At 50.7% G+C, this 114,950-nt stretch overlaps 2 protein-coding genes across 5 annotated transcripts; one reads left to right on the top strand and one right to left on the bottom strand.

Moving 5' to 3' along the window:
* Window positions 1-441: 441 nt before the first annotated feature.
* On the top strand, window positions 442-7,191 carry LOC122364577 (putative defense protein 3). Of its 2 annotated transcripts, none has more exons than XM_043335214.1 (4): window positions 442-919; window positions 3,430-3,646; window positions 6,326-6,518; window positions 6,905-7,191. In XM_043335214.1, the coding sequence occupies exons 1-3, from the start codon at window positions 709-711 to the stop codon at window positions 6,516-6,518; spliced, it is 621 nt and encodes a 206-aa protein (XP_043191149.1). In that variant the 5' UTR covers window positions 442-708; the 3' UTR covers window positions 6,905-7,191. The 2 variants fall into 2 exon arrangements, with proteins under 2 accessions (XP_043191149.1, XP_043191077.1); XM_043335142.1 differs by having other exon boundaries at window positions 499-919; window positions 6,908-7,191.
* A 3,562-nt stretch (window positions 7,192-10,753) lies between these two features.
* On the bottom strand, window positions 10,754-82,446 carry LOC122364434 (poly(rC)-binding protein 3-like). Of its 3 annotated transcripts, none has more exons than XM_043334921.1 (11): window positions 82,331-82,446; window positions 78,179-78,285; window positions 54,121-54,177; window positions 37,533-37,649; window positions 25,938-26,090; window positions 24,245-24,352; window positions 22,842-23,153; window positions 21,470-21,548; window positions 17,395-17,542; window positions 15,953-16,087; window positions 10,754-13,262 (listed from the first exon to the last, which is right to left on the bottom strand). In XM_043334921.1, the coding sequence occupies exons 2-11, from the start codon at window positions 78,263-78,265 to the stop codon at window positions 13,172-13,174; spliced, it is 1,287 nt and encodes a 428-aa protein (XP_043190856.1). In that variant the 5' UTR covers window positions 78,266-78,285; window positions 82,331-82,446; the 3' UTR covers window positions 10,754-13,171. The 3 variants fall into 3 exon arrangements, with proteins under 3 accessions (XP_043190856.1, XP_043190769.1, XP_043190939.1); XM_043334834.1 differs by lacking the exon at window positions 15,953-16,087 and adding an exon at window positions 15,746-15,880; XM_043335004.1 differs by lacking the exon at window positions 15,953-16,087 and adding an exon at window positions 15,746-15,880 and having other exon boundaries at window positions 23,013-23,153.
* Between the last annotated feature and the right edge of the window lie 32,504 nt (window positions 82,447-114,950).

Genomic DNA, 114,950 nt, shown 5'->3' with positions numbered 1-114,950 from the left:
TGATTGCAGGATAACAACTTTAAATCGTAGCATTAGTACCATGAAGATTGCAACTTCTCCCGTTTTATCAAAGCACTCTCTACAATAGATGTAAATCTAAGAGAAATGCCTGAGCGGATGATCGCTTACTGAATGACAGAGCCAAAGGGCTTGTCTTAAAATTACAGTGTCTTAATCCCCGGCAGCCATCCTCCAACACTGTATGATAAAAATGTAACTGTAATATAAATGTAACTTTACATTCTTGAAACTATTTCTAAAGATAACACAATTATGTCATCTTTATTGAAAGTTGTGTAACCATGGCCTAGTATATAATACTGACCCAGCTATGACAGACAGCAAGGTCACGTCAGATATAGTTTACCGTTATGGGTCCCGCACCGTATGTCATCACCACGATCACAGTCGGCCACCTCACGTCCATCGCCTTTGGCCACCAGTGACCGGCCACGCCTGCCGTCGATAACCTTCTGCGGCGGGGCCGCACCTCGGCCGGCGGTGGGGACAGACCCCACTCACGCCCGTCGGGCGGGCGTGACCGCTGCACGACGCGGAGGGGAGCCGGGTCATGGCACGCCGGCCTCCGCGGGTAACCTTCACGGGCCGCTCCACGAGCCCCGCCCAGCCGCAGGAGAGCGGCGGCGGCCAGCGGCCGGCCGCTGAGCGGCACTTCAGTTCGGTTTCACCCGCCGCTCCGTCGCCACCATGACTGCTGCGCTCCGTCCTCTGGGCCCTCTGCGGCCGCTGCTGCTGGCGGCTGTGCTCTGTGCCGTGCCCCTGGCCGCCTTCCCCAATGGCGCCCCCACGGAGGCCTGTCTGCGGGGTATGGTTCCGAATCACCGCGGCGCCAGGAGCGGCAACATCGCCTCGATGCCGTTCCGCGTCACCAGACAGACGACTGGCAGCGGAGTCAGAGGTGAGCTACGTACTGTGCGCGTGAGGACCAATATGCTTATTCATATTTAGTGAGGCATGAGGATCGGCTGTTACCTCCTATTTCTGGAACGTTTTTACTGGTGTGCTTACAAACATCTCGTTTCGCCTATTTAGTAGGCTGCGAGGCTTTACATGGCCTATTTTTCACTCGGCACATGGAGGCTGGACCACCTAGGGAAAAACCATAAATGGCGCTCGATAGATCGTTAAAGTCCTTGGCAACGCCATTGAACACCACATTCTGGATGTCTTAATCCCCAAAATCATCATGTATTTCGCAAAGTATGACCATTTCTGTTTCATCATGGTTTCATCATAAAGTTTAGGTCATTAAAAATTGCCGCAGGCTGTTTTTTTTTTTTTTACAATTTATCAAAACAAAGGAACAAATATCAAACAGTAACGCACAACTACATTCAATGCGATGTTTATTATTTCTATCGGTTTCCTAATTTTGGTTGAACAATAACTGTTAATAAAGATGACATTGATATTTGATGCCGCCATTGCCTTGTTTCTGTAAAAGAAACGCGCTAAACGAACTTCATGTTAACTCTAATAGGCAAACATAAATAGTTGACTTCAGGTCAAGATTACGACCCGACCTTCTGCCGCATTGCATGCATATGCTAATCGGCAACATTAACATATTTCCTTGCAGGGTGCTTCGTTGCTCTAGAATGCCTTTTCAACAGTATTAACCGAAAAGCTTCTGAGGGCGTTTTTACGCTCTCATGTGACCTCAAAGATTAAACGCTGGGTTACGGGTACACTGTCCAATTCACCTCCTTGCCCGGCCAAACTAGATCTCACCAGACCCATGGGCTTTTACCCTCGCCCGTATAGGGGGGTCGAACGGACCCCCCCATGGTTTTTCGCGAATAACTCGCGTAAAAAGCGGCCGATCGCGACGACACTTTCAGTACCCTCGCGTTCATCAATTTCACACCTACCCTGAAAATTTCATGGCCCTGACCCAAATGACCTTTGACCTGTGACCTACTTTTCAAGACCATGTTTGGCTGGAATCGCGATTCGGCGTATGTCGGCTCGCATTAGCCGCGCGTTTGCAGTCTTTTCGTGGTTTCAAGCGTTCAAACATGTGATATGATGTTGCCCCCATGCATTAGGGTGGGTGTCAAAGTCACCTGAAGGTCAGGTCAGGTCATTGACCTTTGATGACCTCGGTTCACTTTTTCGAGTTTTACATGTTTCTAGGCCAGTTTTTGGAGTTGAATTCGAATTTAGCAACCATATGAACATTTACGAAGTAGTTTTGGTGCCTTCGTAACATGTTACGAAGCTGTCAGAGGCGATTGCCACCTACTAGGAATACCCTTACTGGTTGACCTGACCTGACCTGACCCGACCTGGCCTAAATACATGAAGACATCATCTGTGATCAAAACTAACATGATATTCGTGATCAGCACCCCGAAAAACCCCATAGCAGCCACACTTTACGACGTTCTAACAGGTCCCGATTTTCCCGCCTTTGGGGTCATTGACCTGACCTGCAAGGTCAACCAATGACCTAGGACCTTAAAATTGGGTATCATCGGCTTCCTCTCGTCACGGGCAACACGCTCGTTTTTTTCCGCGAAGCTCTAGCTCGATCAGGGGCGAAACGGCAAGGGGGGGGGGGTCCAACGGACCCCCCCCCTTATACGTTCGCGGCTGGAAAAACACCAATACGGGCGAGGGTTTAAATACATTGTTTCATGTTCAATGTTACGAGGCGCAGATACAAGCCTGTTCAAATTTGTTCCACCTCAGGTCACTCGGTGCCCTCTAATGTTAAGTCAATCGATCAAATGTCGAAATCCGATTATCATTATCTTTTTTTTTGGCAGACAATATCTAAAAGATGTAGAGCGACCACTTTGGCACCGTCGTGTTTCATGTGGCCATATGCGTCCAATGATGTACTTTTTGTATGGGTAAGATTGCCTCGGGTACATCATACTCAGATCAGAATCAGCCCGACACCGACAACATGTTTCAAAGCTGGTCGAGGAGGACATGTCTGAGTGGCTTAAGGACGTCGCTCAGTCACGTGACCTGTCTAGCTTCAGCTGAACTTCATTTGAAAGTTACATGATAGATACTTCTTGAATGTCTTATACCTTCCTGTGAGAGATATCCCAATACTGACAGCATTGCTAACCTTGTGACACATTTGACTCTTCAGAAGTTTCCTATGACGCCATAGGTCAGTGACCTGAACTGACTATGTTCCTCACTACTCGGTGACCGAATGGAATATTCATGATAACGTGATATGTCACTGTAAAATATATCCCTTCGACTGTCCATGATAATACACCGAAATAATTTCTACATGACATTTCACATACCTACCCAGTCAACAACTTCCGTCCTAGGCTATTTAACTTTATGCATATCCTGCTCTTCATGCCGAAAAGCCGATCAAGCATTGCTAAGCCGATTCATGCCGACCAGCCCTAACGTCTGCGCTGTTTCTTTCAGTGACCATCGAGCCGCTCCAGGCCAACACCTACTTCCGCGGGTTCATGGTGATGGCTCGCGAGCCGCGCGGCCGCTCGTGGGCCAAGGACAAGGGCGCCTGGCAGCCGGTGTCCAACGTCAACCTGCTGAACGAGTGCTCGTCTATCACGCACGCCGACCGCAGCGAGAAGGCGCGCGTCTCCGTCACCTGGAAGGGAGACCCCAACGTCGACCTCTAGTAAGTACAGGTGCAGTGTAGACTGTTTGGAGATGACCACGGACCACGTCCGCACCATCTGCTCTCGATGTGTGGAAATGAATTTACTAGCGCTTGGTCCTGCACCGCGTCTGCTCTTGATGTGTGGACAGAAATTCTCTATGCGTTTGTTCCGCTTGGTCTAAACTATTCTTTATGTTAATTGTGAGATAAAGGTTACTTTACAAATTTAAAGTATTAACCAAGAAAATGGGTAATATTATTTTAGACTAAAAAGACAACAAACAGCTTAGTTGGCCCCATCAGATTCTATTTTGAAATATGTAGTGTGTTGCTAGCGAAAACGGTGGCATAACTATCAGCAAAGATTGCCGATCAATAACCCTTTCACTGCCGGCAATCGCGTGGCCAGCAGACCGCTTGTGCGCATGCTTGAATCCTCCTGCCTGGTAAAAGGGGTGCCGCCTGTCCTGGTAGACTGACCCGCAGCGCCAGGCTGTGCGGCGGGACAGCAGCCGCCAGACGACAAACGGTTTAGTTGCCTGTGGTTCTGAGCGATCAAGGTCACAGAAGGATTTTTTCACGAACGCCAACTGTGTGCCAGATGCATTAGAACGTCTTAACCCGCGCCCTGGTGGGGTCTGTTTATAGCGTGACCTGGTGGGGGGGGGGGCTATTTTTGCCCCCCCCCCCTCGTATCTCCGAAACTACTGGACGGATCCGCAAAACTCAAACGGTGTTCGAAAGGCCTGTCAAATTTGTCTAGAGAAACCAAATTTCATTGACCTCGGGGTCACCGATGACATCACAGGTCAGGTCAAAGATGAAATGTTTCACCGTTTACGGGTATTCTAGGGAATGCGCTATAACACCAAGGAAAACGCATTTTGTCGAGAATCAGCGATAGGGCGTCAGTTGCCTAGTAGATATGTTGCTATTAGAGGTCACTGACAATACCAGGTCAGGTCACAGGTCAGGTCACCAAGGGTCACAGGTCAGGTCACATGAACCCAACTTTACTAAGTTTGTGTGATGCATGTTTTATGGCCAATTTTTCATTTCCAACTCAATGGTGTTGGTTATAAGACTATCAGGTACGGCTTAGGTCACTTTCTGGTGAAGGTGAGGTCAAGGTCAGGTCATGAAGGTCAGGCCAAAAAGGTCAAATTTTAAAAGTTGATAGTTTTGCATAAAATGGGTATTGATTCGATGCAGCTCGTCACGGGGAGTGTAATGGTGGTCTTTGTTTTGCGCTACGGGGTCTAGAATTGCTAAAAATTGAGTTTGAAAATTTGACGTCATCAATTTTTAACAGTTTTTTTCGCTATAACTTCGCCAAAAAAGAGGTATCAATCTCAAATTTGGTATGTGGATGGAAGGCGGTAAGGACTATCACATATATTCCGGTTTTTGCGAAATTCAAAAAAACTTTTTAGATTTTTCGACTATTATATCCAAAAAATCTATTTTCTGATTTTTGGGGATCAAAATCCAAAAATTTTCAAAATCCGAGATAGCAGTTTTGTAGCCCTGTCAATTTTACAGCTTTTATGTCTGGATCATTTTTCTGTATTTGCAAAACTATAGGCCTGACAGCTCTTCCCGCGAAACCCTTTTTTGGGTCGAAAACGGCAGAACATGACGTCACTCTGACGTCATTTCCGGCCAACCTTTCATAGCCTTTGGAAAAAAATTTTTTGGTCACAATGTGTAAAATTGATGTTGGGGAGGGTACTGAAAGTTTGGTGACGATCGGCGCAGCGGTTCTGGAGATATATCGAGGGGGGGGGGGCAAAAATAGCCCCCCCCCCCACCAGGTCGCGGGTTAACATTATTGTAACACGATACGATCGCTAAGCTATTGCCAATAGCTTGTCTGCAACAAGTAGTCCAAATTTGATTGATTGATAGTGTAACAGTGCGCACTTAAATCACGTAGCTGTATGTGCATTTCAATGCATTATTATTGCGTCTGATTTTTTGAACAGTTAAAACGCTTATCTATCTCAAAACTCCGCTGCATTTGTCCGTTTTTTGACATCGGGCTGCCCCCGAGTCACAGTCGGTGACTTTGTTGGCGGCCTAAGGCGTCGATCAGCCGGCGCGCTGTGTCGCTATGTGAACCCCAGGTATAAACAGAATACCGGACGCAAGTATTGACCCGGTCCTGCCACCCCGGGCGGCCCCTCCCCATTCATACCCACGGATTAATTACAAGAACCCCGCCTGTTGCCATCACACAGTGGTTTACTAGGATTTTAGGAATACATAAAGGCATGTTTACACAACGGTCGGTCTCTATAAAAGCGTGGGAGAAAATTTACCGATGGGCTATGCGGTATGTCAAATGAGATTGAGCGAATGTCGAAACAAAAAGCTAAACATGCGATTGATACTCTCTCTCTCTCTCTCTCTCTCTCTCTCTCTCTCTCTCTCTCTCTCTCTCTCTCTCTCTCTCTCTCTCTCTCTCTCTCTCTCTCTCTCTCTCTCTCTCTCTCTCTCTCTCTCTCTCTCTCTCTCTCTCCCTCTCTCTCTTACTCCGTCCTTTCATTGGCCCTTCATTTGCCTCTCTTTCTCATATTCTTTTTCTCTCTTTCTTGCATACAATATTCCCCTTATGACGCAAGTTTCTTCATATGGCATCCTTTCCCTTATGACATCATGCTGCCCTTAATGACGTCACGATGATCTCTCCCACAGCGCCACGGTTGTGCAGAGCTACGATACATTCTGGGCCGAGATTCCAGTGGAGGAGGCGGCCCCTAACCAGCGGGTCGATTCGTCGGCCCCCCAGCGCGCGGTGGTCACCAACCGACCCTTCGAGCGACCAGAGTTTGCGCCCATCGTCGACCAGAGTCGCTTCAACGTCCAGGAGTTCTTCAGACAGCAATAGGTGAGGTGGTAGAGGTGATAGTGTAGTGGCTACTGAATTACTCGAGTGATTTTACTGATTTTAAAAGTCTACACATGGCTTTAGCGACGATTCGTTCAACGAGGTGTTGCTAAAAATGAAAGTGAGAGAGGTGGTTTTATGCGTTTTTATGATCTACTCCTTGTAAATAAATTTTGTAAATTATGTCATTGAAAAAAATGCATGTATCAAAACTTTAAAACATAACTTGACGTTGACAAGTTATGTGTTTTTTAGTACATCGGTGTCTAAATACAGACGAGTATATTTGCCCAACTATAAAAAGTATGGTGTTTGCTAGCGATGATTGGATATGTCCTGAGAGCGCTTTTACTGATGCATGAAATGAAAAAATGCCTTTGTTTCAGAAGCTTGAAGGAACGCCTCGACTGAAGAGGTGTAAGAGTGAAGACAAAAATATATCCAGCACAATAATTGCCTAATGGGTGTAGCTGTGCACTGTGTAGCGCAGTTAATTGTGGTGACCTTCTACTGTCCGACGAATGTTCTTAGAACATTGACACTAGCGTGGTCACCGGGTTATGAGAATCCAGTGTTGTGGCGAAATCGGGTATCGGGTACAGGGAGTGTATTGGAATGTAATGCTAAAATATGCCAAAGGTGAATAAAGTGTAAATACATAATGACGACACAATGAATGTCTATAGGAAAATCACGATCATGAAGAAACATAAGTTGACCTATCAAATAAACACGTTTAAGATTGACAACTCGCTACCGGGCCCAGCAATGTAAACTTCGATTCGTGACTGTGCTACGTTTTTTTTCTTCAAAACACTGTTGTCGGGTCTAATGCTGGTATGCATATCAGCAATCCACTCCATGGGTGATACTTTTCTCCTTGAAAATATCATGGCCCGCTTCTTACAGTCTATCGTGAAGCTGAGCTTTGTTTGCAGAGACTTTACATTGCGAGCAAAAACCTTCATCATGACATAGAGTTTCATTCAGCTCAAAGTAGGTAAGAGTAAATGAGAGTTACTATGCTTTCCTTTGAACTTTACTAGAATTAGCAACATGTGCTGCAGCTAAATCCAATAACCAGCTGGCTGTTGGACTTTCCGCTCGGCCTACGGAGAAAAACAGAAACACCCAGGCCAGCTCTTTACGATGCGTATATTTACCACCAGATCTGTTATGCTTGCATCTGATACAAAATGCACTTATTGCCTCAATGAATATGACAACAATATTTATTCACGGGGTAATAGAGTTCTAAACAATAGCTCCAATAACAAATAAGAGTATTGGATTTGTGTTGGGAGAGGTTTTCGTGGTTGCACGGCTTGCTCGTGATGTTGTGACCCGAAATGGCCAGATGGCACTCAAAGAGCAAACAACATTCAACTAGTGTAACAAAACAATAATTTCGCGCCATGCAAGACACGCTCGTCCGCTGAAGACAAAACAATTCCCAACACAGTATGCAATATGCATATCGTAAAGATATATAACTACACAAATATCTCTATGTACAAATATAGTACGATGGAAAACTCCATAAAAACTACACGCTCACTCCGAATTTTGAATTTGTTCTCTTCTTGCGCCTCTTACCTTACATAGCTTTTACTAAACAAAGCACTGATGCACGCAGCATATCGAACAACGTTGGCACATACACCGAAGACAACAATAATGCTGACCGTTCCAGGTTCCTACCCCGCCGGAACCAGCCCGCCACCTGGCAGCCGGTCGGTAAACTACAGACTCCACCGCTGATCCAGGTGGCGCTGCGGTCGGATTAGCGGCGGCCTGACGGCGAGCGAATACCAAGCCTTTTGTACCATTGCCAACACGTGATATGAAAGTGGAGATATGTGAAAATCTTGAAAATCACTGTACAGGGTGTCCCATAAGTTCGTTCTCACATTATGTTTGCATGTGAAACAGAGTACATTGCGTTTTGGTATATTTATGACCCCTCAATGTGCTCCCCATTTAATAGGCAAACACATGAATACATGCTGCGGCATGCCAACCGGCATGTTTGGCTGCATAGCAGGCTTAAAGTTAACCCAGACTGACTTGACATGCGCCGTGAGCTCCTCGAGGCTGGAACAGCGCTACGCTTCAATGAGCCTCAACTTCAGCATAACCAACAAATTTTTTATGAAATTTTGATCCGATGAGGTGCCTGGCATGTGATCTTGCCACAAACACCTGTCACAGTCTCCTTGCACCGCTTTTAAGCTTTGCTTGACCTGTGCACTGATGCACTGTCTTGCCTGAAGATGGGCCTACGACCTCCCGGATGCCATTTTCTCCTCTATAAATGTGTTCATACTCGCGGTTCGAGTTCAGCTTGAGGGCTGAAATTCCTCCTAGATGTTCTTGGAAAAGCATTCTGCTTCCCAAAACTGTTTCCGGGTTGCCACTTGTAACTTGATCAACTCCAGAACGCCTATAACCCCACAACACAGTGACCCTGGCCTTTTGCATAGGAACATAACGGGACGAAATGAAGGCCTCCTCCTTCGCCCTTATGGGGTTGTTTTCGGGTTTGGACGGGTGTTTCATCTCGAACGTGGACTAGTTAGTCCAGATGACCTGGTTGATGTCATCAGCCCTCTAGTTTTGTTTAGCCTCAGGCATAACGAAACTCATGTTTGGCCATTTTAAGACGTTTTTGACTGTTTTGAGCCCTCCGGTAAGCAAAGCTTAAGTCACCTTGAGTTATGTACCCCGAAAGAACACTCTTAGACAGCTGGTAATCCATCCTGAAAAGTCTGTTTACCAACTTTCTAACCCTTTGACCTTTTTGATGGCCACTTTGGCGCCACACAGTTTTGGCCACTTGGCTCATTCCTGAGGGCTGGCTAGAAAGAGGATAAACTTGCAGTTATTGACTCCCAACAAATCATCGGCGTCACTTGCTGACTGTGCGTCCAGTTAGCGATGGATATTGGCTACCGACTGGTAGGCCTCAATCACCCTCAATCGTCGCGAATGGTCACGTGCTGACTAAATACTGAGACGTACCCGTATCGGAGACCTCTATGTTGCGGCGTTAGCCGTCTCTGTAGGAAGCGGGCTCTCTAGCAAAAACCATTTTGTCTACAGAAATTAGCTACTGTGGAGCATATTTCTACCAGCCATGGCAACCATGCAAGCTCAGTTACGAACCAATTTCAGCGTGCCTTTAACCCTATTCCTGGCGGGGGGGGGGGGCCTCAGGAGCCCCCCCCTGAGGTTTTTTGGTTATATCTCCCAAACGCGTTGAGCTAGGAAGCTCAAATTTTCTGACTTTTCCTAAAAGGCTTCTACGCAACATGTCTGAAAATTTTGAGTTGATCTGACCTCAGGTCAGGTCACCAGAGGCGGTTTGGTGACGCTACCTCAGAAAAGTTTGCAATCACGCCAGAGCTAGAGTTTTTGACCGATCAATTTCTTCTCTTCAGGGTTTAGTTAGGGTACCAGTATGTGCAATTTGTATATCTCGGAATTTTGATATCGGTGACCTAAGGTCAGGTCAATTTCGCGACCTCCCCATTATAAGTCAATGGGGGAAAAATCAACTCCCTGTTTTTACCACTAAAACGGGTCGGAATGGCCCCATATACTATACATGACTTCATATACGATCAACCTTCACTACCTTGAGGTCTGTTTTGCTGTTGGGCAGCTGTGAGGTCATGTGACGTCATCAAAGGTCACCAAAGGTTTTTGGCCAATAACTCCGTACAGGAACAAGATACAGACGCGTGGATGGTCTCATTGTGTTCAGCTCGTCAAGACGCATCGAATGATATACATGATGACCTCGAGGTCACGTGACCTGAGGTCAACCTTTGACCTTGACCTTTCGAGGTTAACATATATATCATTCGATGCGGATTGACGAGAGGATCACGATGATGCCCTTAGTTTGTTCCTATCTTGACTAATTCGAAAGTTATTCGAGAAAAACTCTCTCCATATCTAGTGCCGCCATTTTGACTTTTTCGACCCCTGTGACGTCATCTTTGACCTGACCTGAAAATGACCTCAGTAAAAATTGTAGATCTTGGCCGTGCGTATCCGATGCCGTTTACTGCTTGTCGCTATCTTGCTTCGTTCTCGAGATCTCAGGGGGGGGGCCGAATCGGCCCCCCCCCCCGCCAGTTTCTTGTCCCGGCGGAGCCCGCCAGGAATAGGGTTAAGCAAGAAAGCCTAAAAACGTAAAATTTAGGTGAGAACGAACTTATGGGACACCCTGTAAGCCAGATATGTTTCTTGATGTGATTGATTGCCGATGTAGAGCATTGATATATAACATGATATAAAGGGTATCCTGCTTCAGCAGCTCGCCCGTCCGCCAGTCCTAAAATCTCAGAGCACACTCGAACAGATTGCCTTTCAACAACAGCAAAACGGGGCCTTAATGCAGCCAATACTGGCAATAGCTATGTACATCCACACAGGCAGGCGCACACTCACGCGCTCTGGCACGCAGCCGGCACGGCCTCGCTCGGCGGCGAGGTTCGCGGTCTGTGGCGGCCCCGCGCCCCCTGTTCGCCCTCCCCTGCTCTGGTAGCATGGCCCTACGTCGGGTGGGGCGGGCCGGGTAAGCGGGGCGGGGAGGGAGCTCGCCGTGACGTGTCGGTTGGGAGCGGTGCAGGGCGGCAGAGGAGGGGGACAGACAGCCTCCGGCGCGCGGCGGTCCGTCGGACGCGCAGCGCACCGGTCGGCCGGCCCGCCGAGAGCTGATTGAGCGGCAGTCTGAGCACGAGCCATCTACGCCTAGCACTCGTCTATCTAGAAAGTGTATATTTAATTGATAAATACTGCTATTGCACAGAGATTGCACACAGCAAATACAACTACGAGTAGCCAGAACCGACCGAGCGCATGCGACATTTACACCGTCCACAGCCGCGCTCCGAGAGCCCGCCAGGCTGCGGGCATATTGCTGCGTTCCCGAAACGTTCCCGTCAATTTCGCACGCCCCTGCTGCCGTCCGGCCGGCCGGGCTGAGCGCTGGACTGGCGCGGCCGACGGCGGCGCTCCTGAGGCGCCGGCGCCGCCGTCCGAGGCCGAGTCCGAGGGCTGAGATCGCCCTCCACCTTCCGTCAAAGGCGAAGGGAGCCATTGAGCAGCAATCAGGAAGACAGAACCACCTTGTTTGTTCGAGAAAGACGAGGTGAAGCCAGGCGGTGAGGTGGAGTCGGCGTCGGCACGGGGCGGTGGATGTGACCTGACGGCAGGTCAGGTCACCAGGTCAGGTCGGTGACCTGACGGCAGGTCACCGGGGGTGACGGCGCGGCGTCGGAGATGGGCTGGGGCGACGACGGTGGAACTCGAACGGGGCAGGTGGGGCCCGAGGAGTGAGAGCTCGATCAGCGGACTCTGATCATCAGCGAATGATTACCAATCGCCAGCGGCGATTGGCAGACGCCGTGACTGGCGAACACACAGATTTGTCCGAAGTGAGGCTAGTATTCCCAGTCGGGCTGGTGCCGCCGAGTTATTCGATGGTTTCGGCAACTTGCCGTGCCACTCAACGTGCAGGGCAAAGCACGATCTGCAGCTGTCTGAATAACTTTCGAATGTTTTGGCCACAAAACAGTAGCTCTGTCTTGGAGAATCGTGGCGAAAATTTTAGCGCCACCTCCACCAGAAATCAGACAGTTTGGCAACCAATCATCCTGCATTCCGGCAGGTTAAAGTCTCGACCAGCCATGGAAATCGGTCAGATAAGGAAGGGTCTACTGGGCATCTGGCATCGAAACTTGAGCCCGGTTAGGCCATCCTTAGTCAAATATAAGTACTATTCTAGTCGGGGAAGGGATCTTCTCTCTAGGGACAGGGAAGAACAACAACTAACGCCACTACTGCGACCGCTACAGGTGGGCAGAGGTGGCGCGGCTCGGGAGAGGCAGCGGTGCGACGCAGGAGGGGCGGTGTGCAGGCAGGTAAGAGCGGGTCACACAGGGGGCACCGGCCCGGTGCGGGTACGCAGGGAAGAGCGAGAGATGTAGACAAAGATAAGGCCATCAAGTGGCGATGCTAGCAGAGCAGGAACATCAGCAGTGCTGCAGAGTTCTATAAAAGATATTCACAACTATCTGCTGAATGTGTACAACACCGCCCCGAATTACGTATGTACAGCATCGTTTGGCAAAGCGCGCAGCTTATTATGAGGAAACGGACGCAGCACGATAGCCAACACAAGACACCAAGCCTGATTACAAAAATATGACCCATTCTTACCGAGCCAAGCATGCGGCGGCAGGACGCGAGAGCAGACCTAACAGAGCCGCCCGGCGGTTCGGCGCGGCGGGCCGGCGGCCTCAGCGGACCCGTGACCCGTGCAGTGACCCTCCCCTCCTGCGGCCGGCCCTCTGCCTGCACCCCGGCCCACGGCACACGCCCCCCGCCCGCCACTGATACTGCCCACTGGCCGCTGCCGACAGCAGAAACCAAGCGGCGCGCCGTCCGGCCGTCAGCGAGCAGACGGTAGCGCGGCGCGGAGAGACGGCAGCCCAGGACCGGCCAGGGCGCGCTCCTCAGTCGACTCGGCGAGTGAGGCGTCTCGAAGCAGCGGCGAGTCAGAGACGGGCGCGAGCCGGGTCGGCCAGCCTCGCCGCTCAAAGAATAACTGCATAGTCGGGGCCGGGGGACGGTGCCATATATCAATGGATCGGCACTTTGATGATGTGGTTCGGGGAGATGTACTGAAATCCCATGCCGGCCACGCCCATGCTGGCCGTCTCCAGAGATATTCTGAAACAGAGACGAGGACGAGATGTTGGTTGATTGAAGCATTACAGAAATATAACCCGCGCCCGGCTGGGGGTCCTGGATTTCCACGCCCTGCTGGGGGGGGGGGGTGTTTGAACACCCCCCCTTGTAACTCGGCTCCTGGGCCACGTAGCGATACGCGGAAGGCGGCGTTCGAAAGAGCGTCAAAAATAATGACGAAATCACTTCGGTCAATTTTTTGGTCAGGTCAAAGGTCAGGTCACCAGAGGTCATTGAAGGCAACATTTCGCCGATTTCCAGGTCGAATGTCAAAAATTTCCAAGAAGCCAACGCATAACTCGAGAACCAATAGAGCTACAGCGCCGCGGAAAAGCGCATTCGATAGTCCTATTAACGCCCTTTCTGAGTAATTCTCTCAGATTTGACCTAACGTCAACGGTTTTGCCTGCAGGGGGCAAAAACTGCAAAAATAGCCGATTTTTTCGGAAACAGTTTTTCTGCAATAACTTTTGACCCAAGCCCTGTACGAGCTTACTTTTACCGGCATCGTGTTCCTCTCGTCAAGACGCATCGAATGAACTATAACTTGACCTTGAAAGGTCAACTTGAAAATTTGACCTCAGGTCAAGGTCATGACCTGACCGGAAAGGGTCATGTTGCATATCAGTCGATCCGTATCGTCGAGCTGAACACATCTAAGGCGTTTTCATCGCTCTAGCATGCCCCTATCAAAAGTTATTTGCGAAAAACTGTTAGATACCATTTGTGACCTAAGATGACCTCAGGGCATACACAAGGGTCACGGACACCATTTTCATGTTCAGTGTGTCTAATCCACTTGTAATTCGGTGTTTGGGAGTGTTTATAATGTCTTTCGTCCAAAAGAGGCGCATTTCAATTTTCTCCCATTGACTTATAAGGGGGAGGTCGCAAAATTGACCTGACCTTAGGTCATCGATATCAAAATTCTGAGATATACATTTTGTACATGCTATTGCTCTTAGCAATCGCTGAAAGTTTCAAAGCGATCGGTCATTCGGTGTAGCTATGACAGACATTGAAACTTTTTATGAGGTGAGGTCACTTCAAGTGACCTGGTGACCTGACCTTAGATGACCTTGGTCTGAAATTTTCACAACATGTGTAGAATTGATGTATGATAAGGTGTACAAAAAACGGCGGCGCTCCGCGCCGCCGTTTTTGAGATATTCGCAAAAAAACACAAGGGGGGGGGTGTTCAAACACCCCCCCCCAGCAGGGCGCGGGATAAGACACACACACATTTTAGCCTAGTTTATCTCAATATATGTGCAAAAGGCAAAATACGAGATAATAAACGAATGTCATCTCATGACCAGCAAAACTTGTTATCAAAAACAGCCATGTTTTCATACGTTACTGGGATGAAATCAACAAATCATTGACAAATGACAACACCTATGCTATAAGGCAACAATGGTTACAAACGTCCTTTACGACGTTCCGACGCTTCATACGTAGCCCCAGAACCGAGCGCCTGACATGATGCTGTGCCGCATGACAAGTAGAGTTATAGTTCATTCCATAGATGGCGCTAGTGACGAACGCCTGATATGATGCTGTGCCGCATGACAAGTTAAGTTTTTGTTCAATCCATAGATGGCACTAGTGACGAGCGCCTGATAAGATGCTGTGCCGCATGGCAAGTAGAGCTATCGTTCCATCCATAGATGGCGCCAGTGACGAGTGCCTGAAAGCTGCATGGCAAGTATAATTCTCGTTCCATCCATAGATGGCGCTAGTGACGAACGCCTATTACGATGCTGTGCCGCATGACAAATACAGTTCTCGTTCAGTCCATAGATGGCGCTAGTGACGAGCGCCTGAATTGATACTGTGCCGTAAAACAGGTACAGCTCTCTCGTTCAATCCATAGATGGCGCTAGTGACGAGCGCCTGAATTGATAGTTGATACTGACTACTGTGCCGTAAGACAGGTACAGTTCTCGTTCAATCCATAGATGGCGCTAGTGACCGGCGTCTGAATTGATGCCGTGCCGCATTGCAAGAGCAGTTCTCTTCAAAACATACAATGGCGCTAGTGACTGGGAGGCGGGAGCAGTGAGCACACGGGGGGGGGGGGGGGGAGTAGCATCACCTCACACAGCACTCATAAACACAAAATCCAAACTGAAACACTTGGAACCAGGTAAAAGTGAAAAGTCTGATGCAGCCATCGTTCGCGATTCGTCTGCCATTATGAGATTAGAACAAAAAGGGAGGCATTAATTGTAGATTTAAAAATATAAAAGCTTCTGTTTAGAAAACAAGTTATCTCAGCATATGTCGACAAGCCACACAGCACACGAAATCAGAAGTTTCACACGAAGGCAGGAGCATCAGCAGCAGGGGCATCAGCAGCAGGGGCAGCAGTAGCACACTCCTCGGGATGACGGCAGTGAGAAGCGAGTCAATCACACGCCTTGGTGACGGAAGCGGGGAGGCACACACAGCACCCTCCCAACCTCAGGTTGATGAGATACACGGCCAGCGACACATTGTCGGGGGCGCCTGTGATGCTGATGGTGCGGTCCGTGTTGCCGCACTCCCGGTCCTTCTCCTCACAGTTGCTGATGCGGATGGTAGCGCCACTGATCTGCCTGCGGACCAATTGAGAGGTAGAAGTTACGGGGACGGTCGAGAGGTGTCACTGTCGGCGGCGGCGGCCTCACCTGGTGTTGATGAGGTACTGCGCCAGCGCCACCTGGTCGCCCGTGCCCTTGATGGTGATGACGCGGTCCTGGTGGGTGGAGTCCTCAGTGGTGTCGTCGAACTTGGAGATGGTGATCATGGCGCCGGTTATTTGTCTGGGGATGGCAGTAGCAGGAGTCGAGACCGTTAGTAAAGCAGAAGCAGGGAAAGAAGGCCACCGGAGAGAGACCCCTGAGAAGCATGGCGCCATGTGCCACGAGTAATTAGCATGGCTAATTACCATCAGCTGGCTCACAACCCCTGATGCAGCCAAAGGCAGCATCAGGAGCCATCAGGGCCATCAAGTAGCAGCATTGTGTTAGTAAGCATGATAGCGAATAGCGATGTTATTAGCATCGGTTATTGTAAAAGCAGCGCACAGAAAACGGGAAAAGTTTCCTATAGTTACCAAAGCATGAAGACCGGTAAATAATGAGCACCCAAGCACCCAAACCCCAAATAAAGCAGGCTAGCACCACTAACAGAACAGCAGCACAGGAGCCGGAGTTTCAACCGAAAGAACACCCAGCATCATTTCCCCGGGGACCTCTAAAAAGCTCTCTACGTCATTTCGTTCGCTGACTCGGCTCTAAACGCCACTAAAAATCCCCGTTTACGCACCAGCGAGATCTAGCGAACTGTTCAGTATTCTTCGGCGGACTAATAAAGCGAGCTGGGCCAGCGGTCCATTGAGTTAGTGAGACCGCGGACGTCTGGGCTGGTCAGTGACTGGTGTTCCGCGCGGGTTGAACAGTGGCTGGAGTGCTACCGTGGGCTGGTCAGTGACTGATGTTACCCTGGGTGGAACAGTGGTTGAAGTGCTACCGTGGACTGGTCAGTGGCTAGTAGTGGTGCCAATTTCATGAAATTTCAATTCCAATTCCGATCCAATTCCAAGAAATTGCCAAGTAAATTTCCAATTTTGTCCAAAGCGGGGGCTATTCCAATTTTTAACGATTTTTGCATTTTTTGCGTAAATTTTAAAAGTGTTTAAAAGCGTTTTAAAGGCCTCCGTTTTAACATTTTAAATTTTAAAGGCCTTGTGTTCCGATTAATTTCCAAAAAAAATGTTAAGAATTCCGTCCAAATTCCAAATTGGAATTGGACAAAAATTGGAATTCCAAGAAAAGAAATTCCGATTGGCACCAATAGTGGCTAGTGTTTCCCCGGGTCGAACAGTGGCTGAAGTGCTACCGTGGACTTGTCAGTGGCTAGTGTTGTAACCCCGGGTCAGGAAGAAGCTTCCTGGATAGTTCAGTGACTGGTGTAACCATGGTACCATCTCATTCATGCACTGGGGTTGGTCTGTGGTCGGTGACTCGGTGTAAGCTGTATCCCTCTGTGTCAGAGAGTAGCCGTAAGCTCCCTGGGTCGGTAAGTGATGACAGTCGGCGGTCACAGCCGGGACCCTCTCCCATCTCACCTGATCTCGGCGATCTTGGTGCCGCCCTTGCCGATGATGCAGCCGATCAGCTCGTTGGGCACGGTGATCTCGTGCGACTGGGTGCAAGGGCCGGCGGTGGGCGGCGTCCTCAGCTGGGAGCCGGCCAGCGCTGCCAGAGCTGTCATCGCTGCATAGACACGGAGACACACGGTCAGTCGGGTCACAGGGGACGCCCGGAACGGAGCGGCAGCGGCACGGAACGAGCAGGGCAAGTCGTGGGCGCTAATGAAGCTCTCACACTTCCGCTGCACAAAGAACCATAATAGCTTAGATTAGATCTAACATTAATTTGTAGATTTAGTGCATCGATACGGTTTGTCAAACGTCAACATTTTTCTTCGGTCAAATGAGTCTCTCCGCTGGAGTGTGTTAGTAATTTGAGAGCGAGTAGTGGTAGGTATACTGGCTGTCTGCTGTCGGCGCCGGTGTCATAGGGGCCTGTCAGGTCACAGCAGCTGTCAGTGACCGCTGCTGTCGACGACAGTGGCTGACGGTGCGGCGGGAGACTGCCGCCCTGACGTCCCAGCTGCGTCGCGCTCCCCAGTGGCCGGCCCTCCCCACCCCAGCTCCTGATCAGCCATTCCGGGCACGACAGACGCTGCTAGGAGGGCCGCGGGCGCCACTGACCGCATCCCATCCGGCTACGACCGGCTACGGCCTGGCCCGGTCTGTGGTGCAGCCACTGCTTCACTCATAGCAACAGCCACTGCCCAGCCAAGACAACAGTCAACTGCCCAGCCAGGACATCAGTCACTGTCCCATGGCAACAGCCACTGTCCAGACAAGACAGCAGCCACTGCCCAGCCACGGCAACAGCCACTACCCAGCCATACGGCAAAAGTCCCCACCCGGCTTTAGCGGCTTAGAAGTTCGCCAGTCGTCTCCTAAGGCACGGCACTGGCGTCCACTGAGCTGTGGAACCACCCAGAAAAACAAACAGTCGGCTCGCTGACTCTCGCTCTTCAAAACGAGAAAATCGCTGGTATTTTTCGTTTGCGAAGTGGCTCTCTCTGCCGTGGCTGCGCTGTTGACTCGGGGCGGTCGGAGCGGGCTGGGCCGGACTGACCGTCTGAAGAGTGCCGCGCCGGGGTCAGCCGGCCCTGACCGCCGGCCGCGATCCGACTGTTTTATTCAGCGCCGTCTTTGTCGGTGGGAGGGCGTGACTGACGGCCCGGGAGGCGCGCCCTCCCTGATTGAGTTATCGTGGATTTACGCTCTGCCTCACCTGGCTGAGGTGCGGCCGGAGCGGCCGCCGGCTCTGAAATATTCAGACGCAACGCCGCGGCCGGCGGTCGGGAGAGGCCAAAAACACGCGGCCGAAGGAGACTTGTGCCACGACTGGTTTGGAGCGGGGATTTCTCCGCCTGGTACGGAGCTGGGGTGAGTCGTGCACGACAGGGGAACGGGCTGTCTTGGCGGTACCGCCAGCGATATACACACATGGAAAGGAAATAAAACAAACTTTTGAGGAGCACCTATACCCTCCCTCGGTTCCCTCTTATTCATATTTATCAGGCGTGGTAATTCTTTGGAGTTGAACAAAAAGTCAAAGAAAAGTGGTAAAATTTGTGCGGTAACCACGGTTAGCTTTCGTCAAACAGTTCCCTTCTTTAATATTCTTTTGCCCAACTTATCTTACGAAACAAAAACGCAGCCGCTCATCTGTTCATCAGTAATGAGATCGTGCCTTGTGTTGCTCATGTAGTCATGCCATCATTGGCATAAACGTCACTTTGATGTCCGGAAATCCACTGATCAAAAATTGCACGGCAAATCAGAACTCAACAACCTGCAGACATTGTTATCGATTCCAATTTAGCACGGCACAACCAGACTATCACGGCATTCCGAGATAGATTACAGCAGATAGGCAGAACATTCTTCAGACGAACATACGGGAAGTGTATAATGTATTCACATAGTGGATGCATTCGTGCAGCGCGACACTCTCACTGCCTCTCAGTGGTTATGGATCAGATCGACCCGTAATGGCATTCCACTCGTGATTTCTAATATAAGTGCGGAAATTGGTCTGCTCGTTTACTGAACCCACGTGCAGTAGCATTCCAACCTAGCCACTTCTGTTCATCTGACGGGCTGCTACGGCTTACCGCGATACCGCATTATTGGTTCAATCATCACAAAACCAATGCAAGTGGCATAATTGGGATACTTTGTCCGAGTGATCGTGCCAAGCACGTGTGTGCAGAGCACATGTGCTGGTGCCGCTTGGTACATCAATTCGTGGTAGTGTTGCCGAAGCCGCCGTTTTGAGGTACTAATAAAATTGCCATTTATTTTCAATGTCTTCTTTCTAAGTGAGCCCATGTTGATTTCTCTGAGACATATGCCCTATTCTAGCCATGATAGTTCAAGTAAATGAATGTTAAAAGGTGAAAAAGCACTACTTTTTGTTCACAATTCATTAACTAATCCAGACCATAAAACACGGACCATTAACTCGCCCGGCCAGAGACCAAATGATGCTCCGCAGAGAGATAACAGATCGTGCTGTCCCTGGGCGGGCACCGTTCTCGGCTGGACCGATCCTTTGTGCCTCCAGTGACGTCATAGGCCGGATTTCTGTGACGCGTGCCATTGTTCATAGCTCAGCGCTTCGCTTCCGACCGTGACAGAGACGGGGCAGCGCGCCAGCCCACCGCCCGGGCCCGCCCGCCAGCCAGAGGTAATATTAGAAGCATTCGCTCGGACAATCTGTACCGGGGAGTGGCCCTTTTTAACCGTCATGGATGCTGCTGTCCGCCACTAAAACCGGAATATCAGCCAACTTCAGCGCGGCTGTGTCACTTTGGGACGCAGATAGGCGCCGGTGTACACTTATGAGCGAGTTACTGAGGCAAGTCGCCGACCCGGCTCATCAGCAAATAGTACGCCAGTTTATGACACACAGTCAGCCTATATCAGAGCCGTGGCGGGCTTTCAGTCGCTGCAAATAAATTAATGAATGCAAATCTGTGCTGGCAGACGCCCAGTTAGCTGGAGGGCAGCGTTCTGCCAGCGCTCTGATAAGGAGCCGTCACAAGGTGCGGCCAGAAAACTCTACTCACGGCTCACGCACGTGGACCAACTTGGCAACAGAGCCCGATCTGAACAGGCTCCATTATATCCAATGTAGGTTGTCACCTTGCATTATCCAAGAAGTGACTATGATATAATTTACTTGATGTAATAGATGCTGAAGGGCATAGTATGCAAAATTAAATTGGCCGTAAAGTGATCTAAAATGGGCTGTTTTGCACACATTTGGAAGATTCACCACTTAAGGCAGCACTAGCGCTTATACAGGCGCTTTCCTCGTGTCTGCTTTAAACGCTATATACTCAGGTGCATAGCAAAAATTATATAACTTCATGGGCAAAAATGAATGAAAGGCGATGTCGCCGTAACTAATAGGGCATTCTATTGATTCGTAATCTAATTTAAAGCCTCCGGTCCTACATGCGATAACATCTGAGCATCGATAACATAGATCGTGCATCTGAATGAATAGTCGCAATGAAGCAAAAATACCCACCCAATTCCAGTCTACGGAGGAAAACCGCAATTACTGCACCTTTTCCAGCTTTCTCATCTCCAGCGATGCCTGATCAAACTGCTTAAAGTAATCGGTGAGCGAGAGGCGCGACCTTTTGGTCAAAGCGCTCAGCTAAATTGAAACAGATCCCACTCAAAGTGCGGCGATTGGCCTGCGGTGTGGACGGTCACGAGCGCGCGCTGTGCAGCCCGCAGGCGCTGATGTCTCAGGGCTCAGCGTCTGTCGATTCGCTTGCACTGATGTCTCACAGCCTCAGGACCTAAGGTCTGGTGGGCCACAGGCGCTGGTGCCTCCGGGCTCAGCGACTATTGACCGGCAGGCACTGATGTTTCAAGGTCCAAGGACTGCTTCCCGGCAAGTACTGGTGCCTCAGGGCTAACGGACTGCACTTTGCACTTGCTGGTGGTCCAGAGTCCAGGGACTGCTGACCCGCCAGTCCTGTTGGCCCGGGGGCCCGGGGGCCCGGGTTTCAAAGACTGCGCTGCGAGCGGCACCCACCTGATGTGTTGGTCTGGATGGCGTTGTGAGCTCCGCCCAGACCTCCGAGCAGACTGGCCAGCGGGTTCGACTTGCTCGGCTGAACAGCACAGGCACACAAATCGGATGGGTTATAGCACTCTATCTTGTGTGTAATACACATAGACAAACGGATGGCAGCAGCGCGTTACATAGCCAGCTTTTCAATAAGAGATTAATCAATAGACATTTGGTAAAAATCCGACGGCCCCACAAATCAAAACAGAGCATTTTTGTTAGAACTAGCTTTTTATTTGAGACGTAAACAATAAGAATTAACAATAATGCCATGAAATTATCTGTAAGTAGGTATAGATAACAGCTGATAATGACCGCATTACAAATGCGAGAAATAGCAACTCACATTTAACAATACATTTATTGCACGAACTATTCTGTATACGTTTATTTAATGACAGTCCGAGATTACCTTGAGAGAAGAAAATATCCAAAAACACGCCTACTTATGTTACACGCATGCTCACTCGCTGAAACCAATCCGCATGCTGAGCATGAATGATGGAAACCGGGAGAAAGACATGCTTGGGGGTTCGAGATGTAGCATGCCAAGTCTGAACATCTCGAATAAAAATATGAATTGCTCATATTTGTGCACTGCATTCGCCACACACCTTAGATGATTCTCAAAATGTCAAAGGTAGGTAGTGATTATATATTACAGTGCATGAAAATACACCAACCGGAACATTGCAAGTGAAATGCTCTCAGACGAACCAGGCTTATCAAGGCATTCAATAATATGCGCACTTAAATGTCGCACTAGGAAACTGACGTAATGTAGATTTTACTCCAATATCTGGAGCTGTGTTGAAAAAGATCCATGGTTCTGCGTCTGAGAGAGGTCTCTACCAATCGCTCCGCACACGCACTGCTGGCTGTGGTACTTCGGCGACAGACCGTCGTCAAAGACAGTCCTTCTAACAGACTGCAGTCTGGGCGGCCAGACCTGAATTCTGAGCCGACAGGCTTACATTCTGAGCCGCCAGAGCTTGAAGTCTGAGTAGTGAGACTTTGAGGGCAGGCGAGGTGGCAGGCAGTGAAGTGGGCATGAAAGCACCGTCGGCAAGCAAGGTTTGAGGTCAGCAGGCTGGGTACAACAGACAGGGTGACAGGCTAGACCGACAGTCCGATCTTTCGGTCCGACTGCAGGGAAGATGACATGCGTCTGCTATCTAAGCTCCGATAAGGATATCAGACAGGAGGCAAGCAAGACTCTAGTCCGTAGACCGGACGGGTCGCTCGTCCAGATCCGGTCCGCGGGCTGACCCTCTGACCGGTCAAGGGTCACCATGCAGGCGGTTCGAGCCGCGCCGGCGCACGCCGGGTCACTTACGTCTGGGAAGGCCGGCGGCAGGCTCGGTAACAGGATGTGTCCGGCCTTGGCGTCTAGGAAGTGAGGGGACATATGTGCTGCCAGAGGCGTGTGCGGAGCGATGACGGGCGGCGACGAGTGACCTCCGGCCGGTGGCGCTCCGGCCAGGAACGGGAGCTGACCCGTACTCACGTCGGCGGCGGCGCCGGCCGACGGCAGGCCGAAGCCGCCCGGCAGCGCGAAGTTCTGATTGCCCGCGAACAGCACGGGGCTGGCGGCGGTGCCCACCTGAGCCTTGGGCCGGTACGGGATGGTGGCGCCCTTGGGCGGAGACTGCGGCACATAAAAGGGGGAAGGCGGTCAGGGGGCGGTGAGCGAGCGTGAAGGGAAGAGGAGAGGTAATGATGGTGGTAGGAGATAAAGAGAGAGAGAAAGAGAGAGAGAGAGAAAGAGAGAGAGAGAGAGAGAGAGAGGTGGAGGGAGGGAGGGAGGGAGGGAGGAAGGGAGAAAAAGGGAAGGGCAGAACATAGTATAATGTACAGCATGCATATATTCGGTGTTCATCATCTTTTTTCCTCCATTTCTTCTATGTGTACGTTTGGTTTTCGTTGGATTGAAACCGCTAAGCGGTATAATTTAGAATCGAACATTTGACATCCATCTGAATAGCTGGGACATATTGGCGCGGCTACCTGAAAGGGTTCTCACAGGAGAGAGGAGAGAGTGGATAGAGAGAGGGGGAGAGGTGCGGAGCTGCGGGCCGGGGAGGGAGGAGTGACTGGTCGCCTGAGGCGGCTCGGAAGGCGTTCATAACGTCGCGAGGCGCCGCGGTGGACAGAGGACAGGCCCCATCGGCCAGCAGCCACCGGCACCAGACAATAACCGGTCGCCAGCAGCGGCAATTACGCCACAAAGACCGAGACGGCGACTCAAATGAGTTGGGCGCCGGCCGCTGCGGCTGGGGGCGGCACCTGCGCACTGTGCGCCGCCTTCGGTGGCTGTTTTGAGGGAAACTCTACAATAACAAGCTCGCTCAAGCAGATGATTTGATATGAAATAATAAATGACGTTGTTGAAAATTTAGTGAACTAGGACCACGTCAAGTTGTTACTCAAAAAATCATTTAAAAATAGCAATTGTAAGAATTATTTGCGATAAAACACTTCTTATACCGCCACAAATCGTAACATGTAAGGTGGAAGCAGTTCGTATGTTTTAAAAGTATGACACATTTCATTTCCTTTTACAAGAAGGCAAATCACATGTTTAGTGATGTTTATTGTTATGTGACAAAGCTGATAGGTATATCTGTTTAAATATTACCGAACAAATCGCACAAACGAACTTCAAAACAAACACTTTTCACTGAATGCTACAGTCAAACTAATAGGCGAATCTTTGTGGTTACTCGAACCCAATCTTACCTCAAGCATGACACAGCAGATGTGGTAGATGCACTGGGTGATGGCATCTGTGGTACCCGACACGGTCACCGCCCTCTCTGTAGAGTTGGGCAGCATCTCACTCGCCACCTGCGAACAGAGTCGTTTTAACGACGGGGATAGGACATACGTCCAAAATAGCTGCTTTGGTATAGGCATGCTCTAGAACCAGGGCATCTATCCAAACAAGGTTAGTGCATTTGTGGGGTGTGCCTAGCAGTGTATGTTATATAATTGATGTGTGGGCTGAAGTCTAAGCGTGTGAAGTGTCTCGGCTGAGCATTTCGTGCTAATTAATGCGCCGAGCTCTGCATATTTACTGGAGGCACGAAAACCAATAAGCTAGAGGGTGTACAGTGATAATAGAGGCTATACAAAATGATAAGATGGCATGCTATATGTACGTTTTCGAATGCATGCCGTCACAATATGCCAAGTCGATTGCAAATACCAGCCAGAAGGTCAACTATTTTAACCGAGCGATATTGCATCATGTTGAATCCTATTTAGCAAAGCAAGTGAGCTGCTATGCCTAGAATTGACTTCAAATAAAACCTAAACCAATTGAAGACAGTCTCATTTTCCCATCTCCATTGTTCACAATTGAATATTCCAGTCGGCGCTCCTGTCATGGCTACAGCTATGACCAATGCAGTGCCTTTATCGCCACTTCAGGTGGTCCCCTGCTCTCTAAGGTGCACAGGCTAGTTGACCTCTACATTAGCCACCCCTGACCTCTGCAGGATGACCTCGCTCCGGTCGGCAGCGCCCACTGATTACCCCTCGGTGGCTGATCAGGTCAGGTGAGGCCCGGCCCGGCCCATTATCTGGCCGTTATTTGCCAGCACGGCACGGTGTTCCGGGGTCATTTGCGCCGGTCGTTCGCACACCGCACCGGAGGGCAGTAAAGGCGCTGTGAGCCGCTGTGCCACTCTGTTCTGCTGGTTAACACACCTCCACGGCTCGTTATGGCTGACCGAGGCAGCCTGGGTCGCCACACCACCGTGGTCACACGTAAATTGGTTAAGTAATAGCCCGGTGCTCTTGAAGATTTTCATCTTGCAAGCGGTTACCGAGTAGGATAATTAAAGCAGATAACTCGCTGCGGGATTCGCTAATTCATACTTCCATTGCGGAACTTGCGGTTTGAGGAAACAATTGTTCAAGGTGTCAGGAGGGATGCTGTCATAAGAAGCTTTTTCTTGCAGCTATCCAGACGCGGACTTTTTCAGATAAGTCTGGAGAAACAACAATCTTGGACAAACTCTGAGAGAACTTGCGCCCTAACTTTACCCTAGCCTGTCACTGCCAGTGCTAGACCCAGACTGTCTCCCGGTCCAACTCTCCAATTTGAGTCGGCGTACATCATGTGCAGAGGCTGGTGGGTCGGTGGCCCATTTTGACAGGGTCAGACAAAACGTGGTTTTACACTCATCACCAACTTAGTGGGTCTCTGTGAACTACTGCGGACACTTGTGGACCAGTGTGGACTTTTCAAACCGTCGAGAGAACATAATAGGCAGATCGTTACCAGTCTGACTACTGACTAGTGACTTCATTTCGCGCTGCGAACAGCATATCACTGCATGTGCTCGTATTATTGCATGCCCACCCGTGCCAGTCACGTGTGCTAGTGTAACGGTCGCACCCAGCGGCCTGAGGTCGACCTTCTCACCTGAATGCTGGCTCCGGTGACCTCTCTGATCTCTTTGATCTTGGCGCCGGCCTTCCCGATCAGCGATCCACACTGGGAGGCCGGGACAATGAGACGCAGGGTGATGGGGGGACGGGGCGCACCGCCGCCGCCGCCGCTCTGGAGGCCAGCAGCCTGCAACACAGAGAAAACACAGTCATACACCGTCACATCGCCCTATAGTCATAGGTCAAAAGGTAGAGAAACGGATTTGCTCTGTGACAAAAGGAGTGGAATCATAAAACAAATCCATGTTAATACATTGGACGACTCAGAAGTCAGAGCAATGCGTAAATCTGAGATTCCGATTCCGCGACTTATCAGTATTTGCATTATTGCATTAAATTCTATTTATTGGTAGCCTCCATTGGCAATTTTCTTTTCAGAAGTTCTCAATAACAGGTTCTCTTTTAACATTTTGCCTCATTTACAATGCCGGCATTTTGCTGAAACTGGCGCAGATTGATATTTCTCACATAAATCTTTTCGGAAGGTAGTTTGAATCACAACATGCTGGAACGGTTAATGAAAAATACTCCTTTCACTGGCGCGTCTATTCCCAGTTGTTTCTATGTCAGCGCGATGGAGCTGCCGGCCGAAAGCCGTCGGATCCATCACCGCCGCTGTGGCGGTGAGGGTTCCTTTGGCCGCTGGGTCGGACGGTGCCAGGCGGTACCAGTCGCCCCTCGGCTCGGGCGGGACGGAGCGCCACTCACATCGACCGGCCTCTGGTGTGTGGGAGGGACACGGCTCTCCGCGGCACCCAGGTGTCAACGAGCAGCTCCCGGCGCTGCAGCGGCCTCCTCCGCACCTCACCATAAAACACAGAGCGTCTCCTGACACGGCAGTAATCTCCAACCCTCCTGATGTCATGCTAATAGCAATGGACAATGGAGCTGTCTATATTGATAGGTATACTACAAGGCCAACATGTTTCTGTAGCTCCTTTACTCCCAGATAGACAACAAAAATATTTGAAGCACCCACCATTTGCTACGGCTTGAATCATCCGCGATTAGGAGCTAAACGCTGAACCTACATTGACTGTTGGATGTCCTGGGACTGGGTATATCTTACCGTAATGCAGTATTATCACAGTATTGAACTGAATAGTGAATACAATCATATATAACGTTTCTGAACACGTTAACTCATCGCGTTTCTTTGCATTATCTAGTTTTCTGAAGCAGCTCTGGGTCTGAACCGAACACATCTTTCCTGTAGACTCGGTCGCACCGAAGTTGTCTCCATTGACCGGTAGTCTCGTGATCCCTTCCGGCCGGTGGCCATCCAATTCGCTGCGAGGTGCGGCGCTCTCTCGCCGAGTCCCGCGTCCGCCGGGGTGTCAGGAGACGAACCAATTCCAGGAAAACCAGACTGCACGTAATGCACGAGAATCGCGGACGTGAAATTGAACGCACGCAAGTTATGATGCAGTAAAACATGCACGGGTTCAGAGTGTATTTGAAGGCGTCCTGCCCACCGGCAATTGGCGCTCAATGCTCGCCAGGAGTTGTAATGTGAGACGATAGAAAGTTACGCCCTCGGCTGTGGCGTAGCTTCTCTCAGACAATATTGAACTTCATTTATTTTGCCGCCTGTCAGCCAGTTTGCCAGTTCTCGAGCTCCTGAGCAGATAGAGTAGAGTGAGGCTCTAAGAAACGGCAAAGCCCGCGTCATATAGTGGGTGATTATTTTGCAGCATAGAGTACCATATCTCGTTCCCTCAACCCCACCCCGCCTCGGCCGCCCCACCCTAACATTCCATCTCCCTCACTCCTTCCCCCACTTGTCTCCTCGCCTCCCTCACCCCTTCTCTCATTTGACATCCCTTATCCCATCACCTCTAACTCCTGTCCCCAATCGTCTCCCTCTCGTCTCCCCAATTGTCTCTCCTATTCGTCTCCCATCTCGCCTCCCCTACTAGTCTCCCCATCTCGTCTCCCCAATCGTCTCCTCTACTTGTCTACCCTCTCGTCTCCCCTTACACGTTTACCCAGTACCCACTCGTCGTCCCCTGCTCGTCTCCCGTCTCCCCGATCCCGTCCCCAGGCGGCGCCCGTCCGGGCTGCAGCGGCCGTCGACCGTCTGCGTCTCAGCAGTTAGCCGAGGTAATATCGCTTTATAGGTGCGGCCGCTACCCCGCCACTGGACACACGTTCGGCGGTAATGGGCGCCACCGGAGCACCGGCGTCGTAAACCACGCCTCAAGTTCGGCACCAAATCAAATATTCACCAGCGTCCCGCAGCAACACATTCGCCCACCGCGGCGTCCATATCGAATTCATAGGTTACGAGCTAGGCGGCCGGCAGGCTAGGCCGTCCACCGAGGCCGCTGCTGAATTAACCACGCCCCCAGTGCGCAGGGCTGAGTGACGACTGCCGCCGGCTGCATGACCGCTGGGTGACCGGGTTACAGAGACGAGACGCCGTGTGGTGACCTTAGCACGGGGAAGGGAGATGGCCGAGACGAGCAGGTCAGTCAGCCTCCCGGCTGCTCCACGAAGATGGCTGCGAGAGGGAGAAATATGTGGTTCACAGCTTCTCCGCTCTTTCTCCATCCTTCTCTATCTTGTCTTCTTTCGCCTGCTTCTGTCATTTTGACGGTCCCGAGAGTACATCCTCGTTGCCACTTCTTCGCCGCTCTTCTGCCTTCCACCTTCATCTGACATCCCATGCTCTGCCGTCCCTCCTCCCACGCCTCCGTCCTCTGCAGCTCACTCCGCTCGCTCTATTCCTCCCCGCTCTGCTCCGGCGGATCGGTCACCCCCGATTGATGACCACACGACTTCCTTTGGTCCAGGTAAGCCGAGCTGGTCGGCGCAATGCCGTTCGGGGGCCGGCAGATTGACACTAATCTGACATACCGGAGCGGCGGCCATCCGTTCGTGTCGCCGTAATTGCGCCTCGGTAAGAGACATACCTAACTCCTGGTAACCAGGCCGCAGCCAGCATACCATCGTACCAGCAATCACACGACCATCGCCCTCCATCGCCATCGCCACAGCGCGATCAACACTGCGACAACGCCACCGTAGCAGTGCCGGGCCTCCGTCAATAATGGGGGAAATTTTAACTTTGTCCGATCAATCAGCAGCCCTGTGACTTTCCAGATAAGTTATAATCTACTCGGCCGGCCGCGAGGGGCGGTGGATTAGGCCAATCGCCGTCGGCGGTCGCAGCAGACGGTGCAAGTCACAGTCAACCGGCGACGGAGACGGAGACGGAAGACGGAGACGGAGACGGGAGACGGAGACGGAGATAAAGACGGAGACGGAGACGGAGACGGAGACGGAGACGGAGACGGAGACAAAGACGGCAGAGAGACGGAGACGGAGACGAAGATGTTAGATGGTTGACGGAGCAAGAGACGGAGTCGGAGTCGGAGACGGAGATAGAGACGGAGAAGGAAAGGCTGAGACGGATGCAGTAGAGAAAAAGATGGAGACCGAGACAGAACAGAGACGATAGACGTTAGACGGTAGACGGTAGACGGTGGACGGTAGATGATAGACGGAGATAGATGATAGACGGATACAGGACGGGGACGGGACGGAGACAGAGACGGAGACGGGAGACGGGAGACAGGAGATGAAGACAGTGACAAAGACGGAGATAAAAGAGAGGGATATGGAAACGGATATGAATACAGAGACTAAGACGGAGGCGGAGAGGGCGAGGAAAAGAGAGTGGGAACGGAGTATGAAACAGATATGGGACGGAACCGGATATGATTATGTCAAATGAGCGATAGAATATCGGGCAAGAGGCGAGCAAGACAGAAGAGATATCCAAGATAATTAAAAAAGTAATACCTTCCGGAGAGAAGAAGACGGTAAAAGGAGTAATGAGGGAAAATACAGGGAAAAAGAAGGTAGGAATTCCATGAAACACAAAAAGAAAGAAAATGTAATACCGTAAAGTGGGGCTATTTGAGACAGTGGGGCTATTTGAGACAGTATTTAAAATCGCTATAAAATGAAGAGCGTTTGATTTTTATGTGATATTTTTGCTCAGGAAGGTGTGGAATCGAGCAGTAAATCGCCTGAGCAAAAATTAAGCATAAATTTCCAACGGTTTTTATTTTATAACAATTTTAAATACTGTCTCAAATAGCCCCACTGTCTCAAATAGCCCCACTGTCTCAAATAGCCCCACCTTACGGTACCCTAAAAAAAGAGACAGCATTAGGGAGACCGCTACAACGTAAACATGGATCCAAACGCATGAGAAGTCGGAAGTGTAGCCAGCGGTATTCAGGACGGCAGGAGTGGCGAGTGGAGGGAAGCCGATCTAGCCACACCGTCTGACTGCCTGACGCGAGCACCGCTATTGAACACGCGCGTCGACAGCAGAGTCGATGGATCAGCCGAGAACCATCCGACTGCACCGGCCCAACCAAACGAGCGCCCCCAGCGTCGCCCCGAGCGGCTGCTAGGCCGGCGCGCCCGACTCTGCGCACGTACAGAGTAATGGGCGACACCGATTGTCAACAGGGCGCGGGTGTCTGACGAGGGATGGTCGCAGCGGGCCGCGCCGCGGCGCCTCGAGCGAGGAGCGCGCGGTGCCTGACGACCCGGATATGAGGCGGCGAGATGTTTTTATCCGCGCGTAGCTCGCCTTCAGTTGAGGGCGACGCTGATGGCCGCTGCATTTCTGGTCGCTTTGTGTGCGGCTGTCGCGTCATCGACCGACGGCAGCGGCGGCCGGGGCGGGGGCGGGGGCGGGAGCGGCGCGAGGTGTCAGCCACCAGGGAGAGGGCCGCCCAGACGGCGTGGCGTCCAGTCGAGGGAAGCCGGAGCTGTGGGAAGGTTGCCGGCTCGGTGCAGTCTAGCCGGGTGGGCTGGGGTCTGTTAACGATGACTTCTGCCTAACGTCTTGACCTTAACCACAACCGACCATCCGCGGCAAAGTCAACAATGGCTAGTCAGTTTTTCCAAGTGCGCGAGCAAAAAGAGCTGCACACGGATATTGACGTTTATGATTTGTTTTCCTATGTTGCAAGGATAGATGAAACAGCACAAAAATATAAAAATAGGTGACCAGGATCAAAGTAGAGGCTTGCCTGCTTTAAATCGTGCGTGGAAAGTACGAGGACGCACCTCAGTGCCTCGTTAACACGCCGATCAAACTGTGCCAGACGTGACCGCAGATCGTGCCTCAAACGCCGGCCGGCGTGTGCAGTGAATATCCGCCGCGCTCCGGCGATCAAACAGTTCGTGGAACAGGCTGGATTACCACACCAGACGCCTTCGAGAGCGCCACTCCTCCCCCCGTGCTCCGACATGCGCGCTGTCACGGCAGCCGCACCCGGCTCAGAAGAACAATCACAAGTGCCTCAAGTTTTCATTCGAGACCTCGGTGTGTTGGAAAGAAGTTCAAAAGTGTCTAATTCATCACAGTTCAAACCAAACTCGTCCAACTCGAAGAGCCTTGCACCGAGAAAGAACGAAATGAGTGTTTTGGTTTCGGTCGTCGCTGTTGATGGAAGTTTTCGCAACCACTTAAACCTGCACGGTATGGTTGACAGCACTTCCAAGAGCCTACAAATAGGTTTCTTTTATCTGGTATGTCCTTGATGAAGAAGCCGGACATGGCAAGGAGTCGGGCACTGTACGGGTGCGTGTCTTGCTTTCGAGGGTACTTCACCTAAATACTAGCAACAGACTCTTCACTCAGACTCCATTTTCAAATGCTGTCTTCACAATGTGTAGACATAAGCGTTCGCCTAGCATACACCCTAAAAAAGCACCTACTCTATCCACAGCGGAAAAAGGCTGGGGAGCTATTCGGAGAAGAGCGTACCGTGACCATCCGTTACCTGGCAGGTAATGAACGCTCTAAGGACGCTCCATCTCTGCCAGGCGCGGCTGCCGGTCGGCGTCGGGTCCCGTGACGCAGCCCAGTCCGCCGACTGAGGTCCCGGGCCGGCCGGCGGTCCCTGAGGACGGCGGTCGGCGGCGCGGCCCAGACTGGACGGCCGGCGCGGCTGTGCCGTGAACGCTGGCTCTGCCAACAGCCGGCAGGTGATGGTGCGACACAGGTGCACCGTGGTGGTCGCTCGACACCCCGTCACCGCCGCGGCCGCCGCCGCCACCGCCCGGCGGTCATTGTCCGACACGAGACACGCCTATTAATCAGCACCCTAATGGCGCAGCCAGAATATAGCAGCCTGAGCTTGCAGCCAGCTGAGCCGACCGCGCCGACCGATGACGGAGAGGAGGCTGTGGTTCTCCGACACAAAGGGGCGACCAGCAGAGGGGCGCGGCGAGAGGAGATCCACCGGCGCGGCTGCTGATCGCTCGGACGACCAGCGGACGCGGTGGGCGGCGATGTTTTTCCGATGAGCGGTGATCACGCGGCCGGCCCAGCTGCGGCCGCCGCCGGCGCCCAGGCCGGCCGTGCTCCCCGTCGGACGGCTCGGCCATTAGGCTCTCTCCAGCGACACCTGGCGCTCGATCTATACGGGCCAACTTGCCGCGCGCCGGAGAAGCGTTACCGTGTCGTTCGTCCCACCGGGGCTTCTGACGGACACGGGAGAGTGCGCATACCGGCCGTCGTGGGCCGACCGGGGTCCCCGAGCTCTCCCGGTGCTCCGGTGGTCGGACAGTGCTCCGGTGTTCCACCGGTGCTCCACAGCCGTGACGCGGTGCTCGGTGTTATCTGTTTCACGCTCGGCGGAGCACCGTACAAAGAAGTGACGACTGCGATAGCGGACCCACCGACTCACGGCACTCGACGCGCTGCCGGCTCGCCTCCAGCGTCTCCCATCTATTATTTACGCCCGTACCAGCTCGCTGCGGCGCGCCGCTCCGCCGCCGGACGCCATCAGACCCGTCGGCGGCGTCGGCTGTCCCTCCGGCGAGGCGGGCGGTACCATCCCCCGACCGTCGCTCGCTCGTGATGAGCCGCCGCCGCCGACTGACGGGTCAGGCGAGCTGTTCCAACGACCGTGCCCAAGACGTGCACGGGACGTGCTGATGACGTGCCGAAGACGTTCCAGGGACGTGTGGGAGACGTGCCTGGAACGTGCTGGGACGTGATGAGCACGTGCCGACGATACGCCAGGTTGAGATGGGAAATGAAAGCTTTGCTGTCTTGGTCTGAGCTTTGGCTATATTGGGGTTGTGTTAAAACCGTGCCGATCTTATGTTTCAGGTGTAATGTTGCCTTGCCGACATCTTGACAAGGTACTGATAACGTGCTGCAGTGTCGCTGACGCTGCACTGATGCTGCGCTGGAAGGTGCTCTACTGATGCCTGCTAGCGTCGTACTGGTACCTTGCTGGTGCCATGCTGGTGCATGGCTTGTTCCTTACTGAGCGGCGGCAAGACGGCCCAGGCGGCGCGTCTGTCATGTCCGCCGCGCTCGCCACGGGCGCCAGGAGAGCGGCTGCCGATAATTTGCTGCCCGTTTACGGCTACCACCATCGACCGGCACGCTCTCGGTTGTCCGACCGAGAGCACCCCTCGGCCCCGGGAGAGAGAGAAAGAGAGAGAGAGAGAGAGAGAGAGAGAGAGAGAGAGAGAGAGAGAGAGAGAGAGAGAGAGAGAGAGAGAGAGAGAGAGAGAGAGAGAAAGAGAAAGAGAGAGATAGAGGGAGAGGGAGAAAGGGGGAGAGGAAGAGAGGGGGAGAGAGAGACAGGGAAGGAGAAAGAGAGGGAGAGAGAGAGAGTGGAGGAGGAAAGAGGGAAACAGATATAGAGAGGGAGAGACGGGAGAGAACACACAGAGAGAGAGAGGGGGAGAGAGAGAGAGAGAGGGGGAGAGAGAGAGAGAGAGAGAGAGAGAGAGAGAGAGAGAGAGAGAGAGAGAGAGAGAGAGAGAGAGAGAGAGAGAGAGAGAGAGAGAGAGAGAGAGAGAGAGAGAGAGAGAGAGAGAGAGAGAGAGAGAGAGAGACGTAACGACTCACGTCGGCCGTTGTGGTTGGTGGTGTGCCCCTAAAATGCGATCGTGTTGACAAGCGAGCCAGGTTCGTGCGCTGTAAGAGCGATGAAGTAATTTTACATAGGGGAAGGTGGGGTAAGACGGACCAGCTAAGGTTTGACGCCGCATATCTTGCTACACTGCTCTCGTAATTCATATTATTTATAGTCTTCGGAATGCTCAATCCTTCCTCTGTTGATATGTGTAAAGGCTAAATTTCAAATTAAAGACATCTAGGTGGTGGATGCTCTTAAAGAGGGACATGTCAAAAACTCAGACAAGAAAAAACGTGGGGTAAGACGGACCACCCAGCAGTGCCTGCTATCCGTTCATGTGTGTTACACTTCTGCTCTGTACTCTTGTAAGAAAAAGTAGCCAGAATGGTAAAATAACAAAATGAGCCATTATTCTGTACTCATGTGTGATGGAAGTGCAGCTAAAAGCTGGGAACATGTGTGTTGATTGTCGTTTGGCATGAATGCATGCTAACTGAGCACTTGCATGCATGGCTCACATGCAATAAAGACTCCTTCCTGAAAAATTAGCTTCCTTAAACTTGTGTCAATGTTTTGGAAAAGAACTTTACATATGCAGGGTACAATGGACCACCACAGGGTAAGATGGACCACAGTGGTCCGTCTTGCCCCAAATCTAAATTCTGTCATTATCATGACGTATATGTCAAATAGCCCAACATTGCAAAACCTTGCCTTTCCTAAGTGTGACTATAACTAAGTTTATAACTTTGTTCTTCACAGTTAAGTGCAAAATAGAAACTAATCATGCAAGAAAGGCGCTGTAATTGAATCACCCGTCGACCTCTTATATTAGATCGGTTTGACGAAAAACAACATTTTTCTCAATAACTCAAAAGCTATGCATCCTAGCAGCATGAGCTCAAGGTGGCCATTGTTACGAAGGAAAACAAACATAAGTGAGTGCATAAAGCAGTAGATACCAGCAGCGGTTCAGCCGGGAGGGCTGGTGGTCCGTCTTGCCCCGCTGGGCCGTCTTACCCCACCTTCCCCGCACATTCTGTTTTGGTTGTGTGTATGATGCAAAACTGGCGTTATTTGTTATCACTTACAGAGTAAGTCCTGGTTCAAAGTTTGCATGCTGTACGTCTAGGCCATCCCAGGTTCATTGCAGCTGTACTTTCCTATAGATCGAGGAGCTCAAAAGTCCAACAGCTCCTACGGGATTGGCCAACGCCGTATAGCGGAACATTTGAGTTCGGTAACTTTTTAACAACCTTGATAGCCTTGGTTTTAATTAATTTCGGCAAGGCACAATAATGGCCTGCCTAAAAATTAAGTTGGACCATCAATCAGCCTGCCCGATTAGTCGTTGTGTTCCTCGACACACTCAAGAAATTAATGACCACGGAAACTTAATAAGGTTATCTCAGGCGTGCCCTGGCACCATAAATAACGGAATTCTTCTCATTGGCCAATGTTCGAACACAGGACCATTTGAAAAGTAAGCGCCTGGGTGTGTATAGTCGTTAACTTTTGTCATGTCCGCACCTCTAATAAGACGGTCAGTCGCTGGCGACACTACTTTATTGAATCAGTCCGGTGAACATGGTGTACCTCACTTCACTATTCCAAGAGAAGCACACGACTCGCTTGGTTTTGAGGTTGCTGTCGTCATTTGGTGTGAAACGTGCCCGAAATTGGATTGCTTAGTGGCGATTACGGACAAAACGCCTGTATTTTAGGCTGTCACTGAGTATTTCCGATCAGTTTGCGACGCCGGAAAAAAGAAACTGTGACGTGTGGATGGGCTCTGTAGGCTGTGACCATGCGGTTAACCTAGCTCAGCCTTTACCAAAAGAACGCCCTGGATCAGCGACCAGCACACCAAGCATCTGATGAAACTTCATGTCTCCCGGAGCTCGTAGCTGTTTTGATCCCAGGCTGAAAATAGCCCAAACGGACTAGTCTACCAATCCTCCCCTACAAAATGGAAGGAAAGGAAACGAGGCAAGAACGAAGCTTAAACGATCTGGTTGAGCGCTGAACTTTACAGGTCAAAATCGGATAGGTAGTGATGTGGAAAAGTTAAAAATGAAAACTTCATTATCTATTGTATGATGTTGCGTAAAAACCGACTCTCAAAAGATCTCAGTGCAACGACTTGCGAAAGTCCGGCCCAAAATATATGATCCTGAGGTAGAGCTCCATGAATGGGACCCTGAAAGAAGGAATCGGCAGACGCAGACACCTGGGCGAGCGAGGAGGGGAAGTCGAGACCGTGTTTCCGCCAAAAGAGAAAACAACCAAGGTAGGTGGTAGGTAACTACACCTGCGCTATCTACATCAGCTGCCCCGCATGACACTAATGGGACCGTATTAGAGCCGGCGACAATCACGGAACATTAGTGTCGGGGCAGACTGCGGCGGGGCAGACTGCGGCGACCCCTAGGAAGAACAACTAGGGAGAACAACATTCGACAGATGGCAGCGCTAGACGAGATAATCAGGCAATACTTTAATATTAATGGGAAAGAAATCATGCCAATGTTTGCCCTCACCAAGCATGTTACCACGACAATGGAAGAATGTAGTGTAGTACCCCTCCCCGGGCCCGCCGCGGGCTGGTAGCGGCGGACGGAGCCGGTCCGACCTTTGGCCGGCCGGGTCAGGTAACCGGGACGGCCGCGCCGCGGCGCCGCGCCCGGGCCGGCCGGGAGACGGAGTCGGGTGCCCGCCGGCGAGCCGTCGGCAAGGGCGCGGGGCACATTAGTCGAGTTGAATGTTCACTGTTCAGTCTTGAGTGCGAGTGATGTGTGAATCGATATGTGAGCAGCAAAATCCAACAAGAAAACAAATCCGTGAAAGAAAGGCAACGCTGGCAAACATCACCACCATAGTCTTCCTACGCCGAACGAGTTCCACACCAACGTGCATCTGCGAGAGTAAAACTAGGATCCTAACAGACCCACCCACCGCCCCACCGTCACCCCGTTCCTTCCCAAGTCTCCTTCCCCTCCGCTCGGGGCGTCTTTCAGCTACGCAAGAAGGAATCGGCAGACGCAGACACCTGGGCGAGCGAGGAGGGGAAGTCGAGACCGTGTTTCCGCCAAAAGAGAAAACAACCAAGGTAGGTGGTAGGTAACTACACCTGCGCTATCTACATCAGCTGCCCCGCATGACACTAATTGTCTAAGCTTACAGATCGCCCTTAGCTCCAAGATTAGGTGGTTTTTTTTTTTGTTCGCCAGGACCAGCAACTGCCGCCTACAATGTTATTTTTTCTCGGTTGTTACCGATGAAACGGTACATAAACCCTGTACCACTATCAACAACACCAACATATCAAACCACCTGGCAGCACACTGTCTGCCCAAAGTCACGGACCATCAGCTCGACAGCCCCATAGACGTTGCCAGACTGCTGGGGGCGGCAGGCGAGGCCCGAACATCGAGCCCCGGCTCCGGCCGGCCGGCCGTCCCTCGCGCGAAGCTGGCCGTAATGAATTCCGCAATTAATTCAGCAAAGTGAACCGAATATCTCGGCAGATAGTTGGCCGGGTCGCGGCCGGCCGGCGGAGCGGCCGCGCGGAGGCACGACCCAGTGAGATTACCGTCCCCGACCCCACCCGCTCCCCTGCTAGCTACTAGCGACTACACGTGCGCGTATGGACTCACCTCCTCAAACTTCTGACAGACCAACGTGAACGCCTTGAAGATGGCGTCCGTGGCGCCGGTGACGGTGACAATTCGCTCCGGACAAGCCCCATCGGAGATGTTGATTTTGGCACCGCTCTGCAAACGGAGGGGCGTGGGTAAGCGTCGATCGTGAGGTGTTCGGTCGTGCCGTGGAAAGGCGGCATGACCCCGTGGACAGCGACCCGCGGTGATGGACCCGCTTGTCAGGCGCCCAACAAACACACAGTGCCGGGCTGAGCACGAACTGTACGCCCTCGATCACCTGCCAAGACCAGTACCACAGACCTCAGCACCAGCGGTCGGCCGTTCAGCGGAGACAGTGCTTACACGTCAGGGAAGTTTGTATACGGGCTGCTTAGACGGACGAACAGGCAGCAGCAGCCAACAAACAATGAGAACATAATAATGGCAATAATAGAAGGGAAATGTTTTGTTTGTGTGTTAATGAGCATCAATGCTGAAATCCAATAAGAATAAGCAAAAATAAGAGTGCTTCTTTTTCGCCGAGAGACACTAAAATGTTGACGGATAATCTGCTTCTTTCCCAGTTCTGTCAGACTTGCCTTGATGCCATTGCACGCTATACATAGTGCATCATTTTGCGCAGGAGTAAGTGAATTCTATGTAGGTCCTCTCACATGAAGCGCATGTTAAAGATGTATTGCATAATTTTACAGTGCAACACTGCAAACAGATGAAACAAGGACACCATATCCAAATGTTTGGAATGCCATGTCATCATCGAAGGCTAAATCGGCCTGTGTTCACCACGGCAAGTCAATCAAGCATGCATCAATCATTGACAGACACAAATGAGGTAAGCCGCCAGCTGGACTTTTCCGTCAGCTCAGCTGTCGACGCCTGACGTAGAACATGAGTCGATCACTCGTGACGTCGTCACTCAAACACGTCACTCAAATACACCGCGGTCTGCTTCAATGTCCGGAGACATAAGCGGTTTGCTGTGGTGTTTTGCTTTTACCTTGCATTTTCTATATTGCAGATAAAATAACGCACTTTTGAATTGATATTCCATGAGCACTTTACTGTTCATGAAAGGTTCTATCAAAAATCTACCACCCAAAAACAAAAACTATTATCTCCTAAGCATTCAACAACCAGCTCAACTACTGAGTACAACTGTGCTAACACAGTTTCGGTCACGTTTAGTAAGACAAATTCTGACAGGAAAAAAGTGCGCTGAACTCTGATATAGGTCAGGTGAGTTAGCTCAGACCAGGTCACGTTAGGCCAGTTCAGCTCAGGGCAGGTAAAGACTGATCAGCTCAGGTCAGGTCAGGTCAGGTCAGCTCAGGTCAGCTCAGTTCAGCTCAGGTCAGGTCAGCTCAGGTCAGGTCAGCTCAGGTCAGGTCAGCCTGCTCGGCAGGTCGGTTCTCGGACACGGCCGACCGCGCTGACGGTCGAACGCCGCCCGGGGTGGCGGGGCCGGCCCTCTATTTCTGTTGGCACCGGCGCCGCGCCGCCGCTGTGACCGAGCCACAATAAATCGGCGTGTCACCTGTCTGCAGGCGCGGCGACCACGCCGCATCGCGCCGCTTCCGCCGCGCGCCGCGCCGCGCCTGTCGCCGCCGCGCCATCCAGATACAATCGGGTTGGCTCACACCGCCGTCGTGGCCAGGCATCATTACGGAAAGATGGGGTGCGACCCAAACCCCCAGCCCACGCCCGCAGCAGCACAGGTATTGTGCAACTGTACTGGTACTGATTTGAAACTTTTCCTTGTGTTCAATGACAAGCTACTGAACGAAAATTAAATTACATTTCATTTATTGAATCATACTTATAGCTTAGTGAGTTACTAATCAAAACACTCAAAAAGTGCAATAGAAACTTCGCGTCATCATAGCTGAAGCTTTCGATAAGGCCGCAGCTTTTAAGCTGTTGCCGAGAAACTTGGGCAAAGACTGATTGCTTTCCTCTCTTCAGTGCTTAATATTTAAAAAAAAAACTGCAGCTGTACGTACGACGATATCTGTTAAAATGTGATGCGGCTCTTAAACGGTACTCTGACTCTGAAACATTCTCTTAGCACTCAACATCTCACTCTAACAAAGTCCACAACTACCGACGATCTCTGTTTCAAACTGGACATTGGAGCACAATGAGAATGGTGCTGTATCCCATCGCGGCTAATAGAGTATGCCGGGGTGAGTCGCACCGGGGCAGCCCAATCTCGTTCTTTACCGTATCAGCTGACATAGGTGTACGATGAACCACGTGACCCGACCAGCCCCGGAGCGTGTTTTACATCATTACCGCCAATCGTTTGGGGCAGGTGCTGACGTCATGGCCAAACATGACGTCATCACGTCTCATCGACGCCGGTAGACTTGATAAACAGGGCTCATTAGTCAAAAGAGCGATATGTTGCTATGCCTCTGTTGTCATGACAACATTTCACATTGGGCTTAGAATTGACTCACGTGCGAAATCGGTGACGCTGAAAGATAACTTTAAATCAGGATCGCAACTGACAGAATTGCAACAACAGGATTCAGGCACGTACCCAGGATTTCGCCCAGGAGGGGGCCACCTGCTTCCGAAGGGGCCCTTAGGTCACCCGGGGGCCCCAGGCCGCCCAGGTGACCAGGGGCCCCCTAGGCGACCAGGGGCCCAGGAAACCGGGGGCCCTCGGATGACTGCAGGGGCCCATCGGGTCATCAGGGGCCCCTCGGGTAACCAGGGGCACATAAATGAAACTTTGATATGATTATTTCTTCCTAGTAAAAGACGTTTTATCCAGTGTTTGAAAAAAATATACCGGGGTCTGAGGGGCCCCCTGAGCGCCTTCGGCGCTCAGGAGGGGGCCATGGCCCCCGTGGCCCCCCTTGGGTACGTCACTGACAGGATTGCAATACATCTGTTTTCGTGTCTGGCACACTGGCAATAGCTTTGAGTGTAGCATACCTTCCTGGTAATTGTTTTTGCTGCACTGAGCTCATATTACATCGGTGTGCGTTTGACACAAGAAAGGCATTTCAATTCCCTAGGTGAGTATCACTTCTTGTTTCTGCATAAATACCCCGCTACACATGCTTTGATTTGCAAAATTACATATTTTCCTTACTGAGTGAGCGTGTTGGTATGTAGAAAATTAAACATATTAGAAATGAACACAATAAATATAATTAGCTTTGACACTTACCGAATACCAAACTATGCAAATCATTGCACAGCTTCGTCTATTGCAATGTCGAGGCTTTCTATATGTCCTTACATCTATCCCAGTCTCATTGAACTGAAATGGCTCATTTATTTTCAACATAGAAACTACCTAGAGAATCCCAGACAACATTAGGGCGAGTGGAGGACACCGAACGCGGCCAAGATTGATGCGACTGTCTGCTCTGCGGGCGGAGCTGTATGTTGGGAGTGGGTGCCGGGTGCCGGCCCACGCGGACGGGTGGTCCGGCCCGCGGCCGGCTCTGGTCAGCCAGAAGGATGACCGCCGTCTGGACAGCCGGAGAAAAACCGATCTCAGATGGTAGACGGACGGATAGGCGGCGCCGCGGCGGAACAAAGCCCATGTCTGACGGCGCGATACCCATGTATAACAGGAGAAGCTCGTGTTGAAACTGGGTATAAAGCTTCGATTTCGCTAGCAGTCTCTTGTGGATGTAGACAGAACTTGAGAAACTTTGATCCTTAGTTATCCATGAGATTCGTTGCATTGAAAAATGACGATTTTATTTGGCATGGTACGTTTATAGCTTATAGAAACAACATATGACTCGTCATACGCATTCAAATAAACGATTATAAGTCTCACTTTGGAAAATCAATATAACTAGATTTTAGTGCGAGCGAAGCAGTGTCAATGCCAGCTCATTCTTCACTCCCAGTTAACCCTCGCCGGCCGAGGGGGGGGGGGGCGGGTGCCCCCCCCCCCAGGGGGTTTTTCGCGATAGCTCCGAACACGCTGGCGATAGAGAGCTGAAACTTGGCATACCTGACCTTTGATCCAAGCCGCATCTTTTGACACCAACCGCATTTTTGGGTCAGGTCAGGTCACTGACCTATGTCGTCATAAGTGAACCTCTGCACGGTCTTCAGATGTCGCAACTTCGCAACGCCCTCACTGCCAGAGGAGATGTCACAGGGAAATGAAACTTGCAGGATCTAGTATCCATTATGAGTCTCACAACTTGTATATCTCGGATTTTTCCTAAAGGTCATATGAGGTCAGGTCATTTTCGTGACCTCACCATTATAAGTCAATGGGGAAAAATGAAAACTGCTATTCTGGCGCCGGGAACGATCTCCAACTATCTCAAGCACACAGAATCGTGATTTGATGCACTCCTTGCAAGGTTAGATGCGTCATTTTTGCAATGTTGACCTTGCGTGACGTCATTTATGACGTCATCAAGGTCATATTAGTTTTTCGTCAATAACTCTTGATCAAATTGAGCTAGCGAGTCGAGAAAGCCACCAATGGACTCAGGAAGACCTGCCGAATCGAATGATATGCGACATGACCTCTTTCGACCAACTTCGTGACCTGGGGGTGCTGACCTGACCTTGACCTGAGGTCAACACCCCAAGTTGACCTGACCCGGACAAAAAGTATATCATTCGACGCGCCTGAGCGAGGCGAACACGATGCTGCCAAAATCGCGGCTCTGCGGCCGTTTTTTGCGAAGTTATTCACCAAAACTGAACCGTACCCTGGGGCACTTGACCTGACCTCAGGGGTCACCGGTTGACCTAGGACCTTAAAATCGGGTACCAATCTCTGCGTCTCGTAACGGCGCACACGCTCGTTTTTTTCCGCGACGCGCTAGCTCCACCAGGGGCGAAACGGCGAGGGGGGGGTCGTACCCGCCCCCCCCCCTCGGCCGGCGCGTATGTAGAAAACCAATAGGTCCGGCGAGGGTTAACCTCGCTAGGTTCTAGCGATAGCTCACAAAACGCCGGCTCTCAGCCCACGAGCTGTGCGGCGCAGTCTATCTCTTCAGGCACGCTCGGCGGGCTAGCCTACCTCTCCAGGCAGCGCCGGCGCTGGAGCCCAGCGCGGCGCGGCACGGCGTTGCCGGCCGCCCGCTGGCACCCGCTGTCCGTTGGTCTGTCGCGCCGTCGGCAGCAGCCGGCGCGGCGGGTGGTTGCGACTCTCGACCAACGTTCGATCTTCCCTCGAGCGGCATCTGCACCCGACACGAGCCCCGCTGACGCGCCAAATTCCGCCTGATGACAAAGCGCGCCGCGCCGCCCGGACCGGCAGCGAGAGAATGCCGCATGCTAAGCTAAGCCGATGCAGCGCGGCGGGCCGGGCCCTGAATGCAGTCGGGATCAACATCGCCGCTGCCCCGGCGCCCAAACGACCAACTAAAGATGCCCATTGAACCGTTGGAGCTGTGAGCGGGCTGTCGGGTCGATATCGGTCCCCGGTTGGTGGCTCGGCTCTGCAGTCCCCGGCCGGCACCCCGCACTCCCTCACTCCCTCTCTCCCTGGCTCCCTCCCTCTGCCGACTCTGCCTCACCTGACAACGACAATCAGCGCCAGCTCGCTCATTATCTGCCAGGCCAGTCCCTTCGAAATACAACGCGATCAATAGCAGCCGGCAGCGCAGAAGGCTAAAAAAGACTGAAATTCAACTTCGTCGGCTGATAGTTGGCTCAGGGCGACGAGCATCGCGCAGCCTCCGCTAAAGTCAAACTTTAAAAACTGATTTATCGCCGCGAGACGGCTAAGGCAAAGGGAAATGCGAAACTATTGCCTGAGATCGACTTGATACTATTCAAATAGAAATATGCCCATATAGGTTTCTGGATGTGACCGTTGAATATGGGAGCCTGGAGAGAAACTGATCCAGCGATAACCAGCACATCATCAGTGGCGGAAATGAGCCGGCATTGGAGGCCGTCGACCGCTGCCGGCCCGGCTGTGACAGAGTCGGGGACAGAGGGCGACCCTGCACTCTGACAGGAGCAGAGGGAGGAGAGCTGCACTCTGACAGGGAGAGAACAGAGAGTCACTCTGCACTCTGACAAGGACAGAGAACAGAGAGTTACTCTGCACTCTGACAGGGGTAGAGGGCGGATGTTGCACTCCTGAGAGAGAGAGAGAGAGAGAGAGAGAGAGAGAGAGAGAGAGAGAGAGAGAGAGAGAGAGAGAGAGAGAGAGAGAGAGAGAGAGAGAGAGAGAGAGGACGAGCGCCGCACTTTGACAGGGGAGAGGGGGCGAGCCCTGCACCCTGACAGGGGTAGAGGGCGGATGTTGCACCCCTGAGAGAGGGAGAGGACGAGCGCCGCACTTTGACAGGGGCAGAGGGAGCGAGCCCTGCACTCTGACATAGATATGGAGACGTCACAGACATGGTCTGCTTCATTCTGACACCGAGAGAGAGAGAGAAAGAGAGAGAGAGAGAGAGAGAGAGAGAGAGAGAGAGCAATAGAAAAGTGGAAAGTAAAAAAGACGAAGAAGGAAGAACAAGGGGAGGCTCTCTCTCTCTCACCTTGTCTCTCTCCCAGTATTATCTATCTCTCTCCCTCTCTTTCTCTCTCTCTCTCTCTCTCTCTCTCTCTTTCTCTCTCTCTCTCTCCCTCTCTCTCCCTCCCTCTATCCCTCTCGGATGGTTCTGGAGCTTCTCGCTAGTCGCTCCGTCCGATAGCCTGGACCAAGCGGCCCAGCCGTCTGCCGCCCATCACCCTCCAGGCTGCCAAGTAGGTATTGTCGATCTATCCATCATCCCACCATTACAGCTACTATCAATATCCGGCAGCAAAAACTGTCCTGCACAGACACCATTCCAACATGAGCGCGTGACCCTGACTTTCCACTTCAGAGCCCATCCCACATTTTCATGAAGCTTTTTTGCTTAATTTACATCACTACTGATTATCTTATCTCTTGCTCTTTATCTTCTCAAAACGTCTCCTGAGGGAACCTCACTGTTACGCCTCGATATTTATGTAACCCCATCATGCACAACACAACGATTTGCACCTTCCCCCGTCGCCCCCTCCCCCACCAATCATCAGTCAGGCGGTGCGCCGTGGGAGCCTATGTCCAGACGGCTGGGCGCGAATAACCCCTCAGTCGATACCGTCCGGCCGACCGGGACGACGACGGGACGGGGAGCCGGGCGCCAGGCAGTCTGCAGACTCCGACCGGTCGGTGGTCGGTAGACGGAGTGGCGCCGCAGTGGCTAGGGGGAGACTGAGTGGCGCCGTGGCTAGGAGGAGACTGAGTGGCGCCGCTGTGGCTAGGGGGAGACTGAGTGGCGCCCGGTGCCTAGGGGGAGACTGAGCGGCGCCGGTGGCTAGGGGGAGACTGAGTGGCGCCCGGTGGCTGGGGGGAGGGGGGGGGGACAGAGTGGCGCCCGATGGCTAGGGGGAGACGGAGTGGCGCCGGTGGCTAGACAGAGGCAATGTAGCCCCCGGTGGCTAGGAGGAGCCGGAGTGGCGCCAGCCCGGTGGCTATAATAGGGGGAGACTGAACGACGCTGTGGCTAGGGGGAGACGGAGTGGCGCCAGTGACTAGGGGGCGACTGAGTGGCGCCGGGTGGCTAGGGGGAGACAGAATGACGTTAGGTGGCTTGGGGAATACGGTGTAACGCCCGGCAAGGTGGCTTGGGGGAGACTGTGTAACGCCCGGCAAGGTAGCTAGGGGTAGACTGTGTGGCGCTCATTGGCTAGAGGAGACGGTGTGGCGCCCTTTCTGAAGCTAGGAGCTCCATGACGTGCGGCAGTGGCTAGGAGGCCTTGGGGCGCCAGTGGCTTGAAAGAAAGAGTAGTGGGCAGGGTCTGGGGAAACAGAGTACGTGGAGGAAAAAGACAACAGCACACAGGCTACAGGGAAAAGAAAATTAGAGAAAGAAATAGAATAACACTGAAATGTTAGCCCGCCTCAGACATTAACTCAAACGGGGCGACACGTTGTAGGGAATCGCTTCGACTGACAGGACGAGCCTCCCGAGCTGTTGCCTGTCTAAGGAACCAGACGGACAATTTAATTTCAGTCGGCGCTAGCTGGCCGCCAGGGAGGGGCAGGCGCCTAATGAAGCAAAAGACTGAGTGGCACAAGACAGGAGGAGCAGATGCAGCCGCAGAGTGGCAATTAATCCTCAAAGAACAATCGCTCCAAGCTTCTTTGTAGTGAGGGAGAAAGCGACGGAGCAAGCAAATAAGTTGCGATGGTTTTTTGACAAAGACTGACACGGGTTAATTACAATGAGCAAACTGAAAACATATTTTTTTATTATATCATTTCGAAAGAAAAAACATTTGTCCTTTAGAAAATAATTCCCATCCCTGATTCTCCACGCATCGACGTTCAAGTCAGCTGGGAGCCAGCCCAGCCTATTCGATGATATATGCTGATAGCTCCGAATGTACAATAGTCACAAACATTGGCACGAAGGATCTATTTTTGTCTGCAGGGAAATCTTTGCGCTCCAGGCTAGTGCGGACCTACAGGCCTGTATTCCGTACAGGTGCCGCGGGTCAGCCGGAAAATCACATACATGAATAATGCATTCTCAGTAGGCCGCCATCCAATATCCTGCGATTCGAAATAATTCATTCGGATCGATGGTTTTTACACTTGTAGCGCTGCTTTATCACCACTCGACAGTGACACCATAATCGAAAAGATTGTATCAATGGTTCTGGCTAGACGTCATATAAATCATAACAGTACCAATTGAAAAGTCAAGATCAAACATTTAAGAATGTCCTTTCTAACACCAATTCGGAGAGCATATGGCAAAGAAGCTTCGCCATTTATAAGTTACTTTTCAACCAAGTGTATTATAATTCATCTCTCGCCCGTCATCATTTGACCCCGCCTTATTTTATGTCATCGTTCCGTCCCTGTTGTGTCACCGCCCCGCCCCGGTTGTTTGGCGTCGACCGTGCCATCATACCATCCCCTCCGACTCTCAGTGTCACACCAAACTGGTCGTGTTGTTTGGCCACGCCGCTCGGCTGTGCCGCGAAGCCCACCAAGCCATTCTGGGCGGCTTCGTAATGACTTTCCGAGGGAGAGAGGGAGGAGAGCCGTGAAATAACCTGGGCGGACCGGTCCCAGAGATGCGAGGGCGCCGCAACGATAGAGGCTCTGCTCTTCCTGACAGGGGGACTAGCAGGAGCGGAGGACGGTATATGACCCAAAATTATGTTGATATACATGTTTTACCACCGTTCAAGTTAATTTGTATGCTAGGAAAAAAAAACTAAAAGAAACACAATAGCACAAAAACACAATAGCACACATGTCTAAAAAATAAGTATCATGTCTAAAAATGCAAAGTCTTGAGCTTGAAATCGTTCATTTTCTATGCAAAGCGCTGCTCCATCGATAAGGAAAAAACGCCGTCATCTCCCTCTCGCTCCTCTGTCTCCCCAAGGATAGGGTCAACGATCGTGGCCCTGTCTTACTCGACCCTCCCCTCGACTCTGCTTCTCCTTACGACCCTCCTCGGTGATCCTTTCGGCGCCTGAGGGCTTAAGAGAGAGAGAGAGAGAGAGAGAGAGAGAGAGAGAGAGAGAGAGAGAGAGAGGGGGAGAGAGAGAGAGAGAGGAGAGAGAGAGGAAGAGAGAGAGAGAGAGAGAGAGAGAGAGAGGGAGAGAGAGATGTGGATCCAGACCCGGACTCCTGCACTCCAAATGTGTCCGACCTCTCCCAGTAGCTTCGAGCAGTGTGTAGAGTTATTGTTTGAAAGGTATTTTGAATAAATTTGAATAAATGCGCTTGTATGATATCATGCTTACGCTAGTTTGCTGGTGAGCAGGATGCATTGCATCACGAATGTCTAAATACGTGAAAACACTGTCCATTTGGCTAGCATTTAGTGTTTACAATACCTAGCAGCAACACATCTAGTATTTTCCATTCAACTTTGTTCTTATACTAGGTGGCCTTCGAGAGCTTTCATCTACATAATTGATGAAATTACTACTGTCTAGTGTCTACCCATGCAAAATGAACGAACGTATGTATCCTAGTGCAACTCATCCAACTGAAAAACCAGTAAAAACCAGTAATTGTCCTTACTGGAAATCAAAGCAGACTCAGAGGTCAAGAAGAAAAGTTGCAAAGAAATATGTTAAATTTCGTGTTTAAGTTTTTGTAGAGAACTATTAACGCATTACGCCCTAATCAGCAAAAACACTTTGCTAAAAAGACAATATCGTAGATTGTGTTGGGTCTGCGATCACTTTAAGAACTTTGAGAAGAAAACATGGCAGCCTTTAGTGTCTTTCTAGATCCGCAAAGGCAAAGAAAATGCATTTAACACCCAAATTATTCGACAATCTTTATACATAATGATTATTGGCTTGTTCCATTGTTCTTTAGCTAATTTTGTTAATCGAAAGAATAAACACTTAATAGCAAATATTTGTGAAAGCAGCAGTGGGTGATAAGAGATGTCAATTTTCCAATATTTTTTTTTTTAATTGGATACAATCAGATCTAAGGATGACTCATGATATCTCGGTTGTGCCCACTCAAACCACTCGAAGACCGAGCGGCGTTTGGATAGTTTTTAAGCCTGACCACCCATTATTTAGCTGCGTCTGCCATTTCCCATCTGAGGTCACCCATTTCCCGTCTGTGGACGCCCATTTCCTAACTACGGACAGCCATTTCCCAGCGGTTCGGGCTCCCATTTCCAGCGTCACTGTGAGCTGAGTCGAGCGGCGATGCTCGCCGCCGCGCCGCGGCCACGCTTCTGGGGCCGTTTTTGGCGTATCGACCGGGCGCGGCCGGGACCCGGCGACCAAAGAGGCGACCACTCGTCTCATAAATTCCATCTAGCCGAGCCTAGTCATTTATATCGCGCGCCCTCTCGTCCACTGCGACGAAAGATGACCGAGCCGCCGGCTATCCGTGGCGGCGGCGACACAGACGCGCTGAGGGACAGCGGCGGCACACAGACATAATGCAACAGCACAACGGTAATGACAGTGATATATGGGAGTGGACCGACCATGAGGATCTAACTGTGGGAGGTCAAAATCTGAGAGTGATCCTACCACCGGATCTTGTAGAAACACACGTAGTAAAGAGACATGATTAAAGTGAGGGATAGTTTCATTAGTCTTCTTGAAATCATCCCCCAAGGAGTTGACCATTTACTTATTAGAGATACATTCTGATAAGCAGAATTTTACGAGAACCTGCATAAAGCGTTTAGAAACTAGTCAGTGACACAAATGGGAGGCGAGCGGCGAGGCGGTTCGCTCTCTCAGAATAGCGGCAAGCGGCGGAAGTTCCGTTGGTGGATTTCCAGCTGCGAAACCATGCCTCCGCTTCAGGGAACGACAAAACTCGTCGGCCGGCCCGGACAATCGTCATGGAGCACGACGGGAGAATAATAGACACTCTCGCCGAGCGCCGCGGCTCAAGTTTTGATGAACAGTTTTCCAGCAAACAGTTTCGTATGAAGTACGCTCCCGCTCGCTTCAGGTTAACGAAATGCCGCAACTCGGAAAGTAGTGGAGCGCTCCAATTACTGGCATGATTGATGAGTTCGTTTCAATATGGTGTGTGATACTTTGTGCTGCCTACTGCCTATCAAATGTGACGTCAATGGTCGCCTAGGCAACAGCTGTCATTAATAGAGTCCAGCACATGCTAAATGAGTTGTGAACGTAGTCTCTGTCCAAAACCTGGCGGTTAATTGATAGGTAATTGATGCGTGACTGAGTAAGGGATAACAAAGGGAATATTAATATTGTTGGTCTACCTATCAATATCTATGACAATCTGAGCCCCTTACTGCCTGTGCGTTTGTTCCTGATGATATATCTCCATATTTCCAATAGTGATTCTATCATATTTTTATGTGATGATTATCATGGACGTCAGTGTAGCGTTTTGTAACACCATTGTTCAACTGGGAACTTTTGGGGAACTTGTTAACATTTTCCCACAGACTGGTTTAGCATTTCTTTTACCAACGACGCCTATTTTAGAGCTCCAAATCCGTCTTTACACAGCTGGGATCATTTTCGGATCGATCACTTAACGACCATTTTGATGCAGACGGGTCGGCGTCGCCCGTATCCGGTGGGATTCAAATGTTGGCCGGCTGCGGCTCGGCGCGCCAAGTTGGCCACCGATGCAATGGTTTCAGAGCCGCGCGCGGAGGCCGACCTCCTCTCCAGGCTGTTTATTCAGAAACAGACTCCGCGCAGCCGGCGGCGGGCCGTCCATTTCATTATCGGCGGCCGTCTCTGTGTAGTCAACAGTCAAAGAGGGCCGCCAGATATGGCTCGCTTATGACGATGGAAACTGGAACCATTTCGAGTGGCGTGCGAAATTCCAGCGCGCCGCGGCGGAGCTTTTCATTTCAATTTGGTCCTTTGAGCCGGCGGCCTGGGATGGGAGTTTGACGGCGGCCGGGCCGGGCGCCGATATCATCTAGACGAGACCGATCAGTCCTGGGGATATAGCCGACCATTGCAGGTGCCAGAGGCCCTGATAGCCGGGCCCGGCCGACTGATGGGTGCCCCTGCGCGCGCGCCTCCCGCCGCCTCCACAGTCGAGCGGAGGGAGGGGTCACCCGCCGGACTGGCCACGCACTGACGATCGCCTGTTGCTCTCCTTCAGGGCAACAACTGTGTCCTCTCCGGTCTGATAATGCCGTCAGACAGATGCCGGTTGGGGTTTTTCATTGGTTCTCCCAGGCTTAGAGAAGACAATTGTTTGGTAGTATAGTTCAGTGAAAGTGGGCTTTTTATGCATATCAAGTTACTCTAGTCCATTGCAAGCATATCAAGGAAGGATCTTGACCTTCAAAAGCAGTCATCATAACTGCAAGCACTAGACGGTTACAAATGATCATCTGAATGTTCATCCTCAGTCATTTGCATTTCGGTCTTTACTTAGGCTTTCAAAAAGTCCTGTTTCTTTTAAAGATACCTAGTTCACGATGACTGGTCCAAGTTTTTATATAGATGGATATTGGCAGCTATAGAAAGTAAGTAGGTACTGTTTTATTAATTGATGAATGTTGTGCCTATAGCTCATTCAGTAACGTTTAAAAGCTTTACAGCATATACACCCTAAAACTTATTTGTCTATTGTGAGTCGTCTTAATGATATCTGTCCTTTGAGACAAAGTGTGTTTCAAATTCAACAACTAAGCGCTCAGCATACAGTTTTAATGACAAGTTACATAACAAGCACCTCACAACTTGAGCATTCCCATTCAACATATTCTCCATTGTCGAGCAGCGCTGCTCTCGCTCGCTGAGGAGAGTCGAACAGCTGTGTCAAACTGTACAACAAACGCTAATTATCTGTCTGAGTAGTTTGTGTTTGGCCGGGGCGGAGGGGTTGCCTGTCGGCCCGCCGAGGAGGCCGTCGTAGCAGCAGCCCATCACGCCAGGTAACTATGCCAGCCAGCTTAATTAGCCAACTTTGAACAAGGAAAGCGGTTATATTATAGGGAACTTTGCTCATATGGCTCGCGGTGTCTCGGTGTGGGCCGTTCGGGTCCCCTGTGAGCGTCATCAAGGACGGAACATGTCAGCGGGGGCCGCGGAGGCTGAACAGCAGACAGGAAACCGCAGGGGCGAGGGCCATCAGAAGACTTAAAAATCAGAAAATTGTATATCTCCGAGCCTGCAAGCTGATCATCAGGGGACAACGGAAAACCAGCAACACACAATTTGTCAGCGCGGTCTGCATATACCGGATGGCTTTTGCAGCGGACCGAAGGGCCTCAGGACCAAGAGTTAAACATCAGATGAATATCAAACAACCTCTGAAAATCGCAAAAATTAGACCAGCTCCAGCGGTCCTAATGGGACCACAGCCGTCAATGCAAGTGAGCAAAACCTTGGGGACCGGCCAACTTCGGCCTATGTGTGCTCCTCCGGGGATCATCGGGACGAACTTTGATGCAGTCCACTGGGAGTACAAATGATTACACAATGTTCAGGAGTTCATTTGAGATCAAACTGGCTGCTCTATTGGCCGACAGATGTTCCGCGAACTGTGTCGAGCGGCGGGCGGTTCAGATGTGCGCGGAGGGCAGCTCAGCGCGGTGCGACGGTGTAACCGTGTTCCGCCGGTCACAGCCCGCTGATCAGCGCAGACGACGCCGCCCCGCCGGGGCCGGGGCCGCGGCCACCTCTAATCCGACGCGACAGGCACCGCGGCCGGTAAGAGGCAGCTCGCCGGCTACGCGCCTCAGGGGGCGGCGACGGCGGCCGGCTGTCGCGACGCGGATTAAAAAGTCGCCGGTGTCCGATAGCCGGGCTCCCCATTCAATTTGGCGGGCCGCTGCAGCGGCTGCCCGGCCGCCCGGCCACGCCAGCACGCGGCGCCGATCTATAAGCCGCCAAATGGGCATTGGCCTGTCGGATCTGGCCGGCTAACGCGACCCTAACATGCCGAAATTAGAGATGATACGTTGGCCGGCGGGCGGTGGGCATGGAATCTCCGGCCGCCGGTGCAGTTCACTATATCACCGGACACGGGGGCACAGCGCCATCAGGCCAAACGGACGCCGGCAGCGGGACAGCGGCGGCAGCAATGGCTGACACGGCCTGCACACTGACGGTGGGTGACGTGGAGTGACAGACAGACAGACAGACAGACAGACAGACAGACAGACAGACAGACAGACAGACAGACAGACAGACAGACAGACTATGCGACAGACGACATACTAGGCGACAGACGACATACTAGGCAACAGACGACATACTAGGCAACAAACGACAGATCAAAGATGACAAATGACAGAGGACAGGCTATAGACAAATGAAAAATATCAAATGGAGACTAGAGATGGGAGACGACTGATGGCTAAAGACGGAAAATCATGACAACGAAAGGCAGACGGCAGGTGGCAGACAACAGACGACTAAAGACGGAACAGCTGACAGCAGACGACGATGGCAGGTGACGATCATTAACATCCTATGCCCAGGCCATGTAATGGACTGCGGTGACGTGAAGACGAAGATCGTCAACCACTAATTGGCGAGCTCTAGTATAAATCACGGACAAAAGATGACAGATGTTCGGTCCACAGCACTGGCGACAGGTAATAAAAATAGTTCGCATAACCTAGGCGTGACGCTGATGATGGTACTCGGGATGAGAGCGACCTTGTGCCGCTGCCAGATACGTGAGGGGCTAGGTCTACGATCAGTTCACGTGTTCCTTTGGTTGTTATATATGTCAACACAGGAAACACACCACAGTTAAATAATGGCAAGAAACGATCGGGATTGTTCTGAGAGAACTACACGCTAAATGATCACCGACCGATCCGGACTCTGCCCACCTATCGCTCGTGGCATTGCAATAGACTCGCGTCGCGACAGCGGCCGACTTCCAGCTGGTATCAGCAGGATCAGGATCAGGAGCGGCCTCTGCGCGCCGACATGTCAAGGTGACTCATGTCGGGTGGTAGTGCCCATCGCAGTGGGAGGATTCCATTCGACCTCAGTAAGCAGACTCCACCGACTGACAGATGGGCTTCCATTCGAGCGGCTTACTGCGCCGAGCCCCGATGACCCTCGCACGGAAGAGGTGTCAGTTCAGAATTAAAATATTACCTCGGCGAACTAACTGAGCTGAGACTGGGTTCTGTGCCAGCCAGGCCAGAATAACATGTCATCGCCTTTAGATGTATGTGCTCCTGGGACATGGCTGGTTTGGCCTGTGTCAGATTTTACGCGATAATGCACAAAGAGTGATGTTCGAGTGGCAATGGAGCAGCGGCAAACCGTCCAGCCTGGGCTGCTGAGATTTCTGGCACACGAGCGCTTGGAAAGAACAAAAGTTTCGTTTTTATAAGCGATCATTTAAAATATGGTAATCCATCTAAGTAAGCTGCGAATGCACGCAGCTGCTTGCAAAGAAGCTTGGAGTTACGAAGTTGGAATGAAAATCCAGAGAAAGTGCATAACCAGCCACCAAACAACGGAAAGAAATCGCGTAAGCGTTAGAACGTGAATACACTTCATAGGTCAGCAAGATAAAATTACGACAGAGCGTATTTACTGCAAAAATTCGTGAAAATTTGCATTCTTCTAACTGCACTTAAGAGGAGCTCGTGACTACATATGAATTAGAGGCACTTTGCTGTAGTTTTCTCTTTGCTCCTTATGTAACCGATGTCTTCTTCACTTCAACGTAAGGAGCACAATTTGCAAAGATGAATGTAAAGTCATTCAACAAACGCGTATGACTAACAATGCATTACCAAGCAGCACCTGAGGCAAACAAGGGGATATCAATTTAGCGCTCCCAAGGCACCGTGGCCACGGCATTTATTCAGAGCCGACACCGACTTCCAACTAAATGCATGCAAACGAAATGCATCATGCATAAAACGATAACACTGAAGAAAAATGGCGTCAGCGTTCATTTTCGGAGCGTTTCTTCTCGACGCATAATGGCAAACAGACTAAGCGGCGCTGACGAGCGTTCTTCTCTGTCGCGCCGGCAAAAAGGACTCTCTCCCGGGGGATCGCACAGAGTGGAAAGTCGGATCTGGTTTCACTAGGCACGAGCCACTCGGCTCTGGCGAACAATGGCTCATCAGAGAGCTCAGCGAGCGGCTCGGGAACTCACCTCCTCTCGGAACCGCTTGACGATCTCTCCCTTCTTGCCGATGATGCTGCCCACCTCCTGCAACAGAGATGGGTCGGCATCAGACGACAGCTCTCCTCTCTCCGAGCTCGGTAGACCCGCGTCAAGTGCCTCATTAGTCGGTAAACAATGCACTTGACCGGCCAGCCCAGCGGCGGGGCCCGGACGGCAGGTGGGCTGGTGGCGGCGCAGAGAACACGGGTGCGGTGTGTGTCGATGTATCTCCTAACGCTCGAGTGCTACAAACAGTACCGGTCTCACTCCGTAGCCCAAATCGGATCCGAAGTGTGTTTTGCCGCGAAGTTTCGGCTCTCTGTGTGCTCCGACAAGCGAGCCGGGCGCGACAGAAAACAAGCCACTCACTCGTGGCGAGAGTGCACGCCGAGGCACGATCGCGCGGCATGAGACTGCAAACAGGCCACTCAGCCGAGGCCGGAGGACTCCGTAATGAGGCACATCGCCAGAGACCTCCAATGGCGCGCAGCTGTGCAGCCCGGCCGGATGGCTTTAATATCGCACAACTTTGTACCGTGCATCTACATTGACTGTTGTATCCGCACAACTTTGGCGAATAACACCGAAGGCAAATGTGTGCTCTACATATGTAACATATTGTCGAGACATTTTCATATTATAAACGTCATTATAAATCAAACGATTTACAAGCATGGAATGCTACAGAGTATTTCGCATTAATAACCCCAACATGAGCAATGCAAAACATATTTGGAGGAAGCTTGTTTATCAGAAATCATCCAAGTGACGAAGACAAATGGCTTCGTGAGTCTGCAACGCCAAAGTAACTGTGGGATTCCTAGCTGCGCATTTACTACCGCATTGTGATCGCGATTTCGGCCGACGCTGCGCATTTTCTGTGATTACAATGACAAAAGACGTAGTTCCTGGTTGTGGTTTGCTTTAAGTTTGCCAGCTTTTGACAAGTGAAAGATTTAGGATGGTTACAGCTGACCCCGATTGCATGCGATGTGGCATTTGAATGCGTATCAATCAAAACGCGTAATTACATTTTGTATTGTTCGCTACTTACCTCCTGTTATTGCAGAGTTATGCTGAAACTCTAATTCTAAATTAAGCCACTTATTGTTTGCCTGTTCTAGCTTGTTTGTACTGTTGCTATGTACATTGTGCTTTGTGTGGTGAGGATTTTTAATTCTGCCAGAGTACCTGCGACGTCTGTTTAGTTTTATGCAGTTGGTGACGGTGTGCACGTGCAGGGGGACCATTTACATCTCCTCACGACATTTTGAAGGTGAAAACGACTCCACCGGGACCCCGTTCAGAAGCACAGCGCAGTTGGCGCAGGCAAAACAGCCGGGAGCAGCACACAACAAAGCCAAGAATTGCAGCGAAGTGACAACGGGTGTCAACATTGGATGTGGCGCCCACGGCGCTGAGAGGGAAAGCTTCCTGGGCGTGAATTGCCTTTCAAGCTTCAACGATAATGGTTCCCGATAGGTTTCCACAGTTAAACGCTGGAACAAATAAAATCAATTTCTTACAAGGCATAGCAAAAGTTAAGCACTCATATATCACACATCACACGGATCATGCAAATCGAGCTAAGGCGATCTCTAGTCTGTAGCTTTTCAAAGGTAGCGTGCTCGCCCTGCTGCCCAATCTCGCTTCTCAAGCTATGCGGCACAGTATTTGTTCAGGCGTCAGACGCTACTGCCATCTAGGGACTGGAATGGAAATGAGCATGGCCGGTGTGAGCATACGGCAATCGATGCTGGTTCACCGTTTTATATCGTCTCATAATAACATGTAGAGCTTATTACGAGGGTGACCCATCAACGGCAATGTTTGATTGTGTTCTTTGCGCCTACTAGCTGTTGGAATGCCTGGACTTCTTGGCTGGCCCGAAATAGGCAGCTGTTGCGCACTAAATGGCATCGGAATTCCCCAACGCAGCTGAGGCCGAGTCCCTCGCTTCCAGTCGCTCACGGTATTTGGCATTCGAAGCCGTCCCCTGCGGATCTGACATTTCCCCAGGGTCTCTGTTTCCGGAACGCATTGTAGGCGACGTTCCGTTGGAATCGTCGTTTTTCGTCATCCACATCTCGAACTCGTTTCGTGTCTCGCCGTTAAGTTAGTCCTGGGCGACATTATACATACTCGTCAAAATGTCAAACTCCTTTCAAACTATAGCGAAATGTGCTGAGCCGAACATGAACTCTTAATTTACTCTGACAAGTAGCCGAATGGCGTGAAAATGCCAGCTTCACGATAACTTCACCTTACAACGCGAACTCCCAAGAGGCGTTCTTCAAGCATGTCCGACATTGGTAATGGAATGAAGCAAAACCAGTCTGCTCGATGCTCTCGGTTAATCTATCTCACCTCGTCGTCTCAGGTCTGGGCAAACAATTGATGTTGTTAATTCAAACTATTAATTCTTGTCTGTGGTCTCTTGGCCGGCGCTGCCTCCAGACAGGAAGTCTAGCCTCCGACAAAAACAGCGGTCCGGTCTCGACAGGAGTTGAGTTCCAATGGTGGCAGCTCGCGGACAGGACCAGTGGAGAGGTCAGCTGTTTGTCCAGGTGCGGGCACGGCGGACAGTCGGGCGGACAGCGGCGTTGTCGCGCCTGTCTGTCGGACCTGTGCCGACAGTCGGGCCGAGACAGCGCCGGCGGGCCGACGCAGCCACCGGGCCGAGGGCCGCCCCTGTCCTTCGTGTCCCCATTCAGAGACTACCGGTGGCGGAGCGTCGCCAGCGACAGGCGCCTGATCGCGACACAGCGGGACCTTTGTCAGCTGAGCTCGCTGACGACGTGGGGCGCCGGTGACAGCCCGCCGGCCTCTCCTCCCCCCGCCTCCCCCGGCCCTCTCGCCGTCGGCAGCGACAACTGACGATCAGCCAGCCGGCCCCAGGACGCCGCTGCTATTCACAACAGGCGCGATCGGATCGGAGCGCCGCCCAATGTCTCCGCCGACACCGGCATCGACCGGGGTGGGGTTCCCGCCCGAGCCAGGCCGACATGAGGATTATTTTCCACTCTGAACAACACCGCGAGCTGCGAGCGCTTACCGAGCTGGGGCCGTGCCAGCACCCCTGCTGAGAGCCGAGCCTCTGTCGGCCGAGCTTTTTCACCAGATGTCAGTTGTTTATCAAATAATTAGCGGCAAAGGACGACAATCGGAACATGACGTACTTTCAGCGTCCGTCTCGTAAGAAACAGAGACGTCAACGTTTCTTTAATTATTATCTGCCTGACAGGTGAGTTATTGGTGACTGTTATTGATTTATTGCGTCTAATAACGGTTCGCGGTGATACGATTAACAGAGAGCCTTCCAATTTTTATATTAATGCGTTCTGAGGTGAGCTGTTGCCTTTGAACGTTGTGCCCGCTGTGTTATGTCCCACATTTTACGTCAACCTGTCAATTTTCAGGTCACGAGTCTGAGGATCGATCACTGCATAAAATTCATGTTATTTAGCGATGCTGCAGCAGGGTCTGGCAGCAGCCCAACACCGGTACACACAACGGAAGACCACCTGACTGCTGCGGTGTGGTTAACCCTAAGGTCAGCGGGTACACCGTATGGCGGTGTCGGAGCATCAGTCACCCCATTTGGCAGTGTCCCGCCACCGGCGTCCGATTGGCAGCCTCCCGAGGTGACAGGTCGCCACGTCTGTCTGTCAGTGGGGCGAGCTGCTCTGGCCGGCGGACGCTGGGTCCGATCGTTTACCGTGCAGCATCGTTGACTGGCACCCGTCACGGGTGCTGAGGGCGCGGAACAAACAGTGAACAGCCGGCGGCGCGGCCGCTTCCGCCGCTGCCGGGACTGGCCAGGGAGCTCCCAGGCACGCCATGAGCCGGATGACATGCGGGATCAGAGCCGGCTTATGCAGGCCGGCACTGCCAGCCGAAATGAGAAATGTCCAAAGGAAGGCGGGTGAAGAAGAGGTCTGCTCCTCATCCCTGGGATTGAGCGGCGTTATGGGCACGATGATAGAAATGTGACCAAAAGTAAGCCTTGGGCCGGCAGCGGTGTATCGCCACTGAGCTGCTTCGTATTCACTCAGACTGGATGATCTGCGCCATACTCGTCGCTCTCCAGTGGAGGCCCACGTGATAAATTGTCTCCGTTTCTAAGGCTTGCCCGGGAGGTCGCCAGTGAATTTAGTCGCTGTCTGTCTGGACGGGGTCATGCCTTGGTAATGCTGGAGACCGCCCCTCTGATGTCCCGGGAATCCGCTGCCGCCTTCTCTATTTCACTGGAGGTATACGGGACAGAATTCGCTGCAGAGAAAACCGCCATCGCTGCAGTTGGCAGCACATCTTAACAATTGAAAACGTGCATCCAATGATACCCAAGTATGCGCAGCATACAAGGACGAGAGTGTGCAACTGAAAGATGCCATTGATCATTGCGGTTTGATAGAGCTGTACGGAGAGATCTACAAGCATTTCAAGATAATGAACTAACTATTTTATATAGGTTAAAAGAGATGTGTACTTTTATGTTGTTACATTTTAGAGAGAAGAGACAAATTACATAAATTAATTGTCTCCTTCAGCCACACATTTACTTTTCTATTGACAATTGAATTGATAAGTGACCGATCACTATCCAGGGCACCAGGTAACACCTGAACATAAAGTTATTGACAAACTGACAGAAGCAATATTTACTTACATGTAGGCGCTGAGGCCTACTGAGGCATAGCTCACATTTATGGCAGTGGATATAACTTGATATATGCCGACTGCACCCCAAGAAAACGCCCATGTTTTCTCGCATGTTTGGACAAGACCGAGCTTTGACATTTCGCCGGCTCGGGCCATCCCGAGTCACTGGACCCGGTCGGAGCAGATCAGAACTCTGGACAGAGAACACCCCACAGCGAGCCATGATGGTGACGCCATCTTCCAATGACGGCCGCCGGCGTCATCTGGGATGACGTCTGGGCGCGCCGGCCGCTCCGAATGGCCCATTCGGGGGCGCGCCGGCACGACGGCCGACCTCTCCGAGCCGCGGCCGCGCTCGATCTCGCCCTGCGATCGCTCGCATTCCGAATTAACGGCGCGAAAAGATTGCCGCCGCGCGCCGAGTTGGTCGCCGCCGGCGCGTCGAGTTGGTCGTCGTGGAGCGCTGAGTGCCACCGGCGACCCCTTGAGAAATGGCGCGCACGTTTGGGCCCCGGTGACGGAGCACGGACCATCTGGGCGGCGGCGGCGGCGGCGGAGGTGGCGGCGGCGGCGGCGGAGGTGGCGGCGGCGGCGGCGGAGCGGCGGCGGTACGCGGGGGGCGGTGGATGGGGTCCGGCGGTGGATAGGGTCCGTGGTGGACACAGCTGGAGACGTCCATTCAGTGAGGGAGAGGACGGGCTGCAGTCCAATTTCGTCCGACAACTTCATCAAATACCAGCCGCGCGGTCAGACCACGCCGTCTAGTGAGCAAGAAGTGCGCCAGTAAGATGCATGATATCCCTTTGGATGAAAATAAACAAATAACTGTTGCATTCACAAACTCCGTTGTAAAGAAATAATTACTTTTGAATGCTTTGATTAACTATTAAATCGGAGCGCGCTTCTCTTGCGAAATAAAGCAACACCTTTGGCAGTCTCTTATCAAACTGCGAGTGCGCTCACGCTTGCATCGAAGAGACAGCAAACGTCTGTCTCTGAATCCGATCCCTTCACCACAGCGACTGCCTCAACCGACTTCTGAGTGAAGGAACAGACAGGATGTCATCTCCTCCCTCTCGTCATCGTCTCTGCTCCGTACACGATGTTGACAGCTGCGGGTCCTCTGACGGCAGCGACGGGACCGTCACCGTCGCTCCCGTCGCGCCCGTCGCTCCCGTCAGCGGTGGCGCAGAGGCGGCGCGCAGGGCCGCTGGCACCGCGCGCCCTGCGGCAAATAATGGCCGCTGGTATTTCGGGCTCGGCCGCCGCGTCGTGCTATCGTTCCCTCTGTCACCGACGCCGGCCAGTACGGCCCGCCGTGGCGGTGGCCGCGTGTCGTGCACGGCGCACGCCCCACGAGCCGGACGCGCTCGGCGCCGTGCCGCCGCCGCCGTCGGGGCCGCTGCCTTCGATCCCATTATCCGCAAATCAATGAGGGGAGACTGATGAGGCCCCTCGCCGCACATCTCACCGAGAAATCCTCTTTGGGGCGTTAAGCGGGCAGACTTAGGGTACGGTATGGGATACGGTAGTGGCTACAGAAGCACGGATGGATGACCTGGTCTTAGACAACGGGAGAGAGTGAAGAATAGACCAAGGTAGATAGAGAGACATACGCCGGAACAATGATAAGTAAAGGAGGAAATGAGAAGAGGCTATGATAAGTGAAAGCAAAAACACAGTCAGAAATCTTCAGCGTGCTCGATGGACAGGGGCTCGATGGACATATGAACAAAGAACGAACGTTGTGAACAAAGAGCCTATAGTGAAGTGTAATCGGAGAATGCCGAAACTTACACAACAGGTAGCTGTTCATAACAACAAAAAGATCACAGCACATAGCCAGACCCTCCACCCAGTGACCAAGCAGCGCGGCTGAGCACGGCCCGCCGGTCTGGAGCGAGCGGCGGAGTCTGGGCGCAGATAAATCCACAGCACACTTGGCGTGCCAGGCCGGCGGTCGGCGACGGGGATTGTTCCAGGGCGCCCGGCCAGCCATGGTCATGCCAGACCAGTGGCAGCCGGGCCCGGCGCGGCCGGCTGACGGCCAAGGAACTCAGTGACTCATCGGTGAACTGCCGCTGCAGACAGGAGTACCGACCTCCCAGCGCAGCCCTAGAAACATCATCAGGATTCACTGTAGAGCTCTGCTGAGCTCACCGTTGCCACCAGACTGCAGCAGTGTCTCAGCTCTGTCTCATTGATATTTCAGATGAGCTGACATTTGAGAACTGCAGTCACGTCCCAAAAACGCACAGTGCAAGGACAAGAAACAGCCACGCGCTGCAGCGGAGGTCCAAAAATAGCCTTCCTGGGGACGCCGACCATCATCCAGGATCACAAAGTCCATCGCGAACCGGCTGCTCAACAGATATGAACTCATCCCCCGCCGGATATGCGAGGACATAATCGCTCAACCTCTCCGAGAGGGCCTCTGGCGGCAATAGTCTTTCACCGGGAGCACATCAAAGCGAGCCGATCGTCGCTTGCTGCTGTGGGCTCGCTTTGATGCCGCCCCCATTTCGGCCGACACGCGTCGCGGCGAGCGACGACAAACTCCGCTCGCGACTCTGCCCTGGGCGTCTCTCCAGCGGGGGCGGCGGGAGGGCCGCCTGGAGCGGCGGGGGCGGGGGCGGGGGCGGCACAGGCGGCGCCCGAACTGCCGCCCCTGTGCCCGACCGGCCGGCAGCGCCGAATGGCGGCGATCGAACCCATCACGGCTACAAAAACAAACACCAGCCGGAGCTGACCTACCCCAGCACCCAAATGAATCGGTGGACGGCAGATGAATCGGCAAATCGATACTTTGACAGCGGCTGGTGTGGTGGGGTCCGTTCAGAGCCGCCCCCAGAGAGCGTCCGCTCCCACCCGCCAGCGGCAGCCATTGGGAACATTCTGAAGACATCCGACAACTCTGGTTCAAATGTATGCTTCCTGTGGAGACTTTGCCATATTTCATGATGGCGTGCATGTGTCATGTGCAATAGTTTAAATGGCACCGAAATGTCTTTTCACAGCCTAGTTTCTCCGAGGAGTGTGCTTTGCTCTCCTCCCCCTCTCTCTATTTCTTTCTCCCTCCCCTCTCTATCTCCCTATCCCTCTCAAGTCTCCCCTCTCATCTCTTCCTTCTCCTCCCTCACAGCGGACAGAAGCCGAGTGCAGAGCCGCTGGCTCCTGCTGTCATCGCGGTTTCTCGTAAAAAGCGTCTCGGCTACGCGGTGCACCGGTCTGTGCCTGTCCCAGCGCGCCAATAAACTGGTGCCGACAGAAGGGTGCCGAGGCGCCGCTCTCCCGTTGTTCTCATTGGCTGACCGCACGCTTAGCTGTCCGCGGTGAATCGGCGCGGCACCCGAGCTGCTCAGCTTAGCCACGGCGCTGAGCAGGGCGACAAAGCCACGCAGCTCAGCCGTTCGGCGCAGACAAATAGCTGCCGTGCTGAGCTAAGCTCGCAGCTAAGCTGATCAGAGACTGGCGAAGCCCGGTGCCGGCCAAACAAATAGGGGATTGGCTGTAGTGCATCGGCTGGAAGGTGTCACTATGGTTATTGAACAGCTGTTGACACAGCCATCTGTTGAAATTCTGCGGACTTGCAGATTATAGGGGCACGAGTAAAACAATATTGGACTTCAAATCCAAATCACCCACAAAGCCATGCTTAGCTAAAAGCACGCACCATCAACAGCTCAACTGGATATAGGCATCACTCTGAACATGGAACAGGTCGTTCTCTGAACCAATAGCCACACATCAGGGCGGCAGACACTCAGCCTGCCCCAACTCAGTCTGCCATTATCAGCTGCCAGCTCGAGCCGCGCTCATCACCTGTTTCGCTGCAGCCGGGCCGGGCCAGTGCGATGCCGCCCCCGGCTGCGCGGCCGCGCTGTCCAATTGGGTTGAGAGGTTCGATCCAATCAGAAGCTGGCCGTGCGGCCATTACCTGGCGGCCAGCGCCGCTCTCGGCGTCACAAGTCCGCCCGTAAAGCGGCGAGCGGCGGCCCCGCACCGCGCTAAGGCGCAATTTACGCGCTGGCCGCGCGGCCGCCGCCGGCTGCTGCGGCGCCGTCACGACCCTCGAGAGGGCCCGCCGTGGCGCCGGTCCCCGAGCCTCGGAGGATCACAGGGTCAGCGGACGCGGAAGGAGACATGGCTGACCATAGAGATATAGAGGACGACGCCGATCAGATCAGGGGAGCTCTGCTGCAGTGGATAAACTCGAACACGAGGGAGATGAGCGGGCGTGCTGCCGCGGCGAGCAGCGGGAGACTGGTGGCGGTGCAGGGAGCAGCTGCCGACCGGGCTGGCGGTGCCGGGTGTTTACCCAGAGCACACAATGGGGCTCGGCATTCAGACAGCTGCTGCTCTCAGTTCAGCCGGTCAGAGGGGCGCCGACAACCCAATCCTGACGCTGGCGTTTGCGCAAACTTCTGTGGCTTCAATGCTTATTTCTCCAGCGAGCTGTTTTAGCGCATCTATCGATTCAAGTTAAGCATAAAAACACGTCAGTTACTCGCCCTCTTTGTCAACCGCAGACGTCGACAGTGCCTTCTCTTGCACATGATCCATCTCCTCGTATATTGGCTGTGCCGTGCCGATGTAGGCACACTGACACCCTGTGACCCCTGGCATCTGTCCGTCCGTCTGTCTCCGTGTCACCGGACCAATATCAGCTGGCAGAGCGGTGGTACCGGCGGCTCAATAAGACTGCTCGTGGGAGGCCTGCTGTCGGCAAGAGGCTTGCTGTCGGCGACCGGACCTCATCAGACACGGCCAGACAGCGGTACCGTCACGGCCCGCGCAGACTCATTTCTCAAACGGAGAAAAACAAGGATTGAAAGTGAATGGGTGGACGTTTTTGCCACCGAAATCACTCGGCCGTGCCGGCAGCCCAGACGTTAAAACAACGGACCGTGGAGTGCCGCACCGCGCGCACGGCGTGAAATCGGTGACTTGAAAAGTCATTTCGTCTTGTGAAAAGCTCCAGGCTCACCTAATAAAACATTGCAGCATCAAAGTATAAGAAGGTTTAATGAACAAAAAGAAAAAGAAATTAAAGTAATAAACTTGTCAACAAAAGAGATAAACTTACCAAACTCTGCTGCCAAGATTATGCACTAATGCAGCTTAGCCCATTATAGAAAAAAAAAACATTTGTCTTGTGACGCAACATACGCTAACTCACAGATGGGCAGAGTTATACCGGCCAATGGGAGGGTGACTTACGAGTGGTCACTGGTCATTATTGCTGTGTCATTAGCATAAGATACGGGATCAGAAGGAATATGAGAAAGAAAGAAAGATAGAGGAGAGAGAGGTGGAGAGACAACAAGAGAGAGAGGGAGAGAGAGAGGGAGAGAGAGGAGGAGGATGAGGAAGAGGAGGAGGAGGAGGAGGAGGGAGAGGAGGAGGAGGAGGAGAGGGTCTCCCCTCTGATGCTGGGTGGGGTCTCTCTGAGCAGTGGAAAATGGGACCTTTATTGCGGCAAGTACTGTCGCAGTCACACGGTGGTGCCAAGGTAAACAGACAGCCGGACACCGGTTTCCCCGACCTACCGCGCTCAGTTTGACCTCACGCACCACCGCAGCCAAAACCTACCCGCGTAAACCGCCGTCCTGCCGGGACTGGGCCGGACCAAAACAAAGCTGACCTGCCGCTAAAGGGCCCCTGCCGCGCCAACAATTTCCTGCAGGTCATGACTGCTAGATAAAGAAACTCCCAAATCCCACCTGTAAGCATAAAGTCCTAGAAAACTGCAGTCGTGGTATTAGTACTTCACCTAAATGTAATAAGCTTTTTTCTTAGGAGAAAATGTGTCCAGTTGGGCTGATCCTTGGTCAGCACCTGATGATACTCCGCATACGATGATGACGAAGATGTGCTTATGTAGACTGTGTGGCCCTGGTCCAATGTGCTTAAACATGGACTTTCTTTTCCACCTTCGTTCTTGCGACTGGCAAATGACTTCATAGAAACTACTTTGGAGGTCCTTATCCGACTTTAGAGTCCAAAAGCCGAATATTCCAGCTTCACAAAATGCCCCTCCATTCCTGGCATTAACATATGACCGCCGCGCCCTCATTCCACTTGATAACTGTTCCTGGAGCCTTGTGGAGTCGCCTCCAAAATAAATATTGCAATTGTGCCAAGATATGCAATGTTGGTCGGACGCTGCCGTCCACTGTCCAGCACGCATTCCAGAGTGTCCCACACATCTGACCCGGAGCGTCGCCCCGGCAGAGACGACAGAGCGTCGTCGGCCACTGACCGTACGTCTTGCGTGAAATGACCACCCATTAGGTGTGTGCCTGTCGGAAGCGGCTCTGTAAACTCCACTGTTCTGGACGGCGCCTTGGCCCACCGCACAGGGTATCGCTTACACTTTTATTTTCCTACGGCTGGCCAAATATTTGTACGGTACTTTCGCGAGCATATTAACGACTTGGCCGTCATTTAGTTGGTGAGCTACACGTCTACGGAACGGCTGTCACGGAGTTTAGCGGACTGTTGGATACGGATATTTATAGCGGATGTAGTCGGCAGCAGACGAGTGAGGCGACGGGTCAAGGGCGTGAGAGTTGGGTGCGGTCACTGAATGGAGGTCATCGTGGATGCCTTCTGAACAAAGAGGTCACATCTTACACTGTCTCACGATAGGCGTTATCACAAGTGTATTCGCGGCCATTGGGGCGACGTAAGAAAAGAAGAAACCAACTGGCCCCAAGAACTTTAAATTATCAGTTAGCATGCACCTTTTCCTTGATGTGTAGAGAATTTACCATTATTTGTTACAGAAAATTGCATTTAAAATCTTCCATTTATGCTTTTTTCATCGCTTGCACAATATGTTCTTTAACTAAGCTAGAAACACTAATTAGAAATAGTTCCCGCATCATCAAGAGCAATAGGGAAGGCTTGAAGTGAATAAAATAATTTAAACGGTTTTGTAATCTATGTGAAGGCTCTTCTAAAATTGCCTGTAGAAATATTGAAGGCAAAAGCTCAACTTTTTCACAAGACAGATGTCTAAAAACCTATTTAACTTGTGACAACTCAGCCGGTATTTCGTCGCCTACAGCCCAGCTTTCCCTAGTGACCGATAGAGGCGCTGCTATCGATGTCCGCCCGTGCCGCCTAACGATACGTCACCGACATAGGTGAACAGAAGCTGCATCTGGAAAAAGGTAAGGTAGTACTCGTATGTGTGGTCAAGAATAAATGATGTGCTGTTATTATATAAGTATTGGCAGCTGTATAGAATCTCTGACTCCAATTCAAAGGTAATTCGATTTTCACATTAAAAAGTAACGGAAATTTGATCGACCGGCTCTGATTGGGCTCTCAGCACTAAAAGTGCTACGCTTGAGAGGATTCATGAAAAACAACTCATGAAACAGTTGCCTTTAGATACAGTCAGGTAGGATATTTGATATCGGTGTAGGCTTCCTGCACTGGAGAAAGGAAGAGCACCTAAATCTGATCAACGTTATACCTTACGGAGACAATGGGAGAGCACCATAACGTGGGCCGGATATACCTTGAAGCAGAAGAGCTGTTTTTCTAGGTGGATTATATTAGGGTGCTTTCCGTTGGGACGAGCCTGTCCCCAGCTCGGTCGCAGTACTAAACAAGCAGTAAATTCTTTATACGCGGGCCGAAATGGCCCAGGTCACTGCAGCTTCCGTCACTTGGTAAATGACTGGGGATCACGGGGCGCGATGGAAGGGGCAGGGCCGGCCGGTGCGAGATTACCTATACGAGATTGACGCATGGTGTCTTAGGCCGGGGGAGAATAGGGAAACGAGCCAGACATAGGATTAGCTATTGTGATAAATGATCAGAGATCGGACGCATGTGCGATCATTACCGTGAGGGGATCTTTCGTCGGCTGGCCGTATATCCAAGATTGGACCGTGATAGGGCCCGCAGAAAAACAGACAAAACAACATTGCACACTCTGCGCCTAAATAAAGTCCGCCATACCAAAGTGGGGTGTGTCATCCTGAGCGATTTATTTGCAACATTGCGTTGAAGGCCCTTATGCAAGGATGAGTATAAGTTATGGCTAGCAAATATTACAGATCAGAGAAAACAAGTACAAGGTCTCTGATTTCTGAGAGACCGCAACAATGGCCTTTCTGTTAACAAGAGCTTAAACGGATTCGAGCTAAATCAATGCAATTTTTAGGATGAACTATTCAATCATATACCGTCCATTTATGCATTTCTTAAGCTTTTTCTAAATTTTATCTATAATGAATAACGTTTTCGCTCCTAGCGGTGAGCGACAGCACTGCTCAAATGCGCGATAAAGATATAAGGTGAGGGATGATGTGCATGAATATTTCGAATATACAATCTAGAGGTACACAGCTGTTCAGTCTTGAAAACAATATCAAAGTTATGCGTCTATGTAACACTGTCGATATGCCTACAAAACATTGGCTGCATATTAGAGCATCAACGGCTAGGTATTAACTGTTCATTGTCAGCTAATAGTTACTTACTTCTGCACCATAATATTAGCTCTATCCAGCCAATGACGTAATGTTTCCCAATTTAAAGGGAATAGTTCACTTTCCCGAAATGATTTTTGGCAATGGACTTATGATTTTTATGCTCAAAATGATCAGCAAAGAAAATAAAATCTTTCCATATTTTCTTTATTTCAATGTAGGAAGAACTAAGTTATGTTCAATACAAAATATTGTTTGACGCAAAACCTTGACGCTTTGACCAATCATACCTATTGCGTTAGTACAAATCCATTGACTGTAAGCAGCATACTGTTTGGCTGACGATGACGTGGCTTTATTCCCCAGTAAGGTACGCGTTCCTCTGCAAGGCACTCTTTTCGGAACGAGAAATGGAATAGGCATTGTTGTATTTCCACCGTGCTTGCGCCAAGCCTCGTCAATACCGACTGCCCGGCCGCCTACTCCGGCGCCGGGCGCGAGCGCGGGTGGCCAGCCGACCACTAGGTGGCGGGGCGGCCAGTACCCGCAGACAGAACAATTGTGTCGGGGCGGCCAGTACCCGCAGACAGAACAATTCCTCCCCTCTTAGGTATAGCACATCGGGAGGAAACAAGCAACACGTGAGAAGCTGGTAAAACGCAAAGCAAGCAGTACATAAGGCCGTAAGAGGCACAGAACAAAATATGCGATCAGCATTTTCACGATGAAGCACGTTACAGTATGCCGATCACATGATCAGACGGTCAGGGGCCCGCCTCTGACGAACGGGGCGGGCCGGAGTCCATGTGCGCGGCGCGGGTCCAGGTGTCAGCGCCGGGGACGACCGAGACGGCTCGGCCGCAGGCGGCGCCGATGCACGAGCGGGCGACGACGGTGCACCAGCGGGCGGCGGCGGCGGTGCACGAGTCAGCTGATCCGGACCGGTGTCAGGTGGCGTCTGGCCAGGCTGCGGCGGTGACGGCCGGGCACCGGACCGGCTGAGGTCGGATGAGACGGCCGCTGGGGCCGAGGCCGGCGCGCTGCGGGCTCGGAGATGGGAGCGGTGACGCACGAACAGTCGGCCGTCCATTAGCTGTACCTCACAGCTTTGACCGAGCACGGCGGCGACCGTTGCTGGTAGCCATTTGTCGACGGCGTTGGTGATCGCTGTTACGTAGACCCAGTCACCGACCTGAAACTGTCTGTCGGATGCGGACTGGTCCGTGCGGTGTTTCCATGAGTATTGTTGTCGAGCGACTTTTGCAGCGATATCTGGATGCAGCTGGTCCAGGGGTGTGCGAAGTGGGCGGCCCAGGAGCAGCTCAGCTGGCGAGCGACCTGTGGTGCTATGCGGTGTGTTCCTGTATGAGAACAGGAAACGAGATAGCCTTGTTTGAAGCGAGCCATCCGTGCGCTTTGCGAGCGCTGTTTTGACGACCTTGACCAGTGCCTCTGCCTGACCGTTTGAGGCAGGATGGAGAGGCGGGCTGAACTTGTGCAGAATGCGATTTCCTTTCATGAAGGCCTGGAACTCGGCAGATGTGAACGCGGTGCCGTTGTCGGTTACCAGCACTGCTGGCAGTCCCTTGGAGCTGAAACTCATTCGGAGCTTTTCAATTGCAGCTGCACTGGAGGTAGAGTGACAGATGTGAACGTCACACCATTTGGAATATGCGTCCACGACCACCAGAAGCTGTTTTCCCTCCAGCGGACCCGCAAAGTCCACGTGGACTCGTTGCCATGGGCGCTGTGGGAATGTCCAGGGCTGAGCGGGCACTTCTGGTTGTGCGCTGCGGTTTGCTTGGCATTTGTGGCACGCTCTCACACACGTTTCGATGTCCGAGTCCAGTAGGGGCCACCATACGTGACTCCTCGCCAGACGTTTCATCTGACTGATGCCGGGATGACCATCATGTAGCATTGTGATAACTTGATCCCGGAGAGGGGGAGGGACGATGACCCGGCACCCCCACAGAATGCAGCCATCTTGCAAGCTGAGCTCTAGACGGCGATGATGATATGGCTGGAACTCATCTCCGGGCGATGACTCAGGCCATTGTGTTTGCAGCCAGCGGCGAACACGTGACAGAACAGGATCACGGTCAGTTGCAGCGCGGACGTGATCCACGTCCACGGACTTTGAGACGTCTTCTAACATCTGGATGATGTCAGCGGGGACGGCATTGTTCCCCGTTGCATTGGCGATGTATTGGGCATTGTCCTGGTCTGCCGGCTCTGGTAGCGGCAGTCTGCTGAGGCCGTCGGCGTTACTGATCAGCTTTCCCGGCGTGAACTTCAGACTGTATTGATAGCCGCTCAGATGCAGGCGCCAGCGGAGCAGCCGGGGCGAGACGGTCTGAGGCAGGGCTTTGTCCGGGCTGAGCAGACCCAGCAGTGGTTGATGGTCCGTTTTTATGACGAACGATCGGCCATAGAGAAACTGATGGAACTTGGTCACTCCAAACATGATTGCACACGCTTCCTTGTCCAGTTGGCTGTAGTTTTTCTCCGCACTAGACAGAGTACGGCTTGCATACGCAATTGGGCGATCTATGTTGAGCGTGGCATCTGGGTGACTGAGGACGGCTCCCACACCGCACGAACTTGCATCGGTGGTGAGAACGAGTGGCTTGTCAGGCTCGTAATGGGCGAGCACCGGAGCTGCTGCTAGCATTTCCTTCGTTTCGTTGAACGCGGCTCGCTGAGGAGATGACCAGATCCAGGTAGCGTCCTTCTTTTCCAGCGCATACAGCGGGGCGGCAACTGTAGCCAGGTTGGGCAGAAACCGTCCGTAGTACTGGAGCATGCCGAGATACGCTCTCAGATCGGACAGGTTGCACGGCTCAGGTGCTTCGAGCACGGCTCGTGTCTTTTCGGATGTGGTCTGGACTCCTGCTGAGGAGATGCGGAAGCCGAGGTAGTTGACTTCATCAGCCAACCACACCGACTTGTCGGCGTTGACGCGCAAACCGGCTGAACTGAGACGGCGCAGAACTGCTTGCACATTCTGGCGATGTTTTTCTGGAGTTGGGCCTGTCACGGCTATGTCGTCCAGAAAGACGGCCACATTGGGGATGCCAGCCAGGAGTGTCTCCACTTCTCTTTGGAATAGACTGACAGCACTTTTGACTCCATAGCATAGACGCTGAGGGCGGAACAGGCCCTTATGCGTGTTGATAGTCAACGCTTCTTTGCTGTCTTCATCCAGTTCGAGCTGCAGATAGGCCTCTCGAAGGTCTATCTTCGTGAACTTTTTCCCGCCTGCCAGGGCGGCGAACAGCTCTTCAACTCGGGGCAGAGGATACCTTTCCAATTTGCTGGCCTTGTTGACAGTCAAGTCGTAACTGCCACACAGTCGAACACTGCCGTCAGGTTTCTTCACCGCAACCACTGGAGCGGCCCATCGTGAAGTTTTGACAGGCTCCAGGATGCCTAGTGATACCTGGCGATCCAACTCCCTTTCGATTGCTTCTCGTTGCGCAAAGGGCGGAGGGCGATGCTTATGGAAGATTGGCTTTACTTCCGGGTCGAGCTGGATAGCGACTTTCTGAACATTGTAGTGACCCAGGCCGGGTTCGAACAGCTCTGGGAACTCGGCACGAACACAGGCTAGCGATGCAGAGAGATCCTGTTCAGCCGCGCTAGGCTCGACAGATAGGACTGGATCCTGTGTGAACAGGGCCGCCCAGTCCAGTTTAATCCTTTGTAGCCACTCCCGGCCCAGTAGTGGGGGTCCGGGCGTCTCCACCACCACTAGCGGGAGCACTGCCTTTTGACTTTGGTAGACCACTTCTACTTCAGCGACACCTACCACGGGCACCTCCTCCTGTGTGTACGTTAGTAGAGCACGATCGGGTGGTTGCAGCTGGGGCTGGAGTGGTAGACTTTTGAACAGACGTTTGCTCATGATAGAGCGACTGGCACCTGTATCCACTTGCATTGTGACAGGCTCTCCGTTGATGTAGACTTTTACTTCGATTGGAGCCATGCGATCAGATCCTGTGCGGAGCGTGAACAGGCTGGAGTCGGCAGGCGCTTCAGCGACTTCACTGGCGTCGGACACATGATGAGCACGGTCCCTTGCAGGCGCAGAACCGTCACCCCTCACACTTCGGCAGGCCGCCTGGGTGTGGCCTATCTTGCGGCACTTGAAACACTGAGCGGACTTGAACGGACAGCTGGCAGGCTGGTGACGTTTGCTCAGACACCTTGAGCATGGACTGGCAGGCGAAGCTGTTGCTGAGTTTGCTGACCTGCTCTGGGTCGGGGCCGCACCCCGACAGGCAGATTGCGAGTGTCCTTTCTTGTTGCACCGGAAACACAGCTTGTTCCGAAAGGGACACTCTGCGGCTGCATGTTTTCGGCTGTTGCATCTCGAGCAGCACGACTCTTGCACGACGTGCACTGCAGGCGCGTGTCTTTGAAATCCGGCATTGAGTTCACTGACCTGAGCTCTGATCTCCTCCTCTTGTTTTGCCATTTCTAGGGCGCGGGGCAGCGTGAGATCAGCGATAGCGAAGAATTTGCGCTGGAGTTCCCTGTCAGCGCAGCGGGCTACGGCACACTCCAGCACACTGCTTTCCCGCTGCTCGGGCGGGTAGTTGCATTTATCGGCTTGCAGCCTTAGCCGACTGACGAAAAGCGCAAAACTCTCACCGTCTTTGCGCACCAGGGCTTGCAGCTGCGCTCGCTCATACGTTGCGTTAACTGACGCATCGAAGTGCGCTTTCAGTTTGGCAGTGAGTTGGCTGTAGTCATCGGCTGCGGCACCTTCCACTGCGGGCAGAGTCCTGGCAAGATCTTGTACGTCTGTGCCGAGAAGCGTTAGCACTGTAGCTGCTTTACGGGCCGGCTTATCAATGTTCACGGCTAGCATATAGCACTCACAGCTGCGAAGCCACCGCGAGAAGTCCTCTCCCCGTTGGAAAGGCGGCGGAATGGGCAGGCTTTGCGCCATTCCGACACTAGCGAGGGGCAATGAGTGAGCGGGCAATGAGCGAGCGAGCGAGCCGGTTTCTGTGCGGTTATCTGGGCCTCAGATTCCACACAGAGCACTAAGCGACTAAGCAGGGCACTAAGCAGGTGGGCACTAAGCAATAGGGAATCAGTGGGCTGCACTAACTCCCGATCTCATCCTTGTCGCCACTTGTTGTATTTCCACCGTGCTTGCGCCAAGCCTCGTCAATACCGACTGCCCGGCCGCCTACTCCGGCGCCGGGCGCGAGCGCGGGTGGCCAGCCGACCACTAGGTGGCGGGGCGGCCAGTACCCGCAGACAGAACAATTGTGTCGGGGCGGCCAGTACCCGCAGACAGAACAGGCATATTCGTCTAGGGTGATCGTTGGCCTTTAAAAGCTCCTGGTCTGTGCTAGTCTTAGCTCAAGCTACAAAACTGCTATTCCAGCTCAAAACCCCATGTTAAAAATGAGTTTTTTCCTTTAAGCAAATATTTATATATTAGTATATCTTTGCACTCATACAAAGATGCTATCGGCACTTTTTTATTTTTGCATCCTAATAAATTTCCCCCTCAGTAAATACAAGGACTCCAACTAACTGCGTTTCACGACGTATCTATGTAAAAGCCATGCAAGGTATCATTTTCATAGAAATTAATTGACATTTTTTTTTCTGAAACTGCAGCAACTTCTCAGGATTTACGTGAGGCTACGAGAACACAGGCTGGGAAGTTACATGCATTCTAAACAGCATGCCAACAACACTTTGAACATACATCACGCAGAACTTGCAAACAGTCTACAACTGGTGTGAAACACAAACAATTAAAGCAAATGAGATTAAACTGATGCTTGCCTAGCAAACTCTGGGTGATTGTTCAGTGTTTAAGATAAAATGTTCATTGCATTTTTATCTGAATACATACAAACTAGACAAAACATTTCATGCTTCACCTTGATATTTTCAATCAACATATAGCACACTGATAGTACTTAGGGTTGCAAAGAAGGCATATGAAGGGAATTAGTACCAGTATAACGCCTTTTGGGGCGACTAACGGAGCGAGCGAGAGGGTGGGCCTTGCACGTGCGAAATTGTGAGGGGGTACCTCCAACTGACTTGTGCACGGCACCCTACTAAACGGTCTCTAGCGATGTGCCAAATTTGGGCACAATCGGCCCAGCCGTTCTCGAGATCTGGAAGCGGCACCCTGCACGTACGCACGTGCAAAATGGGTCCCAACTGACTTGTGCACGGCACCCTACTAACCGGTCCCTAACTGTGTACCAAATTTGAGCGCAATCGGTCGAGCCGTTCTCGAGATCTGGAAACGACCCCTGCACGTGCGCACGTGCAGCAGCACCCCAACTCTGGCACATGGATATGCAGTGTCTAGTGGGTGCCTACCTACATGCCAACTTTCAGCGCAATCGGCCAAGTAGTTACCGAGATATTGCAACAATTACAAAACTGACACCTCTTCGTTTTGCACGTGGCACGTGCATAAGGGGTCACCCACATGCATCGGGAATAGTCCAATACTTGGTAGAAGGAATGAAGCTACCCTACAAAATTTACCGCATGTAAATCGGTCAAGTGGTTGCTGAGATATAAGCCTCGCAAAAGCGTGACCACGGCCGGCCGGCCGGCCGGCCGCTCATACTCAGAAATTTCCGTTAATCTAAGGAAAGACTACGCTCGCTTCGCTCGCTCCGTAATCACTGAAGAGTTGCGTAAAATTCTATTAAGCCACTCATATAAGTTTCAAAGAAAAACTAGCAATGAAAAACAAAAGGGCTTATAGATGAAATTCAGAGAGTATTGCAGTGATATTTTAAATAAAATTTGGCATACTGTCTTCATCCTAGGCTTCTTATGTATACGGTTTCACAAATCTATAGGTTCGGTATCAAAACGTTGTCTTGATGTTTCATTTTTCAATTTCTATGAGTTCAAGGACTAGGCATAGAGCGCCTCGCAATTTTCCATGATGGCCCGACTTCTGTTACCTAATCAACCGTCTCAACTTCATGAAAGCTAACGGGACAAAGTTGGTCACACCCGAATAATTTGGTCCCCTATAGATCCCCTCATTTCCAGCAGACAATCATCGTTTTCGTAAAACTTTCCAAAGCTCTCACATCTTACTGCTGTGCTTGCAATTGGTGAAGGTTTGCATAATAAACATCACCCTAACTAATTTTTATGTTATTGGCAAGCCTTCAAGAAGAGCAATTGAGACTAAATAACATCATTGAATGATTTTTTCTGGCTATACCGAGCTTCTACATATATCAAGCTTGCCACTTCTCCACTCCTCAAACAGAAGGCATCACCTGCTCAGCCTAGCCGTGACCTTCCAACTACAAAGTAACGAGAGTTGGAAGTTGTGAATGGGTGTCAAAACGCGTTTGGCTCGTTCCGCGCCGGAGACCGACGCGCGTGGGTCGGTTCCCTTGCGAGAGCGACTGCGGGTGTGTAAACACGCCTGGCACCACAGGCCATTTGGAGCATCCATCACTGAGGGCCGCCGCTGTCCCAGCAGGATAATTGGTTGTTTATCGTTTGTGTTCTCATTTGTGGACCAAATTCAATTTCCGTCGCTGGTTATAGCTGAAGCGCTATAAGTCAGTGTTAGAGAAGCAATAGGCAGCGACAGGTAAAAGGTTTCCCAGAAAAGGCGAACTGCAGCCCATTTGAGACGCTTTTCTGTCCCACTAGTATATTGCGCCCATTTGGTTTTTCAAATGAACTATATTATCTGCTATGGTGCCAAATTTTCCACATGAGCACTGCTTTGTTCGCGTTTGCTGAACACATTTTCCGGACAGCATTCGCGTATACAAGTGCCCTCGTGTGCCGTATCTTAGACAAATTGCATTCTCAGCATCAGAAGCCCAACAAATTTGTCACAAATGTTGAAATTGACATTCCGTCCATTTTTGCATTATGAAGAATTCAAATTACATTCAAAGTGTGAGAATATTGCTTACAATTTCCGCGAGTGGTATGCAAGTGCTTTCCGGTTAAAGCGCTGAATGTATGGGCGTTGACGCTATGCATCATCCTTGAACACAAAATAGGAATTTGAGCTTTGAGCTTGCATAACTATTCTGCTAGCACACTATAGGAAAAAATGCTTATGATTCTTTGGAAGCATCTGTATTTAATTTTTCCTCCGATCTAGGAGCATCCTGCTTTAATTACTGAACTATCTTTTCATTATCTTTTAGTAAACTTCGTTTATTTGACTTTATTATTTGATGTAGCCCATGGGCGTGGGTCACTGAATCAGTCAAGAATCGCATGGTCCCCAGACCAAGCCAGCGTGGTCCACAAGCGAAAACCAGCGTGGTCCATAGGCAAAAACCAGCGTGCGCTACGCCGTCTCAGACTTGACCAACAGCTATCACAGCCACACTAGCTTGGTCTACACAATACATTTTCAGGCCAGCCTCACGGTACCAGACCAGCGCCGCGCGGGGTCTGCGGCCGCTGTTGGTCCCTGCCCACTGCGGTGCTGCCTCGGACGCAGCTCTGACATCTGTCTAGCGGCGGCACGTGCGCGACCACGGCCCCCGCTGGCATACCGGGCGCATCTCCGAGAATACCCGCCGTCGGCCCTGTCGCGACCGGCGCGGCGCGGCACCGTTCGGCACGGCCCAGTCGGCCCGGCGCGGGTCCGGCACTGTTCGGCGCGGGTCCGGCGAGGGAGGCAACGGCAGAGTTGTGCGAGAGCTGCGCTTCCGAGGCGGCAGGCAACGAGCGCATGTATGCAAACAAATAAGACAGTTGGGTGTTTTTGAACTCATCACGGAGGTGCATGATAACGCTTAATTTATATAAAAAACGTGGGATCATTTATAAGCATGTAGCTCTCGGTGTCCATCATCAAAAAGCTGAAGCCAATATTAACCCGCGCCCCGCTGGGGGGGGGGCAGAATCTGCCCCCCTCCCGTTTTTCGCCAATAACTTCTAAACGCGTTACGCCAGCGACGCCAAACTTTCAGTACCTTATCATACATCAATTTGACACGTTCCCTGAAAATTTGAGCGAAATCCGTCGGAAATTTTTTGAGAAATTGACGTTTTAGTGACGTCATGTTCGCCATTTTCGCCTCAAAAACGGCAAAATTTCAAACGCCGCTAACATCTTCATTTTTAAAGGAATCAAGACGTAACAAAAAAGGTTATACGTGATTCTACTTTGTCTATCAAATGGCTATCTCGGTTTTTTGAAAATTTTGGATTTTGGCCAAAATTTTTCCAAAAAACTGACTTTTTTGGGAAAATGTTTATAAAATCCAAAATATTGAGTTTATCGAAAAAACCGGAATATATGTCAAAGAAGTGGTCTATGTGCACCTACATACCAATTTTTAGAAGAATCGGTTCAAAAATGTGGGAGTTATTCAAAATTTTATGACGTCACGACACACAAAATTTTTGAAAAATGATTTTTTTTGGAAGTTCTAGACCTCGTACGGAAACAAAAATAGCACCATTCGATTCGCCGTGAAAAACTGCATCGGATAGACACCTTTTTAGGCCTTAACAACCAACTTCAAAATTTGACCTCACTTGACCTGACCTTGACCTGACCTCGACCTGAAATTCATCCAGAGGTGGTCCATATCACTTATTGAGTGTGCCTATTGAATTCCATGAGTAAAATGACCCATAAAACATGTGTCGCACATGCCCTTTTCTATATTTTGCTTTTGGTGACCTGACCTGACCTGACCTGACCTTGACCTTGACCTTTGAATGACATTGTGTGCAACGAATATTGTCTTGGTAGTCTAAGAACACGTTTTGGGCAATCAGTCTCAGTCCATTCTTCGGCAACTACGGTGCAAGGCCGATACTGTAGAAACTTGCATTTTGTACCCTTGACCTGACCTTGACCTGACCTCTGACCTACTTAAGCAAAAAAATTGGGCTGTTAAGATCCGCCTTGTTGAGAGCTTTCGATTGCCGTTTTCCCCGTCTTTCTACGACCATCGGTTCGGAAGTTAGACAGGGGGGCAGAATCTGCCCCCCCCCCCCCCCAGCAGGGCGCGTATGGCTGAATAGCCCAGCGGGGCGCGGGTTAACATGATGATATGCAAATACTGCTTTTAAAATCTGTAACTTTCAATGGAGCTGTTGTAATGTATATGACCGTAGAAAGAAAAGTAATGAAAATGGATAGGTACTTTCGATATCAAATATGGATCAGGATGGGATTAATTATTTTCAGCTACATAATTTTGAACATAAAACTTTGTTCAAACATTACCCAACTGCTTTCCACCGCTGCTACCTTCATCTTTGCGCTAGCACTGTCACCACACGACACACCACGAGCGTCGAGCCATGCAAAGAACACACTGCAAGCCCCAGCCGAAGCGGCCCGACCCGGTCAGATCAGTCCCGCTCCTCCCTGGGTCACCAGGTCACCCCGACTGCCCCCGCAGCACAGCGCTCTGACCCGACTCAGAGCGGGGCACACCCGGGGGCAGAGGGAGGAGGAGCCTCCTCCCACCCTCTGCCGGACAGGTGGACCGGACTGGCCGGACCCGGTCGGGGACAGTCGGTCCCTCCGGGCACATATACACACCACTGAGGCACGAAAACAAACATCGCGGCGGCCGCGGCACACTGAACTCCCCGCGTGCGGGACTACCGGCACTCAGAGCGGGCCGAGAATGGGAGAGAGAGAGAGAGAGAGAGAGAGAGAGAGAGAGAGAGAGAGAGAGAGAGAGAGAGAGAGAGAGAGAGAGAGAGAGAGAGAGAGAGAGAGAGAGAGAGAGAGAGAGAGAGAGAGAGAGAGAGAGAGAGAGAGAGAATGCAGAGCAGAGAGAGCAGGCACACAAAATCAGATTTATCTGCACGACATCAAAGACAGACAAGCCAACACCAATCAGGTGGTTCGTGCGGTGTGCGAGTGTGTGCGGGGGTGCCACGACTCCGGACATGCCAGGGCCACCTACCTTGCCCTGCATGAGCAGGCGGATGGTGAGGGTAACAGAGGGTCCATCAGTGGGCAGGGGTGATTTTAAATCTATGGAGGCCATCATGTCACAGGTGACGGGTCAATCTGCGGGTCAAACGAGACAGGGTGGTCAGTACGCTGTGCGCGGCCGGGTCACGGGCGGGGCGGGGCCAGTGGTGGCGATACGAGGGCACTGAGAGAGAGAGACAAACACTCGGTAGACGCCACTGCACGACGGCACGCTATCCAGCAGGGCTGTGCTCGGCTCACATCAACTGATAGGGTGTGGATTTGGCTCAGTTATCGGTGTGCTCATCAGACAACGAAACGGAATGCTTGCCTTTGACGACACGGTTTTTTCCCACGTGGGTCAGTTCTGACGTAACGGGCTGGCGTTTTTACTCATGTACTTTTTACCAGACAACAAAAAGCACTTGTTTACGAGAGAATCTGAGTATTATAGCTGTTAGCACATGGTACTTATGCCGGAAATGAAATATCAAATAATTAACTGAGAGTGTTGGTGATTGCATAATAATACAATTTCGCCTCGTAACATAGTTTTTTGGACTTTTACGCGACTCGGTTCAAACAATGTGAATGGAACTTAGTATGAGCCGAGCACAACTCTGCAGCAGCGGCCAGAGAAAGCATAGACTTTTCAATTAACAATAATAAAAATGATGCATAGCACTCATTCATAATTCAATGAAACCATCCATTGTCATACAAATTTATGCTATGATATCGAAATTCCAATATGTGGATATGAACATTTGTGCTCCGAGCAATGAACAAAGCATGAATAAATAGGCGTACGTATCTTGAAAACAAAAACTGAAAGTGGTAACGGTAACTCTTCAATAAAGGTTTCATTTTGATACTGAGTATTCGAAACTGGGTACGACGTCAAGCGGTATGTGGGACAATATTGCTATGAGCATTGGGTAGGGCACTATAACGTACACAGGGTTGTGGTTTGAACTTTGACTATGAACAGCAGGGTTTAGCAAGGTCAAGGGCGCAGCGAATAAAGGACAAACTAACCTGAGACGAGATATAGGCGCAATTTAAACATGTGTGTGTCGCTGTCTTCTTTCTTATGCATACTTCCATGTATATTTCTTTCCTTAAAATATCGTATTTACTTTACTGTGCACATTGAAAAGCGTTACCAAATCTTATAATACGCTAAAAATTGATCTCAAAACATTTTTTTTTACAAGAATTTGATGCATGGGTGATAAATGACTTCCGAAAGTCTTGACAGTTTAATCATCACGAATGATAATGAAATGAAACAGTTTCACCACACAATGCACAATACACATGACCTATGACGTTTGAAAACCCCTGAGTGAAACCCTCGGGCTGTAGATGTGTTCAGGCCTGAACGACTCCTGCATGGATTCATCATCTTTGTGGATGGTACACGGAAAAAAGGCGGACGGATAAGACTTTGCTTTAATATTCCCGACCTACATTGCTCGCCATGTAGATGACTAACGAAACGACAGCCCACAAATGTGTGCCGATGAGCCCCCACGCGTCTGACTAGGTCTGCCCACCCCTGCGATAGCACAAGCTCACCCACCACCCCCGACAGACAGGTGCACGCTGTCAACACGGCCAGCCCAGCTCGAGCCAGTGCCGTCAGCGCGGCTGCATCGTTGCAAAGCCGCATGTGATTGACTGGTGCGCGTGGAGTGAATCACGCTGAGTCATTGGTGACGTAAGAAACCATATCACACGGCGACAGATACAGGTTTGACGACAGCCAGCTGGAGGTAGGAATCGGCTGCTAATGAGATATGGATACGGTCTGTGTTTTAACAGAATATTCATTAGTTTCTGGGCAGCATGAGGGCAGATGAGATGTAATATTTAAAATACGTTATTGCGAACCTTTCTGTCTAAGAGAATGTTTACAAAATCACTCTTTACCACTGACTGAGCAATTTTACAATTCTCGTATGTTTCAGCGAGCCTGTAGGCACTCATTCAGGACTAGTCAAGGTGTTCCAATGCTGTTCCACAACTTCTAGACATAATGCGGGGTTCTCACGAGCTGTTTGGGCCATTCAACAGATCCCAGGCACACAATTCGCATTGGACTCCCCACACACTTCACAGTTTGAGGGATGGCACATTTTCAATTGTGTTTGCACTGCACTTATGACTTCTTCGCCATTAAACTACCAAACCAGTAGATTCAGCTCACTTTCTGGCCACCTTATGCGAACTTTCCAGATCTTATTAGTGACGAACAATTTGTTCATGAACTTCATTTCGCGTTCATTCGCATCACGATGCAATACATGCATCAACAGGAGCTAGTTGATACTTTTGATTCAGAATGCATGTTTCGATTTCATCTCCAGAATATGCCTGTTTGGCTGCAAATAAGAACTTATGTCGGCATCTTGACATGATTGAATTTACCGCAGATAAGCTTTCCTTATCTAGCGATAGAACCAACAGTCCTTAGTTGTGTTCTGACATCTTCGGGTTGAGCCGACCTAATCAGACTTCATTCCGTGGACTCTTTATTCAAAATCCTCTCTAATCGGAGTTCGATCGCATGCATTTACGGCCTTCTGAGCAAACCACATCACACGTATCAGATGGATTTGAAGGGGGTCGTGGCCAACCGAAACAAAACGTGGACACTGTCCACTGCAGAAACAACCGGGTAGGCTTTGTCTTAGCTGCCTTACCGAGGTCAACGTCTTTCTAGCGGCCTTTGGGACTGTCTTATACCCTCTCGCAGGATCCTAGCGTTGGTCTAGTTCCTTCTCATTGGGTTCCAGAGCACGGGCCTTTTTTGGTGAGCTTAAGAGACAGTTTCAGAACTTCTTACCGGGCTAACGGATGTTGTGGGTGTTACGAATGGTGTTCTTACCGGGCCCTAGAGAGGGTCCCGGGTCCGACCCTCTCTCGATGGGCCCTTGCCACAGTCGGGACCCGCCTGTCCCATCTCGCTGTGTCTGCAGCGACGGTTTGGATCCTTCTCGTCGGGCCTATTTCAGTGAGCTCAAGCGACAGCTCGGACGCTTCTTACGGGGCCGTAGTGACGGTTCAATGCTATTTTAGCGAGCCTTAGCTCGACGGGCTGCCCCTCCTCGCCAGGCTCTTGCTCGACGGTCTGGGACGGTCCCGCCGTGCCCGGCCTGTCCCGTCCCGTTTCGCCGTGCCCCTGGCCACGGCCTGGGACCGTCCCGGCAGCCCTGAGAGCGGTCGGTGTGGGCTATTTCTGTTGGCGACCGGCGGCAGCGAGCCTCAAGACAGGTGACACGCAGGCAGCCGGCGAGCGGGCGACGCGATGGGGAGAGTGAGAGGAGCACAGAGGACAGAGCGCCGGGGCGTGCCCGGCAGAGCGCGGCGAGGTCCGCACCGTGCCAACTCCTCGGGGCATGCTGCAGCTCCGAGAGGCGATGAGCAATGGGGAGGAATATTCACGGCCGAGAGATGCCGCGGGGAGAGCACCCGGAACATGGGGGCAGGGTTTCGGCGGAGTGAGGAGGAGGCCGTACTCGGCACTGGTGAGGCAGAGTCAGCGGAAGTCAGGCAGAGGAGAGGGACTGGCTTCAGCAATTTGGCAACTGGCAGCCGTTCGAATAGGGTCACGCGTCATAATATGACAACTTATAACCGAGCATCGCTGTTCCCAGAAACTGGCCGAGGTTGAAGAATTTAAGATTATTTCTTATTGAAATACATTGATAAATAAAATACAGTGAAGCTATGTAACAAATTTCAAGCAGACAATCTCACATCTCCAACTGGCGAATACAATAGAGATGCGACAACTTAAGGTCACAATTAGCAAAGCGAGCAGCACTTGACCACAGAAAGAGATGCGCCACGTGCGGTGTTCCAGACTCCGACCCTCCCACCGACACGGAGCGTCATCTGGCAGCGACCGCGGGCGGGCGGCACGTGGCAACCTCGTGTCGTCCGGCCGCGGGCCGAAGACGCTGCCGTCGCCGCCGGCGGCGGTCTCAGTCAGCTGATGACGCTCCGTCGACCGATACCGGCCGGCGGCGCGGCTCGATCAGAGTTCAGCCGAGACCGGCTCAGGGGGCGAGCGTCGGTCAGCCGCCGCCGCCGGAGGCGACTGAGATCGGGGAGCGAACCAACAGCGACTCACCTGTGCACGTGAGAGGTAGGCCTGGGACTGCGAGAGAGCGGGCGGGGACGGGGCGACAGTGCACGTGGACGACGCGCAGGGGAGAGGCGGCACGGCACGACTGGCGGTGGCGCCGCCGCCCGGCCGCCGGTACCGATGCGTCGGCTCCGCCCCCGTGCGGCCGGCGCAGGCGCGTCTCGTCGCCGACGGCGCCCGGTCCCGCGGCGCCGGGCGATGGTCACGCCGGGTCGCCACCTGCGTCACCGGCGACCCGGGAGACCTTGCCGCCCTCAGATCTCCCGGCCCACCGCTAATTATGCAGACGGTGGGCGGCGGCGGCGGCGGCGGCGGCGGCGGCGGCGGCGGCGGAGGCGGTGCGGGCAGACGCTGGAGGCCGCCGCGGCCCGCCGCCGGGTCTGGTATGGTCTGGTCTGGTGGAACACCGGTCGGTACGGACCCGGTCGCAGAGCTCTGGCCGCACGTGGGAGGCGCTGTGATGGATAGGCGGCGGCCGTTGCCGGGCTCCCGAGGAGCGTGCCGATGGCACCAGTCAGCCGACGCTGTCATACAGATGTCACCGACAGGTCGGCGACACGCTCAGTCCCGATACGCCTCACGCTTTGACGGGGTATCAGAGCTGTCGGTTTTTGTAATCGGCCGCCAGATGTCAGCATGTTGACGGGTGCTTTTTTGCTCTCCGACTTCACGGCTAGCGTAGAATGAGTGAGCGTTCTTGTTATTGGTCAAAGAATTAAGACTGTTGTGTTTTGTAGTGAGCTGAACTGCAGCGTGTTTGTAGTGAGGCTGCTTCGTTTGCCCCTGTCAGTTCGAAGAAGTAATACCTACATTTCACAAGTCTGTATTTCAGCAGAAGTTCAAGAAGCAAACAGGTGATCGCACCTAACTTGTAAAGGGCAGATGGAAAATTGAATAAAGTCATCTATCGGTAGGATGTAAGTATCTAGCTATACGGATGTGCCTGGCATGTGTTTTCTGCAACTATTCTCTAAACACACTTCTTCATTTCCGTGTCCAATTTTACCTTCGCCGGACAAATAAATAAATACGTCTCATCCGTGCCCATAACTCTATTGAAATCAGGGCAACATTAAAGTGATAACAGCTCACTCAGCTCTGTGTCCATTTGTAACCCGTCCCCCGCTGGGGTATTCATCCGAACGCTGGGAGGGGGGGGGAGAAATTCTGCCCCCCCCCGTCTAATTGTCGAATAGAGTGGTCGTAGAAAAACGGTAATCGAAAGCTGTTTTTTAAGACAAAAAATTGTCTCACACCGTTTTTCACGACAAATCGAATGGTGCTATTTAAATTCTTATTCAAGCCTAAACTAAAAAAAATTGTGCGTCGTGACGTCACCAAAATTTAGATAGCTCCTACATTTTTGGACCGATTCTTCTAAAAATTGGTATGTATGTACGGTGCACATGTCATATTCCTTTATCGTACATTGCGTTTTTAGTATATTTAATTTTTGGATATTATAACGGTTTTAAAGGAATCATTACATTTTGGATCAAAAACCGCAACTTTCAACAACAAAAACGAGATAGCAATTGAAAATACAGAGTAGAATCGCGTGCATACTTTCTACATAATTACGTATTGATTCCTCTAAAACTATTCCTCTAAAACTAAAGATGTTAGAGGTGATTGAAGCTTTGCAGTTTCCTAAACAAAAATGGCGTGATATAACGTGCAAAGGTGTTAGCGTTAACGGCGTGTTAACGTCACTTAAACGTCGTCTTCTAAAAAAGGGGGATATCGTTCAAATTTTTAAGGAACATTTCAAACTAATGATAAGGTACTAACGTTTGACGTCGCTGGCATTATGCGCTTAGAAGCTACTGGCAAAAAACTGAAGGGGGCAGATCTGCCCCATCCCCCAGCGCGCTTGGCGGGGCCCGGTTAACCAGGGTGTTTCACAATAAATGTTACTTTTGAATAGCTTAAATGAAGATCTTACTTGTTCGTAAGCGCGTAGATTTTATATGCATTTTGCTGCAAATTTGTAGCGGTTTTTAGTGCTTACATTTTTTTTTTACAAACCGTCAACGGTTCCATCAGTATGGACGTGCAATGCCAACACCGTCAAAACGGGTCAATTCGCCGTGTACAGATGATGAGGCGGTATGGGTGGTCATGCATTACGGCGCTTTGCGGAGTCTGACCGCAGTGCGACGGAGTTTCGGTAGCCATTTAAAAGGAGGAAGGATATTCCGTCAAAAATGTCTTTCAAACGGGTAGTAGAAAGGTTCCAGAAGACTGGAAACACGAGACCAGCCCCGACTCCTGGCCGGACGGCGATCCCAGAGAATCTGGTTGAAAAAGTCAGCAGACGGAAGGGTGGCATAGTGGAGAACCCGTGAAGGGTGCTGAACTGAAAGTTATATGTTCATCAGTCCTACTGTTCTGCTGTCTCATGAGGTAATACTCATGAGCCATATTGTAATACATGTCACTGAAACATCGTCGTTTGAAAAGCAACATTCATTGTGAAGGACCCTGAAGCATAACAGCGAATTGACCTGTTTTGATGGTATGGACATTGCACGTACATAAAGAATGCAGTTGATGATTCGTCATAGTTTTTGTAAGGATAAAAAACCCGAAAGAATTTGCAACAAAATGAATATGGAATTTATGGGCATACGAATAGCTGAGGTCATTTTAAAAGCTTACCAAAAGTAACGTTTATTGTGAAACACTCTGTAGTTATAAGTAACCTCGAACTTTATCCCGTAACAAATGGCGCAACGCCGCATATACAGACCCCCGTAAAAGAAACCTCAGTATTGGTGTGTTTTAAAAATAATATTTGACTTTTACCGCGTAATAATTATATATTTCCTTCCCTAGACACTGCCAACCGGAGTTCATTTCATTGCGCTGCCTCAGCTGCGGGGTAGGTCACGCAGCACACCGGCTGCTCAGTTGTAATCTGAGAGCAGGTCAGAGAGTGCGTGTATGTAATAATACAAACCCAGGCTAAATGCAATAACCAGGGGCTCTTCGTAGTCAAGAGGTTGCCAGAGCATTCAAAGCAAAGGAGCAATTACTGCTGTAAAGTGGTGGTATCAAGCAAACCAGATAAAAAAAACTTGATATATGCAAATGGTGTTTGACCGTCGACGGGTGCCAAAATCAATTAATAGTCGGGATGAAGTAGTGCAAACAATAAACAAATATGTGGTTCTCTTTTTTAATCATCTTTGCTTGCCTATCCTATAATATTTTGAGAATCTAACAGTTCTATTCAGTGACATCCAGAGAAGAGTTTTGGACTGGTGCGCCGACTTGAATTGCCTTAGTTTTTTATCAGTTTTTGGCAAACTATTGTATTTAGAGCGGGAGCGGGAGCAGGTCACGTGGTTGATCACGTGACCGCTCTGCGTGTCCATGTCAGCGCTGACAGATCACTGCCATCGCTGACCTCCCGTATTGTCGGCCATCTTGGCCGAGCGACATTCGTGTTAAGCGGCGTGTCCTGTCAGTGGGAGCAGCTCGGTTGTGACACGCGCCAGCTCGCGGTCCACTCCCCTGGGCCCGATAACAGCGGAATTCACCGCGCGCCGCCAACACATAGCGGCGCCAATTGCCGACCAGCCGCCGCTCGGCTCCGCTACGTGACGTCACCGACTAATACGGCCACGTCACTCGGTGCATCACAGACGTCAGCCGGAGTGTGACGCACGTCACACAGCGCATCATAGCGTCAGGCACAGCGAATGGCGCCTGGCGCAGAGGCAGCTCTCTCTCGCTGGGCGTCACATTTCCAAATTGCACAGTGCCACTGTCAGGCTCGAGCAATCCTGCACATAATTCAATGCAGCGCCTGTAACTCGGACCGATCGGGACGCCATAAACTATGGACGAGGTCCGGCGCACCCGGCGCCCGGCGCTGTCGTATTCCGGTCGTCCAAGCGGCGAGCGGGTCGTGACCGGGATCCGAGCTGGTGCGCGCCATGTGAACCGGCCGCGAACAAGGGCTCGGCAGAAACTGAGCGGAACCTGCGCCTGGTCGCCGGTTGTCGCTCCTCCCACCGGGCTGGTTCGGAGCGGACGAGCAGGTTTAGAAGAGATCGAGCAGCCACAGAAGAGATCGAGCGACAGAAGAGACGAGACCGAGCAGCCGCTGCCACAAGACGCCGGCCCGGCAAGCTGAGTTCGGTGATGCTACTTTTCAAAAATGTAGCTCACGATAAGAGCAGGGGCAAGTTTTTTGACGCATGAAACTTGGCATTAGAGTTTTTGATATTTCAAGTTGGACCGAAGCATCCCCTCCCCTCGCCGCAATAAATCAAAGTGCTTCGGGAAAGTCACCGGTGATAGGTATCCAGGAACTTGCTTCTAATAGTTAGGGTTTAAAATCACTTAGTCGATGAAAGCAGTAAAAGTTTTTAATTTATTTATGATATATTGGATAGGGCAGCTGTCATCGTTCCATACCAGAAATCATAAGAGTTCCAAAGGTGACAAGCGGACAAATGCAATGGAAATCGATAGGTATCGTTTGTCGCTGCGCCATTTCCCTTGTGCGAGTACCTATATTGCTACATGGTCGCTCAGGTAGGTCAGTCACACAGCTTCAATGTTCCAGTGTTTTGTTTCGAATTATACCAGTTACAGTTTCTAGGCTCGCTTTTTCTGGAGCGCGCTCAACAGGCCATCTCTCCTGACCTTTAATTACGTTAAACTTGTTTACCTACCGAACTTTGTAAAACTGAAGGCGTCGCAACTTCTCTGACCTGCATGTCGAAATGAGGACTCGATTTCTGGACAAGACATGTGAGTGTGAGGCCCTGGATTTCTATAAAACAGGGTGAAAGAGCCGCGGCTAGCACTCGTTTCGGATTCGCCGCTCACGGAATAATCAGAACAATATTAAGATGATTGGCTGTCTCAAGACTTACGTCCCATCAAAATGTCCAGTCCACAACCGAACCAAACACCCAACCATGTCATAATGGGATCATTCTGACAACGCTTCGGTAGAGTATGGCTATGCATTCCTATGTGCGCATTGCACGGCTAGTAAACTTTGGAGCATGCGTGCAGAGAGTAATTTTGCTTTTTCCGCAGAGAGTAATTTTGCTTTTTTCCATAGGCAGAAAAAGATGTGAAAGAAGCGGTGATGCAAAATTCAGAAAAAAACAACAGATGTGCTGAATTGCGGTGCTCGGGAAGGTGAAAAAAGCTGAAAACATATTAAAAGGTATCTTCTACTCTTTGTTTCTGTGGGCGGGTTGATTCTTTATTATGACCATTCCACAACGAGCAGATGCTTCACATGTTATGGCATTACAAATGTCATAAGTTGCAGCGCTCGAATGGACCCTAACCATTATCCAGCCTCATTTACCAATAGCTCGCTAAAATACCTATTCCTAAAAAAGTGACAGCAGCCAGGATTCACCTTCGTCCTTCTCACTGCTGATTTACAAGCCAAGGACCACAGGGTCACGAGGGTCGCGGGGTCACTGAGTACATGAAGCGGTAACCTCTGCTACAGTGCAGTGATACAAAGTGAATCAGATCGGATATTCATGTAATAAAGCGTCCGGTATACGAGACTCGTATGCCTGCTTTAATTAGCTGACAATTTCACACAGGTGACAGATATTCGAGCTGATATTATTGCTGTTCGTCGCCAGCACTTCCGCATGCAAGGATGACCACTGGCGTGGATGAGAGATGCCACTGGTGATTCCCGCGCCCCGTAGGGGGGGGGGGGCCGAAACGGCCCCCCCCCCTGTCCATTTCCCTCGATATCTCCTAAACGGCTGGAGATATCGCCACCAAACTTTCAGGACCCCTCCGGGCATCAATTTTACACATTGTGACCAAAAAAATTCCAGAGGCTATGATAGGTTGGCCACAAATGACGTCAGAATGACGTCATGTTCTGCCATTTTCGACCGAAAAAAGACCTTCGCGAGAAGAGCTGTCAGGCCTACAGCTTCGAAGCTACAGAAAAATGATCTAGACATAAAAGGTGTAGAATTGTCAGGACTACAAAACTGCAATCTCGGATTTTTGAACTTTTTGAGTTTTGACCCCCAAAAATCAAAAATGCAGTTTTTTGGATATATTAGCCAAAAAAATCCAAAAAGTTTTTTGAGTTTCGAAAAAAACGGAATGCATGTGATAGAACATACCGTCTTCTATCTACATACCAAATTTCAGATCGATATCTCGTTTTTTGGCGAAGTTATAGCGAAAAAAACTGTGCAAAAATGATGACGTCAAATTTTCAAACTCAATTTTTGGCAATTCTAGACCACGTAGAGCAAAACAAAGACCACCATTGGACTCCCCGTGACGAGCTGCAACGAATGGATACCCGTTTTATTCAAAAATATCAACTTTGAAATTTGACCTAATTTGACCTGACCTTGACCTAACCTTGACCAAAATGTGACCTAAGCTGGCTCCAAAGTCTGTGTGACCCACATAATCGCATTTGTCATGTAAAATGGACCATAAAACATGCATCACACGACACTTCATATTGTGACCCCCGGTGACCTGACCTCGCCTTGACCTGACCTGGTATCAGTGACCTCAGATAGCAAAGTATATGTTTGACGAACAATGTACCATCGATGGTTTTCAATAACTTACCAATTTACTCGATTTCACAACACATTTCTTGAAATGCCTGTGAACGGTGAAAATCTGACATTTGACCTGACCTGTGACGTCATCGGTTTGACCTAGGTCAATGAAATTTGGTCACAAGGTAGTTCCCTGGTGGGGCTATCGAACGCCGTCTGAGTTTTGAAAATCGGCTGGTAAATTTCCGAGATCTTAGGGGGGGCCGAAACGGCCCCCTACGGGTGGTAGGGTCCGCCGGTAGCCCACGGGGCGCGGGTTAAAGTGGACACAGCTTTTACCTGTACTAATTACGATTGATGTTTCAGGAATGACAGTTTTTTGTCAGTTACATTTGTGTATGTCTTTATGTAATGATAGTTTGGTTGCAAAATCGTGCATTATCACATTCATAATTAAAGCAATTAAATGAGCTAAAAACATTTTCAGAAAGAAACACCCACCTACAATAACTTATATGTTTATTCTTTGCGCCGTTGTGTTTAAATCAATCAATCACTGATAAAGACCGTTTGTGTCCATAAACGTGGGAGGGATGTGTTACATATACAGCCCTCAGGCCATAATGGCCCAGATTTGCATAAGCTGAAGAGATCAGGCATGCCTTCGTCTGAATAATGCATCAATGCAAACACCGTGCGCGGAGAGTGGAGAAGAAATCCAGGAATATGTTCAAGAAAAAGTCAAAACATGTATATCGGCTCAAGCCTATTTTTTGTTAGTTTGGTACACCAGAAAGCTTTCCAGCTGCGGTGAATGATGGGAGCTGCGTTGTGCACAAATAGATAGTACTGCGCAAAGGTAAGAAAAAGAAGATGCTTCTTCTTTGTTGCCTTGAAAAAGATCGGTGAATGAGATTTATCTTCACTGTATTATTTACATACCGCTAAAACCAACTTTACCATTGCTCTCTCTCTCTCTCTCTCTCTCTCTCTCTCTCTCTCTCTCTCTCTCTCTCTCTCTCTCTCTCTCTCTCTCTCTCTCTCTCTCTCTCTCTCTCTCTCTCCCTCTCTCTCTCTCTCTCTCTCTCCCTCTCTCCGACATTAGTCTCCTCAGCACCTATTGAGTGCATCCCGTCCCGCGTCGTCCAGCTCCGTCCTCCCAGGGCATTCAGACTACACAGACTGGCGCAGCTCCGCTATGGTTTCATGATCTTAGTGGTGGCGACCTGGCCGGACGAATTGGATTAGGGAAGCCAACCGTGGCGGGAGGCGGGCGGCGCGGCGGCGGCGGGCGCCTCCTCGGATCAGAACCCGTAATCAGTCGACCGGCACTGCACGGCCGGCGAGCGAGTGGGTCGCCCTGTCCCGAGGGGCAGGGAGGGGTGGGACCAGGGGATGCGTCAATGGATTGGTAAGGAAGATAAAGACGTTGCTTTAAGAAGTGAGCTTAATTTTGTGCGTTCATGTTTGAACAAAGAAGAGATGCTGCTGAGCTGAGTGTTATACTGTTTAGTTTAGATCTTCCTTCACAGGAAATGCGCCTTCATTTTCTCATGGTTTGCGAATGCGCAAGTACTTCAAACTGGCTCGAAAATTAGCTGTCTGTATTTCTCTTTCATCTGCGCAGATACCCATTAATCGTGTAAACGACTCAATTACCCCACGCCATCCACTTTCCGAGCTGCCCAACTATGCGCGACGGTCGCCGAGCCGTATGTCGTATTTTTCCAGCTCCGGGCTCTCTTCCGTCGCCCTGCACAGCTGCCCAGCAATTCACACACGCGTCCAGCGGTCCAGATGCATGTCGGACCTCTTGGCAGCAGTCTCGGCAGAGGAGGCAATTAGTCAGCTCCGGGTCCAACCGGAGGCGAGGGGAGTGGGCACAGCCGGACCGACATTGCGCCGCACGCCGCGCCGCGCCAGAACTGTAAAAACGCCGCGCGCCCAGCCGCGCGCCGCCGCCAAGAAAGCTGAGAGCACAAAGCGCTCGTCGAGGATCGCGTGTCGCATTTTCCGACGCAGGCCGTCGGCGAGGAGAGTCGCGCGGCACGCGAGCTGGCTGCCGACGGCGGGGCCGGACACAGCGACTCTAACCGCGGATCAGAGACGAGCAGGGCGCGCACGGCGGACTGGCGGGTCGGCCACGACCCAGCGCGAGCCGGCCATACCGGACACTTTGTCCCGTGTCGCCGGACCCAGGGAGTGGATCCGGTGGCTGGTCAAACGACAGACAGCTCAGGTGTCCGCAGACACTGAGATGTTAATTCGGTTGGTTCATTTGGGTCTCAAGTCGACGTGAGCGCCACATTCTTTTCGTGGTTTGATTATATATATAATATTTTTGCTAAGTGCGTGGTGGCAATAATAAATTCAGGCTCTGATGTTTATTCGTTTATTTTACCATAGAGAAAACAGTGGCCAGTTGTGCACCAAAACATCACGTTGATGAGATGTCAAGCTAATTACATCCACTTTAACACTACTTGACGAACGGGGAGAGAGCCCTTGCAATGTAATCAACTTTTCTTTTCTCATATGCAGTGAATACTTTTCTGGGTTGGACGTTAGAAAACAGTCAATCCTCTAGAGAGTGAAGCACAAAAAAGTATAATGACGTGTTAGTGACCACAAGCAATCTGTTGATTTCCTGACAAAATATTGACACAAGTTGCATGTGAGGTTTCGAAGGCTTTGATGGCCCAACAGCCACTACAAGGTCACACTTCCATGTTGGACAAGCTCGAGGTACTCAAGCAGTGCAAGTACTCGACACGAGTGAGTGACTTCAGACATCATGCACTGCATACCGGCCGAGGTGCAGGCTCCGCCTTCACGCCTCACGGAAGGACTTCAAGCGCCACCAGTATATTATGTAGGAAACGTTTTGCCTCACATGGTACGATTATATTCTGTCAGGGCATGTTATGCAGAGGTCTATGATCAGATGTCGTATAATATCCAAGACCAAGACCGGCCAAGATATCGGAGGGAGGAGAACGGGCAGAAGGCAGGTAGAAGGACAGAGTGCGGGCGCAGAGCCGAGGACCGGGGCAGCCGGCGACATCAGATAAGACGCTAGCAGAGCGACGGCGCCGCTCTGAAAGCGGTCGTGCCGTCGCGTCGGTGTCGACAGAGACAATGACCTCTTGTCCGTCGGCTCAGCGCGTGACTGAATTGCCGCAGAGATCCGGCGGCTGGCCGGCCTGAGGGCCCTCGGCCCACTCCAGAAGTGACTCTTACACGAGCGACGGCTCCTCGGCGGGCGGTGCTCGGCCTCAAAAGGCGGCCCGCCAGGTGCGCGCGGCAGGACCGCTGCCAGACACTCAGCACCCTACCCGAACCGACCGCCACTTTTATTCCCGTCACCAAGGACGCTGGAAAGACGCTCTGAGGATTTGTGGCCTTCAATCTGCGGTAGCTGGCGTCATTAAAAAGAGACCGACCGGGTGTAAAATTTCAGCACAGAGCGCCACGCGCACTCAATTCAGACACAGTCACCGATCTATTCTAGCATCCTTCCCAGAAGTCTGCATCGGTCCTTCTCAGAGGCTGATCTGGATGATTTTCTGCCTGGGCAGGCCATGTCCCGTCGGGCAGATGGCGGGCTGGGGAGGGGACAGGACTCCTCAGCGGCGGCGGCGGCGCCGCGTCCCGGGCAGCCGGCAGCCTAATGAGGCCATCCTCCGAACAGACGGCCACACCGCCGCCGGCAAATTGATTCGCCGCGACCCGAGTCCCGTCCTAAATGGCCGCTCCTCGGGAGCGCCCCCCGGCAGAACATGACGTAAACAACTCGTTTCGGCGGCGACCCGAGCCGTGTTTGCGCACCGGCTCTGCCACAGACGAAAACTGTTTTTACAGCCGCCGCGGATCGGCTAAGATCCCCGCCTCGGATCCCTGCAACCCCAAATGCCTATTGACAAAATGAGTGTGCTCAAGGCCCGGCGTCGGGCGCACGGATTGCAACGAGCAAACTTTGCCCCGAGAGACATCACGCAGAGCTTCACTGAGCAGACAAAGGAGAGAACAGGGGGAAAGACGGAATAGAAAGATAGATAAGGGATAAGATAAGGGGTGGAAGAGTAGATATCTCGGCTGGAGGGGCCGAGGAGATGGAGCAGAAAGAGAGAGAGAGAGAGAGAGAGAGAGAGAGAGAGAGAGAGAGAGAGAGAGAGAGAGAGAGAGAGAGAGAGAGAGAGAGAGAGAGAGAGAGAGAGAGAGAGAGAGAGAGAGAAGACAGAGAGCTTTGATGACCCATGCTTATCTCTTCCCATGCACCTTCATACAGGTAACGTTAACCCGCACCATGAATGAGATAGTGTTATCTCATCCATGCCCGCACTAAGAAGGGGGCCACCCTGCCCTCCTGCGACCACCAATGCAACCAAGCATTTCCATATAAGCAAGCACTCCTTCAGGTGGCCTTTACACGACCACTACTGGTGATCGGGTCGCGGGAATTCTTTTCGGCTAACTGACCAGGTTAGTCGTAATAGGAGGCCGGCCGGGACGGCCTAATTGGCGTACACAGGCCACGGCTAGGTGGACGATAATCACCACTAATTGCGTTACCGCCGACCGGGCAATCCATCGGGCCCTTTCCTGCTACTGTGGTCACTGGGGTCATGGCACCGACCGGCCGCGGTGGTGGGTTCGGGGAGGAGCGATGCTAAGGATAGTCCTGGGTGTGGCTAAGAGGACAAATTTGGGTGCCTGTCAGGGTACTGGCACTGAATGCTGGGCGGTGCACAGAGAGGTACTAGGAGGAGTAGGACTGGAATAGGTATGAATTTGACTGGAAATTCGCCAGCCAAGGTTATTCTGCTGGACTGAGAGTGAAGCAAGTGATAGGGACATGGTGTGACTGCGTTGGATGCGCGTTGATTATGACTGACAACTCGGTAGGTGCTCTGACAGAGCTGTGACTGACGTTTGCTGCGGGTGCGGTGGGTTGACTGTGGTCAGCGCCCCCTGTTGACTGTGACTGCGACTGTGACTGCGACTGAGCAGCTGTGCTCTGGGGTCGGGGACCTAGCCAAGTGTCGTGTGGCCGGTCAACAGTCGCGTCTGTGGCCAGCCGCGACGTCACCTCCCTGGGGGTGCAGCCGGCGTCCGGAACAGGCGTGAACATTTGTCACCGTCCTACCGAGTGGTCGTCGGTCTGGACATGTCACCTGGCCCCGGGACTCACTGTCGGCGCCCCTTCCGACAGCACCGGACTGGGCGCGGCGCGGAACTGCAGCTGAGAGACCGCCCGGCGATGGCGCATATGGTGACACATGCCATATCATGCGCCATAAACCTGGCGACATTATGCAGTCCGTGCGCAGAGAGGTCGTTACAGGATGGCATAGCCCGTATGAAACGGGCCTGTCCCAGACATCATCTTAAACGTAGTACAGATTCAAAATGCTGGACGGAATTCGTTGTCCGAGACAGCTTCATTACGTTTATAAAGCACGAGATTATGGTCACACTCACATCTGCATTACTTGAAGGAAGTCTCAGAAATAACAGGTAGGCTCTCCCTTATTCATACTGTTGGAACAAATCATGATTTTAGGAGTTCATTTTGAGAAAAAGGCCATTTCATATACAGATAACACCGCAAAACCGTCATTTTCGTGAATACGAGCTGCAATCTACACAACTTTACAAAGTATCATCGAATATGGATTATTCAGCTTCTTGAATTTAAGGTAACAACAGAATTCAAACATGTGCTGGCTAGGTGCATCGTAACCATTCTCAGTTACATCATAATATCTCGCATAAGGCTAAACCTCGAAGCTCCATTTATCTTCGCCCGCCCAATACCGCGACCCTTCAGAGACAGTTGGAAATACTGCTCCGCACAGAGCGGGCCAAATGAAGGCCCGTCCGGCACGCCCCAGTGCTCGCCAACTATGTTGATGCCGGCTGCAACTATCTTCATTAGACTGGAATTGGACGGCCACTGCGCCGGCCCGTGGACCGGAATTCAGATGTTCGGCAGATGAGTATTGCGTCGCATGCTACTCGGGCATCCAGCACAGAATTGCACGTCAAATTCGTCAGCCGATTGAGCTGATGGCCGGAGTGGTTGGTCTCCTGGGCGGAACTTAGTCTCGTAGAATTCTCAATTTAACCCTCGCCCTGGCAGGGCATTTTTCATAACACGGCCTGGCAGGGGGGGGTCGATGCGACCCCCCCTCGCGATTGGCTCCTATGGCACCTAGAAACACCAAATTTGGTAGGTAGGTGGGTCCCCTAGAGTTCTCGCCCCTGTGCAAATTTGGTTGCTCTAGGTCAATATTTAGGGGGGTTTTGGGGGGGTATAAAGGTAAAAATTTCGCTAAAAACAGGTCAAACGTTTTTCGCTTATAACTTTTGATCTAATTAAGATAGAGCAAAACGAAAAGCACCAGTGAACTCAGCACGTCAAGGCGCGTCGAATGATATACTTTTTAGCTTGCTTAAGTGTACTTTAAGTTTTTCTTAAATTTAAGTAAACTTAAATTAATAAATTAAGTTCAAGTTAACCAAATTGCATCATAATACATATCATTCGATTCGGCTGATCACCAGGAACACAATGATACCATTTTTTAAGCTCTAGCGTCATTATGTGCCAAGTTATTGGCAAAAACGTCATTTGACCTCAGTTGACCTCATTTGACCTGACCCATGGATAAGTACACCAAACAAAGAAGCACCAAGTGACCTGCTGTTAAGTACTGCGGTTTCAAAGCACAAAAGTGATAGAACGAAGCGGATATCTCCAGTATTTTCCGAATTTAGTATTTTCCCATAGGCTTAACATTACGACGTAATGACATCGGCTCTAACTGACCTCAGGTCAGTGACCTCAAAAAACCCGAACTATATGTTATACAACTCGGTGAACTTAGCACATCCTGAAAGTTTGAAGGAAATCAGTCCAAAACTGTGAGTTGGACAGGTGCAAAAAGAAAATTGAAATTTGACCATGACCTTGTACCGGTTTTTCTGACCTGGTGACCTGACCCAAGGTCACTTGGACCTGACATTTTCAGGTCATATGTAAAAAGGTTGCCCCATAGGCTGTGCCAAATTTGGCGCAGCGCCGCCCGTTTTTACGCTATCTCCGAAAAACCTTAGGGGGGTCGCATCGACCTCCCCTGCCAGGGCGAGGGTTAATCGGCTTGAGAATCAGTGCTTAATCAGTGCTTAAGTTGAATTAGCATAAACAAATATGAGGAAGAGTGGCCAAGCCTGCGAAAAAACCCTGCATCTTATTTCACAATCATTTTTCATATCTTGGACGAAACTCGCGTGAACTTTATTGCAACCGCTAAATATACACACCCACAAACTGACACGAATAAAACGGCTTAAGAATTTTGCCAATACACAGTAGCGTACAATATTTCGCTCTTAGCGGTCCATAGCAGCAGGCAATCGTATTTTTTAATAACAAGCTTATTTCCACGGCATGCATGATAGCCATTCGGATGCAAAAAATACCCATGTTTCAATGATGAATGAAGTTTCAAAAATGTGAATTTCCACGTAGGTATTCATTTCGCTAATTCCTCAGTAACAAGACAAAGGCTGTGTTTTGAAGTTGTGAGGAGGGGTGTGGACTTTGATCAATTGGCGGTTTTCTCCACAGGCATCATCTGACCATTGTGCGCCATTTCTCACGGTTATATAATATCTGACTTTAACCGTGGGCGACTTAGCGTGGGCTGTGTCCACAATGTGCCGCGAACAACACGGAGCGCATCTTGTGTTAGTCAATCAGATACGATTTGTATTTTGTAAAGTATGCAACACCTGCTTGAAATTCGCTGATCGGACAAGTTTCTCAGCTCGTACAAACAGCTCATGAATGAAATACAGCCTGAAGCTTTGCCACGCGAAACTGATCAACCAACATAAGCAACGCTTCTCGCAGCATCCCCCGTTTCTCAGACTCTCTCTACCCTCTCTCACTGCACTCGCACGTGTCAGCCCTCTCCCCTCTCCTCCCTCCCCTCTCTCAGTCCGATCCACCTCGGCGTGTCGGGACGTCACGTGTCCACTGATGGCACGTCGCTGCTGAACTCGAGCCGCCTCCGCCGTCCTGTAGCCGCTCTAATTGCCGTCTGACGGAGACAGGCGGACGACGTCCACGTCCGCGGACCGACGTCCACGTCCGCGGCAGGTGCGCGCACGTCCGCCGCCGCCCGTCCGACCGTCACCGGCACCCAGAGACGTGCGGACGGTGAATGCTAATCCGCGCCGGACGCGGGACGAGCCCTGCGGTTGGCAGTTTCAGAGTCTTGCTGTGAGGTCAGAGGAGCTGAGGTGGACATTGGACATTGTTGGCGCTTTTAAAACGGGATGAAATTAAAATGATGGGATGTTTAGTTTTACGAACCTAGTCACCTAACAGAACAATGAGGCGCTATTGCGATCTTGGCACGGGGTGTTTTATAACCGCCAAGGAAGTGTTGTTGCAGGTGCATGCAGCTTACGTATAATTAGCGTGCGGGAGAAATACGCTAGAAAAGGGCTGCACAAAGAAACAACATAAATATCATTTTCGCTCCAAAGGACATCGTCTACAGATGCTGAAAAAAATGTTTAAAATCTATTTACTGTATAGTGTATATGTTGCAGGCACTTTAGAAAATCGGTCATTTTGTAAAATGCCTAGGCATTTTGCAAAAAGACGGCTGTTTGAAAAATGACTGAACGCAACCAGGCTTTTTTCAAAATGGCTAGCCATTTTACAAAATGACTAGGCATTTTGCAAAATGCCTGACCAGCATGGAACGTAGATCCCACTACAGATGCTATGGCCAACAGTTTTTGGACGTCTTCCTATACCCTATAGGTACGTGTTCAGCCTGTAGCTGATCGATTTGAAGCTCTGTGATGACGACAATGCTGAGTAACGACCAGGGGCCATATTCACGTCGATCATTTTCGTAAGAATTTTCTTAAGTTTTTTAAGAAAATTCACGTGAATACTTCTTATACTTCTTAAGGAAATTTTTTTTATTCACGTGAACTCCGTCGATAAAAACTTAAGAAGTGTCGACGTGAATACCAAATTATACTTACGAAAGAAAATCGACTTACGAAGTCGACGTGAATACGGCCCCAGGTTGAGTTGCAGACTCGGCTGTAGCATAAAGCATTGTTTAGTTAACGCTGTAAAAACTCCCAAGTACATCAACGCCGTTCACGTTCTGCCTGAAACTAGACCTAACAAAACCAGCCGGAGACCGGCCCTAGTCAATAGGCAGGCCCGGTTGATGTACAATTACATGTAAACGAATGAGTGTAGTCTTTGTTTGATTGTGTCTTTGTTTGACAGCTTTGAGTACCTACTTGCATGGTCCCAGTTAAAAATATCAAGCTCCACATCGGGAGAATCATCAGGTCGCTTGGCGTAGGACGAGAGCGTTGGTTTCAGAAGACACTAACGCCTAAGTGTGTGGGATCGAATCCTCGCGACCTCTAATGGTTTTACAGATACAGGCCGGCATAGGGCCAGTCGTTTGTTGACGCTCCAGATCGATCATTTTAAATCCAGCAGCGTCGCTGACGTGGGGGTTGGAAATGTCGCGGGCTTGCACTTCTCAAAATAGAGAGAGGTAGGTATGGACTTCCCACTGCTGGACTCCTGGTCATAATGGTCATAATGCTGGACTCCTCGGTCCACCTACACGCTACCAAAACGTATATAATTAGGCACTCGTATCTACAACACGCTGCTCAGTCATTTTGTAAAATGGCTAGGTATTTTGTAAAATGCCTAGGCATTTTGCAAAATGACTGGAGAGTCAGTCATTTTGTAAAATGCCTAGGCTTTTTGCAAAAAGCCTGGAAAATCAGGCATTTTGCAAAATGCCTAGGCATTTTACAAAATGACTGATTTTCTAAAGTGCCTGCAACATATATATCAAATGATTGCAATGAAAAAGATAAGTTTAAAATTAGGAAAAAGTACTTTTGGCGCAATAAGAATAATGTCTGTGCAGTTTCCAAGTGACCGGACGCATCTCAAGATCAACCTTCTGTTTACCGTGGCATCTCTTCAAGAACACAGTTAGTGAAAGGTTGTCGCGCTTTTTCTCCAATCACTCTTGTGTTTTGCGCTCTGTTTTTCCGTGCCCACTCGACTGTAACTCTCTGGCGATACGCACGCGGCGCTGCTCCGCCACTAGCCATCGGCTCCGCTAGGTGGCGTATCCCGTCAGACACCGTCGATTTATGTGCCGACGCCACTTCCGAGATATGCGCCCCCTGCGCGGGAGCCGCGCGCGCTATGCCGGGTATTTCTTTTGTAACCCAAAAATAGAGTCTGAGACGCGCCGCGCTCGGGGCGTTGAGCTGCACTGAGGCCCGTCGAATCCTCCGGGGAGCGACCGGCGCCCCGGGCGACATGCCGTCAGTCACAAAGCGCCACTCGGCTGGGGGAGAGCCGGGCTTTTGAACTGAGATTTTTGGAGTTCTGACTTGTGATGTGTCGGTGATGCATTGAAGTCTTGGCATCCTTCTAAGGATCGTCAGAATGGGTGGTGTGCCTAAGAATGGGCAAGTCGACAAAGTTGCATCGTATCTTGACGACTTTGAATGTAAATTTTCAAACATCTACTTATCCGCTTGGTAAATCTTACAGGTCAGCTTTTGCCACTCATCAACCTTTTGTAAAGCTAATGGCATGACCGCCCTTCCGTCCTCTGATCCCCTCCCCGGTCCCCACATTGACTGCCTCCATCGCGCAGTCGGCTGTGCCGCCGCTCGGCCCAGTGTCCTCTCCCAACAAACATCTGCCCTCGGGTGCCGTTGCCGAGCTGCCCGACGGCCTCATATCTGACAGCAGCCCGGAGCCGGCGCAATCTGGTCGGCTCTGTACACATAGACCCGGCCTGTCCCGCTCACTATGGGCTTTGTTCTGTGCTAGGCAGTCGCCCCTCACTCCTCAGTCTGGTCTCGCTTAGTCACGACCGTCGGGCAGTTCCGTGCTTCCCGTTCTGTCCCTTCAGTTCCGTCCGTCAGTCCGTCCCGTCCTGTCTCAGTCCCGTCCTGTCCTGTGCCAGTCCCGTCCTGCCCCAGTCCCGTCCTATCCTAGTCCCATCCTGTCCCAGTCCCGTCCTGTCCCAGTCCGGTCCTGTCCCAGTCCGGTCCTGTCCTGTCTAAGTCATGTCCCAGTCCCAATCCTGTCCCAGTCCCGTCCTGTCCCAGTCCCGTCCTATCCCAGTCCCGTCCTGTCCCAGTCCCGTCCTGTTCCAGTCCCGTCCTGTCCCAGTCCCGTGCTGTCCCAGTCCCGTCCTGTCCCAATCACGTCCTGTCCCAGTCCCGTGCTGTCCCAGTCCCGTCCTGTCCCAGTCCCGTCCTGTCCCAGTCCTGTCCTGTCCCAGTTCCGCCCTGTCCTAGTCCCGTCCTGTCCCAGTCCCGTCCTGTCCCAGTCCTGTCCTGTCCCAGTTCCGCCCTGTCCTAGTCCCGTCCTGTCCCAGTCCCGTCCTGTCCCAGTCTTGTCCCGTCCTGTTCCAGTCTCGTCCTGTCCTAGTCCCGTCCTGTCCCTGTCCGTTCCATCCCCTCTCATCCCGTCCCGTCCGTCCCGTGCATCCCATTCTCCTCACCCTCCCATCCTCTTACTAGCTCGAAGGACTGGGGCGGTGCGCACACTGTTTACAGCCAGAGTGCTGCCGTCGGACTATGCAAATGAGCGCAGTTCGCCGTGGTGAGACAGCCAGTGGGCCGACACTGAGAGGGAGCTCGTCGAGGTCGACGCGACGGCCCGCCCGCTGCCAAACGCACCGACTCGACCGGGAGGTTGGTTCGATGGTATACGGGGAGACGGCATGGTTTCAACGGGATATTACGCACGAAGGGATGGAGGGATGGAGGGATGGAGGGATGGAGGGATGGAGGGATGGAGGGATGGAGGGATGGAGGGGTGGTGGGATGGAGGGATGGAGGGATGGAGGGATGGAGGGATGGAGGGATGGAGGGATGGAGAGATGGAGGGATGGAGGGATGGAGGGATGGAGGGATGGAGGGATGGAGGGATGGAGGGATGGAGGGATGGAGGGATGGAGGGATGGAAGGATTGAGGGAGGAAGAGATGGAGGGATGGAGGACAGAGGACGCAAGGAACTCCCTGTCCCTCCCGAAGCGAACGACCAGTGTCACAGAAAGCTGGATAAAGAAAGACCAAGTTGATAATTTGTCGTGATGGTTGAGGTAACGGTCGACTGTTTTTGTGTTTGCACTTGAATCCAATTTTGCAGATAACAAACCGACCTGGGCATTGTATTTTTCACCCCTTGCAGAAGATAAAATGCAAGCAGACAGAAGTGAAAAACGAATAGAGCCATGACACGTCTGACGCGAACACAAGTCTGGTGCTTGATACATTACGAGTCCTGTCATTTTATGAAGATATCTGCACCGCCCTCTATCGGAGTCTACCCGTCTGCAGCGCAGTGACGAGAGGCAGATCGCAGCGACCCACCAGATATGACCAGTGTTGATCCCCGCCGGCTCGCTATATTTGTCTCACAAGCATAGTTGTCTGGACTTTGATAGTGTAATTTGTTCAGGATCTCCGGGACTGGAATGGGTACCAGCCGCATGAGGCGTGTAAAGCACGAAGTTTGTTTCATCAGAGGCCTCTTGCACCAAAATACCTAGCTAGGTAGAATCGGCAAAATACCTACCTAGTAAAACTACCTACGGCGGCAACTTCTCTTGCACCATCCTACCTACCTACCTAGGTAAATTTGACAGCTCGCGTTTTTAGGATTTGTTTTGATTGGCTGTTTGGTGGCGAATTATTTGTGGGCGCAAACAAATAGTAAGTAAAGAAAACAATTAAATGGATATTGTTTTTATCAATATACATTTTGGTATTATGAAATCATTTTTCATTTACGTAAAGACCGATAGAAGTTATTTTCATATTAAATTACTTGAACAAATAAGCTTCGTTTCCATGGCAACGAGTGAGTCTTCAACCTGGCTGTTCTGCTACGGAGGTTTCTCGCCTTGGGGTACGGAGAAGTACCTCTGTGACCCATAGAACATTCGGTCAATTATATTATTATTAATCATTCACTCATAAAACATTGATCTATCATTGTCTAAACATTTTGTAATGCCTAATTTACATTAAAGTACCCGTGGATTATCATGTATTGTGCCTATTGTTACTAATTGAATCATTTTACCTAAGGTTTTGCTAGTTATTTTGGAAGCCCTCATTTACCGTCAAACCGTCAAAAATTCCTCCGCGAGTACTTCTTTCCGGCCTTCGGTGCAAGAGGAAAACAGCCGGTCGGACTTTGAGAATTGGTAAGTTCTTATACCGCTCGGTATAATTTCTAGGTAAATTTTCACGGTAGCGTTTTTTGGTAGGTAGTTTGGTGCAAGAGAATCTAGGTAAAATCTGAATTTACCTAGGTAGGTAGTTTGGTGCAAGAGGCCTCTGTTCACAGTTCTCGCATTAGTCTTGGAGAAAAATGGACACTGTACCACCTGCAGTGCCAGGGCAATGCGGTCTTTTAATTAGGTGATCTAATAACACAGGTGTTATGGTGTCATGCGGTTACATAAAGAGACAGAGAATAATAATAAAAGGAAAGCATAAACAAAGGCTGGCTGTAAGAGAACTTCTGCCCCTCTTATGTCTTATTTGTGAGGTAATTACGCCTCATGCGACGTTTATATGTTTTCTTGGTTCAGGTGTTGCCAACAATTCTGAATTGTTTCGGATACGGGTATCATAAATTTTGAAAAAATGGCGCCAGTTTCTCAAAGAGCACGATGAAAGTCAATGATTCAGAAGAATGCTATCTTACTCTTCATAGTTAGCTACACTGAAAACAATTTCACCCAAAACTGGCGAGTAAACCGGTGCCTCGCGGGTACCCCTATCCGCAACCATTTTTAACCACCCTCCCAGGAGTCAATTTAGGACATAACACTTTCGCAATTCACTCTGGAGAGTAGTAACCCTCCACGACTATTCGCGCACCAGTGGCTCGCGACCCCTCCATCGAAAGGTATTCATCGACGCCTACCTGGCAGCAGCGCCCCACAAACCCCTAGGAGATGGGGTTACCCTCCACGCCTACCCTTCGCCGACAAAGTCACGAGGGCCAAAAAAACTCCCACGCTTGACCATATTTGCGGGAAAACATCTATATTATAGCAATCTCACACCTAGAAAACATCGGTGAGAAAGTTTCACATCGGTGGGAAAGGTCAAATCGAATTCCCATAGAAATTTCGACATGACTCCTCACCGGCAGTCATGCAGACCGCCCGAAATCAAACAGATGCATGTCGCCTTTTCTTTTTCTTTTGTTGAATAGGTGCTTCGGACCTTGCGGACCATTGCGCACCGTTTGTGTTGATCAACGATATACTTATATACGTAGCATGGTTAATATATTGTGAAGTCTAGTGTGTTGTGTTGTAGTAAGTGAATGTTATAAACGATTTATGAGATTTGTTGCGGTAAGATATGAAAATAAGAGATGTAAGAGGTCTTCATAATCATTTCCTAATAAAACCGGTACCGTAAGTTGCAGAGCATTCTGCCTACAATATTGATGCAGAACGTTTCTTTCATTATCATATTTGTGGCAGTGCAAGAGGATATGCTCAATACTAAGTGGCACTCTGCAACGGGGACAGGTGGGCCGAGGCCGACGATCAAAAATGAATGAGTGAGTATGGTAAGTATGGCCGATGCGAAGTCTAGCTAGCGCCTTTTCTTCTTTTCTGGAATGTCTAGTAGAAGATGACCAGCATCCGATCTTTGGTTTGATTCGATACAGCTGTGAGCCTGGTCCGTTGGTATTCCAATTGAGTTGCCAAAGATGATTGCAGCGAGATTTGATGGAAGTGCGAATAGAATCAATATCGAAGTGTGCTTGAGAAATGTGTGGAAGGTCCAAGGCTTTCTTGGCATAGTGATCAGCCATGGTGTTTCCCATTATGCCAGCATGACCAGGTATCCATAAAAACTGTACTTTGGTACCTATCTCCGAAAGGTGCTGGTGAATTTGGGCTATACTTATGTGTGTATGTTGTGAGGGGTTCAAATTCTGAAGGCTTTGAATAGCGGACTTCGAGTCGGAACAAATGCAAGCTCTCTGGACACGATATTGTTTGATCAGCTGGAGTGCGACTAAGATTGCATATAATTCAGCAGAATATATTGACGTGTTATTGATGAGCCTCTTCCGCATCCTAATGAAATCTGGAGAGAAAATGCCTATACCGGTGAGGTCGTTAGCTTTCGACCCATCTGTGTATATGAAACGATATATTGCATTTTCTGTCTGATATTTCAAAAACGTTTGTTGGACCTCTTCAGGCGAGACAGACTTTTTGGATGTTGTGAAAAGCAAAGAAATAGCGAGATGATGGAATAACCATGGTGCGAACCCAAGACGAGCTAGTGGAAGAACAGCAGGCATGTTGTAACCCAATTCTTCTTCATATTTCCGAACTCTAGATGCTATCGTAAGGCCTGTTCGTTTTTCGCATCGTCCGAGATAATTAAAATGTAGTCGAGGGAGCACATCTAAAGCTGCGAATGCTGCATGCTCCGGAAACTGTTTAATCTTCGCATAATATCGTAAGGTAAGGTCGATGCGTCTAATGTGTAAGGGAAGTATGTTTGCTTCTACTTGAAGAGAATGTATTGGAGAGGTTTTAAGGGCGCCTAATGCCAGCCTAAGAAAATTATTTTGCACAACCTCTAGCTTTTGCAGAGCTGCATGGCTACCGCCAGCGTACATCGCACAACCATATTCTATCACTGGAAGAACAAGTGCTTTGTAAAGACGCAATAAAGTAAGTCGATCTGCGCCAGCTGGTGTACTAAGCAGACACCGGAATAAATTAAGTCTTCTTTGGCACTTTGTTCGTATGTGTTTTATGTGTTGGTGCATATTCAACCGTGGGTCAAGGACGACTCCTAAGAACTTAAAGTGAGGTACCAGTGGAATATCTTTGTTTTTCAAAGTTGGAAGGCGTGAAGGTCGAAGAGAAACATGCTTCGAAAAGATCATCAATGCAGATTTCTCTGGAGAAAATTCTAATCCGTATCTATCAGACCATCTTTCAAGATTTTCGAGTGCAGCTTGTAATCTTTGAATGCCTACGTCATAATCGGGTGTAGTGCACCATATGGCACTATCATCCGCAAATAAAGAAAACTTAACTCCAGAAGGAATATCATGGAATAAGTCATCAATCATAATGTTAAAAAGCAGAGGAGAAAGACAGCTGCCCTGCGGAAGACCGTTTTCAGTTTCAAAGCATTCGGAAAAGATCGAACGACGCCTAACTCGAAAACGTCTGGAACCAGTGAGGAAATTGAGTAAGTAATAGCCCAGATTTCCTTTAATTCCAAGTTTCTTGAGTTTCCAAATCAAGGCTGGCTTGTAGACCATATCGTATGCACTTTTAATGTCTAGGAATATTGCTGTAGTGTGTTGTTTCTTTTTGTAACCTAGTCGAATATCGCTTTCAAGTCTAATTAATTGATCTACTGTACTATGATTGTTTCGGAAGCCACATTGAAATCTTGAAAGCATGTCCTGCTGCTCGAGAATGAACGAGAGACGCTTAGAAACAATGCGCTCCAAAAGTTTTCCTAAGCAGCTTGTCATAGCTATAGGTCGGTAACTGGTAGGATTGTGTGTCGCTTTCCCTGGTTTTAATAACGCTGCTACTGTACTTGTCTTCCATTCTTCAGGAAATAAATGATTGGCAAAAAGTGAATTGAACGTTTTGAGAACCAAAAGTCTCGAACGCTCTGAAAGATTGCGAAAGAAGGCGTAATGTAATTTGTCCGGGCCGACTGAGGTGTTCCCGGAGGCACTTATGGCATTGTTGAGTTCTTGGAGAGTGAAAGGAACATTATAACTTTCGTCATTGCTAGAATGAAAAGATGCATGATCAACCTGAAAACGTCGACGTGCTGCAGCCACAAAATCTGGAGAGTATCTTGCGTCGGAGCTAGTGTGTGAAATTTGTGATGCTAATGAATTGACAACTTCCTTTGGTTCACTAACTACACGACCCGTTGGAAGACGGAGAACTGGGAAAGTTGCACTTGTCTGCTTCCCAGTCATTCTACGGATCAAGTCCCATATCTTACTGAGTGGTGTACTACAAGTGAATGAAGAAAGAAAATGTTGCCATGACTCACGCTTAGCGATCTTGATAATACGCTTGGCGTTTGCGCGCTCCTGATTTCGTGAGATTAAGGCTTGGTCCGTTCGGAGTCTTAAATATGTACGAAAGGCTCGCTTTCTCTTAGCGATGGCCTGCTGCACAACCGGTGACCACCATGGTACTGCTTTGCCTTTTTTACAAGGTTTTGTCATTGGAATGCTCTGCTTGGCTGCTGAAATAATTGTTTCTGTAATGTGAGATATTCCGTCTTCTGGATTTGCAGAACGATCCTGCATTTGAGCCTCACAAAGTTGGGTGAACTTCACCCAGTCGGCTTTGTTAAGGTTCCAACGGGGAACAAATGATGGTATTCCGGTAACTGAAAAACTAAATTTAAGAGAAATCGGGTAATGATCACTGTCATGGATGTCACTATCAACGCTCCAAAGAAACCAAGGGGCGAGACACGGAGAACAGAGTGATAAGTCAATGGCTGACTCTGTGTTGTGAGATAAATTAAAATGTGTCGGCTGGTTAAGATTAAGGGTAACTAGCCTATGGACGTCAATAAAGTCTTCGATTATTTTGCCTCTACCGTCTAACAACTGTTCATCCCACCAAGCTGGGCTGTGGGCATTAAAATCACCCATAAGAAGAAATGGATGTCGGAATTGCTGAACGAGATGGTTGAGCTGTCGAAGAAGTTCGGAATTATCGAAATCCGGAGGAATATAAATACTACATACATCTATGTCTCTACCGTTGATGTACATGGTACACGCAACGGCTTGTAGATCTGTGTGTATATCGAGTTCGCTATGTGTATAATCATTCTGTACGTATAGCGCCACACCACCGTGGCGGCGCTGTCCGTAAAGCTCATCGTGCCTATATAAAGTGTAGTTTGATAAATTGAAATTGTACTGATCAGTTGGTAAAAACCAAGTTTCCTGGAGAGCAATGAGTACCGGTGTCAAGACAGAGAAAAAGTTTTTTAGTTCGGCCCACTTAGAAAGCAGGCCTCGACAGTTCCATTGTAGCATGGTGTGCGTATTCATGGTTGTCGACGAGAGGAGTTTCCACGGCTGGGCGAGGCCCAGCTCGACGCGCGGTTCCTACCCATCGAGACGCGAATCGGCGGACGTGGTTGGCGATCCCCTGTGCGAGGAGAGGAGGCCTGGGGATGGGCACCGCTGCGCCCCTGTACTCTGGTCCAGTCAGTAGTAGGGGAGACCCGGGAGGTATGGGCCCCCTGGAGGTATGGGCCATCGCAGTTTTGAAGAAGTGTTGCGTATTTTTACACATTTGACGGCGTTAACTGGTAGCAGCCATTCCGTTATACATCCCACGTGATTTTCAAACCCTTCCTCAGTCTTCTTTGGCAATGAGCGGTCATAAAGCGCTTTTGCCCTCTTCGAGTAAAATACGGTACATACAGAAAATTCGTGATAAATTTGAACCAGGCTCGTTTTATGGTATCAGACCATCGCTAACATTAAGTTTAAAGCATGCAAATTAAGACTGGATAGATTATATGAAGCTTTCTTGCAAGATTATGAGCTGAGATGCTACGCACATTTTGGCGTCCTAACCGGGAGGTTCGGGCCACCCACCCCCGGTGATCCTAAATAAATAAAAAGATGCTTTCATTGAATGTCCCCTTCAATAAGTTTTATTTTTGTCGCGCAAGGTCGAAAATTTAACTTCAAATTTCATTCGAACAGAAAAATATTATTTATTTTATTTCATGGTGCATGATTGAGGTTGCCAAAATACATATGGGCCCAAGTGACCTCCATGAAGCAAGCTGTTGGCCGCTTATGCGGTTCCTGGGCTCTAAGAGAGATCAAGGTAGATACCAGCTACGAGTATTATTCTCATTGTCGAGAAAATAATATGAAACATGGCACCGGCCCATACCTCCCGGGCCATGGCCCATACCTCCCGGTGTATTTTGATGGATCGAAAAAGCACATGATTTATAGAAAGTTATCTCGAGACAAAATAATTGATCCCAGATGCCTAATATCAGGCACAAGTTGCAGGCGAAAGGCAATTTCACGTACACAGAGTGAAAAACCGAGTCTAGCCACTGCCCACTGGACGAAAATTGCCTTTTCACAAAACCGGCCCATACCTCCCGGGTCTCCCCTACGGCTTGTTCCTGGGGTCGGTTTCGTTTTCTGGGCGATCTCGGGAGAGACAGCTGGCTGAGAGTCAGGCGAGGGCACTGGCTCATCGATCTCGATAGCCTCAGTGGTTTGGGTCGTGCTTGTGGATGCGGTCGGTTTGGGAGCGAGAGGCTTGAGAAGCTCCAGGGGAGGGAGCGCGGCGATCGGCTCGGTCTGAGTACTGCATGAGACAGTTTGAGTGCTGGCGGCTTTTGCATAGGATTTGCCCGCAGTCGGAGTGGCGTTCTCTGCTTCTACCCGGCGTCGTGCGTCGGGATAGGAACAGGCGGTTTTGGCTTTCACTTCACAGATGCGTTTTTCCTTCTGCCAGACAGGGCACTGTGAGGACGAAACAGAGTGATCTGTGCTGTCACAGCTAAGGCATTTGACTGGAGTGGAGCATGCTGAGCCCTCGTGTGGGGCTTCTCCACACTTCTGGCATCTGGCGGACTGGCGGCAAGTAGAACTACCATGACCGAAACGCTGACACTTAAAGCAGCGGAGGGGGTTGGGAATGAACACTCGGACGTCCTTCCTAACCCAGCCGATCGTGATCTTTTCAGGCAGAGTCGTCGTGTCAAAGGTGAGAACTAGCAGACTAGTGTCTCGCCGTTGCCCATCGCGGAAGGTGGTCAGGCGGCGGATGTGTGTTACACCATCACCCCTCAGCTCAGACAGAATCTCATCCTCAGACATATGACGGAGTTCCGGAGCAAAAATCGTGCCCTTGGAAGAGTTTCGGCTTTGGTGGAGCGAGACTGTCACCTTCTTGCCGCAGAAAGTCGTGGTCTTCAGAAGCGGTTTGGTTTCTTTTCGGGAGTTTGTTTTTACGATCAGAGTGCCGTTTGCCGGAGCCTCGATAGCTAGATCCATGGAACCAGTGATAGCAGCGATCTGCTTCCTAGGCCAAAAAACGTTCATCTTCCGGAAAGAAACGTCGTCGTCGCAGGGCTTGATAACCAGAAAAGAACCGTGGAGAGGCAAGTAAGGCTCGAGCGGAGCGCGATCAACCGAATCACAGGCAGGTGCGTTGTCTAAGTTCGTGCGCGGGTCAGAGCTCCGGGAGTGGTCGGTGGACGCCGGACGGGCGAGGGTCATGGCTCCGGGCGAGGTCGGTAGACGAGCGAGGGTCAGAGTGCCGGGCGGGGTCAGAGGTCGAGCGAAGGTCAGAGGCGTGGTCAGTGGACGAGCGAGGGTCGGTACCGGGTAGATCAGTCGAGGGGCGGGCAGAGGAGGGAGGGGTGACGATTGGGCGGGAGTCGGTATCCATGGAGGCGGGAGTGAGGTCAGGAGCAGGAGTAGAGGTTGGAGGGGAGTCAGAGTCGGAGTCGGTATAGGAGTCAGAAAGCGGGCGCTGACGGCGCCGCTTCCCCATGATGGGGCAAACGGAATGCGGGTGTAAGCAGTGAGGGTTCAAGGAGTGGGACAGTAGGGAACAACTGGATCAAAGTGGGTGGGTAGGTGGGGTGGGAAGAGCTCTCAAACAAACCCGTGAAATGCTAACTGCCGGAGCAAGTCAACGATCACCTTAGCCTGTCTGACTGCATGTCGCCGCTGCTTTCGTGACCTATATAAGAATCAAAATGGTCTCACTTGGTAGTTTCGGAAGAAAAAGCGTTGCCAATCGTCCCGTGATGAATATTGCAGAGGTTTTAAGGATGCACCCTAACAATTGTACTTTCGCCCCCACTTGAAAACCGCCAAACAATGTGCCAACATATCATTGGTTCAAAAAAAAAAAGTTAAAAAATTGTTGTAATTCAAAACTGTATAAGACAACGCCATCTAGTTGTCACAGTAGATCCAACTCCTTCAGGGCAGGTTATGTAAAGGTTCGCCATCCACGGATACGCGTTTACGATACCTCGAGTAGTTCCAACTCTTTCAGTGAGGGCTGTGCCAATGACTCGACACCCGCGGGGACAATATCCGGTGCTGGGTAGCTACCTTACTGCAGACTGTGGGTACAGTGCATATTTACGAGTAATAAGGCAGGCAAGTCTGATTACCCTCTAGCTAGAATCTGGACATGGCGAGTTAATACACATATACCACCCGCAGAGCAACGCTTAATTCGCCAGCTTCGGGTGAAATTGTTTTCAGTGTACTGCCCTGATCGGCTCGACTGATGCTAGCTTGCAAATAACCTGCACCTCATGATCACATCAGCTGCTGAAGGCTTGTGGTAATTCCTGATGAATTGCTTGAAACCATGTGGCTGATGTATTGTTTTGTTGCCAGTGGTACGTTATACGAGTAGGGGAGACCCGGGAGGTATGGGCCCCCTGGAGGTATGGGCCATCGCAGTTTTGAAGAAGTGTTGCGTATTTTTACACATTTGACCGCGTAAATTGGTAGCAGTCATTCCGTTATACAACCCACATGATTTCCAAAATCTTCCTCAGTCATCTTTGGGAATGAGCGGTGATAAAGCGTTTTTGCCCTCTTCGAGTAAAATATGGTGCATACAGAAAATTCGTTATAAATTTGAAACAGGCTCCTTCTATGATGTCAGACCATCGCTAACATAAAGTTTAAAGCATGCAAATTAAGCCTGGATAGACAATTTGAAGCTTTCTTGCAAGATTATGAGCTGAGATGCCACGCACATTCTGGCGTCCTAACCGGGAGGTTCGGGCCACCCACCCACCCCCGATGATCCTAAATCAATAAACTGATGCTTTCATTGAATGTCCTCTTCAATAAGTTTTATTTTTGTCGCACAAGGTCGAAAATTTAACTACAAATTCCATTCGAACAGAAAATATGATTTCTTATTTCATGGAGCATGATTGAGAATACCAAAATACATATGTGCCCAAGTGACCTCCATGAGGTAAGCTGTTGGCCGCTTATACGGTTCCTGGGCTCTAAGAGATATCAAGGTAGATACCAGCTGCGAGTATTGTTTTCATTGTCGATAAAAGAATATGAAACATGACACCGGCCAATACCTCCCGGGCCATGGCCCATACCTCCCGGTGTATTTTGGTGGATCGAAAAAGCGCATGATTTATTGAAAGTTATCTCGAGACAAAATATTTGATCTCAGATGCCTAATATCAGGCACACTTTGCAGGCGAAAGGCAATTTCACGTACACAGAGTGAAAACCCGGGTCTAGCCACTGCCCACTGGAAGAAAATTGCCTTTTCACAAAACCGGCCCATACCTCCCGGGTCTCCCCTACATGCACGGTATGGATACACTTGTGCATAGGTGTGAAAATAGACTTTACCTGCTATTAAATTTCAGCAACCAGGCTAGGCATTAGGGGAGCCCCGCGGGAGGTATGGGCCCCCGGGAGGTATGGGCCATCGCAGTTTTGAAGAAGTGCAGTTGCGTATTTTTACACATTTGACCGCGCAAACTGGTAGCAGCCATTTCGTTATACAACCCACGTGATTTTCAAAATCTTCCCCAGTCTTCTTTGGCAATGAGCGGTGATAATGCGTTTTTGCCCTCTTCGAGAAAAATACGGTACATACAGAAAATTCGTGATAAATTTGAGCAAGGCTCGTTTTATTACGTCAGGCCATCGCTAACATAATTTTAAAGCATGCAAAGTATAACTGGATAGACAATTTGAAGCTTTCTTGCAAGAATATGAACTGAGATGATACGCGCATTCTGGCGTCCTAACCGGGAGGTTCGGGCCACCCACCCCCGGTGATCCTAAATCAATGAAATTATGCTTTTATTGAATGTCTTCTTCAATAAGTTTTATTTTTGTCGCACAAGGTCGAAATTAAGCACAAATTATATTCAAACAGAAAAATATTCTTTGTCTCATTTCATGGAACATGATTAGAGTTTACCAAAATATATATGTGCCCAAGTGACCTCCATGAAGTAAGCTGTTGGCCGCTTCTGCGGTACCTGGCCGGGCTCTAAGGGAGCTCAACGTAGAGCCCAGCTACGAGTATTGTTCTCAATGTCGAGAAAAGAATATGAAACATGGCACCGGCCCTTACCTCCCTGATTTATTTAAAGTTATCTGGAGACAAAATAGTTGATCACAGATGCCTAATATCATGCACACTTTACAGGCGAAAGGCAATTTCACGTACACACAGTGAAAAACCAGGTCTAGCCACTGCCCACGGGAAGAAAATTGCCATTTCACAAAACCTGCCCATACCTCCCGGGCCTCCCCTACTTCTTCGTGTATTTTCATCGTCTCAACTCTATACCACACGAAGTAAATAAAGTGCTCAGTGCAATTAAGCTCAAGCCCAAATCCGTAAAGCGGATGTTGGAGTGCCGCAGCACTCAGCGAGCTGTATGGGAGACCGGCTGATCGGCCCTGTCGCCGGCTGCTGATGAAAGCTAGAAGCCGAATACAGAACAGCTTTCACAAATGTTTGTTCGCCGACCCATCTACACAAACAGAGGGAACCCACGCGCCAGTCGGCACAGAATGACCAGAAAATAAACAACTACTACAGAAACCAAACACTGACGAGCGCCGTCGCACCCAACTGATGGCGTCATACATATCCACCGTAACAACCGGAGATGCTTGTGTCATGAGAGAATGAGCTACGCGCATTATTTGATGATGCTGTTTTGTGCGTAAACTTTTTAAAGTAAGCGAAGTATGTAAAATCGTTCTTCCATCTCCCTGATAACTGACACTCGTTTTATAGAATTATGCTTAATTTTGCGATATGACACGAATACCTACTAGCGATGAAAGTATGAAATTTGCGATGAAAGTATGGTGTATATTTGGTGTGCTTAAAGCTCATTAGTGCAAGAAATCAGCCGGAGTAAATGATCTAGAGACTTGCATAGGTACTGCGCAGGTGTTTTGTAGATGTTTCTTTGCATAGCGAATTGGTAATCAATTTGTTAACTCAATATAAACAAGCAAAAAAGGTGCATCAAATACAGCAGTAAGGATCTTGTGGTTGAAACAGTACTGCTTAGTGCTTAGCTTATGGCTCAACTGAAGGAAATGCGAGACAGTTAAAGCGAGGCCAATTTAAATGGTCAATATAACAATGGGCACAATCAGTAGCCGAGTCCATTGTCCAAAATCCTTTCACTTTGAAAAATTCGACCAGGAAATATAATACACGTATTTTGCAAACTACATGCAGATCCGACAACAAACCAAAACCAGCATTCTGTCATCGTTGTAACTTGTCAGGGCTTCAATGCATCATCGTGTCGTGTCTTCAAAGAACATCCCAGCCACGGGCCTTGCGAGACGGACAATTCAGTCACATGTATGGCCGGGACACGAACGGTGACCTGACTTTTCGAGACTGCCCGCTTGGCGCCCACTCGTCCTTCGGAAATTTACTAATTAATCGCAGGCTGGTCATGCTCTCGGTGAGGCGGCCGGACCCGCGGTGGGCCACGCTCTATTTTCGGGCGGACACGCCCGGCCGGGCTGTACGGCCCCCGAGAGAGCGATTCCCCCGAGCTAACGCCACTAACACCGGCCTAACTGCTGTGCAGCCGAACAAGATTGCCGTAGCAATTCCCGCCTTTGCCAAGCAGTACAAGCGTTCTGTTTAGGGACAGCCAAATGTTTTATTCATGATGTATAAGTAGCAGATGGTGCTGCAAATTGAATTTTGAATGCAGAGTAGTTTACCTGTGATAGTTATACAGTTGAACCGTAAAAGGAAGGAGTATACCTTGATTAAGCAACACTTTGATAAAGCGGGCCTGTCGATGCGTCGGTAAAAGGGTTCGGGATGCTAGAAAGTAGTGCAATGCTGTACAAAATAAGAAGAGAGAATGCAGAAAGGGGAGAAAAAGTAAATAGGTACAGGTAGTGTATTTCACTATAACGTCATTTCCTATTCACCTAATTTCGCTTCCATCTGATAATTGTTAAATGAAGTGCCACTTCTTCTCGTGCATATAGGACCTCGGCACTCCAGCCCAATCCATAGAAGACACTCTATGCTGCGGCCTAACTGCCACACTTGCACGCCGACTGGCTGGGTGTCGTGCGGCACAGTTTACCTGTCGTAGTCACAGTGGAGTGTCGTACGGCCCAGATCCATTACAGGCAAACTTGGGATGTGGTGCGGACTGCGGCATACCATTACATACAGGCAGACTCGGCTGGAGTGTACTGCGGCACAGTATACCATTACAGGCAGACTTCGGATGTGGTGCGGCACAGTATACCATTACAGGCAGACTTCGGGTGTGGTGCGGCACAGTATACCATTACAGGCAGACTCGGCTGGAGTGTAGTGCGGCACAGTATACCATTACAGGCAGACTTCGGATGTGGTGCGGTACAGTATACCATTACAGGCAGACTCGGCTGGAGTGTCGTACGGCACAGTATACCATTATAAAGGCAGACAGTCGCGGTTTAGTTGCCTCGCCCCGTACCGGCATTGGGGTATTTGGAGAGCAAAATGACTGTCCATGCTCTCTTTGAAGATCCATAGCTTTATGTATTTAGATAAAAAAAAATATCACGGGTGCCTCTCTGGCAACGGCGTTTGCAACATTTGTGTCGTTTCTTGAGAGCGAAATAAGGCGACTGTTGTTTTTATGCATTTGTGCATCTTTAATTGGTGTGCTATCAGCTTCTCGGCCTTAATCCTATTTTCCTAATAAAGGTTGTTAATCTCGTCACGGCTTCCTCTTGATGGAGTAACTGAATAAGCCCAGGAATATCTTATCGACAGGTCTGCTGTGGCTTTGATGTGAGAGCCGAACGCTGGGGATTGTATGTCTTGTTTTTTTTTTAAAGACAGTTCAA

The sequence above is a fragment of the Amphibalanus amphitrite genome, unplaced genomic scaffold (genome assembly GCF_019059575.1).
Source record: "Amphibalanus amphitrite isolate SeventyFive unplaced genomic scaffold, NRLGWU_Aamphi_draft 000003F_arrow, whole genome shotgun sequence".
Lineage (NCBI taxonomy): Eukaryota > Metazoa > Arthropoda > Thecostraca > Balanomorpha > Balanidae > Amphibalanus > Amphibalanus amphitrite.
The sequence above is the reverse complement of the archived record's forward strand: the minus strand, read 5'-3'. Positions and strand labels throughout refer to the sequence as shown.

What these genes read in the sequence shown, in the direction of transcription:
- LOC122364434 (XM_043334921.1), bottom strand. Translation starts at nt 78,265, where the DNA reads ATGATGGCCTCCATAGATTTAAAATCACCCCTGCCCACTGATGGACCC. An exon ending in GCCTGCTCATGCAGGGCAAG is followed by an intron (nt 54,178 to 78,178) that starts GTAGGTGGCCCT and finishes TCTCTGTTGCAG; the next exon opens with GAGGTGGGCAGCATCATCGG. An exon ending in CATCCAGACCAACACATCAG is followed by an intron (nt 17,543 to 21,469) that starts GTGGGTGCCGCT and finishes GTGTCTATGCAG; the next exon opens with CGATGACAGCTCTGGCAGCG.
- LOC122364577 (XM_043335214.1), top strand. Translation starts at nt 709, where the DNA reads ATGACTGCTGCGCTCCGTCCTCTGGGCCCTCTGCGGCCGCTGCTGCTG. An exon ending in GACTGGCAGCGGAGTCAGAG is followed by an intron (nt 920 to 3,429) that starts GTGAGCTACGTA and finishes TGTTTCTTTCAG; the next exon opens with TGACCATCGAGCCGCTCCAG. An exon ending in GACCCCAACGTCGACCTCTA is followed by an intron (nt 3,647 to 6,325) that starts GTAAGTACAGGT and finishes TCTCTCCCACAG; the next exon opens with CGCCACGGTTGTGCAGAGCT.